Source organism: Pelmatolapia mariae, linkage group LG18 (genome assembly GCF_036321145.2).
Source record: "Pelmatolapia mariae isolate MD_Pm_ZW linkage group LG18, Pm_UMD_F_2, whole genome shotgun sequence".
Lineage (NCBI taxonomy): Eukaryota > Metazoa > Chordata > Actinopteri > Cichliformes > Cichlidae > Pelmatolapia > Pelmatolapia mariae.
Window position 1 is genome coordinate 20,506,417 of NC_086243.1, and position 115,738 is coordinate 20,622,154.

General features: G+C 40.4%; 9 protein-coding genes across 16 annotated transcripts; 2 read left to right on the top strand and 7 right to left on the bottom strand.

The window, feature by feature from the left end:
• The first annotated feature begins 14,378 nt into the window (after window positions 1–14,378).
• Window positions 14,379–31,618, top strand: mmp16b (matrix metallopeptidase 16b (membrane-inserted)). Of its 2 annotated transcripts, XM_063461353.2 has the most exons (11): window positions 14,379–14,835; window positions 16,428–16,576; window positions 16,846–16,860; window positions 17,163–17,279; window positions 18,374–18,678; window positions 20,794–20,955; window positions 21,386–21,603; window positions 21,692–21,830; window positions 24,356–24,506; window positions 27,249–27,364; window positions 27,733–31,618. In XM_063461353.2, exons 1-11 carry the CDS (start codon window positions 14,707–14,709, stop codon window positions 28,092–28,094), a joined length of 1,863 nt encoding a protein of 620 aa, XP_063317423.1. In that variant the 5' UTR covers window positions 14,379–14,706; the 3' UTR covers window positions 28,095–31,618. The 2 variants fall into 2 exon arrangements, with proteins under 2 accessions (XP_063317423.1, XP_063317424.1); XM_063461354.1 differs by lacking the exon at window positions 16,846–16,860 and having other exon boundaries at window positions 14,380–14,835.
• Window positions 31,619–49,518: 17,900 nt separating this feature from the next.
• On the top strand, window positions 49,519–54,359 carry pter (phosphotriesterase related). Of its 2 annotated transcripts, none has more exons than XM_063462573.1 (5): window positions 49,519–49,603; window positions 51,024–51,489; window positions 51,826–52,091; window positions 53,300–53,440; window positions 53,754–54,356. In XM_063462573.1, the coding sequence occupies exons 2-5, from the start codon at window positions 51,058–51,060 to the stop codon at window positions 53,962–53,964; spliced, it is 1,050 nt and encodes a 349-aa protein (XP_063318643.1). In that variant the 5' UTR covers window positions 49,519–49,603; window positions 51,024–51,057; the 3' UTR covers window positions 53,965–54,356. The 2 variants fall into 2 exon arrangements, with proteins under 2 accessions (XP_063318643.1, XP_063318645.1); XM_063462575.1 differs by lacking the exon at window positions 49,519–49,603 and adding an exon at window positions 49,634–49,812 and having other exon boundaries at window positions 53,754–54,359.
• An 895-nt stretch (window positions 54,360–55,254) lies between these two features.
• c1ql3b (complement component 1, q subcomponent-like 3b) lies at window positions 55,255–57,038 on the bottom strand. Its single transcript, XM_063462576.1, has 2 exons — window positions 56,146–57,038; window positions 55,255–55,831 (listed from the first exon to the last, which is right to left on the bottom strand). The coding sequence occupies exons 1-2, from the start codon at window positions 56,764–56,766 to the stop codon at window positions 55,652–55,654; spliced, it is 801 nt and encodes a 266-aa protein (XP_063318646.1). The 5' UTR covers window positions 56,767–57,038; the 3' UTR covers window positions 55,255–55,651.
• Window positions 57,039–74,374: 17,336 nt separating this feature from the next.
• On the bottom strand, window positions 74,375–89,653 carry gpt (glutamic--pyruvic transaminase). 5 transcript variants are annotated; one of them, XM_063461153.1, is made up of 13 exons: window positions 89,474–89,652; window positions 86,101–86,184; window positions 84,776–84,962; window positions 80,756–80,845; window positions 80,469–80,577; window positions 80,188–80,321; window positions 78,846–79,089; window positions 78,279–78,358; window positions 78,054–78,190; window positions 77,683–77,857; window positions 76,626–76,781; window positions 75,369–75,481; window positions 74,375–75,043 (listed from the first exon to the last, which is right to left on the bottom strand). In XM_063461153.1, exons 3-13 carry the CDS (start codon window positions 84,911–84,913, stop codon window positions 74,953–74,955), a joined length of 1,467 nt encoding a protein of 488 aa, XP_063317223.1. In that variant the 5' UTR covers window positions 84,914–84,962; window positions 86,101–86,184; window positions 89,474–89,652; the 3' UTR covers window positions 74,375–74,952. The 5 variants fall into 5 exon arrangements, with proteins under 5 accessions (XP_063317223.1, XP_063317222.1, XP_063317225.1 ...); XM_063461152.1 differs by lacking the exon at window positions 86,101–86,184 and having other exon boundaries at window positions 89,474–89,653; XM_063461155.1 differs by lacking the exons at window positions 86,101–86,184; window positions 89,474–89,652 and adding an exon at window positions 85,522–85,720.
• On the bottom strand, window positions 86,191–89,465 carry fuz (fuzzy planar cell polarity protein). Its single transcript, XM_063461157.1, has one exon. It carries the CDS (start codon window positions 89,160–89,162, stop codon window positions 87,864–87,866), a length of 1,299 nt encoding a protein of 432 aa, XP_063317227.1. The 5' UTR covers window positions 89,163–89,465; the 3' UTR covers window positions 86,191–87,863.
• Window positions 89,654–91,672: 2,019 nt separating the features above from the next.
• Window positions 91,673–93,836, bottom strand: LOC134616597 (guanine nucleotide-binding protein G(I)/G(S)/G(O) subunit gamma-5-like). The gene is made up of 3 exons (XM_063461482.1): window positions 93,623–93,836; window positions 92,295–92,437; window positions 91,673–91,950 (listed from the first exon to the last, which is right to left on the bottom strand). The coding sequence occupies exons 1-2, from the start codon at window positions 93,701–93,703 to the stop codon at window positions 92,312–92,314; spliced, it is 207 nt and encodes a 68-aa protein (XP_063317552.1). The 5' UTR covers window positions 93,704–93,836; the 3' UTR covers window positions 91,673–91,950; window positions 92,295–92,311.
• Window positions 93,837–93,983: 147 nt separating this feature from the next.
• ssx2ipa (synovial sarcoma, X breakpoint 2 interacting protein a) lies at window positions 93,984–101,749 on the bottom strand. The gene is made up of 14 exons (XM_063461481.1): window positions 101,473–101,749; window positions 100,515–100,655; window positions 100,064–100,227; window positions 99,709–99,918; window positions 99,111–99,221; window positions 98,877–99,012; window positions 98,719–98,794; window positions 98,451–98,631; window positions 96,965–97,115; window positions 96,693–96,829; window positions 96,208–96,381; window positions 95,993–96,110; window positions 94,585–94,738; window positions 93,984–94,426 (listed from the first exon to the last, which is right to left on the bottom strand). The coding sequence occupies exons 2-14, from the start codon at window positions 100,546–100,548 to the stop codon at window positions 94,282–94,284; spliced, it is 1,791 nt and encodes a 596-aa protein (XP_063317551.1). The 5' UTR covers window positions 100,549–100,655; window positions 101,473–101,749; the 3' UTR covers window positions 93,984–94,281.
• A 2,334-nt stretch (window positions 101,750–104,083) lies between these two features.
• Window positions 104,084–109,211, bottom strand: LOC134616127 (mucolipin-3). Its single transcript, XM_063460869.2, has 12 exons — window positions 109,005–109,211; window positions 108,744–108,911; window positions 108,491–108,644; window positions 108,179–108,260; window positions 108,007–108,103; window positions 107,800–107,899; window positions 106,196–106,308; window positions 105,104–105,253; window positions 104,879–104,980; window positions 104,658–104,780; window positions 104,338–104,544; window positions 104,084–104,221 (listed from the first exon to the last, which is right to left on the bottom strand). The coding sequence occupies exons 1-12, from the start codon at window positions 109,209–109,211 to the stop codon at window positions 104,084–104,086; spliced, it is 1,641 nt and encodes a 546-aa protein (XP_063316939.2).
• Window positions 109,212–110,012: 801 nt separating this feature from the next.
• On the bottom strand, window positions 110,013–112,534 carry bcl10 (BCL10 immune signaling adaptor). Of its 2 annotated transcripts, none has more exons than XM_063462165.1 (3): window positions 112,067–112,534; window positions 111,376–111,664; window positions 110,013–111,203 (listed from the first exon to the last, which is right to left on the bottom strand). In XM_063462165.1, the coding sequence occupies exons 1-3, from the start codon at window positions 112,115–112,117 to the stop codon at window positions 110,800–110,802; spliced, it is 744 nt and encodes a 247-aa protein (XP_063318235.1). In that variant the 5' UTR covers window positions 112,118–112,534; the 3' UTR covers window positions 110,013–110,799. The 2 variants fall into 2 exon arrangements, with proteins under 2 accessions (XP_063318235.1, XP_063318234.1); XM_063462164.1 differs by having other exon boundaries at window positions 110,013–111,206.
• Window positions 112,535–115,738: the final 3,204 nt, after the last annotated feature.

Consider the following 115,738-nt stretch of genomic DNA (forward strand, 5'->3'; position numbering starts at 1 on the left):
CTGAAAGAGCGTCACCGATTCTCAATGAATGAAATATCAGCTGTTTTCTTTCATCAGCACATTATTATTGCTATTTTTGAATTGGTAAATAAGCAAAAAAAAAAAAAAAAAACGAAAATAAAAGAGCAAGAAAAAGAAAAAAAATCCTTGCTAATTTTGTGCCAAAATTTATCATCGGTATTGTGGTAAATGAGTTCACTTGTGGGCCATATTTAGCCAGAGCATAGAAGCTGCAATCACTTTTTAGCAAAGTGACTTTTGGATATCCTTTATTTATTTAACTACAAAAAAGTGGAATTGACATTAAACATGTCTTTATCAAGAGATGTGGTGAAGAGACCAGTGGAAATTAAAGCAAATAAAACATCAGAGTACAATAATGCAGAGTCATGAAGAAACTCGGAAAACAGGTAAATTTTTTATTTTATATATAACTTCCTCATAAATCGTGTTGACAATTGTCAACATTTGCCATTTTGCCAAAATAGATAGAATTACTGGAAATCACTTTTTGGCACAACACCGCTTTGGACCACTTTTGCCTTCAGAACCACAAGCCACTGGAAACATTCCCCAAAGATTGTTGTCCATATTAAGCATCACACAGTCTCTGCACATCCGAATTTCTTGTTCTGTCTATTCCTAAGGTTCTCTATTGGACTGAAATGTGGTAACTGGAGGCTGTTTAAGTACAGAGAACTTAATGTTATGTTCAAACAATCAGTTTGAGAAAATCTGAGCTGTCTGATGGTTGTAAGAATCCATAATAAGATGGACATGGTCAGCAACAATCCTCAGGTAGGCTGTGGCTTTTGAAGGATGCTCAGTTGTGATGAGCCTGTTTAAATTGTATCCACAGTTTCCTGTTCTTAGCTGACAGGTATGGCACCCGGTGTGGTTTTCTGCTGCTGTGTCGTTCATTCAGAGATGCTCTTCTGCATACCTTGGTTGTAATAGGTGGTTATTTTAGTTACTTTTGCCTTCCAGCCAGCTTGGATCAGTCTGACCATTGTCCTCTGACCTGTGGCACGAACAAGGCATTTTAGTGCAGAAAACTGCTGCTCACTGGATTTTATTTCTCTTTTCCAGACCAGAAAAAGACCCTGGAGATGGCTGTGTGGGAAAATCCCAGCAGATCAGGAGTTTCTGAAATACTCAGACCAGCTCGGCCAATCTCAACACCTAAATCACATTTCTGCCCCAGTCTGACGCTCAGTTTGTACTTCAGCATGTTGTCTTGGTCACGTGTTGCTGAGTTGCTGCCATGTGATTAGCAGATTAGATATTTGGACCAACAATCAGTTGAGCAGATGTACCTGATAAGGTGCCCAGTGAGTGCAATCATACTAAGATCTACAAAAATGTATAGCTGCACTAAAACCAGATTGATATTTTTAGCTTGTATAGTAATTTGTGATATCTAATCAAAATCAAATACATATTCACTTTAAAAAACAAATAAATATTTTCTGAATTGTAAATAAGGATAGTACAAAATGGTTAAACATTGACTGGTTTTCCTGTACTTTCTGCTGGTTAAGCCAATATTTACTGAAAGGTGGCCACATTCCTTCGCCCAGTTTTCTAATGCGGGTTTAACAGAGACTGGTTCTGTCTGTTTTTGGTGTGATTTCAATCCTTTGGTATTTTTTATTTAATAACACTGACCCAAGTGGCTGCAATTGGACTATAGAGAGACAAATATGTACTTACAGCATTGTTTTACAGCCAAACGCCGCCTTACTGGTGGATTTTTGTCACTTTTCAGAAGACCTGGATCTATTTTAAGTAAACACCTAGGCAGAAAAAGCTAGTATGATGATGACTCATCCAGGATGCCAAGGCCTATAACTTTTAGCGGCCTTGCTGAATGTGCCCATAAAAACAAGGCCAACAGTAAGTTTTGACATCCTGTTTTGATGTTATCCGTATTCATTTGTCGATGTATGAAAGACGGTCGTCAGAATCAGTGTCAAGCAGGGGTTGAATGTACAAAATGTCTCGAGAGTGCTGACAGAGTGTTTGTCTTATGAGAGCTGAGCCTAATTGGACGTCAAGCTGCTCAGATGTGTTTGTTGTTGTACACATATCAGACTTTATGGGGACAGGAGTGATAGAAATCATTTTTCACACTGGTGTTTATTTCATTATCGCAGCCTAATGGCACAGCAAAGCGTCTTTGCTCGTACTGTTGGAGGAAGGGGTTATTGTGTCTGGTGAAATTATAACCATTCTCCTCGAGGAGAAATTACCTAATGCGAGGCTAACGTTTCACTTGAGACGGCACAGTGAGCTTTTGTTCCCTGTGCTATGGCCGTGGTGCAACTGTCAATTTGACTGTTCTTCGTACTGTGATTGCTAAAGAAAAATAAAGTCAGTGGCCCTTGTTGTTTATGAGCATTTGATCCACAAGCAAAACATGACTTAGTTCTTTGTTGAGAAACCTTTGTTGGCAAGCACAGCAGGAACACGTTTCTTATAGATGGTCAACAGGTTTGCACACATCTCAGGGGATTTTGACCCGCTCGTCTTTGCAGAAACTCACTAAACCCTTTAGGTTTCTTGGATGCTGCTGGCTGTTTTCTGTATGTGTTTTATCTTTAGCCTCTCCTTTGTTGCCTTGGTGGTTTTGAGTCACTACTACAACATACTAGAAGACCCATTCACCACCTTTTTTCAGTGTTCTGGCTGAAGGAAGGAAGTTCTCATCCAGGATTTAAGAGTACATGGCCACATCCGTTGGCCATGTGTTGAAGAAAAGTCCAAAAGCATAATGTTTCCACTTCCATGTTTGACTCTGAGGATGGTGCTTTTTGGGTCATAGTCAGTATTTCTCTTTCTCCAAACACGTTGGGCCGAGTTCATGCCAAAGAGCTCAGTTTTGGTTTCATCTGCCCACAGTTCTTTCTCCCACGCCTTCTCTGAATCATTTAAATGTTCACTGCAAACTTAAGATGGGAATATACAGGTGGCTTCTTGAGCAGGAGGACCTTGTAGGCGCTGCAGTGGTGTTTTTAGCACCTTTTTCCATTAGTACCTACTGGGATCGACTTGCCACGGATCGCCACGACTCCAGTCGAGTGGACTGGTTTTCGACTACAATCTGGTACTACCAAACGTGCATTGTTGTCATCATAGCAACGCATCCGAGCTTCCAGTGACGAAATTAATAAGCGACATGAACACTACAACAAAGGTGGACGATAAAGGCTGTATCCCAATTCAGGGTCTGCAGCCTTAAAGTACGCAGCCTTAACGGTCCTCAAGGGCCGCGTACTCAAAGACCGCTAAGGTCGGAAGTGCGAGGCTTCTGAAATGGGACGGTCTAGCCTCCGTCGCGCTGCCCAGGTTGCCTAGCAACCATGACACTAACAGCATTATTTGACAGAAATGAAGAAAAAAACTTTTCTTCATTTGTTTGTTTGTTTCTACATGAGCTTTGTGTGATTTGATAAGTATCTGAGGCTGAGACCACGGGACTGTAAAACACGATTGTTGGGCTTCATTTCTGTACTGAACAGTCATTTTAAGATTAGTTAGTAAATAACAATTAGCTAATGTTGTTCATGAGACTAAAGTCATCTCACTTTGGTAATGTAAATATAATATGGCCAATATTAAAGTTATCATTTCAATCATTATTAGTTATTACAGTAGTGAATGAACTCTGTTTCAAATACTGAGCTGCAGTAAAGATTCAAGCTGCATTTATTTATATTTCCTGTCACCTTATATCTTCACTCAAAGACAGGTTCCTTTGACACGGTATATGTAACTGTGTTATATACAAGACACAAATATTGTTCTTTTAATATGTTGGCATTACTAAATTTGTCTCAGTGCTTACTTTAAATATCCATAAAATCATCACATTCTCTGTAAGATTAAGGTCAACTATTGAACGGCGTATATTTTAAACTAAAGGCTTTAAAACCAAGTTAGTACTAACATCGCTAATGTCACATAACTTTGTCGACATGTGGCCAACAGTAATGTTTTAATGTTCTTCGTTATTAAACATTTGCACATAAACAAGTGACATAATATTCAGTACTTACTTTTAAAAGTTTACTCTTCGGGCGCCCCTCTTCCGCCGTTTTTTTTTCCGGCAAAATTATCCACACCCACCGCCGCGCTATGTATTCTGGGATATGTTGGGCCACGAAGTCTACACCGCCACATCCTTAAAATTCAGGGAAATGAAGGACGCATTTGAGGGCCGCATTTCGAGCAGCCTTCGAATTGGGACAGCCTTCGTCGCGTCGCTGTGACGTAATCGGCCTTAAAATGCGGCCTTTAAGGCTGCAGATTGGGATAAGGGCTTTGGAGTTGACGTCACGCCGCAGTGCATTGTGGGATCGCGGCGCCATGACAGAAGGCCACAAATCAAAACAAACACACTGTGTTGGCAGCAGGACTGTCAGAACCATGCTTAAAATCAGCGCAAAAGACAAAGGGCTGTATCGCGACCGACTGCGCCCAGACGCCAAGAGACGGTACTTGGAAAAAATAGCGTGCATCGGTAATGTGGACCCGTATGAAATAAGGCAGTGGAGCGGAAACCCAGACAGCCTACCGCCGTTGTCCTATCCCGATATTTTCGCATTCCTTGTCTGTGGAGTCAGCGCATACACGGCGAATCATTTTCAGAATTATAAATTCCTGGAGGCGCACATCTAATTCACATACGGTTGGGTACTAGATTTAGCCGTTTTTAAGCCTCCACGTTGTGAGTACGTTGACTATATGACCAAGATACAGCCAGAGGTTGCACATAACATTGACTTCTCCTCAGCAGCTGCCCCCAAAATTGCTCTAGATGAACGATTCACGATTGATGCCAGCTGTGCGTTGCCATGTAAATAGTTTGGATTTCATGTGTACCTGCACATGTACTTGCTAAGTACATTCGAACAGATTTTGAATAAAACAAATAAATAAACATACTTTTCATTTCTGTTTTATTGAAACCACTTTACAGAAAGTACAATTATTTACAATGAACTGTACATGCAACACAGCAGTTTTATGAATATTCAACAAGAGCAAGTTTCATTTGGCCCTGGTTTGACAACCACACTGGGGCACATATTCACCAAAACACAGTACACCTTAACATTCTTATCAAGCAGTGTTGCGTTTTCACCCTCACATGATATGAGTAACTCCTGTCCACAGCCTCCATGACATGGTGATTTTGTTGTTGGTCTTCTGTCAGATCTTCATCTATTACTTCTGCACGGGGCACACCTTCATACTCTGCAGCTGCATAATGAAAGCATGTAAGATAAAATTAGTGCATACACATAAGGTAAATGTACACCAGTATTCCAGGTGCGTGATTCATCTGAAAGTTATGTGCAGATTAGCGTACAATGAGCGCAATTTTGTATGTTTTTGGGGCGGGGGTTACCTCCGATGGGTGCTCTTTTTCGCTTTCGTTGCGCTCGCCTGCAATCCAAGCCTGACGTCTTCGTTTAGTAATATCGGATATATGAGATCCCTCCCGTTGCCTCCAGGAGGGGAAACGATGAAAAGAGAGCCCATTTTCCAGCTTCTTGCCTTCCCTATCGTGTGATCTAACGTTGCAACCGACAACACAGTACGTACGAACCATAGCTGACGCTTCCGTGTGCTTTGTTTGGCCCACTGTCATGGCGGGAGGGGGCGTGGCCCCCTCCCGTGACATCACGCTCCAAAGCCCTATTCATGGGCTGCATCCTCCTGAGGACCCGGCCTTCGCGGTCTACGTGGGCCGGATCCTCAGAAGGTCGGGTAGGCCGGAAGTAAACGGCTGGGGAAATTGGACGGTCAAGCCTTCAGATTTACGTCACCGCTGTCTCGGTGGAGTTTAATAAACTCGGCCATCTGCTCCTTGCTATCTAAAATATAACAGGACACTGGCGTAAATTCTCAACCGTCTCATACTTCTTTTTAATCAGTTTTCTGTTTGACGTTTAGTCAGCTGTGTGAAAACCAAGGAGGAACCCACCCGGGGGATTAATAATGTTTTATTTTATCTAATCTAATAACTTCAATTTCAGCCAAACCAATTTACTCACGAACAAACAAAACACTGAAAAAAGCCCAACAATAACATTTTTAGGTTGTCTAAGTGACATATATTACGTTTAACCTGAGTAGCGAAAGTTCGCGGTGATCTGAAAAGGATGTGCCGGGAGTTGTGCCGTTCTCGGCGGCTTCAGTGACCCTCGAGTTCCCAGCTAGCTATCGAGCTGGTGGGTAACAGACGTCTCCGAAAAACGTCGAAGCACTTTTGCAAATATGCAATATCTTGATAAACCGAGCAGATATTTGATGTTTACACAGCTACTTTCTCGCCTGAAAATATGTTAAAAGTTTATTTTGTGACTCAGAAAGATTAGTAAGAGTAATTTTAAAACTTAGTAGCGGCCGCCATTGTCCGCCACGAAGGACACACCCTACCCATCCTTCAAATTCGGGGAAAAGGAGGACGCATTTGTCGGCTGCATTCGGAGGAGTCTACGAATTTGGACAGCCTTTGAGGGCCGCATTTCGAGCAGTCTTCGAATTGGGATAGCCTTCGTCCAGTCGCTGTGACGTAATCGGTCTACAAATGCGGCCTCAGGAGGATGCAGCCCATGAATTTGGACACGACCTATGGCTGTATCCCAATTCAGGGTCTGCAGCCTTAAAGGCCGCATTTTAAGGCCGATTACGTCACAGCGACGCGACGAAGGCTGTCCCAATTCGAAGGCTGCTCGAAATGCGGCCCTCAAATGCGTCCTTCATTTCCCTGAATTTTAAGGATGTGGCGGTGTAGACTTCGTGGCCCAACATATCCCAGAATGCATAGCGCGGCGGTGGGTGTGGATAATTTCGCCGAAAAAAACGGTGGATGAAGGGCGCCCGAAGAGTAAACTTTAAGTAAGTACTGAATATTGGTCGTGTCCAAATTCATGGGCTGCATCCTCCTGAGGACCGGGCCTTCGCAATCTAAGTGGGCCGGGTCCTCAGACGGTCGGGTAGGCCGGAAGTAAACGGCAGTGAAATTGGACGGTCCAGCCTTCTGATTAACGTCACCGCTGTCTCGGTGGAGTTTAATAAACTCGGCCGTCTGCTCCTTGCTATATAAAATATAACAGGACACTGGAGTAAATTCTCGACCGTCTCACACTTCTGTTTAATCAGTTTTCTGTTTGACGTTTAGTCAGCTGTATAAAAACCAAGGAGGAACCCACTCGGGGGATTAATAAAGTTTTATTTTATCTAATTTAATCTAATAACTTTAATCTCAGCCAAACCGATTTACTCACGAACAAACAAAACACTGTAAAAGCCCAACAATAGCATTTTTAGGTTGTCTCAGGTTATATTTCATGATTATACTTATATACTACGTTTAACCCGAGTAGCGAAAGTCCGCGGTGATCTGAAAATGATGTGCCGGGAGTTGTGCCGTTCTCGGCGGCTTCAGTGACCCTCGAGCTCCCGGCTCGCTATCGAGCTGGTGGGTAGCAGGCGTCTCCGAAAACGTCGAAGCACTTTTCCAAATATGCGATATCTTGATAAACCGAGCAGATATTTGATGTTTACACAGCTACGTTCTCGCCTGAAAATATGTTAAAAGTTTATTTTGTGACCCAGAAAAATTAATAAGAGTAATTTTAAAACGTAGTAGCGGCCGCCATTACCGGAAACTAGAGTTTGGCTGGGCCGCGCTATGAATTCTGGGATATGGTGGGCAAAGAAGGATACATCAGACCCATCCTCAAATTCGGAGAAAATGAGGACCCATTTGTCGGCTGCATTCGGAGCAGCCTATGAATTTGGACAGCCTTCGGCGCGTCGCTGTGACGTAATCGGTCTACAAATGCGGCCTCAGGAGGATGCAGCCCATGAATTTGGACACGACAATTATGTCACTAATTTATGTGCAAATGTTTAATAACAAAGAACATTAAAACATTACTGTTGGCCACATGTCGGCAAAGTTATGTGAAATTAGTGACGGTTGTACTAACTTGGTTTTAAAGCCTTTAAAATATACGCCGTTCAATAGCTGACCTTAATCTTACAGAGAATGATCAAAGCTCATGTAGAAACAAACAAATGAACAAAAGATTTTGTCCTTCATTTCTGTCAAACAAAGCTATATGAAACGTTTCCAGCTGTTAGTATCATGGTTGCTAGACAACCTGGGCAGCACGACGGAGGCTAGACCGTCCCATTTCACAAGCCTCGCACTTCCGGCCTTAGCGGTCTTTGAGTACGCGGCCCTTGTGGACCGTTCAGGCTGCGTACTTTAAGGCTGCAGACCCTGAATTGGGATACAGCCTTTAACTGCAGCTCGGACTGTGGCTTTTCGTCAGGCTCGGGGAATATGGCGTTTTTTGTAGCCAATTCCCTTATTGCCGGGTTTAAAAAATGGTGGTTTTAATTTTCGCGAACTAGACGCTCTCATGACTCCTTGAGTGATCCTACGGACCAGCCAATCAGTGGCATGCAGTCTGACAACGTCCCATTTTAGTACCTACACGGCCGCTTCGAACCGGAGCGAGCTGGTACTAAAAAAGTACCTGGTAACAGGTACTGTGACCTAATGGAAAACCGTGGCAAACCGTGCCGAGTTGATCTGAGTACCAATGGAACAGGGGGTTTTGGTGACTGTGGTCCCAACTGCATTCAGATCTTTAGCAAGCTCCTCCTGTGTACTTTTGGGCTGATCCACCACCTTTCTCATGATCATCCTCACCCCATGAGATAAGATCTCGAATGCAGTTCCAGACCGAAGGTAATTGATGGTCATTTTATATTTCTTCCATTTCGGAATAATCACATCAGTAGCATCACCTTCTCACCAACCTTCTTGCTGATGGTCTTGTAGTTTATTCCAGCCTTGTGCAGGTTTACAACCTTTTCCCTGACGTCCTTTGGCAGCTCTTTGATTTGTCCATGGTGATGGAGAGGTTGCAATAGAAGAAGCTGAATTTGTTGGTGTGCTTTATACATGTAACGAGTTGAGCTCAGGAGTATCCATGACTGATTGTAATCTGTGTGCCACATTTTTGGTTGATATGCTGTTTTTCTCCATGAAAATTAAACTATCATAAAAGTTAGAGACTATTCATTACTTTGGAAGTGAGCAAATTTACAAAATCATCAGGAGCTCAAATTATTATTTTCCCCACTCTAAGTAACTGGGGGTGGGGGCGGGGGATTATTCTAAACTAAGGAAACAAGATGAAGATATAAATTGGTACAAAGTTCATAAAGCGAGCCAGGGAGGTAAAATATTCCTGTTGTACTTTTAGTGAAATTACATTTCAGCCTCACTTCAAGGTCATTTATCACATTCAGATACTCTGAAACTAAGGTTTGCCTCGCACTCAGCCACAGTTGAGGCAGAGAGGGAAAAAGGGAGAGAGAAATCACCTTGGCTTCTTTCCAGAGACCGATTTCTACACCAGTGGCCAATATTTCAATTATGAAATGTTTCACAGTCTGAAAGAAAGGCGTTGCAGTCGTCATCCACATTCTGCTCTGAGGCTCTGTGTGTCTTGGAGAGCTGACAAAGCAGAAACACTGAACAAACAAGAATAATGGCCAGAACCAGGAAATCAAAACAGAGTAAGATAAAGAAAGAGAGAGGCGAACGTGTTCAGAGGATGAGAGATGACAGCTACAGCTGGTAAAATAATTGCATGTGCTACCTTGTAATAGTCTCAGATTTTCCATCTCTCATTCTAAATAAGCGCTGCGTGTTGCGGTATTTGTTCCTCAAGTAAGATTATAGATTAGCAGTACGAGTTAATTAATCAAGCTCATATTCGCAGCTTGAGGTCTTTGAAGTGCAGTAAAAGTTGAGCAGTATAAATAATCCTCAACCTCTAAAAACATTTCATTGACTAATGTTTATACAAGGACTCTTATTAAGTGGTTCAACGAGGCAGAACTGGTACAGTATGTGACCATGTTTTTGATGGAGATTACCCCTTTATCCCTAAGGTCTTATATCTGATAAGCATGACAAAGCCCAGGTGGACTGGCAACATCCCAAAATATATATAGTTTTAAAACAAGTGCAAAAAACAAAACAATCCCCACTGCCGCTGCTGCTGTTGTTATGTCTTTGTGCTGGGTTGAGACTGCGCTGAAGAAGCGAAGGAGAGGATTAAAAAATACGGGATCATACAGGATCAGCTGTCACTCGGAGCCGTAGCATCCCTAGTTATGATCCAGAGAACGAGCATGCAGATAACCAACACAAATGAAGCAGTTTAGTAGCATAACAGCAGTTTTTGATCTTCTACAAACTTTAGCTGGTTCCAGCTTCTCAGACGGGAAGTTTAATGCTTTCTTTTGCTCGTGTGATAGATTAACACAAAACAAACTATGTTTTGGCCTATTGTTTGAGTGGGGGAAAAAAGTAATTTACAATGGGCTGTCAGAAATGATAAAGGACCCATTTACTGTGTTTTTACATTGTCCTCACAAAAGGATGCATTTTAATTAAGCTGGAATAAAAACCCTGGGAAAGCTCTACTGTTTAGCATTTAAATGTGAGAGACCTTTTTTTCCTAAAGTAGATATAAGGCACAACAATAAGTAGATCATTTATTTGAGAACTCATGATTACCTTTTTGTAGAAAGCATTATTGTACATTAGGTGCTTCTCCTGGAAAATGATGAGCGGAACCATCAAATTTTGTTTCAGCATCTTCATAATGCAGATTAATCTGCTTCGAGTGTATAGCATTAATTCTTTGACTCCTTCCTGTGAATCTCACTGCTCTAGTTTGGACTGTCATGGCTGCCATATTCATGACATGTGAGATACTGCAAGGCTGAGATTAGATGTGAGTGAATCCCTAAAAGCTTTAATAATAGCATGCTAAAATCCTATCTGCAGTGGTATGGTTGAAAAGCCCCAGGCATTCACAGCAAACTGTCAGCCACCAATTAATTAGGTTTAATTAGAGAAGCCAGTGAGATTACCTTGTATCGCACCATCTGGCCCCCCTCAAGGCAATTCTCCTTAAGCTAAACTTAGTAAATAAAATAGTAAAGGCAAATATTTGATTTTACGAATTGTTTGTTTTGTAATGCCGAGTTCACGTGCACACGCACAAACAAACACGCGCGTGTGCTCGTGTATGCTCGTCTTATTGCATTATGGTTTACCTCTCCTGATGAGGCCCCTGGTCTTTGGCTCTGAGCCACGTTCAACTTGTTGGAGCATGTGGTCTCCATGACATCTCAGTGGGTTACACAGTAAACACCTCAAAGTAAATGAATGAACTGTTTCAAACCAATGACCGTCCCTTTCTCAACTTCTCAACCGGTCACATCCTGTTTCAAAACATGGAACAGCTTGTTCACAGTTATGAGTAATGGCAATAATCTCCTGAAGGTTGTGTGTGCTCAGGCTTCACAGGTAATTTAGCTGTGTAGCTTTAGTATTATGATGTGTGCAGCTAAGATGAAGAAGCCATACTGGTAGTAGCACTTTACAAAATATGTAAGCGTGTGTAGTAAACGCATACACCAACAAAGTAATACACATATGTTAGAACAGAATAGAATAGACGTCTTGATGCATTCTCAATCATCCAGGAAAGTAAATCTCCAAAAGTTGCTGGGAGGTCAGTTCCTTAATCATAAGGGTACATCTTTCGCCATCTTACAATGCTGTGATTGCAGCCATTCCCCAACTCTCTGTGAATGGTACTCATGGCCATTGATCAGTGGTCTTTGATCAGTGGGTTTTGGTCAGTGGTTGTTGATCAATGGTCATGAGAATTTGCATAATTATGATTAAGGAACTGACCTCCCATCCCATTGTTCCTTCAGTGGGCTGGTTTCAGTCATTATGCAAATGTACTGTTTATAAGATTGGGGAAACCTGCAGTCAGCTGAGACTGAAGAAGTCACTTGGATGAGTGACGAAATGTTTCTCCCACAAAACGCTACGTCCAGATGAACAGAATCAACTTTTGGAGAGAATAGAATAGAATAAAACTTTATTGTCATTGCACATGTCACAAGTACAAGGCAATGAAACGCAGTTTGTATCCATCCAGAAAGTGCTTTAGCAATAATATAGATATATTACAAAATATATATTAGCCATAATATAGATATATTACTAAAATGGGTCTATTATAGGTATGTTACAATGTACACGGTATGAAGGTTTGTTATGAATATGCTCATCCCACGGTGTGGGACGGAGAGATTTCGCAGGTCTTTCCTCCCCACTGCTGTCAGACTCCACAACAAAGACTTTAACTGATCATACACACACATCCACAAATGTGCAATAACACAAATGTGCAATAATCTTTCTGGCACCGTTGTATTTTTCACTCTGTTGTATATAACATTTGTATTCTATTTTTATCCTATTGTATATTTTATTCTATTTTATTCTACTGTACATAGTATTCTATTTTTATTCTATTCTGTACAGTTGTGTACTGTATTTATTCTTATTTTGTTTTATTCTAATTGTCCTTCATAACTCTTGCACTGTCCACTTCCTGCTGTGACAAAACAAATTTCCCACGTGTGGGACTAATAAAGGTTATCTTATCTTATCTTATCTTAGGCTAGCACTATAAGTATGTACAGGCTATGAACGGGATATAAATATGAGAACTATACAGAAATATGAAATATTAACTATATAAGTTATAAACAGTTGTAAAAAGTTATAGAACTATAATTATTGTTTGTACAGAATGATTGTCTATACAGCATTTACAGTAGTGCAGTTTAGATCAGTGAGATATGTGGCTAATTTCTACAGTGGTTATATAAAGTGCTAGTGGTTGTGAGTGGTGGTTCAGTCCATGTTTGTTTTTGTCCATTGTGTGTGTGTTCAGTTATAGGTGGTTGTGGGTGTGTGTATGTTCAGTCCATGAGTTAAATGTGGGTCAGATGTCAGGAGGCAGAGTTCAGGAGTCTGACAGTCTGACATGGAGTCTTTTATGATTAAAAGATCAGATTCACTAAGAATATGTTCATTTTTGATGTTCTGGGTATATTTAGTCCTACTCATATAAACATCTAAATATGCATAACAGTCATAATAAATGGTTAGAATCTAAGGTGACATTTCCACTTATGTATGTGCTCCTTAATAGGCTTTCATTTCTCAGCATCACAGCTGGGTAGAGGGTTACTTTCCTAAATCTGGTGACACTGATCGCTTCCGTGCCGTGCCCATGCCATCATATTTCTTCAAATCAGTCATTCAGTGTGCGTGACTACAGGAAACTTTGAGTCATTCGTGAGTGATTGACTGGCTGCAGCAATGCACATTGCAGGTGATATTTAATCCAACCTTGTATTGTGCGAGTGACAGATCAGAATTGCAGCGTAGATTTAATCAGCTCACATTTCTCTGCAGGTAGCCTCATTCTTTCCACTTGAACATCAGATTCAGACACTTTAAAAAACAAGAATTCCTTTTGAAATTGTCCATAGCCCAGACAGAAGAGTGCAGGATAGGACACGCTGGGAGGCTTAAACGTTAACTAGGCCGCTCAGCTTTCCTTGATGTCTCCATACGATCTTTTTATTCAGTCCCTGAATTATTTTTCATGTCTGCTGGCAAATAAATCACACCTACCTACCTCTCTCCTGGGTGCAAAGTGTGTGCAAACATTAATAATAATAGTAATAATAAAATAATAATTTTTAGTGTGATTTGACTTTTGTCATGAGCTCCTACTGCACTCCTTCCCACAGGCCTAGGGCCTTTCTGTGTGCCATATCAAATGAATGTCAGATTAATTTCTCGCATCATTAGTTTATATGGGGTGGATTCCGCTCTCAGTTTGTCCTGTCTTCAGTGTCCTGGTAAAAAAATAAAAATAAAAAAGCAGCTAGTGGGCTCTTTCCTCAACTAAATGCTGCCATCTGGTGGCTCGTTATGCTTCAGGCAGGTTTTTGGTGCCGTTAGCGCTAAAAATGTCGATCAGGTCTTCTATTCTGGGTCCTCAAGATTGAGGGCACATAGTGGGATAAGTGCAGGACCAATATTTAAAGATAAACGATCATGCAATTGATGAGCATCTGTCCTGATACACTGTACTTGACGGTTATTCGTGGCACGGGACTATTTACCAGTTTGTTTAGCGCATAAAGGCAGTTACCTACTTTATCAGAGCGAAAATGCAAGCCACACAGTTTAAAATCTGGCTTTGCGGCCTTTGTTTTTTGGTATTTAAGATCAAAACATGTGGCTACGTGTGCGCTTCAAACTGCACAGAGCCGTCGCCTTTGCAATGTAAACGTCAGATGTGCAGGCAGTGCTGAGAAATTGCGTTTTTATCTCGTATGCACTCTGTAGGGCAGCTCTTATGATGCTGCCAAGCAGCGCTGCGCTGTGTGAGAAATCAAAGCGCAGGCGTCGAGTCGGGAGGGAGCCTATCTTGCGCAGGCTGGATACTGTACATGGCCATTGATGCTGCTGGATAGATGTAGCCCCCGATGTAAATAAGAATGGCGAGGGCAGCGGGTCTGACACGCCGAGTTATCTCTGCTTGACATCGGAACATCACACCATCGGGATTATATTTAAGAAGAAAGAAAGAAAAACGCGGGGTCCGTTTTTTTTCATCTGAATCTGTCTTGACAGCTCGCCCGATGGTTTTCATTTGACACAAAGCAGACGGGCGGCTTCTTCTAATAAACACTTGGGAAAAACGGGTCATTATGACCTTAGTATCCTCCAGTAAAAGAAAACCATCGGATTGTTTTTACGCGGCAGCATTCTGCTTGCATCTTTTGCTTTGGATTTCGTGTGCCGTGTCCGGAGAGGGGGATCATCAGTTCAGCGTTGAGGTAAGATAAATGGCCTCCTACTCCCCTACCACCACCACCTCCCCCCGACTCTGAGAATCATAAATGACCGTGCTCTCTCCTCCACATCGTTTGCCTCAGCGTGGAAAAAACAAAAACAAAAAAACAGAACATGTATGTTGAGTTACCCACGCTATCCGTGGGCACATGCGATAAAGCATAACATGGAGACATTGCAAGCCTGTCAGGACAGCTCACGCACTGGAAAAAAAAATATCCCTCATTTGTTGGGTGCAATGAAACAGAAGGATGCTCATTTCAGGTTATTACATTGCGGTTCATGAAGTGAGGTGATCCAGCCCACTGATCCAAAATGTGCACATATGAATGCACTGAGATCCGTCTATTTAAAGTGCAATCAATCCAAAATGCCTCAGAGCTTCTGTTGTATTGCTAGAGAAGCTACTTTTTTGACAGGTCATCATGAAGTGAGATGTGCTCTGGCAGCATCACAGTGTTGGAGGAGATAAAACATCTACAGACACAAGTTGCATAATAGGATTTGCTTCTTTTTTCTACCTTATTAATTGATGTCATTTCCATCCTCACCACAGGCTCCCCTCCCACCACTCTGAAGAAATTAAATGCTGAAGCTGACAGTAACACACACACACCATTATTCAATTTAATGGCTCAATGAAATCTTGCCTGATATCTCTCTGAAATCTGTGCCTTTGAACAAACACAACTCATACAGGAAACACACCCACGGGAGAAACCGGGAAAAAAAGAGGGATAAAAAAGGCGTTTAGCAAAGCTGAGTAAGGGACAGAGGGAGAAGGGAGAGGGAGGGATGGGCAGAGGAGACAGTTAGTCAGATTAGCTAGCTGGAACATATCTCATTGGCTGTGTGGTGATAGGGAGGCACCTGGTTGGCGTGTGGACAGCTGTGGATAGTGTAGGTGCCAAGTGGCCCCTTACTTTCAGGACTGAACCTGCCGGTGCCCCCTGAATGATTCTCAGCTTCACCTCACTTGTTTGCATCAAGTCATACTCTGGCTTTTTAGGGCAGGAGGAGGCAGGGCCACAGTCCTGCTCATGAACACTGACCGAGAGCCGCAAGACACGAACACTGACTAAGGTCAGCAGCAGGGATTCAGCTGCTTTTGCTTTAGCAGTGCTGTCCACACAAGCAACCCTTTAAACCCTAAAAAATGTGCTTGATAGACAATTTAACTAAATAACTGACTATAGATTATTGTATATGTGTGTGTTTCTCAAAATTTTGATACTCTCAGGCATACTGTGATGTTAAATATAACACTGCTGCAGCTCATTCTGTTGTTTTGTTAATATTCAGTAGTACTGTAGCCAAAGGTTAGTCACTGTCTCTTGTGAGATCCACAATGAATGATGCACCTTCATATTATTATTATACTCCCACTTTTAATGTATTGTATACATTACAAGAGTTTGGTGGATATGTGTGTTGTGTGATAAATCATAAGCCTTTTGTAATATGTGCAACACTTCAGTGTAATCTTGCCTGTTTTCCTCTCTCAGATCTGAGCTTTGGTCTTAAACCAAGACAAAATATGATGGCTCAAATCTTTCTCCTTCTTCACCCCTTGCAGGGATGGCTACAGAGGTATGGCTACCTTCCCCGCACAGAACCAGGCATGTCAGTCCTGCGATCGGCCCAAACCATGCACTCAGCTATTGCTGCCATGCAGCGTGTCTACGGTCTCAATGTCACAGGGACACTGGATGAGAAAACCAAGGAGTGAGTGTACACATGTGTGGTGGATGTACTTGCGCAAACACAAACAGCTGAGCAGCACATGCACTTCCACTAGGCCATTAATGTCATGTTAATGCATTATGCTCCACTCGTTCATTTAAAATGCAGAAGGACGGGCTATCAGTATTGCAATGAATTAGTAAAAGGAAAGAGACAGAGATGTTTGTTTCACCTCGCCTCACCTCGCCTCACACAACCTCAGGTGAAGGTTTTAACACTTCTCCCTCTTCTCATTTTGCATGATGATGCAGTGATATCACCCTGAGGTGAGAATTAAAGTTTTGCCTATGTATTGTGTTTGTTTTGTAGTTGTGACGTGGGTATGAATGAGAAACATGAAGGGCTGTAGTTTGGAGTAGTTTAGCGCTGTTCTGCATTCCTTATTTTGGTTCTGTGATTCTCTGGCACCTGTCAGGAAGAGAACTGCTGAGTTCACTTCAATGCTTCGTGTTGTCTTGTGACGCAAAACTGAGATCCAAAGTTTTTTAGTCAGCAAACTTAAGTCACCCTCTCTTCTCTTCTCTTCTCTTCTCTTCTCTTCTCTTCTCTTCTGTCATCACTTTTTAAGCTGGATGCAAAAACCACGCTGCGGTGTTCCAGACAAATTCAGAAGCACGTCAAGGTCACGGAGGCGGAGATACGCTCTGACGGGACAGAAGTGGCAGCGAACACACATAACCTACAGGTGACAGACGACGGAGGCATGTTGTCATAGGGAGGTTACGGATTCAGATCTGCTAGTGTTAATTTCCTCAGCTCTCCTCTGTCTCTCATCTCCTCCTCTTTAACCACCTGGGATCACATGCTCCGTGTTGTCATAGAGACCGAGCAAGTACATCACGCGTGTGTGGGGGGCTCGCGCACAAAAATACAGTGATAATCACACATCCAGAAACACATAAATTAACACATAAATTTGCCCATGTGTGCTGCGAGTATGTTTGCTCCACAGTTATAAATAACTTGGTGGTGAAACGAAAAAAACAAAAAAACAAAACAAGATCAGGCTTTTTTGTTTTGCTTTTTTTTCTCCTGTTTTTTGTTTTGCTCGATCATTTTCATAAAACAAAACGAGCCGTTTTAGCAGAGCCGCATGAAAATCGGGGGCTTTTCTCTCCCCGATATTAAATTGTTTGAAAATTCACAGTGTAAATTATCCATAATCTCAGCAGAAATATTTAAACACTCATCTTATCAGGCCCGATTAAGCCCACGCTTTTAATAGGTTCTGAGAAGAACCGATAAACGGGTCTCTGGCACAACTGCAAATTGACAGGTTTCTGCAGTAATAGACGATAACACTGTCAATTTATTCAAATCCTCCCTTCTTGCCTGAATTTGAATTGATGAGCCACCTCTCCTAATGGAATGTCAATCAGTGCTGAGCCAGTGCTGCTGCTGCTGACTGCACTTTATTCGTGAAAATGAACGGGGGGAGAGGAGAAGATTTCCCATTCCTCTCTGCCTGCCAGACACTGATAACGACTGCTGTGTTAAAAGTTCAGTAAAAAGCTGCCGGGCTTGAAATAGTTGTCAAGTGCAACTTTTTTTTAAGGATCTGCTTCTCATTCTGAAAAGCGTGTGTGGGGGGGAGGGTGATCAGACAAATTAACAGGACAATGAAGCAGGATGTGTTTTATTTTCCTCCCTGAAGTTTGGAATTATATGCGATTTGTGTCTTTATGTAAACTCGGACTTTGCAGAGTATTTTTAGAGCGAGTGCCTCCACCACCTCTTCAGCAATCTTTTCACTTGGTATGCTTGTTCGGCTTCCCGCAGCATAAAAAATGTTACCCCGAAGGTGGGCGCCCGGGAGACTCACGATGCCATCCGGCGGGCGTTTGACGTGTGGCAGGGTGTGACTCCCCTACGCTTCGAGGCCGTTCCATACAGCGCCCTGGAGACTGGCAGGCGTGACGTGGACATCACTATCATCTTCGCTTCTGGTTTTCACGGTGACAGCTCACCCTTTGATGGGGAGGGAGGATTCCTCGCCCACGCCTATTTTCCGGGCCCAGGCATAGGAGGAGATACACACTTTGACTCCGATGAGCCTTGGACGCTTGGGAACCCCAACCATGATGGTGAGTGAAAGGGAAAGCTGGCATGAGGGATGAGACAAGGTGACTAAGACCGGCAACAATGGAGCAAGCAAAGCACAAGAAAGGAGAAGCTACAGCAAGGATGGGGAGGGAGGTGGGCAGGGGGGATAAGGGTTTTAAATGCTGAATGTTGGCAGGAAGGTAAATAAACAAAAACTGCATGGAAGATGTGAGGAAAGCACAGAGAAATAAAAAAAAGAGATAGATGAGAACTGACTGTAGGAAAACCATCTAAATACAGATGGCTCGGCAGGAGGGCAATATGACAGAGATGGTATCACAGGGCATGAGTGTGAGGGATGCTTAACCAAAAAACTAAGAATGCAGAGATGTCTTTGATCCGCCTGTGCTCTGTAAAGACGCATCACCCCATCTGTCAGGATTTTGATGTTTTTTTGTGGTGTAATAAGCTCTTCACACGAGAGGATAGAAGGCCCTACTATTTTAAGACAGTGGTTGCTGGCGCACGATTATTCAGTTTTATTGAATTTGATGTAGCCCACTGGTATTTGTACCATTACATCATTTAATATTAATGATATTAGGCTACTTTGCTAATATCCATATGCTAAGTGCTTGCATTCTCCCATCCGGTTTATCGGGGTTGAGGAGAGGCGGGGGGGGGGGGGCTAACTGTCTCAGGCTCCCAAGTCGAATTCACGTTCACCCTTGCGCAGCATCCCATGGTTATCCATTTGGAGTGCTGGGGCTGATTTTGAAAAGCACCCGTCTCAGCTTATGTGTCTGGAAAGCTTTGCAGCCTTTAATGGGCTTTCACAGCGGTGTAATTGTAAATGTTGCATGTTGACATGTGCACTAATGGTAGCTCGGGCTTGTCTCCTGGGAGTCCTTATGGGACAATTTGGGTTAGGTGGAAGAGGCTGGTGGTGTTAGATAAATGGTGGTGGGGGTGGGTAACCTTTTAGCTGCTGGCTGAGGGTCAGTCGCTGGTCTGTGCAGCGCTCCTGGCAGAGGGGGATATCATGTTGTAAAGGGCAACAATCTCCTGGGGACAGCTTCAGTCACAAGCTGTACTTAAATGGTGTACTTCTCTCTAAATCAGGTTGACACTATGAGCTGAACGCTGGCCATATGTACCAACTGTGACATTTTTATTTTTTCATTTGTGGGTGTGGGTGTGTGTGCGCGCACTTGCATGCAATGTGACGTAGACTCACAATGTTTGTTTGTGCCAACATTCATATGGGTTCAGGTGCATTAAATGAGCGCTTCTTGCCCGATGCCCTGGGCAGCAATGTGAGTGTGTCCCTCCCCGCTCTCTGATGCTCTCATGTGGCTTATCTTCCTTTAAGTACTAAAAGAGAAAAAGTGCACCTGTTTCATATTTTACCTCCAGTTCGCTTTCCTTGTAACTTCTTGCACCACATTAGCTCACTGGAGGTACAACTGGAGCAGATGGCAGTGAGTAATTATGATTTTCGCTGCTGTTAAATTAACTATTATGCACTGAATGGTTAGTTTGTGTAAAAAAAAAAAAAAAAAAAAAAAAAAAAAAAAGAAGAAGAAGAAAAAAAGAAAAACTGTGAAAGCTGCACCTGGAGAATGCAAAGCCTTGAAAATACTTTGTGATTTTTAATCAACAGTAATCCAAAAGTAGCAGGATTTTAAATAACAAAACAATAAAAAGAAGCAAATTTTCACATTTAAAATCCTGTGAGTAGTACGTGTTTGGCATTTTGGGCTCGATAAATGGTTAAACAATTATTGGATTTGTTGAGTCTGCACAGAGCAGGTTACATATTGATGCTAGGTAATCATAAAAACTTTTTTTCACACAGTATTTTTTTCTTTTTTGTGAATCTAGTTTGCAGGGTGTCTCTGTACTTTTCACTTGTTAAGCCTGTGCACTGCTGATAGCTGTGGATGGAGACCTGTGTTTATACGTTCACCTGGACTCAAGAGCAAACAGATTTTAATTGAAAAGGTCAAGAATCAGGGTCATCATACCATTCACCAAGAGTGTTAATACTGTTAATATTTGCCTGTTTTGTTTTATCACAATGTGTAATCTCTCTGTATTTTGAATGTTATTGAACTTTTGGATTCTAACTCACGTCATCCTCTTCCTCTCTCCAGGTAACGACCTATTCTTGGTTGCGGTTCATGAGCTGGGCCACGCCCTCGGTCTGGAGCATTCCAATGACCCCACTGCTATCATGGCTCCTTTCTATCAGTACATGGACACTGAGGACTTCAAACTACCTCACGATGACCTACAGGGCATCCAGAAAATCTACGGTAACTTTCCCAAGTGAATTTCTCTTCAGAGCACGAGCTGAAAGTCTGAAAGAGCACGTAATCAAGACTCTTACGTCTTGTTTTGTTCCAACACTTCACTGAAGCTGTATAGCAAAACAACATAAATAGACAAGCGCTGAAGCTTAGTCACTTGCTTATTCAAATGCTGCTGCGTCAGTCATATTGGGTTCGATGCCAGTAAGCAGCATTTGTCAGCTGTTAAAGAGGGCAGCCAATCTATGCTTTCAAAACAACGTGAGTCCACTAATGCTCAGCCAAAAAAAGGATACATTTTCCGTGCCAAAATAAAAGGTGCAATGGCCAAAAAACTGTAAACTCACCGGACACCGACTTAAATCTTTCAGAAGTTTTTAAAAAGACGAATATAAAGGAATGCAGATAAAATACGTTCTATTTTTGTTCTTTTTAGGTCCACCGGATAGAGCCCCACAGCCCACCCGGCCTCCACCCACAGTCCCACCTCCTCGCTTTCACCCTCCTTCCGACCCACGTAAACACGATCGCCATGCCAGACCCCATCGGCCTCCACTGAGTGCCAAACCCTCCAGCCCAAACTCCAAACCTAACATCTGTGATGGAGGCTTCAACACTCTGGCCATTCTCCGAAATGAGCTTTTTGTGTTCAAGGTAAAATAGGTCGTCACATCAGAGCATTCTGGGATTTCAACGGTGGCGAAAAAGAGCGGTGATGATTTGACCTTTTCCGTTTTTACAGGACCAGTGGTTCTGGAGGGTACGAGACAATTCGGTAGTTCCTGGCTACCCCATGCAGATAAGCTACTTCTGGAATGGCTTACCTCCCAAAATTGATGCCGTGTATGAAAACAGCGAAGGGAAATTTGTTTTTTTCAAAGGTAATAACAGCAACCACTCTTTGTGTGTGTGTGTGTGTGTGTGTGTGTGTGTGTGTGTGTGTGTGTGTGTGTGCGTGTGTAGTTCAACTACTGGTAGTTAACACCCCCTTTACGTTAACTGGTCCTAAATGATCTGTTGATGGCATTAGGGCACCAAACAGTCTAATGACTGCAGGACCAAAAAAATAATGTAGGTTTCTAAACATGAATGTAAATATGATGGTGTATTTCAGTCAAGGTAGGTAAAGAAAAAAACTAAACCATAAAGAGCAGGGGGGCCAATGTGTGATACTGCAAAAACAACCTCTAATAAATAAATTGTACCATTTTAGAACGAGACATCAAATATTCTCTGAGATGATTAGGTCATTAATTTGAGTAAAAAGAAGAATTAAGAAAATGTAAGAAAATCAGAATCAGCCTCTGCACTCATCGCTACCGATGGCTGTTTATTATAGCTTTAGTGGCTGACCTAATCATATTATACTTTGCAATCAAAAGGGCCAGAATTACCACAGTTTGATGATGCATTAGCGTGAACTAAGCCTATTTAGAGGAAAGCAAATTAGACGAAATGACAGCTTTTGTGCGCGTGTGCCATTTCCTGTTTATTGGAGGCACCAGAGGTGTGATTGATTGGTTGATCCACACATGCCAAAATTGAAGCTATTGCTCCAATATGACAATAAATGTAAAAACAATGCTACGTTTAAAATTAAATTTGCTTTTGGGGCAAGGAAATGCATTCATATTTGCCAGGCTTTACTAAAAAAAACATTTTAGTGTAAAAAACACAAATTTATACAACAAATCTTCTTTATCCTTAACTACAATATATGTAGCGAACAGTTTGCCACTAAAAGTTAAACTAAAGAAATATTCCTACCAATAAAAAATGGACAAAATGTGCTTTTATTAAGTATCCCGGGTAGACACCGGCTACATATGTGTACCTAATAATGTCTGTGATTTTGACTATGGGAATGTAACATGGGATAAACAAACACGCCAGTATTTTTTAGTCATTTATGAGTTCTCAGGCGTCCCAGAGCACTCCTGGGTGAGAGTTCATCCATGGGTGTGCTCCCATGCAGAATGGAAAATTCAGAGACACTAGTAAAGCTGCTCCTGTTTGCCTCTTTCTCACACACACATGCACAAAAGTCCAAATATGCTAATAGTCGCTAACAGCCTACCTTTTTCCACATTTTAAAAATACAACCCAACTATTTTTTTCATGTTTTTAAGCTTTTAAATGTTAATATCTATCTTCCTTCTGTGTTTGTAGCCAAGCTGTTTATTAGCAGCGAGCCACAGACCAAATTAGGCAGGAGAAACAATCCCACCACAATTTCTGCAGGAATTCCATATTCTGGTTAATTAAAACAATATTTTATTGCATACCATCACTTCAAGAACACTGGAAAGGGCATGTCGTGTTGTGTTGGTATGTATATGTGTGTGTAAAGACTTGATATTCAAAGCGCAGAGAAAACATTTATTAGTCCAAAGATTAATCCAAGATGAAGGCCAGTGAGTCCAAACCACAGCTAAACACATAGAGAAACAGACATGCAGGTGACAGGCGACACAACAGAGGACAAATGAAAACACACAACTATTTATACTAGGACCACACTGAGGGGTTAACATGGTAAAACTAATAGCACTACATGAGTGACAACAGACTATCAAAATAAAACAGGAAGTTACTCAAGAAACCGCAACAAGACTTAAGCTTGACACAGAAGGACACAAAGGACAGAACGAGAGATTGTAGAAAATAAACCATAAGCAGAAAACTAATGGGAACAAACAGGAACTGAAACAAAACATTAAGGCACAAAATACTAAGGAATGTGAAAATCAGGGGAGCAGGGCAAGCTTTACAGTACATATCTTTCTTTTTTTTTTACTGTAACAGGCGACAGTGAGGTTGTTTTGCTTTCTGTCTGGTAGGAGAACGAGTGCAGGTCCAGTGGAGCCGTCCATCCACCAGGCAGATTAACATGACATCTGTCACTCTGTGGGATCAGAGTGCCTCATGCTTTATTTATTCACTCATAGGGACTTAACTGTGTGTATGTGTGTGTGTGTGTACGTGTGTTTGTGTGTATTGGTGGGTTTGTGCATGTAAGTGTCGAGCTACTTACTGCACAGCAGCCCTTCTTTTCTCCGCCTGAGGCATTTATGATCAAACTGAATTAAATGCAACAATAGTTTCAATAAAACTCAACACAACAAGTCTCAGTAGAGTTGCCTTCAGAGCATCAGCTTGCTGTTTATTGTATTATACTGTAGATAACACTGCATAGATTTTTCTGCTGAACACATATTCTTAAAACAAGGTGACATCTTCCGACCCTTGAAATTACATGAGCAGGAAAAGAAACCTCAATGAAAAGAAAGACAAACAACAACACAAAAGAGTTGAATGAGCTGAAAGCCTGTGGTGCTTTTTTTTAAACTCATATTTTGTTATTTTCTTTGTCCCATTGCAATCTAACTTTGCCCGTGTATTTTAGGAAACCGTTTCTGGGTCTTCAAGGACACAACTCTCCAGCCTTCGTACCCTCAGGACATCTCGCTGTTCGGGAGTAGCATGCCCACACAGAGTATCGAGACAGCTGTCTGGTGGGAGGATGTCGCCAAAACCTACTTCTTCAAAGGAGACAGGTCTGTGCAGATTATTAGTCGTGCAAAGATTTGGACAGAACTGAAACTGCTCAGAGTAAAAACACCATGCACCATGGGGACATTTGAAGGATAAATGTCTTTTGACATATTCTATTATAGATAGAATATGATTATTAGATTATAGATCTATTATACACTCATATATTGATTACATCACATCCACAGTGTGCCTTTTGTCCTGTCTCCCTTCCCTCACCCCAAGCCGTTCACAGCAGATGGCTGTCCCTCCCTGAGACTGCTTCTGCTGGAGGTTTATTGTTAAAGGGAGTTTTTCCTTCCCGCTGTTGCCAAGTCCCTGCTCATAGGGGGTCGTCTGTTTGTTAGCGTTTTCTTTTTCTATTATTGTAGGGTCTTTACCTTACAATATAAAGACTGTTGTTGTGATTCAGCGCTATACAAATAAAGTTGAATTCAATTTAAATATGTTTTAACCTTTATGTTACGCAGCAGATCCTAAAGACAAAACAAAGCATCTTTTGTGCTTTCCTCTTCCTCCACTGCGATATAAGGGGAAGGTTTTTGGCTATGCTTGGTTTGGACACCTTTTGCAGCATTGATGGCCTGAAGTCTCCTACAAGTGTCCGTCAAGCTTGGCACATCTTTTCTTTTAAAAACATTATCTCTCATCCATCTTGGCAGAACAGTTTAAGCTTGATCGGGATTGTCAGTGAGCTCCTATTTTTCTAGTCTCTCCAGAAATGCTGTTTTGGGTCCAGAAGTCTTGATGAGCCACTTCTGGACTTCTCCGAAACTCTCTTAGCTATTTTCTGGTTTAGGGATGGTGTCTTGTTAAAATGTGAGCTTTTGCCCAGGCTGGACCACTTTGGAAAAGGTGTCCAGTCCCTGTTACTGAAAAGCCTCCTGACAGCATCATGTTGCCACCGCTATGTTTGACTGTGCAGATGGGTTTGTGGAGGTGGTGCTCAGTGGGCGGTTTCCAGGATAAAAACATTTAGAATCATGGTGATATACTTCAGTCTTCAGTCTGTAAAATGTTGCTTCTCTGGAGTTGTTAGGGTACCTTTTGGCAAATGCCTGGTGGCCCTCATGAGGAATTGTTTGATTCATAGTAACCACTTGGTTCTTAGTTAGCAGATTACTGAGTTTGATCTGGTTGGCCAGATCAAGGAACCGCTGGGGATTTGAGATTTCTTTGATTTGGGAACAATGGAGATTACTACCTTCTTTGATCTTAAAAGCTTTGCATCTGGACTGTATGTTATCCTGTGCATGGATCCATGCAGAGTATAATTGGGTACCTGCAGTTTGAATTGAATTGAATCCAAGGATTCATTCCAAGACACCAAATATGAGAATCTGTTGTTTATCTGAGTGTGTTGCAAGTCCTAAAGTTTGAGTTTATGCCAGAGTGACTCACATGTTAAGCTGTCAAGTTAAATCATATCCTAAGAGGTCATAGGACGCTGTGATGGGAGCTGACAAAATGCTTTGTCATGATACTATCATCCCAAACCACAAGTTGCCACATTTTGACAAACAAGACATTTTGTCTCGAGCGTGATTTTATCTCTCTCTCTCTCCCCGCGTGTATGACACCGAGGTGTTTGTTCTAATTCAAAGAAATGACAGTTTGCGGCGAGATTTATGTGCGTGAGCACGAGTGTATGAGAAGCGCATCAATCACAGCTACTAGTGAAACAGATCTATGTGGCAGATACACACAGAGCATGGATGATTGATTTACCACTTTCTGTGGTCATGTGAAATACTTGAAGTCTGTTGCTGATCGTTAAATAGTCACATGGAAAAAAACGACATTTGATTGCGAGTTATAGATATGAGTTTGTGACAGTAAGCAGAAATCCAGTGCAGTGCTCTCGTCATCCCAGGCTATAATGTCTTTGTTTTCCTGAAGGTAAAAGCTGAACTACAATTATTGCTTTCTGGGCTTAGTGCGACTTTTAAGCAGATCAACATGAAATGAAGGCCTGTTCTGTGTTGAACTGGTTGACCTACCGAGCAGTAGACCTATTTTCAGTGTTGCAGACATGTTGGTGAGTCCTGATTATCTCAAGCTAAACATAGACTTTGTCTCCCAAGTGGTTTTGTTCTATATTGCATAATTTATACGTTACACAAATAAACAGAGCTGTAGCATAAATTCAGGCAGGCCATGATGTCAAGCTCAGCATAATCCTGTCTGTCAGCTGCTTTTGCAACCCACTGTTATCCCAACTTCTCCTTTTAATGCTGTGTCTGATTATTATGTCTTATCCACTGATCCACTGATGGCTGCTTGTATATGTGCATGATCCCTGCTCATGTGTGAAGAGTGTTTCAAAACATCTGTCGCCATCAGTATTAATATCTCCAATTAGCTAAAACGTCAGTGTCATTATTGAGGTGCTGGCCAGCAGTTCTTTACAAATCGCTGCCACCCAATGCCTTTGTGAAGTCCCGATTAAGGGAGCTGTCGAGTAAAAGAAAAACTTAGCGACAGTTTTTAAAAAAAATATTTAAGTGTGTTTTGAGCAAAGTAGTCGTAACTCTTTGTATGATATTAATGCCTGTGATGTTCAAGGCTACAGGGTTGTTAAAATGACAAATACATCTATTGTTTCCATTTTAAGTGACTAAGTGGTGGTAACACAAGTGTGCTAACATTTTTTTAATACTTATTATGACTACTGCACTAACTAACAGGTGTCCCTGAACCTCCGTATTGACTCTTTTTTGATATATTTGCCTGTCCTGTTGTAGATACTGGAGGTACAACGAGGATATGAGAACCATGGACCCGGGTTACCCAAAACCCATCACCATCTGGAAGGGCATCCCTGACTCTCCACAAGGGGCTTTTGTGGACAAGGCCAACGGTATGTTTGCATTACTGACTGTAAAATCTGTAAGAAATATTAATGTGATACCAGATGCCTGTAAAAGGTAATAAAAACAAACACAAAAACAGGAAGTTGATAAGTTTATGTGGCAATATCCAGTTTGTTTTTGACTAGTATGTAGTACTTTAAAGTAGTGCAACCAGCTGTGAAATACATTTAGAGTAAGTAATGTGTTTTGAGTGGGCTGCTGGGGCAGCTGAATAAGACATGTTGATTCCAGCTGGAGACCTTTGATGCATCTTGCAATCCATTACTTTGTTTTCCATCTGTCTCTACACTGTTTAACAAATTCAAAATATCCCCAAAAAGTCTTTAAAAGACTGCCTATATCCCTGAATCCCCAGGTTTCACCTACTTTTACAAAGGAAAGGAGTACTGGAAATTCAACAACCAGCTGCTTCGCGTGGAGCCTAACTACCCGAGGTCCATTCTGAGGGACTTCATGGGCTGCGACAGCCTACCCGCCGACCCCGATTGGGACTGGAGCCCCACGGTGGTAGAGGAGCGCCACTATGACAACGGTGATGCAGACGTTGTTATCAAACTGGACAGCACTGGAGGTACGGAGAAAGCGGTGGCCATTGCTATCCCCTGCGTTCTGGCGCTGTGCATGATGGTCCTCCTCTACACTGTTTTCCAGTTCAGGAGGAAGAGCACGCAGCGCCACATACTGTACTGCAAACGCTCCATGCAGGAGTGGGTCTGAGGGATTGTCGCTGCACTGTATAGAAAGGGTTGTAAAGCTCTGATAAAGGTCTAGTTATTGCCCCAAGCCCTAAGTACAGTAATTGGGAGCACTGTAAAGGGTACAGCAGATGAGGTTTGCCATGTAGGCAGATTTCAGAACTGCTCGAACTCGTAACATGCAAACTGCAAAGAAGTGAAACGATCAGCAGAACTCAAACAAGGATGGTGCTGGAGCCACACCTATGTCTAATTAATATGTATGTATCAGCTTTGACTTTTTCTGTATCTTGGAATGAACTCAATTAAGTGAGACAGAGTTAAGCTTGTGTAAGTGGGACCTTTGTCTATCCCCATCTCTGCACGCCACTTAAAAAGCCCCAAGCACTAACTTCAGTGGACAAATTAGATATAGGCTTCTACTTTGCTTTCATTTCTTAATTAAATTGCCCTGAGCTGTGCTTTCCTTAATTTAGGGTCCCCTGTAAAAGATTATTCATTGTGCTGCGGATTCACACACGAACCAAATATGACCTTTTTCTTCCAAAGAGGATTACTGCTTGATGTGTTGTTTTTGATGGGATATTTTTTTTCCCTGCGTGGATCAAACTTCGTGGACCATACTCTGATTTTCTTTTGCCATGTCTATTCATATCCACCCGTCTGCTCGCTAATCTGTTGGGATAAGACGCAGCCGTTAGAGGTAGGAATTCAAGACTGTTGTGGAGTCTATCTCCAAAACAGGGGCCAAAAAAACCTCTCTGCAATATTCATGAGACTGCCTTAATCACACATTGCTTAAAGTTCCCTTTGCTCTCTTTCTCCTTTTCTCTGGTCCAGAGAGTTGAAGATGCTGAGTGAATTCCTTACTGCCCAGACATTAAAGCAGTATTTGAGGAGGTTTATTGTTCTTGAAATGTGCTAAGCTGTGCCTGGTGGGAAGTAGGCTATCAGCTTTCATTTACTCCATCACCTGAGGGTATGAGAGAGGACGGCGTTTGTTGTACACTGTAAAAAACAAACAAACAAACAAAAAAGGCACAAATGTGTGGGTAATTTACATTGTGCATTACCTGTTTTTGTTGTTGTTGTTGTTTTTGTTTTTACAGAGGTTTCCATGAACGGTAAGTGGTAAAATCAGAATGTCATTAAAAAAACAAACCATGAGTAAAATATAAATATGGAAAATTAATTCATTTTAAAACCGTACATTATACTGCATTTCTACTATTTCTTTTTACAGTGTAGGTGTGAGGGAAAAGAAGGGTGGATACCCGCATTATAGATGTACTGTACTATTATTGAACTATTATATTGAACAACCAACAACCTGCATCCTTTTTACCTGCCCAGTTTGGACAACAGTACTCCAAACAGCGTTAATCCATATATTTTAAAAAGCTTTACAAATCCATGTTTTTTTGGTACAAGGTTTGTAAGTTTACATAATATTTCATATCAAACAAAATAACTTGATCCACCTGTTTTTTTTAAGAAAACATATTTCTTAATAGAAGCAAATAATCTCTACTTACCACAAGCACAACACGTATCAGTGGCCAGTGCTGTTGCCCAGATTGCTCCATCGTCTCACTACTTTGCGCAACAAGGTTTTGATGCACAGCACTGCTGTAATCAAGAAACTATGTCTAAACATTCAGAGGAATTAAAGAGCAGAAATAAAGACACTAACTTTTTTTGATATTTGAAAAAACTCTTAACCAGGTTTGTCTGTGTTTTTAAAACTCAGGCTGTTTTATGCAATCTAACTCTTGACTAACCACTATACAAACACTATGTTACATTAACAATTTACTAATCCCAGTTTATAGAACTAATAAAAAATGGAATTAACAGGATTATTGGAAAAACAAAAACAGCTAAATTTAATCTAAAATATTTCTCATATACAGTATAATATGTGCCGTTTAATATATGCATAGTACATATATAAATCTTATGAATTTAGGAAAACAAAACAACATAAAAAGACAGGCTCTCTCCGAGGCCAAACTGAGCAAAAGCTTTTCTGTCACCATATAATGTGTTATAAATGCAATACAGCCTGGATCCTAATTAATATGTCGGTCTGCCATATATGTAACGACGGGGTTGTGCGGCGTAGCATTTCTCAGAGTATGCCAGATGATCCGTCTCCATTCATGATGTGATTTTAGTTCTTTTTGCTACTCTTTTACTTGAAATGGTCCTCGGCACCAACTGTACAGGATATCTTACATAACCCTCCACTGATATTGAGGCAATGCCATTTTATAACATATCAGATAGGGAATTTTAGATTTAAAATGTTCTTATCTTTGAATGATCTACTGAAAGGTACATGTATGGCGCTGTGATTGATGGGTTAAAACCTTTATTATACATAATTTGTAACAGATACAAATTAAATCTTAAATAAGGGCAATGCATGCCGTGTTTAAACTAAGATGTCATTCTTTCATAGCCGTTGCCCGTGGGTCATCCTCGTACCAGTCTTTCCCTCAGTATTGAAATGAAGTGGCTGATCAGACTTGGATTTTTTCTGCTCAAAGCATTGGCAGTCATGCTATATGATCCATGTAAAAATGGCTAGCTTCCTTCTCTGTCCTTGCTGTTCTAGTTTTCATGCAATAGTCAACAGTAATGAAAGAAAATGTAAAGACAGGAGCAGCTTTGCTTTCCCGAAGCAGTGCTAAATCGCTGTGCACATCAGTCCCTGTCGATCCATGATCAGGTTGAAGCAAAAGCCTTTGGCTCAGTGTCGTGTATGATGTCTTATCAGTTTGTGTGTTTGTGGTGAGGATCTGATGGCTCCAGAGCGTGTGAAGTGAGGCAGGTCAGTACTGTATTTATTGCCGTATTTATTCCTGTGTGCTCAGAACCTCAACTCTTGCATTGCATTGTACTGGGGGCAAGAAATTGTCAATAAAATGGGTTTGAAATGCAATATTTTTTCTAGTCTCACAGCTACTAAGTAATCCTTGTCCTTCTGTTACTGCCTCAGCAACAAACCATTTCGTTTGGTGTAAATGGTTTTCCGTCTTTGAGAGGGAGACCAAATGTTTAAAGGTTAAAAACTCTTCAGTGAACTTTGTCATGCATCAAGTGAACGAACCGCTGGACTTTTTTTTAGATAAGTGAAAAGCAGAAGGTCACAGCGCGTCAACATGTCCTTGGTTGTCCCCAGACTCCTGAGTGCTTTTTTTAAGGTCTGCCTTGACACATGCTGCTAAGCATTAGGGCTAATTTAGAGTGTCATTAAAGGAAGTGGATGGGGCTGATTAGACAGCAGTCATTACACCAGAGAGGCAAGACACGAGGAGCATTCTGCAGTCACTGCAGTCTAGATGTGATAGCCAGATGCAGTACATGCCGTATATACTCCAAGGCACAGTGTATAAGAAGTAAACATTTGGCATAATATGTATATATATATATATAAGCCAGACTGTATACTGTTTCCTTCAGGCAGTTCTGTTTTTAATCCATCCATTTCATGGATAAAGAACATGCTGTGTGTTGTAAATAAAACAAGTGCATAATGAACGTGTCCTGTTATCACGCTCTCACACAAACATAACCCGTCTCTCCATTACAGCAACAGCATGCAAAGGCACATTTATATGCAGCATTAAAAGATAATTTATTTAAGAAACTGGGATTCAGTTTTGCACAAGATACATTTAGCATGTCTGAAATGAACAGTGACAAAAGCAATCAAGAAGACTCAATGTTCCAAGCTTTTAGGCCTTGATTTTGAGAAGATTAAAAAAATCACATAGAAAATATTTATTCATATCGTAAGGCAACTATTATTAAATCACTGACGATGGCACATACAGGATAAGGAAGCCTACTCAACATGTGGCCTTTTGTGTGGGACTCTCCACTTTCTTTCAGAGTTACAATAGAAAAGTGCAGAAAATGTTCTGGTTCAAATTTTCCACATGTTAGAATTAAATGTTAAAGAAGGTGCTTATTTTCTCTGAGTTTCAAGTGTGGACATACTTTGTTTGTATCCATTTCCTGATTTTAGGAAATGGACTGACCTGAGCTGCTGTACTGGGTTATGGTCTCACCACTGGTAAAGATGAACAAACTCCAGTGTTAGAATAGGTGGACAACAAAGGTATGATTTTCATAATAAAACATGTCTGTCTCTGATATATGCAGTAGTTTACATTTGTAGCATTTGGGTCGTGTGATGGTTAGCATCATCACTTCCGAGGAAGAATTGATGGTTTGAATAAGAGTTATTATAGTTTTGTGTTTTCTAATTAGTTTGTGTTTTGTTTTGTTTTTTGTTAAATTTTCATTAGTTTCAGTGTTTAGTCATTTTAAGTATTATTGCATAGAGGCAAGATTTAGGAAAATCAGTACAGGTACCACAATCAAAACACAACTACTGAAAGCAGTTGACGCACAGTGTTTTAGATATCAAGAGTCTTACTAAACATGTCGTAATAGCCTAATAAATACTGTGAATACACTACCATGTCTATAGACTGAGAAAAACAGAAGTAAAAGAAAGTTTTATTAATATAAAACCAAATTACAACAACAGTAGCCTCAATGCACTTTAGATTCTAAGGTAAAGACCCTACAATAATAGAGAGAAAACACCAACAACCACATGACCCCCGATGAGAAACACTTGGCAACAGTGGGAAGGAAAAACTCAATTTTATGAGTAAGAAACCTCCAGCAGAACCAGACTCAGGTAAGGGCAGCTGTCTGCCATGACCAACTGTGGGTGAGGGGAATGAAGACAAGAAAAAAACATACTGTGGTACAGAGAAAGAAATTAATCATAACTACTGATTAAATGCAGAGAGGTGTATAAAAACATAGTGAGTGGAAAAAAGGTGAGTAAAGAAGAAACACTCGGTGCATCATGGGAATACCCCCAGCACCCTAAGCCTATAGCACTGTAACTAAGGGAGGATTCAGGGTCACCTAATCCAGCCCTAACTATATGCTTTGTCAAGAAGAAAAGTTTTAAGTCTAATCTTAAAAGTCGAGAGGGTGTCTGTCTCCAGAATCCAAACTGGGACCTTGTTCCACAGAAGAGGGCCCTGAAAGCTGAAGGCTCTACCTCCCATTCTACTTTTAAATACTCTAGGAACCAAAAGTAAACCTGCAGTGCTCTACTGGGATAATAGAGTATGTGAGGTGTTTAAAATAAGATGGGGCCTGATTATTCAAGACCTTGTATGTGAGAATAAGTCTTTTAAACTTGATTCTGGATTTTACAGGGACCCAATGAAGCGAAGACAATATAGCTAATACCTTCTCTCTCCCTGTCACTACTCTCGCTGGATCAACTGAAGAATTTTCAGGGAGCTTTTAAGGCAACCTGACAAGAATAAATTACAAAAGTCCATCCTAGAATGCAGAGTCAGAGTCAATCTGAGTCAGGATGCTTCTCATTTTAGAGATACTGGACAAACAGAAGAAAGCAGCCCTAATTTAATATGCATTATGCTTTGAAGGACATATACTGGTAAAATATTACTCTAAGATTCTTCACTTTGTTATTAGAGGCCAGGGCAATGACGTCCAGTAACACTGTGTAAGACTAAGCATCTGGTTAGATACCATATTTCTAAGATTTTTAGGGTAGACTACAATTACCTCAGTTTTATCCAAATTTAGAAACAGGTCCTTATGTTTATGTTTTCAAAATATTCCAGTTTAAGTAACTGGTGTTTGTCTTCTGGCTTCACTGACAGATAGACCTGGGTATCATCTGCATAGCAATGAAAATGCATGCTATGCCTTCTAATAACAAAACGTAAGGGAAGCATGTAGTGTAAACAGAAGTGGTCCTACCAAGGAACCCTGCAGAACTCCATATCTAATTAACCTCTGTGTGTGGTGAAGACTCCCATCTGTCTATTAGACAAATGTGAGTCAAACCACTGCAGTACCTCTTTACATGGCTCAATTATTGTCTCTTTTAAATCACAACCTTACCAGCTGACATACAGAAATGAAAACACTTCACCATAGTTTGCTTCAATAGATAACTGAAAGGTTTAACCTTTAGCAATAATAACATTCATTTTTTTTAATAAAAAGTTTAAATTCCTGGTTAGAAATCCTCATTCAAGAATCCAGAAGTGATTTTCTTTTTCTAAAGGTTTGGCCACAATAAAAAAAAGAAGAAGTCATATTTATTACTGAAAGACCCAGCTCATATTTGTGTATGCTGACTGTTGGAACACTAATGCCTTTGAAATTAGAAATTGTACTTATTTTACTCGTATTAAACAGAGTTTAGAAGTGAGCATAGAAAGATTTTACCCTTTCAAAGCAGATGAAGAACCTCTGAACTGTAAAACTCAGCGAAGCTTATACGTGAAGGAAAATAATTGCTGACCAAAATACATAAACTTTTCCTGAATGCTTGACATTTACAGAGAACAGTACTTCCTGCCTATAGTTCAGACAACAATTACAACACACAAGCTGCAAGATAGTACATTTTACACTTTTCACAACTATTTTGCTGGGTGAATACTTCAAATTATTATAAATTATTATTAAATAAAATAAAAATAATTATTATTATAAATCCAGTTCTTCTTCTTTAAACCATATAGGAGTGTAATTACTGTTAACAGCTTAAATGTAGCACAGATCACAGGAGCTATGAAACAAGCCACTCCCTTCTATTGTGCAACTTTAGTTCCCTTTCATAACTGTGAAGTCCCCTAATCGCACCTTCTCCTATACCCCTCACTAAATTCTCAAACCACCTAAACAGCCTTAATTGCCATTTCCTTCCCAACAGACAGACTTCCTTCCTGTACCTTGGGTGTGCTTGGAGGTGACTCTCTGGTCTTTGGACTGTTCCAGAGCCAGTTCTCTGGGACAGGGAACTTAGTCTGTCCAAGTCGAAGCCCATGGGTGTGGGCTCTGCCACCAGATGCTCACCTCTGCCAGAAGGTGCCCCACTTTCCAGTGGACACTCTGCACATTTTTAAGCTGATTAATTAGCGCTCCCGAATTGCTCATAGTGTGCTGTAGGGGCACTGCAAGGACACACAAAACCCCTCTAACACAACAAGACAGCTGTGGAGGAAGTAAACATGTCAGCCCCGAATAAAACAAGCAGCCTTCAAGCAAATCAGCAAGACACAGTACCTCTCAAGGTTTTATTACATTTGGGCCTGTTCGCATCTGAGTATCGCTTACATCAGTGCTGCAGGTGTAATTCTTTAAAGAGAACAAACAAATACTGCATGACCTGGTTTCACTTTCTCTAGTGGGAGACTGTTTATGAGTTTGCATGTAAGTGTGAGTGCTGGTATTTGGAGATGTGTGTGGCTATAATAACCATGGCCTGTCATGGCTATGTTGTGTGAAATCACACAATTATTCAATTTCACAGTAGGACAGTAGTTGCTGGCAAATAACACGATTTCCCTTAGCGTTACATCTTGTGATTCAGCAGTCCAGGGAGACATGTTTATACTTGATACTGTATAACAAGTGATAGTTTATCCCATGCTCCAGCCCCACTATGAAGGTGAACAGGAAGAAGGTGGATGTATTATTACATTAATAGACATTAATGGTCATTAAAGGTCAAAATAAGTTAATGGCAGGGCACTTGGCAGGGCAGGTAACTCGGGTTTGATTCCACCCCAGATCATTTCCTGATTTACCTTTTCTTTTAATTGTTTGTAGGTATGATAATTAGTAAAAAAAAAAAAGAAAAAAAGAAAAAAGCTATATAAGACTCAGCAGCATGTATCCTTTAGAAATCCTGTTTACTTGCATTTTAATTGCATTTTAATTTGGCACAGTCTGTTTCTCTTGGACTCGCCAGACTTTCTGAGGCTGGAAACATTTACTCCAAGCACTACAACATACTGAGGGTTGAATTCTGCAGCCAAATTTCTACCACGTTGCTACGTAGCCTTCAGAGATAGTTATGGCTCTAATTTGGTTGATTACACTGAAGCTTTTATTAAAACGTCAGTCTTAATAACAGTAACATGGCTGTGAGAGCTGTGTGTAACTGTTGAGCTTTAAAAAATTACGCCAGTCACCTGCATGTCGTTTTCCCTTATCAAAGATGTTTAAAACGTCTAATTAGAAAAAGCAATATTTGCGTCATTTGCTACACAAGGATGACAGAGCAGGGCCACCTTTCATTACAACACAGACCCAGTGCCTGTAAATCAGTTGGGATGGGATCTTTTTTTTAAACACACAGAGCCTGACAACAAAGTATTTTTAAATGCAACAGTGCAAAGTGAGTTTCACCTGAGCAATAGATCCTTTACACTTCTCATGCCTTACACATCCAGATTATTAAAGAGAAAAGGGAACAAATAAATGTATTTTTATGTGTAGAGCTAATTTTAGTAGCATGTCATTGGCATGATAAATTTGCTCTTTCTGTGACAATACCATGGAAATGGGAAACTGCCCCGCCTCAGTAAAATAAAATGACAAAAATGTGTTCAAAATACTGAGGAAAACTTCAAGATGCAACAGCCGCTCATGCACACATTTTGCTGTTAAGCTTGTTTGTTTTTAGGTCATGCCTAAAAATGCAAAGTGATGGCAGAAAGACATAAATCAGAGGAGGTGCCTGTAACTGCAAAACCACCCCACGAACGAACCAGTCTGTCTAAATGATGACACATGGTTTCTCTGCTGATGTTGTAGTCATTTAAAAAAAAAAAAGAAAGAAACATTTTAAAAACACCCCAGACCTCATTGAGAACAGAAGGCATGTTGGATATCATTACAGACATAGATACTGGATAGCATGTTAGGAAAAACAATGTTAAAAAAAAGGATATCTCTCTGTCTGAATTCCTGCCTGACAATGTTTGGAAATGAAACGACAGATGGTATCCCGGAGGATCTCCTTCCAGATCTGGACCAGGGCTCGCTGGTGCAATGTGGCAGCGTCAGACAGACTGAAACATAATGTCCCAGGGGTCTTCTATTATACTTAAGTCAGGCGAGTGTGGGGCTAATCAATGGGATGAGTTCTTTCATCCTTCAGGAACTGCCTGCATACTCTCGCCACATGAGTACGGGCATAGTTGGGCACCAGCTGGAACCCAAGGCTTTCATCCTGATACCTAATGGCAGTCAGGATCCTTTTGCTTAGTATGCATCCCTCCATGGATATGTCTCCAAGACCATCACATAACATAGTGTCTGTCATGGCTGCTCTCATTTGTAAAAACCATAGGGCACCAGTGGTGGTCCTGAAAATCTGCTACGGCAAATGCTAATTGGGCTTCACAATGCCAGGCAGTGAGCATAGGGCCTAACCAGAGGACATCAGGTCCTCAGGCCAATCTCATGAAGTCTGTATCTGTCTTTGGAAGTGCTCATCCTGTTCCTCCTTGCACAAAGTAGCAGATACCAGACCCTCTACAGCCTTGTGCAGCTCACCTAAAGGAACTCCATGTTTCTGGCGATGGTACATTTTGATGGAGGAGTTAGACGATGTGTGCAACCTCAGCAGGGTCCAGGTATCACCTCATGCTATATACTAGAAGTGACACTGAGCCTAGTCATATGAAAAATTAGTGAAAAAAACAGCCGGAAAAGACAAAACTGTTCCTGTTTAGGGGGTTTTCTCATTGTTGCCCCTCTAGTGCACCTGCTCTTATTCCATTAACACCAAAGCAGCTGAAACAGATTAACAATTTCTTTGAGCTGAGTATCTGTGTGTTTGGTTGGTGTTGGTTATATGTCAGTTTTTTCCTAAACAAATATTGGGAGATTCACTTTATTAATCATAAATCATAATGAAGTTCGTAACGTGTATTCGTCAGTTTCACCAGTGTGTCAGCAGTTGGAGGAGTGAATGAGTGTTAGGCGCAGAGTGTTATGTGTGAGGAAAACCTAAAATAACCAGGCCGCAGCCAACCAAACAAACTTTTAGATGCCCAGGGAGACTGGCCAGGTGCTCCCAGTTGTAATAATGAACTCCACCTACCAGGAAGCTCTAATTTGCCTCTATGATATGCGAATGCGTACGAGTTCTTATCCACTCCACTTTGGGCGTACTACATATGTGTTTCTCTCGCTCTCTATCTCTCTCTCTCTGTATTGATCTGTTTATGTACTTGAATGACTTTCCAAGCCCAGTCTACTTCTTATGGATTCAGCAGCATTCTTAATAACAGCCAAAGTTACAGCAACTTGCCCAACCTGCTGTCAGGTGAGAGTACAAGCCAGGATCTTTTTAAATAAACACATACTATTTGATTATTTGGAAGAAGCTGGAACATCCTAAATAATTCATTTTGATTCTAGTAAGTGAACTCACCTCTGCATTGGACTTCATGGCATTAACCAACGAATGGTTTTGCCTGGGATACAAACTTGCCACCTGAAAAGCCTGATAAAGTACAGAGAAGAAATTACTTGGTCTAATCTTCTTTTGTTTATTTTCAATGAGGCTCTACAGGTTGAGCATTAAGTATTTAAATTGACTTAAATAACCGATAAAAGCCAATTTCTTTACATCTTTACAAAAGCAGACTGTCACTGCCCTCTCCTGATCCTCACAGTGTGGACTAATACAGGGTAGTATAACTGGGTTTTCACATTAGTCACTGTCGACTGTGGTTTGACTTGGGCAAATGAGAATATCCTGATTAAATTTACTCTTAGGCCACGTTTAAGCCGCGGCGATGGCTGATAGTGCTGAGTGAGGACAGGAGAGGACATGATTTCATCATGCAGTTAAAGTGGAGCAGTACCCGTGAGGCTCAGACAGCCACTGCCTTACTTCTCTCAAACTGGACGTCTGAACGTGACACATTTAATTGTGAGCGATTCAGTAGTCACATGACATAGCAACAAACATTTATGATTAGTTGTGATTTACAGTCCTTTTTGTTTGTTTGTTTGTTTGTTTTTTCCAGGTGAATCGATGTACAGTCATGGTAAAAAAGTTCTAAGGTTTTACATAAGATGGCATAAAAATAATCTGACCTTAAAATTTAAATACATCCTCAGAACACAGGAAAAATTACATTACATTAATATTTATTCAACAAACATGAAGCCAGAATTCAGAAGCAGAGTGTCAAAAATTAAACATACCATTACAGCTTCCAATGGAGTTAAGAGGGTAAGTAACAGCCAGGACATCAGCAGCTTATATAAAAGCAGAAGTTTTGGCATTTGGCTGGTCTGAAACATTCAGGAGAGTAACACAATGCCAAGGAGGAAAGACCTTAAGCAACTGTTTTTACCCAGCAATCTGGAAAGGGTCGTAAGGTCATTTCCAACACATTTTGAAGTTCTTTATTATACACTGAGAAGGATTATTCACATGTGGAAAACATTCCAGACTGCTGCCAATCTTCTTATGAGTGGACATCCCAGTAAATTCACCCAAAGGTCAGACAATGCAATGATCAGATAAACTGTAAAAAACAGGTGGTGGCAGTTTTTCTATAAGTCAGTCCTTTAAATCAAGTAAATAGGACATAAAACATTATTATTTTAACTTTCTTCCTATACAGGGTCATCCTGCTTCTCTCGTATTCTCATATCCAGTGGCCCCAACCACTGCTGACAGGTGAGTATCTTTTATAAAACAGGAATGACTTCTGTGAATGTGCATACTGCTGCTCATATTTGCACACTGCTTTCATGCATACACACTTTATCTTTCAGACACACACTCACACACTGATAGAAGCATCAGAGGCAATTTGGAGTTCGGTACATTGCCCAAAGACACTTCAGCATGCTGACTGGGAAGCAGCGATTGAACTGCTGACCTTCTTAATAGACCTCCTGAGCCACAAAATCAACTGGGAACCATCATGAAAGCAAATATTACAGTATGGAAAAATAATTTCCATAAACATTGATTTGATTTTAGTAAGAAGCCTTATTTACTTATGATGAGAGCATGGGCTTGACTTTGGTAATGTTGCAGTTTTGCTACAGTTGATACACTGTAGCGAAACAGTGTAAAAAAAAAAGTGCAATTTTTAAATCTGCGCTGATGTGAGATCTGGATCCGTAGCTATGCTCTGTAAACCTGACTCATTTTGTCAAATGTATGATGTTTAAGGTGTAACTTGTCATACCTCAGTATTTTCCTCCTGTTACCTTTCCTTAATGAAACAGTCTCCTTTCTACTGAGAACATTTCTGTAGTAAATAGTCCAAATCAGTTAAATTCAATTTTATTTATACAGCTCCAAATCACAACAACAATCACCTCGAGGTGCTTTATATTGTAAGGCAAACCCTACAATAATACATACAGAGAAAGCCCCACAATCATATGAGCCCCTATTAGCAAGGTGACAGTGGGAAGGAAAAACTCCCTTTTAACAGGAAGAAACCTCCAGCAGAACCAGGCTCAGGGAGGGGCGGCCATCTGCTGCGACTGGTTGGGGTGAGAGGAGGTAGACAGGACAAAAGACATGCTGCGGGAGAGAGACTGAGCTTAATAACAAGTATGATTCATTAGAGGGAGGTCTATTAACACATAGTCAGTGAGAAAAGTGACTGAAGAAGGAACACTCAATACATCATGGGAATCCCCCGGCAGCCTACACCTACTGTAGCATAACTAAGGGAGGATTCAGGGTCACCTGATCCAGCCCTAACTATATGCTTTAGGAAAATGGAAAATTATAAGCCTAATATTAAAAGTAGAGAGAGTGTCTGTTTCCTGATTGCAAACTAGAACCAGGCCCCTCCACAAAAGAGGGGCCTGAAAACTAAAGGCTCTCCCTCCCATTCTACTTTTAAATACTGTAGGAACAACAAGTAAGCCTGCAGTGCCAGAGTGAAGTGCTCTAATGGACCCTTCACTTGATCCAACTGAAGGGTCCATTAGAGCACTTCACTCAGGGCCTCAGATACATCTCTGAGGTCCTGTGTCAGGTCTTTTCTGAATTTTATTTCCTATTTCTTAAGCACGTGACTTTCAAATAATGCTCAACCACTGCAGTGGGTTTTTTTTGTTGTTGTTGTTGTTGTTGTTTTGGCCTGCCACTTCTTTGTCCTCCACTTGTTCAGTGGACATACAATATACAACCATAACTTTCACTATGGTTGCATATGTGGTTTCTCAGTCATACGTAAATGCAAATGCGTTTTGATGTATATAAAAATACAGTGTTTATACACATATCTATTTAAACAAGCTGCACCACCTGTATTTACTCCCTTTTCTAAGTGATTAAGTATATCAGTTTGCCGACAGCACAAACAGACCGAACTGCATTGTACAGTAGGGATGTACTAGTAATGAAAATATCAGTAAAACATCGGATTTTATGCCCCTTAAACCACAATCTCAAACCAATAAATCACCAGAAAGCCCAGGTGTCCTCTGGGCTGAGAATTTGACTTTTCTGTTCCAGTTCAAGTCGATAGTGCTCATAAACATCGAACCCAAGTGAATTTTATTTCTTGTACATTTCTCGAGATCGTTATTTCAAAATGGGGGGAAAAAGTTTTGTCAAAAGGTCAAAAGAAGTGGAACAAGGAGTATACTTTTACACGTGGTTGGATTATAAACTGGGTAATTCAGCTTTATTCCACATAAAGGACAAGCTGATCCCAACCTATTTTGACAGCACTTTTAACCAACTGAAGAAAAAACTCGCACCGATTTTGTTTTCCAAATTTCTACCTCATTGATCAGCTAATCATTTCAGCTTTAGAGTGCTGGCTGCTTTCTGGTTGCCTGGATAAATGAAGACACTGACACTACAGTGAAGATCTACGAGCCTGTAACAACCTATTACCTCCTCCTTAAAGCCTGATCTCGCCACAATAATACACCAATTAGATTGACTAACTTCCTCCTGATTGTGTTCAGCCAGAAGGCAGAGGAGAATTCTTCTGATAAGGAAAACAAATGAAACCGACCGTGACCAGTTGTTTTCCTATTGCTCAAGAATCTTGTGGCTTGCATGACAAAGTCGAGTGTTGCGCTTACGCTTGTATGTGAATAATCACTTTATAGTTGCTGTCGGGCGACCTCTCGTCGAACCCGTTCACAGTTTGGTGAAGTGAAGAGAAGATAAGTGATGAGAATATTACATGCTTTGACCAAGTAAGATTGCTGTTCTGACTTTTGACCAGGCGGCTTTTTCAGGCCAGCATGCTTGATTTGATGCTTGATTGCTATCAGATTAACAGAAGAAGAAAAAAAAAGCAAAAAATAACACCGCTGAGAAAAACACACATGATGAAGCCAAGATTTGCAAAATCAAGCAAATGATAACAGTGTTTACAGAAATTCAACTAAGAGTTGTCAATAATTCTTAATAATTGTGAACCCTAACTCTGTGAGGCTAATAACTGAGCTGTTCTTGAAGAAAATCCAATAAATCTGCTCAGCATGACCCGAAGCCTGTGAGAGTCAGAGCACAGCATGCTGCAGGTGGGGAACAAAAAAAGTCTGTTAATGGTCTTGTGTTTGTTTTTTATTATTATTTATTTACAACATTTGAGGTTTTTAATATATTCAAAATGACCATCGCTCTGGACTTTATATGCCTTAAATTAAAACTGAATGAAAATATAGAATAAAGGATTATTGTTTAGGGTTTGTCAGTAAGGTGTTTGTTTGCCACTTAAGGCAGTTAGTCTATTATTACCTCTTTTTATGAATGTAATAAAGAGGTCTTGTGTTATCATGCTTCTGATTTGTGCTCCAAGTAAGTTCATGCTCGCACATTTGAATTCTTATTTTTGGAACATTTGTCATCTTTCAGTGAGAAATAATAAAGTATAATATAGATGGATAAGCTGAAACTTTTTAAAATAAAATCACACATATTTGCAGCAGCAAATGCAAAAATGAGCTGAGACAGATTACTCAAAACCAAACCATTCAGAGAAGAAGTTCCCTTGCTAACGCAGAAACAGTGGCTTTCATTTCAGTGAACCTCTTCTTATTGTTTGAAATATTGTCAGAAATTCCAGTTACGGTGACAGATCACTTCAAATCTCCTGATTATTTGCAGGCAGAGACTCCAAATCCGAGGCAGAGCCACTCATTAGTGAACTCAATAAAGCCTGGAGCTTTGGTAAGTCCACTTCCTATCCAGATAGGAGACAAAAAGGTAAGACAGACAGTTACCGAACTCATTTACACATCATAGGTTTGGATTCTAACTGGATTTTTCTTTCTTTTCTTTGCGTATAAGAAACATTAGAGCTTAATATTAGAGTAAGAATGAATCCAGTCAGAGTGTGTGAAAACTTGCCTTGTATTACATTGTGCAGATTGCAGTAATTAGTGCCATTGTTAAACAAGCTGTACCAAAATGCAGACACAGATGAACCCTGATCAGTAATCAAAACAAGCATGTTTAGCACATTTTGCACCAGAGTTAAGTCAAAGATCATCTTGTGTTGATCAGGTGTTGATCAGGTGGAGGAAAACATCTTTTACCTCTACATGGCAGCCCAGGCTCATAGATGTGGAGATCACGGTGAAGTTAAAGCTCTCGACCTGACCGAGTGCAGAAGTGTGGTTGGCCTGGATTAGGAATGGAGTCACAGGGCCCAGCTGGAATGGAAATTCAGTCAAATGTTTTTTTATTTATAAATATTTATTTCACCCTACAAAAGGAACACAATACTTTAGCAGTCTTCTGACCTTGTATGAACCCATGGTTTTAATCTGTGTCATAATGGTGAGGCTAACTTTATCACACAGGACTCCAAATAACCTGGGCACAGAATAAAAAAGAAAAAGTCTATCATATAATCTATCTATCAATCACTGTTGGTTAAAAGAAGGAAATCTGAAGTCTGTCCAGTCATGGATAAATTAACTCTTACCAGATAATCTTGCAGAAGGCGTGTTCTGCAACTGCAGGTCTTCCTGTTGTGATGATGCACATTCCCATAAACAGAGCACAAACCACAACCAAAGCTTTCGGAGCCATGATGAAGTTTTTTTCTTGCTCCAGAAGCTGAACTGGGAGGATGTTTACCCAGTTGGTTTTTATATTGGAGATCACATGATAAGAAGCAACTTGAAGACCATCAACTTGTCATGTGGACCTGTGGTAAAAGTATTAGCATGATGCTTCATGCAAAATTCATGGCCTCTTTCATAGAAATCGATTGGGATTTATAGTAAGAAAGTACATATTCATGGAGTTTAGAAACCTCTAATCAGCGTCCCATCGCACAGTGCAAGAAGAAACAGTCGGTGCATCATGATGCACCGACTGTTTCTTCTTCACTCACCTTTTTTTTCACTAACTGTGTGTGTTTATGTGTTTATACACCACTCTGTATTTAATCATTAGTCATTATTAATCTCAGGCTCTCTTCTACACTGTGTTTTGTCTTGTCTCCCTCCCATCACCCCCAACTGGTCACAGCAGACAGCCACCCATCCCTGAGCCTGGATCTGTCGGAGGATTCTTCCTGTTGTAAGGGAGTCTCTCCTTCACACTGTCACCAAAGTGCTTCTTCATAGAGGGTCACATGATTGTTGGCGTTTACTCTGTTTTCTCTGTATTGTTGTAGGGTCTTTACCTTACAATACAAACTGCCTTGAGGGAACTGTTGTTGTGATTTGGTGCTATGTAAATAGAATTGAACTGAGTTGAAAATGAACTGAGCTCATCTCTTCATGGAACTTTGCAACAACCAAAAGGCTGTTTCCTCTTCCTGTTCTGTTTGCAGCAAATATTAGTTTTAAATATTGTGTATATTCATTACTTTGAAACCACTTCATGTTTTAAATAATGCATTCACACTCTAAGGTGTAGTTTTACTCTGCAGAGCTTTTTATTCCCGTCATTGGTCTCATTTAAAATTATTGCTGGTATTAATATTTTACACAATATTGTGTTTCAAGTTTAAATCTCTTTATCCCTAAAAGAAAACAAAACCCCTAAAATCAGTAAAAGCAGCATTATGTTGAATCTCCAGTCTGGACTCATATTTAATTGGATTCCGACAGAAACTTCTTGTTTTTTGAAACATGGACTCTCTCTGACCATCTGTGTGGGCACACAGCCGTTTTTAAAAAAAAAAAAAAAACAGTCTGTCATGTTTATCAGATTCAGGAAATTTAACATAACTCGGTACTATATTTCACTTCAGTTATCTCTTTTTTTTCTTTTTTTGGGCCCTCTGGCTGAAAAAGATCTCAAACTGAGCTTTAACATCTCCTGTTTCAAGTGTTCCTGCACACAAAAGCGGTTCGTTTCAAAAAAAAGAGTTGACTTTCTTTGGCAAACAAAGAATCAAGAGCATGCACACAACCCTGAGGCATGCACATCTACCACAATACACTTAAATATAAAGTACACTGCGAGCCATGCTTTAACAAGCCAACATCAGACTGACCTCACTGATGCGTCTGATGATGTAATGGATAAAAAGCCCTGCAGCTAGAGAGCAAGATCTTGTGGAAAGCCTTCACAAATGAGTGGTGACTGTTACAGTGACTTATTAATGTGTAAGCTGTAGCTGATGCTCAACTGATATCCAGTGTTTCAGATGCTGTATGGTGAATCTTTATAGATGTACATTCTCTTCTACTTTAGTTGGATTTATGTATTTCCTGCCATTAAATGTCTTTTTCCAAACCAGGGATGAAGAAAGGCATAATGAGGATGTGTCTTTTAAATGATAGCACCATCTTAATGAATAAAACCTGAATGGAAGGTCAGTGTTCAGTCACCTTTCTTGTCTGTGGACCATCAAGAAACATGTGCCTCTGCCTGAATTTTGTAGCTACTTGAGGGTGAGTTTTGCAGTACATCACAGTTCATTGTCCTCATAATGCATTGTCTCACTTTTATTTCTTGACACTAATTTATTGATTCACAAAGCCTGAAGCACTGGTCAGCCTAACCAGTCTGAAAATGTGACACAGACCAGAAACAACAATCAGGCCGCCACAGCTTTTATTGTCATTCACATCAGAGTTATTGACTGAAAGAACCACAGTCCCCCCCCTCAGGCAAAAGTACAGCTATGTGTATATTCACTTACATCAGTAGACAACAGTGGGTATTTAAAATGATTAAAGCATTTTATCTTTTGCCTTTCACATAAAACTACAATTGATGTTCACTTAATTTGCCTCCAGAGGGCGCCAGAGCACAACATTTGTCCGATTTTCTGCTCCGCATACTGCCTAAAGTCCAGTCTCAGAGAGTTTTTTAGCAGTCACAGCAATGCTTTTAGGTTATGCGCAATCATATCTTGAATTTATATCTAAATTACAGTGAAAAAAAGGAGAAATGAAAATAAGATTAAGAATACGTTTCCATACACTATTCATGGGCGCGAACGCGGTGGTAAGTTTGGGCTTTCAGTGATTTTTTAAAAACTTTTTCCAGGGTGGAATTATTGTACAGCATGCATCTTTAATGACTTACAAAAACAAAAAACAAAGAAGAACTGGTGGCACAAATTTGAAATTATTTTGGATTTTCTTTTATCCACACCGGGTAAAACTCACATTAATATTGTGTGATGTTGAAGGTTCTACAGTCTTTCAACTCAACAAGATCTATTAACTTTTCATTAGTGATCATGATCAACTACAGCTGGTTGTTTCTCTTTGCCACCATAAAAAGAATTGGTTATTGGTATTTCCAAACAGCTGCAGATTCCAGGATCATTAGTTCGAACAGTTTTTCATAAGTAGAAGTGATTTGGATGTGTCATCACTTTGCCATGGTCTGGAAGAAGATCCAAACTGTCACCCTCAGATGAGAGGAAATTTGTTAGGATGTTCAGGAATAACCAAAGAACCACCAAGACTCAAGCCTGCCATGAACTGGAAACTGCTGGAACACCATTGTCACTGTCCACAGTAAGGAGAGTTTTCACCATGGACTGAGACGATGCTGACCAAAAAAATAAAGCACTGCATGAAAATTTACACCCGTAAGTTCGACTGATATTTACAGCTGTCCACGTGGTAAAGCCAAATGCCTTCTGTTGAAAAGTTTTCTGGCCAGACAAGAGAAAGATTGAGCTATTTGGTCACAATGACAAGAAGTATTTTTGGAAGAGTAAAGGTGACGCTTTCAAACCCAAGAACACTGTACCAGCTGTCCAGCATGGTGGTGACAACATCATCCCCAAAATGGACGGAATAATGAAATTCTTCAACTTCACATCAAATCAACAGCTAGATGGAGGTAACTTGGACACAACTGGGTGCTCCAAAAGGACAATGATGCCAAATGCATCAAAACTGGTTTTGTAATGAATAAAGCAGCCAAACATTAAGCTGATGGAATTGCTTTTCCAAAACCCAGAGTGCAATCCTATTGAAAATGTGTAGGTTATCCTTAAAATCTGCCTCAAACTGATTTAAATTAACTCCACCAATTCTGCCAAGAAGAGTTGTCAAATATCGAGCCACAGTTATGCCTGAAGTGTCTTTTCAAGTTGTAACTTGCTAAGGGACATTTGACCAAATATTAGTGGAGGTGTATGTATAGTCTGGACCCTGTGTGGATTAGAGAAAATCCAAAACAAATTCAAACCAATTCATGTGATTAAAGATGTATGCTGTACAATCATTCCAAACCGGAAAAAGAACAGTCTGCACTCTACTTTTCAAATCTGATGGTTCTGATCAGGACTGAACAACTGCCCTAGAAGAACATTATCTCCATAAAATCAAACTATATATCTATTTTAAATGCTTGTTAAAGGCTGAGCTGGGCCTCGGGAAGTATAAGTCCACATGAGAGATGGTTTTACTCATGCCAGAGAATCTCCCTCTGGTTATGACCCTCAGAAATATGTCATCCATGCAGATGAACGGGGGGGTGACATCTTCTCTTGTAATGAGGAACCCTGCAGTGGTATGGTATGGGCTCATGAGTAACAGCACTGGAAAAATCCTTATATTTTGACTCACTACCTTTATTCTGTATTCCTGCTACTTTGCCTGATTATTTTATGTGCTTATGTAGTTGCTGTCACGGTGGCTGGCAGCATTGATTTTGTTTTTCAACTTACTATAAGTAATATTGGTTGATTTTCTTTAAATATATATAAGTGCTTTTTTTGTGTAAGGTTCATTTTTGTATATTTCTGCGATTTCTCGTGTATTTTGGTCTCATTTTGAGTGCCTGTTTTGGGGAGTAAAACTGAGTCAAAATGTTTCTCCTTTATTTATTGTTAAGAGTTTTTATTTCAGTTCATTCATTAAATGCTAATGAATAGACAACAGAGTAAACTAAGTAAGATAGAGACATAAAACGTGATAGAAATAGATAAAAATAAGTGGGGTTTCCACAATTTTTAGTCCAAAGGACACAACTTCAACTTCAAGTGGAACAAGGATCTAGAGGTGATGAAATAAAACCTAAACAATCCTGTTTGAACCACAGTTGGGAACAGTTGGGTTAGAGCAAGACAAAAAAATAAACATCCATCCATCCTTTTCCGCTTATCCTTGTCAGGGTCGCGGCGGAGAGCCTATCCCAGCTGTCTTAGGGCCAGAGGCAAGATACACCCTGGACAGGTTGCCAGTCTGCCGTGGGGCTTAAAAAATAAATAAATAAATAAATAAACACAAAAAACCCACCACAGCCATATGGCCATTTATTCACTCTGAACATGAAAACTGAACCCAGTCCCATATGTTATCATTCTGATCTATGGAGTCATCTTGTTGACAAATGGATGCCACGGGCCCCTGCAACATGTGATTTAGCCAAACCATTTGCAGGGACGGCCAGAGCTATGGTGAGTGCTCACAGGGCAGTTCCCTGCACCAGCAGACCAAATGCTGCTGTGGAGACCATCTGCTGAGTGAAGAGCAAACAGAAAGAGTCACAGTCTGTCTCCCGAAGCCTGCATCATCTTCATATGTCCTCCCATTTGATGTGGTTACGTGAATAAATCTGTTAAATTGCTCATGCTTTCAAAATAAACTGGTGTTAACATCTCATTAATCATCATCTATAAGAGGGTTGTAAAATGTTTTGATAACAGTTAGTACACTTTTGATTAGTCTTTTTAAGGTCCAGCCCACAATCAGCTGGGATGAGCTTTAGTTAAAAGTTGGATGGATGTAAAAAAAAATAAAATTAAATAAAAATAGAAGATAGCTGCTTCAATACAAAAAAATTACAATAAATTAATAAATAATTCAGATTCATTTATTTCTTTATTTTGTCCCGTCTCTCCCAGCGCCAAAAACTGGCCACACCCCTCCCTCAGCCTGGTTCTGCCGGAGGTTTCCTGCTGTTAAAAGGGAGTTTACCCTTCCCACCGTCGCCAAGTGCTTGCTCCAGGGTGTTGCTTGATTGTTGGGGGTGTTCTCTGAATTATTGAAGGGTCTACCTTACAAAACAAAGCGCACCGAGGTTACCGCTGTTGAGATTTGGCGCTATATTTCAACAAACTTTATTGCTCTCCCTGTTATATGCTACAAGAAGCGTATTCTCGCGATGTCTCGCGATGATCACCGAAGGCGGTCAGCTAACCTGTCAAAGCAGCTATCTGTACTCTCGGCTGAAGGAGGAGGTGGGCTGAAGTGAGCAGAAACAAGGTCAGCAGACTGTTTGTCTTACAGTTTATATACAGTTCATTCTAAAGCTCGGTGAAAGTTTAAATCCCCTAAATATACTGCTGCAGGTCTGACTCCGCTGCACTTTATTTAAAGAGAAGCAGTTTTACTTTGTTCCAGTAGAGCAACAACTTAACGCGTACAGTGCGGGTCTGAAGGGTTTTTTCATCGAGCATACAGCAAAGATTTGAGTAAGTAAATGCAACTTTTCAAAGTGTGGCTCGGGACTTGTACTTGGCAGTCCAAAGGTCCCGCTCTGGTATGCACTGTAAAGTCAGCAGAGTGAGCGAATGCGTTCTGTTTTTGCCAACACACACGCACTCACACACGTGCCTGATGTGTAACAGTGCTGCACTGCACGGCCGAAGCTTTACACGGGGACTATAAAACAAAGGATGGATGTTGTTATTTGGCTTCACTGATCGGTAACCAGGCTCAGCGGTCACGTGACGGCGACTGTCAAGCCTACAACAGCTCTCAGGGTCAGCTCAGGTCAGGTCAGGTCTTCCGCGCGTGCACATTCAGAGGGTGGAGTTGGTAACAGATGACCAGTGGCAAACATTGACAGGTCTACAGGGGGCCATTTGTTACTCAGTGCTGGTTTAAATCATGTTTTATGTAAAGGGTCGTGGGTAATCCTCTTATATACAGTCTATGAGGAATTGAGTCAATAACAGAAGCTTAAAGAAGCAGACCTGCTGCAGCCAAAGGCGGGAATGAAAGATGCCTACTGTTTGTGTTCACAAGCTGAGCAACGTCAGTGACCCTCAGAAAGGTTTGTTTACTTACAAAGAAATGAACAGTCTCTAATTTTAACGGTAGCTTCATTTTAATAGAGCGAGACAGAATGTCAACCAAAGATCTAGAAAAAATCACATCGCATTAAAAATTATAAATTAATTTGGACGTCAGTGGACGGGGCCATGTACCGTAATATCTTTGATGAAAACCTCCTTTTCCCAGCAAGAGCACTGAAGATGGGTCGTCCAGCATAAAAATGACCCAAAACATACCACCAAGCACATTGAGGTCATTGAGGGGAAACTCCTATTTCTTTGGAAGTGAGCAAACTTTCAAATTCAGCTGGGGATCAGATAATTGTTTCCCCCTGTGTAAATCATGGCTACATCTGCAAGGCATTTCTATCTGGCAGACATGTACAGCATTGTCATATCGAGGTAAAAAATAGTTTGAGATTCTTTTAAATGAGTTGGTATTTTATGTTGAAAATAAGCCTCGTGGTTGCAGACATGAAACTGTAGGTAATGTCATTTTTAAAAAGGAGCAGTTCTGCTTTACAGTCATGGGATGACCAAATTTCTCAATTACCTCAATGATCATTCTCTAAAAACTGAAATATTTGTCTGAGAGATATAAAAAATGATACTGTATGTCTTTTCAGGTTGTGGGAAATCTTGAACACTCCTCATAGCATCATGTCTGAGTTGAGCGGGAGGGTCCAGACTGTGCTGGGTTTAGTAGATCCAGACCAGCTTGGCCGTACTATGACCCACGAGCACCTGACCATGAGCTTCGAGTGCTGCTTCTCGCCCCCTCCCCCAGGTGACGAGGCAGTGGCGGAGAACCCGTTTCATATGCAGCACATGTTCTGGCTCAGGCAAAACCCGTACAGCTCCCACGAGAACCTGCTCCTGAAGCAGGAGACCGCCGCTGTGCGGGACGAGCTGTTGGCCTACAGGAGGGCCGGCGGGGGAACGATAGTGGAGAACACCACCACTGGAATCGAACGGGACCTTCCCACCCTCCGACAGCTGGCCAAGGACACCGGGGTCCACATCATTGCGGGTGCAGGGTACTACGTGGACTGCACCCACTCTGAGGCCACCAAAGGGATGAGTGTGGAGAAGGTGCATCCCAGTTTGTGGTGGGGTTTGGAGCTCACACACCTTTGTTAGAAAGTTTTAAGCATGCTAACTCAAATAGTGTGGCCTGTTTCAGTATGTGAGGATTTTTTTTTCATGCCTTTTGATTGATTTGAATGGATTTCTGACAACGTTGTCTAGTCTAGTTTTGGTAGCTACACCTGAGAATGACCCTGAGAATACCGTACTCAGCGATATTTAGACACACTATAACTATGCTTTGATCATCTCCTTCAATCCGTAGTAAAGGGAAAGAGGGAAATTAGAAAACGTATTCTCAATAAATGAACACACGCCAGCTCCTCATTTCCTGACCTTCAGCTTACAGACATCATCATCAGTGAGGTCCTTCACGGCGCTGACGGCACAGACATCCGTTGCGGTGTAATCGGTGAGATCGGCACCAGCTGGCCCATCACGGAGAGCGAGACAAAGGTGCTGCGAGCCTCGGCGCACGCTCAGGCTCAGCTGGGCTGTCCTGTTATCATCCATCCTGGCAGGAATCACACCGCTCCAGCTGAGATCGTTCGGATACTCCAGGAGGCCGGTGGTGACATCAGCAAAACTGTTATGTCTCACCTAGACAGGTGAGATGTCACTAAAATAAAGTCATTAAGATACAGCGAAAATTAGGGTGCCCTTGTCCTGTTAGACACACAATTTCCTGTCACACGTGCCCTCTCTGACATTTAATTTGATACTTTTTCATTTCAGTATCTTAATACATTTTAGTGATTTAGCAGATGGAAAGGGAAAAAGCCTGGACCTTGGTGTCCTTGGTCAGGCTCTTGAGACTGTGTTACCAGTGACTGCTTCAAATGATGCTGTTTGCTCCATATTTCCTAATTTTTAGCTGCTGAAGGCTTTCTGGTTCTCAGACTTGAGTTACAGCTGGCCAAAAAGTCTTGAGACACCCCTCATTTCTTTAAATGTTGCTTCTCAGCAGCCAGACTTGTATTTTTTTTAAGTATCCTTGAGCTCTTCAGACTTTCTGAAGGTCTTTCAAAGTTTGCTTTGGCTGCTATTTCAGTAATTTTATACCTTTTTATATGTATACCTGACCATATTTAGAGGAATGCTTTTTTAACTACTTAACACGGGCCCATCTAACTCAAGGGATGAATCAGTGTTGTATGTGTATAACATGCAACTTAGCAAAGATCCAGTTTTAAATTGTATCTTTAGGACTTGTTGCGAGCAGCCAAAAACACATAATTTGTTCCAACTTTTTTCCAACTTGAACCTATGAAAATGTCAAAGATAAAACAGTTTGATAGGCACAATGTATTATTTTTATACAAACAAGGTTGCTCTTAGCCTAAAACTGATAGCTTTTGAATATCTCAGCATGATGTGCAGTGAATCTTAAAAAATCTTGAGGAAACTGAAGAAGTGGAAGTGCTATCTACAGCAGATGAACAATATCTGAAAGTCATGAACTTAAGACATAAGAAAAAATTCAACAAAGATCTGACACAGGACCTCAGAGATGCATCTGGCCCTTCTGTTCACTGAAGCCTCATCAGAAATGGTTTCAGTGGAGGGGAGGATGTCAAGAAGCCTTTTCATTAGGGAAGGGAAACAAGGAGAAAGTGATTCAGGTATGCCAAATTACAGAAGAATAGGAATGAATATCAGTGGTAACAGGTTTCATGGATTGATAATTCAAATTTCAAAAAGCGCCATCTTTTTTCTGATCCACCATGCATCACCATCTGGAAAGCATCTTTGCAACAGCTTCGTTTTTCCAAACAAAGCATCATAACTATCAGCTTTATTTTGGCCTTTTTTAAAGGACGATATTGGATGAAGGTGAGCTGCTGGAGTTTGCTAAGTTGGGGAGTTACCTGGAGTATGATCTGTTTGGAACTGAGATGCTGAACTATCCGTACAACCTGGACGTGGACATGCCCAGCGACAGCCAGAGAGTGAAAGCGTGAGTAAGGATTTCTTCTGTGTGTGCGTGTTGTTCACTATTTTGAAACCTCCAGGAATCAGTGTCCAGTCCAGTAATAGCAATCCTCGTGTTTGGAGCTTAACTCCACCTTAAATCTTTTACTTTCACTATAAAGAAGAGCTCATCGTGTAGTTGTTTTTTTTAAAGTAACGCTATATAGAAACACAAATTTCCCATAACGTTAATAGAGCTGAATAAGTTATGCTCATGTATATATGTTGTTCCTATATATGAATGAAGGCTAAAAGACCGAGGCCCCTCATTTTTCACCCCACTGTTTTCTCGTGTTCAGCCTGGCGTTTCTGGTGAAGGAGGGCTATGAGGACAAGATTGTGATCGCTCATGACATCCACACCAAGAACCGCCTGACCAAGTACGGCGGCCACGGCTACTCTCACATCCTGAAGAACATCGTGCCAAAGATGCTGACGAGGGGCATATCGCAGCACCAGGTGGACAAGATCCTTATCGACAATCCTAAATGCTGGTTGACCTTCAAATAATTAAAAAAATAGAGGCGCGAGGAGGGCGAATTCACCCGGCTATTATTCGTCTTCTGATGACGACTCGTAATGAATACTGATCACGATCCAGAGTCATGCATTAATGTGTTCTTGGGCTCATACAGCAACGAGCTTGCCACCGTTGTATGTAAATTTTTCTTTAATCTCACCGTTTTCAGCAAAACAAAACGTCCATTATATTTCAAAGGAAAATAATTACAGGCTTTTGGATTTTTGTAGAGGCTCTTTTAATGCAAAACATGTTCTTTGTTTAAATATTTGTGATTATACATGATTCACTTTGTAAGCAAATTAATAAAGGAGGCCTTGCAGGGTCACGGTGCCTGTTATAGCACGAGAAAATCTTTTGCTCGTCAGTAGAAGTGTGATTGCAATCCAAGATAAATATTTCCAGGTGCTCACAAACACGGTGCTAATTGATTTTTTTCAATTTTTTTTTATTGTTATTTGTAATTTCAATGTCATAGCTGCTCTCTTTGTATTCGTAGGCGACACTTATGCAAACACGTTATATGGAAGGGAAATAATGAGCGCATTACTAATCAGTATGCTGCTCTGCTCTTGACACAATGTGGCTGTGTTAGATGAGTTGTCCTGTTGCCCCTCGGTGGGTGTCTGCGTGTCTATGGGAGGCTGACTGGCTGGCAGGCCCGGATGAAGGACATGTTCTCCTCTCATCTGGGAACAGGTGGCCTCGCAGGGTGACTTCGCCACATGATCAATGGCGCGATCGCCACAGCTGACTGTGCGGCGTGAACAACTATCTAACTTTGATTAATCTTCTGAGGAGGATTACAAAGTGAGCGTGAGGATTTAATACCGCACTACATTTTACATCTGAATTGACAGTCGACTCTGGAGGAGTTTAATAATCAGCAAGCAGATTGATGAGCGTTATATAACATATCTGTCAGCGGTGGCTGTCCAGTTTTGTGACTAACCACCAGACCACCATGTTGTCTCAACCAGATGCCATGTTGACACACGCAAGAAAAACGAGTTACACTGATGAATTTGTGCATCAGTACGAATGGCCCTTTACAGTTTTTTCTTTTAAAGTCTCTTAATGTTGCACAGTGTTAAAACGTCATTTTGATTAAACATGCATAATTACAGTTTTTCAACATTTTCATCCAAATTTCACCCACTGTGACTCTTTTTTTCCTTTAAATAAAGCACATAAATGGTTTAACAGCACTGTAAGCGGTCATGTGAATATATATATATATATATCATATTTGCACCTATAGGTAAGTCATCACATTATAAACTTTCCATCCACAGGGATATGTGTAACCACACGAGCTACCGTCTGCAAACTTAATTCATAAAGCACGACATTTCATTCAGGGAGCACAAGCGACACTAATCAATGTGACAAGGGTACAAGTGGGTGCTGTACAAATTAAAACTGTTATTTTGGATTTGTAATTACACTGTCAGCTCGTCGCTATTGCCCAGCACAGTTTTCTGTTTTTGCATGACCTCCTCCACATCACTGCTGATTCTGTTTGAGTTATAGAAACGGTGAGCTCTGTCTCTAATAATCCAGCTGACATTGAACTGAGCACGAGCGGTGAAGCAAGCTATATGCAGAGAAGCTCTTTTATCCTCCCAGTCTCTCTCTCTGTCTCTTTCTCGTCTCTTCAGCAGATCTGTCCGTGTTTCAATCAGCGTACAACATGAAGCCGGAGAAGGTGCTGTACTTGTTATTGTTGCCCCCGTGCGCCTTTCCGCCGTCAAGCTTGATATAAATCTCGTCCCCGGGCTCCAGGTGAAGAACCACACTGTTGCTGGCGTAGTCGTAGTTCTGGTCGGCGTCTTGGGCGATGGCGCTGGCTCTCACCTGAAAGGCAAATGTGACAGTTTGTGAAACGACTTCGTTTCGAAATCAGAACCGCGGACAGCTCCACGTCTTATCTTGATTTGAAGCTTTAAACATCCCTCACATAACTTTCTGTGTTTCACAATACCCAGGAAGTGTCGCTCTATGTGCAACTTGTGCGTAAAAATCTCAAAAAGTCTACATTTTTTGCAAGCAAACTGTCAAAATAATCGAGCAAAAAAGCGAACATAAGAAACTGTGTACTGTAAACAAGACTAAAAATAAAATAAATATTTTTATTTTTATTTTTATAAAGCAATCGTGAGTTGTCCTACCTGGTTGTTTTTACAGAGGTCAGCCCACATGCTTGTTCCATCCCCGCCTCTCATCAGCACATGGTAAACAAAGAAGTAAATCCCCGGTATCGAACAGGTGAATTTCCCGCTAGAGGGATCATAGTGGTTTCCAAGGTTTGTAACAACATCGTCAAATTTCAGTATTTCATATCCCTCGTGCTGCTTCTTCAGTCCTGCATAAAAGGCTATCTTGGGGACGGTGTTGTAAGTGGCTGCACTGATGGCACCGTTTGGCCCGTTCGCTCCCGGTGCCCCCGGTGGACCCGGAGGGCCAGGTGGCCCCCTCTCCCCGGGCGGACCGGCGGGTCCAGGTGGCCCGGGTTCGCCCATCGGACCCCTGGGACCCATCCTCCCGACGCGTCCCGGCTCTCCTTGAGGACCCTGGATGAACGTGGGAAGCGACTGAACCAGGCGGTTGTCTTTGATCGGGTTGGTTGCCTTGGCTGTAGCCGTAGCTGCGGTCCCGTGGGAGTCGCACACCATTTGACAGGATCCGAGCATCTCATAGCGGGCAGGAGTTCCGGCGGAGTTCACCACCACCGGAATCAGAACCACCAACCCCAGCACCAGCGCGACGCCACAAACACCAGTTGCGATCATCTGCGCTCTTCGGATTCGCTGTGATCTCCCGGGTGGATGGTCTTCCAGCCTGCCTGCGGAGGATATGTTTGCTGAGGGAAGAATTTGACCTGCTCCTGCACAGCCCTGCAACTTATGGAGACAAAATAGTCCTTTAAATATTTGTGCGCGAAAGTAACCATCCACAACTTTTTTTAATGCCTCGCTTTAAGCGTCGAACTGGTTCGTCTCCACTTTCTCAACGCGTGAGAGAGCATCAGTCGCTTGGAATCGCTTGGAGGAAGACGCCAGTCTGCGTTATGCGGTGCAAAGTTTCTGCCTTCCACGGTGCCAAAGGAGAGAGTGGACAAGAAATTAACCGTTACTCGATTCTGGGTTTGAAGAGTGGGAGGAGGGATGGATGGAAGTGATGGATGGGATACAATCGGTGCGTTTCTTCAGTCAAAAGAGAGAAGGTGAACGACAGACAAACACTGATGCAACTCTGAAGCACTGAAACGTGACTATTTTATTTTATGCAGTCAACTTTTCTTAAAAAATACAAACATTTAATGCAGAGGGCTTTGCATTACGTCCATTGATTATTGAAGCGTTACATCCCACAACATTTTATCAGCGCCTATTGGAACAGCTCTAAAGGTCCTCAGCATAATTAGGACCATTTAAGACAAAAAAGCTATACCCCTTTGACACCTGGTCACACCTCAGCGGCTCCCTGTGTCCAATTTATCATTTGGAAAAAATCCATACAGCCACTGATAGAAAGAGGAGAGTCACTGGGAGCTGGCAGTGAAGGATGACTTTGCACAGATATAGTCATGAAATGAATGCTGAGGCAATTCGATGGGAAATAGGCTGAAGTTACTTATTAATTACCAGTGGGAATTTACCATTTGCATCCATTAGTTTAACAAAAATGTTGTAATATTGTCCTATTAACCCGATTCAAATGGCCCCAGCAGTCTCTCAGTGCCCCATGCAGATAAAAGTTAAGCACTTCTAAGGCTTCTGTGAGATTTGAGTGATGAAGGGCTAATTCCTGGTGAGGAGAGCAGATGATGATGTGCTCATGAATGCAGAGGATGTCACTTTGTCGATGGCACCTCGCTGCCAGGTGGGAAAGATGGATCACAGAGGAAGAAAAAACACGGATGGTCCGGCTTGTTTTGGAGGAGGAAAACTTTGATTACAAATTTTATGGAAGTCAAAATGCAAAGTGTGTTTGTGGGATTGTCGAATCAAAAGTTGCCATAAGAAAGCTGCTGGCTGTGCTAAAAGTATATGCTGTTTAAATGGTGTAAAATTTCACAATGAAAATGGTGTTACTTTACAAACTTAGGTCATCAAACCCATCAACTAAACAGTTCAAAATTTATATATTTATGCTATGTGTTTATATAAAACCACCTCAGATCAAGGGTTTCATAGAGTTCATCTGGCTTTTTACATATTCCCAAAGGCTAATCAATAGTTTTCTTTCCACATTTATTTCATTTCAAAGCAACAACCACAATGATAACTGCAGGTGTAAATGTAATACATGTCAGTGATAAACAGCACCTCAGATCTCTATGTGTGAAAAACTACACATGTGTGAGCATTTTTGCAAGGATTTATTTTTGTTTTTAATAACAGATTTAGGGGGAATAATGGAAATGGAAATAAAGCCTGCATACATTCACAAACAAAGAAAGCCGCATGTAGTGGGATTTAGGTCGGTGAATGTCTGGCTCTGAAGGGCATTCACAGTCAGTTTGAAAAGTGAGCGAGTTAATGTCCAGAATACCGGCCGGCATGTAGCTCGGCCATGAAGGTTCTCCACCTCTGTCTGTCTCAGGCCAGTGAACGATAAAGGGAAACCAGGCTTTAGATGTGGTTTAAATGATTCATTTAAAAATGAATCAGTTTCTTAGACTGACAATGCATCAAGGCCTCCTCTCTATGAAAGAGAGAGACTGGAAGTCCTCCAACTGAGAAATAATCAACCAGCTAACAATGACACATTTTTCAGATTCAAGATGAATCTCCTATCAGTATTCTGTTCTATAAATCGATTCTAGTCTATAGTTTTCTTTGCTCATATTGTCCTGAGATCACTCACAGAGCTGAACTACCTGAACACAGTGTTGATGGAAAAAGAAATATATGAAGCTTAGAATTTGCTGGTATTCTTTATTTAAAGGCCATAAAATATGACATCAGTTTTATGATTGTTTTTGTTACTTTGAAAAATTCATTTCAAAGTTGATGTTTTTTTTAATGGAAAACCCCACAGAGTGAATGTATACTCACTTGCCACTTTATTAGGTATAACATGTTAGTTTCAGGTTGGAACCCCACGCTGCCTTCAGAGCTGCTTTAGTTCTTCGTGGAACAGATTCAACAAAAGGCTGAAAATATTCCTCAGAGGTTTTGGCCCATCAGAAGATGGTACACTGTGGTTGTAAATGGATGGACATGGTCAGAGACGATATGAAACGATGCTTAGTTGGTACTACGGTACCCAAAGTGAGCCAAGAAAATATCCCCCACACAGTTACACAACCATTATCAGCCTAAATTGTTGTTCCAAGGCATGATGGAGCCATGCTTTCATGTTGTTTATGCCAAATTCTGACCTTACTAACCAAATGGTGCAGCAAAACATGAGACTCATCAAACCAGGGAATGTTTTTCCAATCTTTTGTTGTCCAATTTTGGTGACCCCGTGGTAATTATAGCTTCAGTGACCTGTTCTTAGCTGACAGAAGTGGCACACAGTGTGATCTTTAGAGATGCTCCTCTGCATACCTTCATTGTAATAAGTAGTTATTTAAGTTACTATTGCCTTCCAATCAGCTCAAACTATTCTGGCTATTCTCCTGACCTCTGACATCAACAAAGCATTTTCGCCCCCTAAAACCCCCCAGTGAGATATTTGTAGTTGAACAGGTGTACCTGTGGCTGGTGACTATATATTATAACTTATTAGTTTACTAGGATTGCAAAAATGTGCTTATTAAACATGGCGTAAGTTAGACTTAGAAATTTAGCATTCATTTAGAGTCATGTTTCTGTCAATCTAACAAGTGTGAACAACTTTAGTCTTTGCTTTGCTTCCATTTGTGTCAACTCTTGGGAAAAATGGCTTTTTAACAGCTAAATTTTCAGCACCAGTTGCTAACTTCATCTGCCATTTGGTGCCAGCCAGGTGGTGTTCAGTGACTTTTAGAAGTACAACAGCTCGGTGTCATTTCCTATGATGAGACAAAAAGGTGTGCTGATTTTATGATGAGCCACACTGATGGAGATGTAAAGAAATAGCATTAATCCCCACCTCTGCAATGCACTCAACAGTTTACATCTTTAAGTTTTAGAAACCTTCATTGGAGACAACTTAAATTCACAGATAACCTACTGTTAGTGGGGCTGAACCAGCTCACCCCTTCCCATGCCTTCAGGTTTCCGACTCAGTGACATCTGGTCTGATCGTCATCAGCAGCACATTCGCCCACAATATGTGTTGGTTGCTTTGCGTGCTGATGTCATAATTTAGTCCGCATAAAAACAATTTATGAGAGGTGCAACTCCCCTAATCATGATTTTAGATGATGTAGCCTAACATCATTTTCATGCAATGTTCATGTTTGGGCATGCGGCCTTGTCTTGGTCTTCTTCCATTAGTAGAACCATTAAAATAGTTTTTTATGGGTTATTGTAAATTTGGACTAGAGGACATCATCTTTCTGGCATCTGCACAGACTGTATGCTAACGCTAAGCTAACTTTATTCGTGTTTGTGGTTCGTGGTTCTAAAGTAGAATCACTGTGGCGATCGCTGTAAAGTCTGTTTGTGCTGGTTTTCTTCTTGTCTTTGTGTTGTTGGCTTTCTTTTCATAACTAAGAACAAAAAGAAAAATATAGAATAGGGATTTGTGCTGGTGTGTGTGGGGGTGTAGCCTAAGGTTTGTATTGTTAACTGAAATTATGTGACAATGTGTTTCAGGTCATTTTACAGCGTGATAAGGAATCAATGTAATGAGTAATGTAACAAAGTACTTTCTCCAAATGAGTAATTAAGTAATATACTGCATTACTTTTAAGAAAAGTAATGAGTAATGTACAAAATATTTCTCTTTTTTTTTTTTTTTTTTTTTTTTGAGTAATGACACCAACACTGAAGTCCAGACGTCAACCTCATTGAAATGCTGTGGTGGGATCTTGAGAGAGCAGTGCATAAACAAAGCTGAATGAAGTGAAGCAGCATTATAAAGAAGAGGGGGCCAAAATTCCCCCACAATGATCAGAGAGACTGAGAAAGCCATACAGAAAACAATCACTTCAAATTACTGCTACTGAGCTGAGTTTTTCAAAGGGCTGCACAGAGTCCTATGAAAACTTTCTTTTTAACATGAATTCATGTGTTATACTTAAATATACAAAGAAGAATGAATCAAAGGACATTTCCAAGCTTTTGAAAAATTGATAAAGCAGGTTGTAAAGGGTAGAGTGATAGGCTGAGAGGTTTGTTAAGAGTGTAACTAAAAAAGTAATCTACTACATCTAGAACTAATCTTTAAGATTTCTTTTCCTTTAACTTTGCAGTAAGAAAAAAGTATGTACAAATGTAAAATTAACTGGGAATTTTTCTTCTCATTTACTGTTCTCAGTATCTATTTGTGACCCAGTAATGTGCTCACAAGTACTCGTTAAAATCATGCCTTAATTCTCCAGCTACTAAAATTGCTACCTTTTTTCCAGTATGTTTTGTTATGTTATTTTTCACAATATCTAATTTAAGCAGCTGTAGGAGCTGTTGGCTATTTTACTCATTCAAAGAAACAAAATTATACCGTAGATCATAGGCTGTGTGAAAAGTTATTGAAAAGACTCTCTTTATGGTTGAATTGGGATCTATTTTTACTCGTATATCTTTTCATTTTATCAATTAGGCATTGTTGCTGATAAACCGTGATTCTTAAGGGCACCGTGTGTGAGCTAAAATACATGAACATTTCTAAAAGAACACATTTTCTGTGGGATGGGTGCAAAGTGATAAATAGAATGGTATATAATTGATTAGTATATAAAACGCACATGCACAGTCACACATGCACCAACACAGTGGGACATACTGTGGCGGCTCTGAGTCAGTGAGCACTTGTTAGTGGTCAGGCTCTTTCCCTCCAGTTGGCACAAACCTCCAGTGACTCAGGGAGACTTGTCGACCAAGAGCCAGAGTGAACAGCAGTGTCAAAATTTACCAAAAGCTGTGGGAAGAAGGCACAACTTGTATTAAAAGCTTTTCACAGTATCATGAATCAGAGTCTAAATATTATGTTTTACTTCAAAAAAAAAAAAAAAAGAGAGCGAGAAAGAGACAACTTGCATGTGTCCAAAGTTGACTCTAATGAATCTTTACTGGAGCAGTAGATCTCAGCAGCCCACCTCTGCAGCTGTGCTGAGAGATTCCTCTGGCGGTGAGGAGATCTGACAGGTTGTTTTGAGTCTCAGCTTCGGAGTTCATTTACAACCAGTCAGGCAGGAGTCCTCTGGGAATCTGATGATTTTTGACACCCGGACAAGCAGATGTTCAGAGGACATGAATAAAACATACAGCCCATCTGACCACAGATCGGCGGCTTTCCGAGTGTCTAATGAAATATGAGGCGTGATTTCAATTCAACAAGGAAAAAGGAAAAAAAACTTTGTCAGATAAATGCGATGCCGCATGAAATATGTATGACCTTTAGGTAGCCTGACCTGATTGGCTAAGCAGGGTTCAATTGCGGTTATGACAATCAAAGCCGAGACAGGTTTGTCAAGGAATTTATGTGGTGAATGGGAAGGAAAGTGAATGGACCTCTCATAAGCAGCCAGGAATATAAAGAGAAATATTATGTGACCGCTGACGGCAGAGTGTTTATCAACTGATAAAACACCATGTGTGCTGGGTATCTGTGAGGAGATGCATGTACTTTTCACATGCTGCTCTTTCAGAATTTGGTTGTTTATTTTTCTTTCCACTGAAAGCCAGTTAAAAAAAAAAAAAGAAGAAAAAAAGGAAAAAAAAAGGCTGGTCTCAACAGTTCAGCACCACGGGGGGGAAAGCAGCGTGCATTACCACACAACCCACTCAAAGCTGGTCTTTTACTGTATTTAAGAAGGAGAAGTAATCACAAATGTCCTGGGTGGGACTGGAGAGCAGGGCTTTTCATTCAAGTGAAAATCAGGGTGTGATTGGCTGCGATTGTTTTCTTTGATTTCTTTACTTCATTCCAGTTACCCAGAAAACAGCTGCACTTAAAGCCTTTTTGATATGTGTTCATGTCCTTGCACCGCTGTCCTTGCAGTATATTTCTTCATTAAAAGCTTAAAAAAAGCTCCTTGTTGAGCTCAGATAGTAACCTTGTGAGAGGTTTTTAAAAGAAGAAACTGAATTTAGATTTGTTAACATGCAAAAGCATTAAGCAAGCTTATAATTCCTAAAAGTGAAAGATGAATAAAAAATTATTTTAAAAAGAGCAACCTATTCAGAGCTTCAAGCACATTTTGGCTCATGTGCAGAGAAAAACAAGTCCTGGATCAGAGTTCATAAATATGGAATAGTATACACACATGTTGGAACTTCTTTCAGCTATAGATATTTTAGCACCTTCTACAGGCCAGTTTCTAAACTGTATAAACATTTACATGTAAATTACCAAGTTCCCTCATGTTTCTATAGAAGCGCATCGGAATTTAAGAGAATTATCTCAAAATTTTGAGTTACAGACTTAAACTTCAGAGAACGTGACTCAAGTTTGAGAATATAATATTGGCATAATCATAACATAATATTGAATTTCATTTTTTTTTTAATTGGCTGAAGCAAGTTTCCATACGTCTCCCTGTAATCCGAGAAGATCAAAATGTCAAAAATCTCACTGAAATCCAAACTGCCCAGAAGAGAACAAACAGAAACGGGCTGAGTAAATATCTTTACGAGAGAAAACAAATGCATAAACAGAAATCCTCCTTTCCCCCCTTTCAGTGTTTTCCTAAATTTTAGAGAAAAAAAAACAATATCTCAGTAATTTGAGAGTCGTTGAAAATCACCTTGTTTCAAACATTAAATCAGACATAAAGTATGTTAGTGGCTTTTGGCGCTGTCAACGGGTCATTGTTGTATTTTTATTTGTGTCAAACCAAGTGATCAAAGAGAGCCTGACGTAAGCCAATAATGAGGCTTTTTGTACAATAATTTAATCAAGGCACTGTACACTTTCCTTTGATACAAAGTTTTTTTTAAATATTAAAAGTGCCCGCAAAAAATCTAAGAACACCTTTAATAACAGTGTTGCAAATTGCTTCTTATTTAATAGCATTAATGACTGGGGTACCATTTCTTGTAACTAATTTGCTAATCATGTTTCCTTCTCTGCGGCATCCTCCTGTCCTCCAGCAGCAGCACAAAGCTGTAATCTCACAAACAGTCTCTGAATAAGATGTTAAATCATGAGCTGCAGCCTGTTAGAGACTCAGTAAGAAGATACTTAGAAAAGTTATATGAATGCTTTGCTTTTTAACATTTTTTTTAGAAGTGCAACATAACTACTTAGTCCAGATGACTCACTTGAGATTTAATGGCTTGATAATCAGGTGGAATTGTTATTTCATTCCACTTCACTGTTGGGGGAGGCAATCAGAGATCCAGGGATGAAGTCTGGAAGCTGAGAAGAGCTTTAGTTGAAAACAGCAGTTCTTGCAGGTATTAAAAATATATTTAAATTTCTCTACAACATATAAGAACAAGCACAGAACATGAGATATTTTTTCATATCAGCCACACAGACCACCCATGTGTACAGTGGGGGAACAAGAAAAAAATATTTGAAAATGAAAAAAATGAACTTTAATGCAGTTTGTCAAAAGTGCATTCAGGTTTTTTATTGTTATGTTCATTTGCAAATTATTTCCAGTGATTTATTATTCAGAATAAAAAGGTGTATTCTTTACTCCACTAACGGTGGTTTTTACTTAAGAGTCTGAATGGTTTTAAGTAACAGATACTTGAGTTCTTCCTTCCCACTGTCGTCAAGTTCTTGCTCTTAGGGTATCATCCTGGAGTTGGAGTTTCCCTCTGATATTTTGTAAGGTTTACCTTACAATATAAAGCACCTTAAGGGAACTCTTGTTGTGAACTGGCGCTATGTAAATAAATGTGATTAAATTTAAATGAAGGTATGTGGTGCCACTTTTAATAAATACCTGTGCCTATAGCACCTCTAATATCTGTATTATGCACATGAATCTGAAAATCATATTCAGTGTTTTCTATTACATTTGATTACACTGTATTTGATAAAAGTAGTTAAAATATTGTTTATTATATATATTTTATGAACAACAGCTAACTTCCATGAGAAGTTACACACAAGTTACACACACTTGTGTGCTCACGATAAACTTAATGCATTGCAACCTGAAAAACAGATTTACAACAAAGGATTATGACAAAACTTAATCCCCCATGCAAAAAAAAAAAAAAGGGTAGATTGATTTTCATCGAGATGTCAATCGATGCTCTGTTTTGCTGAAGGCATCAGAGGGCGGAGTGTCACATTTTCTGCCGATGAGATTGAGCGGCAGCGAGGGGCTTAGTGGCAAATACAATCGAGGAGTGTAAACATACCGAGGGCTACAAGAGGCCGATCAATGGCTCCAGTCTGGGATTGATTAATTACCCCAAGAAAGAGACTGAGGTGTGAGGGCACCAGAGAAACCTGATCAGAACAAGATTTATCACCCAATCTCGGTATCATCACTCCACCCCTCTTACTGTTTTCTCTTTTCATACTTTTCCCAATCTGGCTTTCTTAATTTACAGAGCTGAGTGTGTTTCGTAAAAGTCTGAATGGCTCTTTAATATTTTTGACCCCATTTAGAATATGTAAAAAAAAATCAGTTAGGTTAGAGTAAAGTTATAAAATGATAAACATAAGGATATAAAACTGTTCAGAGATATTTTACAATGAACTTGCAATGGATGATCATGAATGGAGAGACCTGATAACATCCAGAATAGTCAATGTTGCTATTAAAAATTCTACTTAAATCCTAATATGCTACTTACACTTTCATTTGGGTGCAAGATTAAAAGAAAAAGAAAACATCAAAATACACTTCTGGGAAATCTGTTAGGTACACCCCTGTCTATCTTAATGATATGGTGACCTACTGAAGTTCACACTGAACATCAGAATCATGAAGAAAGTTTATTTAAGTGTCTTTTGATAATGGCGTGTTTGTTCGTACCAGACAGGCTGGTCTGAGCATTTCATAACCTGCTGATCTGCTGGGATTTTCACACATGACTATCTCTAGGGTTTACAGCGAATGGTCTGAAAAAGAGGAAACATCCCATGAGCGGCAGTTCGTGGAGTGAAAAATGCCTCGTTGATGCCAGAGTTCAGAGGAGAATGGCCAGACTGCTTCGAGCAGCAACACTAACTCAAATAACCCATCAGCTCTGCTTCAGCCAAAGTATGCAGAAGAGCATCCCGAGTGCACAAACAGCCAAACATTGAAGCAGCAGAAGACCACACTTTTGTCAGCGTGGGCTCGCCAAAATGACAAAAAAAAAAAACCCAGCCCTACCTCAGTATTATTGCTGGCCATGTCCATGCCCTCATGAGCACCCTGTATCCATCTCAAACTGGTTTCTTGAACATGACAATGAGTTGCCTCTACAGTCTCCAGATCTCAACCCAGTAGAGCACCTTTAGGATGTGGTGGAACAGGAGATGTTGTCATCACAGGAGGCTGTGTTGTCAGCAAATCTTAAGCAACTGTGTGATGCTGGCAAGTCAATATCAACCAGAATCACAGAGGAATGTTTCCATCACCTTGCTGAATCTGTGCCATGAATAAATGAGGCAGTTCACTAGTACTGTTACAGTTTTTGAGTTCATGGTGACTCTGGCAGGGGGAAAGTGGCTTTTATATGAAAATGAAAGAACGTCTCTTTTTTCAGCCGGACTAAAATTATGCTCACAGTCAGAAAACTGAGAAAGAAAACGACAACGGCACCTGAATGTGGAAGCAGAAAATCTCCTTCTTTCCTGATTACACCACACCTACTTGTAAATCATTATGTTCAAAACAGTGATTGTAACAGCTAAGTTTAAGTTTAACCGTAAGTAGCAGCCACATACGTCTTCAAGGAAACAATGCAGTGGTTGATTGGAGATGAGGAGTGTTTGTTTCACTCATTTCCACCTCCTACAATGCATCAGTTTAATTTTCAGAACATTTTACTTTGAGTATGATGACAGCATAGGACGATAAAAGAACTGGACCAGAATAACTTTGTATTTTGGAGTATTTTACTTTCTTTGTTGACTTGTCTTTTTATACAGTCCAACCCTGTAAGGCTCCACAAAACAAGTGTGACTGCATAGCTTACTTATCGTACCTGTCACAGTCAAGTGTCCATTTTTTTATCATTGGAAATGAACAATAATAAATTTTAACCAAGTTATTTAATGTTTTTCTAATAAGAAGGCAAAAAATTATATGCAGCTACTTTACATTCGTACCAAACAGCTAAAGTCAGCAGCTACACTATAGCCTGGAGCAGCTAAAGTGTGATTAGTACCCATATACTGCATGTAAAAACTGGACTTTAATAGAGTTAATATTAACTACTGATTTTTTTTAAGCTTTGTTTTGAAGCATATATTTTGGCCTCGTGGATTACTATCTTGTTTTTGTTGATTGTTGAGTTTTTCCTTCCCACTGTTGCCAAGTGCTTGCTTAAGCCGGTTGCTGGATTGTTTTTTCTCTCTATTATCGTAGGGTCTTCACCATGCAGTTAATACCTCCTCGAGGCAACAGTTGTTGTGATTTGGCACTATACAAATAAAATTGAATTGTAAATTAAAAGTATCTTGTGTAAACGTACAAGATAACAAAGAAATAACCAGCATTATGTTTTCATCCAGTTGAGGACATCAGCAATTACTTGGGCAAAAATAGATTCTGTCTTTGCTCAACACTGATGGCTTCAAAATTCCAGACCCCTTTCTGTCTGCATCATCATATCTTTTCAGATCATGATGTGGCCCTCAGAAGCTCTGTAGGGTAATGCAATCTAAACATGTTTATTTGTGCTCTAAGTTTTGGCATTTTCCCCTGGCAGTTTGTGGAGATTTCCTGGAGTCAGCTTTAAGTGGACATTTAAAGAACTGCAGTTTTGTCACATCCATAATAGATTTTTTTTTTTTTTTTTTTAGCTTGGACAGTTTCACTAAGCTATTATAATATAAATAATAATAAGTTTAATCCAATAAAAATAAAATAAGACAATAGCTGGCTGCAACCCTTTCTCAGTTAAAACTCACAGTTAAACACACCCTCTAGCAGATCATTACATTAAGGAACCTTTTAAATACAAGCGCGCTCATGCTCACAGGTGTACACACAGGTGATCACACACACAAACTACACCCTTTTTGGCTCCTACCTCAAAGCACACTGTGCGCTGTCGATCTTACGTGCTGCACAATAATGTTTAATATTAAGTATTTAGTGTTATATTCCCATATATCATTGTGATGTTGTTTATTCTATTACTCTCGTTTTCTTCTGCTTGTTTTCTTTTTTCTTTCTCAACAGGTGATCCAGGTGATCGATATATGTATTTTTTGTCTGCTTATTTTGTTGGTTTTTGTTTTTTGCCCTTTATCCCCGTCCCTCTTCTCCGCTGTTTTTTTTTTCCCCCCCCTCTTTCTTTCTCCCTTTTCTTTTCCCCTGTCCCGTATCTAGCAAGTAAAAAAAAAAAAATAAAATAAAATAAAATAAACAATAAAAGGTAAATCAAATGGACCATTACGGCAAGGCTGGGATGGTCCATTTGGTAAAGTAAATCCGTTGGGCATCTTTCTTCGCCTTTAGACAATAATTCTGATGGCAAAAGAACCAAACGGGACAGGTTTAAAAAAAAAACAAACAAAAAAAAAAAAACAACTCACAGTTAAATCTTGTTTTGTTGATTTTTCCCCAATAATTAAATGAACTAATTACAAATTAAAGTACCCTTCATATAAGGTTCACATGAGATTTTATGTTAAGTCACTTCACAATGTTACAATTTTGACCAGACTGGTTATCATCAGTGTCCACACATACAGTATAATAATAAAATATCATTGTCTGTCCACAAACACAGCTGAAGCTCAGTAAGATCTTCCAGTCAGTCAAATAAATCTCGTATAAGACTGTACACAGTGAATAAAGACTGGTCATTGTCAAAACCAGGACAGCCACATGACGGCCCTGATGTCTGATGCATGACTGTCCCTCTGTCGCCCTACATCCTCACCCGAACTAATGATGACCTTTGATTCCCAAAAGATGTCAGGAGACGGGAGAAAAACTGCAAACGCACCCAATTAATTTTGGGTGAAGAGGACTGGAACGTGTGAGTGCGTCAAGCAGCTGGAGTGAATAGTGAAGGGCTCCAGGAAAAGACAAAGCTCAGTGTAATTAGGATTCAGGAGGCCCTTTGTCAAAGATAATTAAAGCTGACAGCCACTGTGGAGCAGAAGGGAAGAGAGCAGAAAACCCCTTCAAACTACAAGCTTCACTTTTAACACACACTCTACATGGTCTTTCACTCTTTCTGCCTCTCATACACACTTTGACACACACAAACCTGTATCACCATCCATCACCCCAACTTGCTCCGAAACTGCATGCTAGGCAATAAAATAGATGAAAGATTAAATAAGACAGTAAAAGTAGTTGCGGTATCTGCATGTACATCCTCTTGAGCCAGAAACATCTGAACAACGTGATTAGAGGAGACAGCTTCAGGAGTGAGCAGACAGCTCACACTTCACCATCTTGACTTCAGTCTTTATTGCTGCAATGGAATATTTCTACATTGCTTGTCTATTTAACTGTTCCGTTTTGTTATTACAAGGACATCTTCCTATATTGAACTGGTTTGATTAAAGATGCCACTGTGGCTATTGTGGCAAACTGAATACTTCTGTATTTTAAAGCTGCTCTGCTCGATATTTTTATATGAGCAATGGATCAAAGTGACAGAAAGAGGTAGTTTGCACTGCTCTGTTTACTCCCTTACACTACCTTGCTATATGGAGCCTGTTCAGAATCCTATCTGATACCACGGGGGAAATTCAGTAGCTACGGATTAGAGGGACAAACTCCCTCTGATCATACTGAAATGAAACGTTTTCTCACTTCCAACCTGTTGAGCATGGCATTTAGGCATCCTGCAATATCACTTTAATCATAGTTTCTCTGCACTGGTTTCCTGTTTATGTTAGAGATTATTTTAATATTTTAGCGATGCTGTTCATCTTCAAGTTGAGCCTTTAAAAGTGTTACAAAGCCAAGACTTAATTCATAAAGTGACGCTACTTTTGCTTTAGGGTCAAAATGTTCAAGGACTTTCAGTGTGTATCAACTGGCTTCACGGATAAATAAAGATGGGTATCAAGGGAAGCATGTTTAATGTAAACAGAATTGGTCCTAGCATAGAGCCCTGTGGAACTCCGTAATTAACCATAGTGTGTGGGCTCTCTCTGGGTATTCTGGATTCCCAAAGACATTTACATTAGACTAATTCTTAATTGAGTATAAGTGTGATTTTGAGTGTGAATGGTCGTCGTTTCTCTGGAATAGACTGATGACCTGTCCAGTGTGTGACTTGTGATAAGTAATAGACGAAGTGGTTGGAAGGACGTATTACAATTTATTTTTCCTTCCCAAAAATCTCTCACCATTTAAGTACATGAGAGGACTAGAGTGGAAGAAGCTGACAATTTAAAAAAAAATTGATCATGTGGTACCAAATTTATCTCTACAGAAATCATTTTACTACCAAAACGTAGAAAAATCTGGCTTCTTTCAAACAATGTCTTAATCAAAGCCAACAGACATACACTTTTTAATCTGTAGGCATCTGAATGTGCCATCTAACTTCCCTACAGAAAGTAATTATATTTTTTTCAAGGATTTCTGAAGTAAAGCAGAAACTACCGGTGGTTTAAAACCAGGAACAGAAAACAACAACAAAAAAGAGATCTGTAGAGCAGCTCATCAGGAAGTTCACGGTTTTTAAACCACGTCAGTACGACTTCTGACTCTATCAGCCGCTTCTCGTGGGTAGTGCTGAGCAAAACTTCACATAGATTTCACTGTCAGTCACGCGGAATGGCATCGCCATGGTAACTTTCACTGCTTCACTGACACAGTGTCACTAACTGACAGTTGATTCATTTGAATATTGCCGTCTGATTGGTTTGTTTGACTCTAATCTCTCTCCGTGTGGTTTGACCTGTCATGCGCGTTCATATTACAATGCTTTTTTCTCTCAGAGAAAATTATTATTCTGCCCTGCTTGAAATGAACATTACACACTTTAGGTTTACGCTGTTTAAACCTATTGATCCATCTGTCTCTGAGTATTGCAGGTAGAGCAACTTCTTGAAATAAAGATGGAAAAAAATGCTGCAGCTTGTGTTTCACATATCAAACAGAGAGGGAAGAGGACAAAAGGAATCCATTGAAATGACGGAGGGTTACAGCTGAAGATAACTCCACCGTCACAGATGTGTTAAGAAAAATCTTGAGCAGCAGGACAAAAATTGACCTGTGACCTGCTGCTGCTAGGTCATTCTTCTTCTTCTTCTTCTTCTTCTTCTTCTTCTTCTTCTCCATTCTCTTATATGTTTCAGTCCTTACCTTTTGAAGATTCAGCCTCCTTGTTTTGTGTTTATTGGGGCTTAATATAACATACAGTTGCGATTGCAAGTTTAAGACCACTTGAAAAATCGCAAAAAATCATATTTTGCATGGTTGGACCTTAAGAAATTAAGGCTGTCACTGGTGCAAACTGCAGCCCCATAAATATCAGGCCCTTCATCCGAGACTGAAGGGCTTCAAAAACAAAAAATGTCTTCAAAGTTCTCATCAGGGGAACAGGGGAAAAATAGAGCTTCAGGAGGTGCAGGGGTGTCAAACGGCCACTGGCTATGTCCAGATGTTGCAGAGAGCATCCCTCATGACTGAGGCCCTCCTCTGTGTGGTAACGACTGGGTTTTCAACAGAACAATGCTACAGTACACAATGCCCGCAGGACAAGGGACTTCTTCCGGGAGAATAACATCACTTTTTTGGACCATCCTGCATGTTCCCCTGATCTAAATCCAACTGAGAACCTTTGGGGATGGATGGCAAGGGAAGTTTACAAAAATGGACAACAGTTCCAGACAGTAGATGGTAAATGGCCTGTATTTGTATAGCGCTTTACTAGTCCCTAAGGACCCCAAAGCGCTTTACACATCCAGTCATCCACCCATTCGCACACACATTCACACACTGGTGATGGCAAGCTACGTTGTAGCCACAGCCACCCTGGGGCGCACTGACAGAGGCGAGGCTGCCGGACACTGGCGCCACTGGGCCCTCTGACCACCACTAGTAGGCAACGGGTGAAGTGTCTTGCCCAAGGACACAACGACCGAGACTGTCCAAGCCGGGGCTCAAACCGGCAGCCTTCCGATTACAAGATGAACTGCCAACTCTTGAGCCACGATCACCCCCAGTAGATGCCTTCCATCCGGCCGTCTTCACAACTTGGAGAAATGTTCCCACTCACCTCATGGAAACGCTTGCATTAAGCATGCCGCAATGAATTTTTGAAGTGATCAACAATAATGGTAGAGCTACTCATTAGTTCATGTTTGGAACTTCTGTATTGGGAGGATTTACGTTTTGGTTTTTTTTCAGAGGTGTGGTCTTAAACTTTTGATCAGCTGTAAAACAGCCTGCTTCAGTTTAAGCGTTGTTTTCAATAAATTGCCTGCTCAAAAAAAAAAAAATGTTTTGTCTCACTCCCATTTCTTCTTGCTGCATGCTGAAGCTCACCTTGGAACCTTGTTAAGATCCAACCATGCAAAATATGATTATTTTTTTTTTGCCATTTTTCAAGTGGTCTTAAACTTTTGATACTTTTGGACTGTATTATGAAGTTGAAGTATTTGGGACAAAATTCCTTTTAGATTGTCTTCTTTTGTCCTATGGCTTGATCAAGTGACAGTGACATCACATGACCTTCTGACATCATACTTTTGAAAATGGTGTGTGAGATCAGCTGTTCTGCTTTCAGTACACCTATCTGTGTTTGTCAGATTGGTCAGATGCTGCCAACACCTTTCTTGTGAATGCACGAGTAAATGTGGAGTTAACTCAGCGAGCTAATATTCAGCTTTGCATGATCCCTTATCCTGCTTGGTAATGATAGGGTAACTGAAACCAAATAATAGACATATACTGGGGTAAACTTTGTTCATAGTAGAGTATAGTATGTGTTGTATTTTCAAAATAAAACCCTTCACTTTCTTCTTGGGAGACAAGTATGTTTTAAAATTTGTGCAATAAGATTATTGAGAAGAGCTATCAGTTATACACAGTGTTATTTATTTATGGCAACAATATGCAACTTTCAAAATAAAAGACCCAAAACAGTCATAGGATCTGAACATGATTCTTTAAACTTATAAATAAATAAAATAAATAAAATCCTCCATCTACTTATTGGAAATCATCAATGGTCTGCCGTTTAGTGTATTTTACTGTATATAATAACCATTTGCACGTAACACAAATTACTCTTGTATAATATTTTAGCTTTTTTGTCTTTTTTAAAAAATTTCTTACATCCTGTTTTTATTTTCATTATATCCAATTCGCTGTCTTCCTAAAACTTACAATTTCAAAATAAAAGCTACTTAAAAAAAAAAATAACATGATGCTGATATTTCTAATTTTCAAAATATAAGCCCTACAGTTAGTTATGGAAATTTACCATATTTTAGGTGCCAGATTTAAAAGTGTGTACAATTGTGAAATGTTTTCTTTCTTCAGCTTTCACCCAGCCTTCTGAACTACCATTACGGAGGAGGAAGCAAGAGATGAAGTCCAGCTGAGAACAGTATGTCTTCTCTTTCTAATAGTTTATATTCTGTGCTCCTCCCCAAACTGGTTAGACTGACTGTTCCTCCCTTAGTCTAGTTCTGTTAAAAGGGAGTTCTTGCTCCTCACTGTTGCCATGTGCTTGCTCTTAGGGGAATGTCTGACTGCTGGGGTTTTCTCGTTAACGTCGAATGTTATGAGAAAAGAAGCTATAAAGCTTGAGGTGACTGTTGTTGTGAATGGTGCTCTATACATAAAGCTGAACTGAAAGGCTAAGGCTGCTAAAATTACACACAATGTGCTGATTTTATAAGAACATATTCCAGCAAAACTACAAAGCAGCAATGCGTAAGACTGCCCTTTGGCCTTACACGGTATAATGAACACAGAAATGGCCAATGACTAAATCGGTGTAGGTTTGCATTTGTCTCGAGGATGAAGACTGAGGTTAAAGAGGGTCAACAGAGTCAGACGAACAGATTTCAAGTAAAGACAATTCTACTTTTTCAGTTTGTGGTATGTGACATAAAACACCTTCAGTGAACAACAGAAGCATGTTGAACCAAGGAAATAAGATCGCTGCCATAGAATTCAAGGTAAAAGGAAAAGAGAAAGGAGGCTCTTGTTTTTAAACACACTCTCCAAAATAATGAGGCAAAACATCAGAGCATTACATTTATTTTGACACTACCAAATTACTTACTACCGAACCATCATGCAAAAGGAGCTTTTTCAGCATATTCTTCCAGTTGAGCAAAGCCTACAGAAGTGGAATATTTTAACCACTGTGTTTTACACATTCTCAGTTTCTAAGCAGCATCACTCTTTTCTTCATTCTTCGTTGCACCTTCTTTATAACTCAAGACACAGAGTCAAGCCATTTAGCAAAACGAAAGTTACAGACCTGGAGTATATACATCTTTCAAAAACGACACAGATAATAGATTAAGCCATGTTGCACCAAAAAAAAGAAAAGGACACAGATCTCTGATTTAATTTAATTTCGCACCTCTTTTTTTTTCCTTCTTTTTTTTTTGGCACAAACAGCGCCTTAAGACAAAATTCTGCAAATGTCTAAATGTGACAGCTATAGAGGTTGGAGTGCGTCATCACAGAGACTACCAGAGCCACCGCAGAGAAGGCACTTAATAGTAACAGATGAAATTCTGGTCGGCTGATACTTTTTGTTGTGTTTGGCAAGCTCCTCCTTTTGTGAATGGAGCGGGAAAAATGCGGGAACTTAAAAATACTGCTGGGTGAATCTCTGGTGGAACTCTTTGACTTTGTTGAGGAGGATCTTCAGCTTGTCGGTCGGTGGCAAGATGGTCATTCTGGGCAAGAGGAGCAAAGAAAAGAAAGACACAAATTAACCCTAGTGATGTAGAAAACAGCAGATGGCCCAGCTGTGAGTTCTTTGGACTTCCAGAATCCCAGAAGAATTAATTTAGAGGTTCTGACAGAGATAATATTTAAGATGATATTTTTAAAAAATTACATAAAAAAATGTTTTGAGCCACTTGTTCAAAGCCACTCTAAAGCAACAGGACTGCACTAAAACCAACATTTATGAAGGTGATTGTTGTTTTATAAAAGTGTATCTACTGAATAACTGAATATCTTGATTTTCTGACTGTAGGTTGCACATTTGCTGTGTACCTGAAATGGTAGGTCCCATCTTTTTGGCCAAAACCACTGCCAGGTACGAGGCAGATTCCTGTTTCCTCCAACATCTTCATGCAATAAAACATGTCTGGCTGCTGTCCCTTTTCCTGAGAGAGAGAAAAGCAAATATTATATGTACAAATCTTGATATTTTGGTGGCATGGGGCTCTTTAACTAAAAGCAATACTTATAACAGAAAACTGTGAGGATATATGCTTAATTTAACTTAAATAACAGTAAATAGTATTTTCAGTTCAAATAAACAAAATTAATCAATTAAAAGCTCAACTGGAACAAATTACAACAGAAAAAGCTCAATAAAACAAATACCACAATAAAATAAAATAAAGTACCACATTAAGCTGTACAACATGACTTGAGGGTGGATGAGAAGTTTAAGATATTTTAAATGTCTTCACTATGGTGACCCTCAGGTACAAAATACAACTAAAAAGAAAACATGATGTTTGAATTTTGAAAGGAAAAAAATCCATATGATTTTAATTTATTTAGTGAATTTTAATTTATCTGATAATGAACAGCTGATAGAAGATATATGACTTAAAAAAACAAAAAAGAAACGCTGTCTGTGACTTTTGGACAAAGTTAAAGTTGTGTTTTCTAAAAAGATATTTTTTGGGTTGTTTTTTTTTAAATCTCAGGCCACAAGGCAAGTTAAAGAGGATTAACAGCAGATCTGTGATAATGCAGGTATGTGTGTGTTTTTGGGATAATGCTACTACTTTGTGGTCAGTCACAGGAGCTGACCACATGTCAGTGGGTCAATGTGACGTTACCCTCTCTGAGGCTGATCAGATTCTCGGTGCTTTGATTCATCCGCTCTCTGTGAAATTCCTACAGAACAATTGCCCGTGGGACAGAACTGAAACCCTGAGCCATTGGAAATCATTTGTTCTTCTAAGAAAGCAAGGCGGCGCGTGGGCAACGAGCTGAGCTTCTTTGGCACGTTTCACATCCACCACCGGTCTGCATGTTGTATTTAATGGCCATTCCTAATGTGGCTTGTATGTAGTGTGACATGAGTGCAGTTAAGGCCGTGAAGGTCGCAGAGAAATATTTTTAAAACGATAATAGCAGGACTGCAAACATGAGCAATTGGAGATTAGAGAGAATGTTCTGTAGAAATTCTTGCATAACTGCAATGTCTCTCTTCTTTTGTTGCTTCTGATCAATGTCATCACCCTGAAACAGAAATGGTGAATTATTTATAAAAGAAGGTTCAGGACTGACCGTGGCCTCTTTGACAGCCTTTTCAGGGATGGTTATGCGAGGAAAGGAGTACATAGCACCCTGCACAGGGTTGCAGCTGATGCCTTGGACCGTGTTGAGAACTTGCTCTGTAAGTTTGGCCTTTTCTGCTAAGGCACTTAATGTGGCTGTGCGTTCCTGGATGTGGGAGAGAGATATTGGGGGGGGGGGGCACAAAATTAGATCCAACATATATACATTTATGATGCTGGGATTCACTTGATTGGATTACTTTATCTGCATGTTGCAATCTTCTGTGCTGTAAGCTCCAATAAAAAGTTTCAAATTCAGCAGCGTTTATAAATGACCAGTTTCTGCAAAGGGTTTTATCTTATCCCTGCCTAAATGACTCTGAGGTGCACTTGGACAGTTTACTGCTTAAATTTACATCACACATGACCAGAAGTAAACAACATGGGCAGGATCATGCTGAGCTTAAAAGAGCTTTTGATTTTAAGCTTTGTTATAAGCAAACCATGAAATATCTTTTGTGTTCTTCTGGATGAACTACAGTGATACGTGAAGGTAGGGCTGCAAAACAATGAAATGATTATGACTGAGCGCTATCTAAAATGCAAAGCAAACAAAAATCAAGTGGTCCATAAATCAGCTCCTGATGACGTGCTTGCATGAGCCAATCACAGCTGTTCCCTCCACCGCACGGCATGAATTTACCTGGATTAATCTGGACGAGTGACACTGCGTTAAAAAACAGATATAGAACAAAATGTCTGGCACAGCAGAAGGTGAAGGGCTTGTCCCTCAAAGCCGATCATTAGCCGTTATTTGAAAATACTTCCAAAAAGAAATCATTTGCAAAGAGTGCTGTGTCTGTAATGAACACCAATACAAAAGGACTTCAAACTAGTGACTGGGGCTGTAAGCCATCATTAGAAGAGAGTTTACTGATCATTGACAGCTTTTATGCAACCACAGGGGTCACTGCTTGCTAGCTGTGATAAAGAATGTAGGTTTATGATATTTAAGCTTCAGTGTCATCATTTTATTTATATACAGCCCATGATGGTAGACTGAGTACCTTGATAAAGCTGCCATAAGAAGGTTCCCCAGGCTGTGGAGGGTTAACCACCAGGTCCATTAGAGCCTGACCAGGAACAGGAGGGCATAGACGAACTGACAGCAGCTTGGTGAGCTGGTCCTTCACTTCATCGTCCATGTTGATGATTTCCATGTAGCCCCCACGAAAGCCGCACCTACAAGGCAGATTATAATGTGAGAATTACAGCAAACACAAAACAAAACACAAAGAAAGAGAGAAACGCAAGCTATATATTGCAGCCTTACTGTACTATAGGAGCTAATTGTTGTAAAACGTCCTCTTCAAATAACTATTTTTTAATAGCTATTTTATCCCCAGCACAAATAAGAGGGGGAAAAAAAACAACTTACTCTCCCATGTAACACTTGGAGGTTGAGTGGAAAGACGCCAGTTCCACTGTTTCTGCGTACTCGGGCCCCATCTCAAACAGGACCTTTTTAAAGGAGTGGAAGTGGCATCCCTCAGCATACACATTATCCTGGTACACCTGGGAGATGAGGACAATAGGATAGATATTAACAAGGTGAAGAAGATTATACATCAGACAGATGTCTTAAGACATTCAGAGAGATTACCTCATCAGCCATGAGAAAGAGACGTTCCTTTGCAGCGAATCGAATTACATCCTCAATGCACTGTCTGCTCTGAACCTGACCTGTAAAAATTAAGAGGCTCATGATAGGGCGGCGACTTTAGATTTGCTGCCACCTAGTGGCTCTTCCAAAATACATGGAAGGCCCAACACACATTTCAATTTTTCTTGCAGAAAAGATTTAATCCAGCTCCAGTCTCCCCCACAACTCTGAATTGGATAAGCTGAAGAAATTGGGTGGGTGGATAATTTAATATCAGTGTGTTTTGGTGTTTAGCTTGTCTATTAGGATATACATATATATATATATGAATACAACAAAAAAGATGCAAATGTAATGCTAAAACAACAAGGATGCACCAATTAATCACATAAATAGATTAAATGATGCAATGAGTTTCAGAGACAGCCGTTTTTTTTATAAAAATTAAAATTTTTTTCTTCTTTTTTTTAATTCTCTGTAATAACTACTTGATTAATTGACTTTGACATATGCAATAATATGTAATGATACTGATGGTTCCTAAATAAAGTGTCATAAAGAATTTACCTGTGGGGTTTCCAGGGTTGATGATGCATAAGGCTCGGGGGTTGCAGTACTGCCTGGCCTCATTTACAGCACGCTGCAGCTCAGTGATGTCCAGGCTCCAGCACTTTTCCTCATTAAGGAAATAGTCGATCTGCACAGCGCCCAGTTCGGCCAGTGCAGCTGAATACAGGGGATACTGAGGTATGGGTATCATAACACCGGTACGGGTTGTACCTTCGCCACACACCAGCAGCTTCAGCATTGTCTGAAGAACAGGTCAGAAAAGATTTGTGATGCTTCAGTTATAATGCTGACTGCACTATGAAAATTAAATTTTTTTTTAAATACTGGTGGCTGCCAGTGCTAACTCTCATCCTCCTAGTAGATGCACCTTTGGTATCAATTTCAAAATCCTACGTTGCTTTGTTCTTTATTGCATTTACAAGTTTTTCAAAAAAACTTGACCTCTGACCTTTACGATGAAGTCACTGAGATTCAAATTAGTCTGAAACTTTTACAGATACCTCTATGGTATCAATTTCAAACTCCTATGTTACCTTGTTCTCGAATTCTTGCAAACCTACATCTGCACGTTGCCCACTGGCCCCGCGGGGTGATGATGTTGTTTTCTAAAATAATTAGGTTATTGTGTGCAAATAGAAATAATTTAAGCTTTCTAAGGGAAACTAGGATGTTTAAAAATGTTGTGTTAAAACCTCATGCTCTGTTAAAAAAGCACTTGGAAAATTTTTGACAAAAACTTTTAATTTCATAAGGGTGGGGCTAATAATTGTGCCCTCATCTGCATGTACACATAATCAGATTTTTGAATTACGTAGTAGTTTGGCTGCATCTTGCTTAACCTGAATGCAATATATAACAAATATATACACGTACAACAAAAATGCACAAGAAATTGTTTCGTTGTGAGCATTTTATGAAAAATAAATATTATGTTTGAGTAAAAACTCAGCTAACATTACTGCCAGATAGAGATGCTATCGTTTTAGGTCATTTCTCTTGGAGAACAAAACCGTTAAACAGCCCAGACAACCCATGAAAGGGGTCATGAGCAGGTAATACCCATCTAGCTAGCCAAAATGTTCATGCATCAGTGATCCAGTTTCAGCCTTTCTTTGATTGGCTGACATTCAATAGATTTGTTCTCACACGTATTTATTTCCCTGCTAATTGTTGCATGTACAATGCATCCTTTAAAAGCAGGCTCACTGCTGAGGCTTTAATTTCACAAGCCTGTTTTTGTAGTTCAGTGTTCAAAATCAAAATCGAGCTACTTTCTTCACTGTTGCTACAAGACAGATGTGCATAATTAAAATTAAAATGGAGACATAAATCACAGTACCACAATGCCGTCGCTGGCTCCTGTGGTGAGATAAATGTTATCTGGGTCACAGGCCACACCGCCATCCCGTCGTTCAATGTAACGGGCCACGTCCTGACGCACAGAGTCTATGCCTTGACTGGCACTGTAGGCACCTGAAGGAGATTCATATGGAGACGATGCAAGCTGCTATAGTAACACAAGCTCTAGAATCACCGCAGTGGCTATATATCACTCAGTAGGTGTATAAAAGGACTAAGGGTGATAATTACTGACAAAAAAACCCTAGACCTCATACACACCCATACTGTTCCCGCCACAAGACTGCAGAATGCGGCATGCTCTACTTTTAGCATCCTCTGGGAATGTGCTGTCACTCAGCAGTTCAGGGTAGGAGCAGAGCGCCAGGACCTTTGAACAAAGAGATTGAGTAAGCATAAGGGTGTATTATCTGCATGCATTACTACATAAAACAGGCACACTGACAATGACTTATTTGAAGAGTCAGCGTTAGTGTGAAGTACATTAACAAACATGAAAAGAGTTGTTATATTTAGATAGAAGTAAAGGGAAGGGTTTAGGAGCAGACCTGTCGGAAGAAAGTGATTGGCTGCTGGCCCATAGCATGCGCGTCACCAATGTTGGCCTTAATGACCTCTGCAAAGGGCTTCTTCATTCCCTGTCAAACATAAACACAATTAGCAGCAGTTTAACTATACATTTTGTACACAACAACAACAACTTTGATACATCAAAAAGCTTTTAAAAACAGACAAAGACCATCAGCTGCACCTAAATAACCTTAACACTATGCCTGCACTCTTTTAAACACGTACATAACTGTTCCAAACACACGCACCCCACACTGGTTTACTGGACATGAGACTTTATGCAGCTGCAAGTTATGCAGAAAAATTAAAAAGTTGATCATGTTGGCCGACACTGATATGATATGATTGATAATCACCTATCAACAAATAGTATGATATTTACACATGGCAGTGACTCTAATTTGTATCGGTTGAGTCATATCAGTTTACTGCTAGCTAAATGTGGAAAGACAGTCAGAGAAAGAACTGAAAATAGAAAAGAAGAAAACAGAAAACAATAAAGGTACAAGAGTCAGACTGATATACGATTTTTAAGGACCGATATGATATGTGGAGAGTTAGAAATCTGATATTTCAGTATATCAGCTGATTCCTCCCTCCACCACAACAGGGAAGCTAGAGTGTCAAACATGCAACATCAACACTTATGGTTGAAAATTGTGTTTTTTGAGTCTCCTCTTCGCTTTTTACATTTATAGGCTGTTCTAAATGTCAAATCAGCACTGGTTATCTGCAAAATAGTAATCGGCCCAGAAATTCACAATTTGTGCATCCCTAGTTTGCTTTACTGAATGTCATGTCCCAGATATTATCCCGAACAAAAACACTGGGGAAAGTTTTAGCAGCTTTATAGCAAAATGCAAATTCTTTCTAATTTTTTTTCAGTCAGCAAGTTTTTGGGGGGAAGTTGGGGGGGGGTGTTTGTTTGTTCAGTAATGCATTAACAAAGCCAAAGAAAGGCATGGCTGATAAGCAGCAAATGCTGATGTAAACAAATAACGACCCCCACCCCCTCAAAAAAGGAGCAAAAAAACAAAACTCTTTTACATGAAACGCATTCAAAAGATTCATCAAGCTCTCAAAAAGATATGTATTGTGCATCAGAGACAGTTAATAAAACAAAATATCTTTAGTCTCAAGGCTTATGATTAAATTCCACGAACCCGGTCATTTAAGTAAAATATAAACTGCAGATAAGACAGATAAGTATGCACAGCATTTGTGTAAGCTGTGTTTATTCAGGAGGAGACGCAGACCACTTGGAAAAGTAGTTTAATGAGTCTAGAACAGCTTTGATGGAGGTCAAATGTGCAGACACAATTTCTGCCTGAGCAAACCAGCTTATCACATCACTTCTATTAACCTTGTGAAACAAACAGACTAACATTACACAAAAAGCTTTCAATCTCTTTTGTGCAACCTTTAAAAATAAAAACAGCATGGATTACATGAAGCAACAGTAAGCTAAATGTTTGAAATAATTAGCCATGAATATTATCTATATAAGAGCTATTTGTTTATGGTCTCCCAGGCAAATAATATAATACTCCAAGGTCTGAAAGATAATCTCCTGACCAACTGAGACCTCTGACGGAGGATAAACAGCAATGCAGGGAAACACACAGAGACACATGCACGCAAACACATGCTGCTAACACCAGATGTTAAGACACAGTGTGACAGTGCAGAAAATCCACCAGTGAAACTACACGCTGACACCCTGCAGAAATCCAAACAACACATTTGATTTGTCCAGTCCAGTTCAGATTTTAGGAAACATGAGTCCCTCGCTCTCCCATTGGTCACACACAAGAGGCGTCTCTCAGGCTGAGCCAATAACATTAGACAGTGTGCATAACACCCCTGGGTCAAAGAAGCATCCATTCATGATGGTGATCTTTTAGAAACAAAAGGCTGACCTCTGCTCCTGGCCTGTGCTTTTTGTTCATCACTTATAAAACAGGAGAAAAAAACAATGCTGAAGGTCCAGCAGGAGAGGCAGTGTTTCTTTCTACTGAGGGGCTTTCAACAGTTTCGATTTTGCAGCAAAAAGTCTGTTAGAATAAAAATTTCTTTGGTTTGTTCAGCTAACAGTGCTCCAGCATGTTCCCAATAGGCTCAACAGTCTCTTCCATGTGTCTCAAATACAAACCCATCACATATTATACAAAGGAAAACATTTGGGGTGTTTGCATATTCCTGTTCATTCTGGTAGAATTAAAATATCTGGCAGCTCATTCAAACAGCCCCATTCACTATCAGCTAGCCGCTCATTAAAACTAAACAACAATGACAGTGTGATATTTATCACTGCATATGCATACTGGTACAGTAGGTTGGTGCAGTTTGTCTTGTTTCTGTGCTCTTTGAACAACACATACTTTGTATGTGCTAAAAGGAACAAGGCGATACTGGTCCTCATCCAAAAAGCAAACAAAATTTACAGAACAGGGGACACAGCGTGCCTTCTTGTGTGTGCTCACATGCTTAACGCCCGGACAAAAGAGAGAATATTATTCTGACTCATTTCCCAAAGTGATCTAAGACTAACCAAACCTGTTTGAAAACGCAGCTGTCCACAAAAGAGGAAGGCGTGCTGCGATAACTACGAACAATTCCAAGAATAATTGGCATAATTTGGTGAGTGCTTCAGAAAAAATGGAGAAGCTGAGAGTAAGCTTAACTGAGATACATTTCTCCCTTCTGTGCATACTGTGCAACAGTATGCAATTAGAGAACTAGTTTTAGTTAGTAGTAAAGTTTATTACAGTTTACCAACAGCTGTAAAAAGTTGTTTCACTTGTGAAAATTCTCCTGTACCTTTAAACCATAACTGTGCTTCTACCAACTGAATCCAGCTGCAATTTTGTCTGCTTTTTGAGCACCTAAACATCAATTAGCACCTGATATAACTGTTGTAGCTGAGAAGAAAATCCCATATGTAGAGAGAGTGCTCATCTGTGGATGAGCATCAGTCAAAGTAAACAGAACATAATACGTTTGGAGTAATTGAACCATCTGGGTAAAGGGCTACCACTGTCATTAGAGACCCTGTTGCCCGATGTTACCGTGCATTTGACCTGAGTGAAAACCCGCTCGCATACTCATCCTTTAACTAAGCAAACCACTCAAGAGAAGACAGTTTTCACACCAGACTGCACTCAGTACACTAACAGCTGGTTGCCACATCACCATAGACAGCGTGTGAGGAAGGGATTGAGCAGAGCAGATAGAGAGAGAAATTAGCAACAGGTTCTTATTTGGTGCCAATAAAGTGCAAAGAAACTTTTCTATTATTTACTTAATTTCAATGTGGTTATATAAGAGCTGAGAGTTCATTTTTAGGAGAAGACCGCAAATCTCTCTTAGTAATTCAATTCACCATAATGACAACAGTTTTTCCTGGAATGCAGAAAAACGTCTGTGGATTAGACTATGGACTTTCGCTGTGAGGTCAGTTTGTATTTTTACATAAGCAGTCATCTTTTAGAAACATGGAGTCAATAAGACCAGCTGAAAAACAAGTTAGAAATTAACCAGGTGCATCACAGAGAGACAAAAGGTAGCCATCTGACAGACTTTGATAACAGGGCGTGTAGAGGAGTTTACCAAATGTAAACAAAGACTTTTATTTGGCAACAGTAGTTTGTACCTAAACGTTAGAACACTAGTTAAGGGAAACCTGCTGATCTGCAATTCAAGCCCAGTAAAAGTACATACACTAACTTGTTCACACACTGAAACTCTTTCACTGAATCATATCTATCATTTTGTAGGACTTGAGAACAAAGTAACATTTAAAGTCCCATGAGATTAAAATGGGCATGGGAGGTGAGTGGCATTTGATTGGTTCACAGCTTTACAATAACTTTCAAAGTAACACACACACACACACACACACACACTCATCTTACATGGCCACATCAGAAGTTAGTCTTTATTGTCAGGTGAGACACAAAGTAGTGTTCAAGTAGGACTCTAGGCGCCCTTGTACAAACCTCTGAGAGCTCCCTCTCTAGCTCCACGGCGCGCTGTACGATGGGTCCCCGCACGGCGTACTCCACCTTCTTCACCGTGGGGTTCATGGTGTCGATGGTCAGCACCTTGGCCCGGGACATGATCCCGTTCTCGGACATTTTCTCTTTGGGAAGTCCACGCCGCGTCGCACTCAAACTCGATAGGGCTCTGCCGGGAGAAGAGGAGGATGACAGAGGGGGACAAGTCAGTGAGCGGGTCCTGGGGTCGCCGCCGGGCCGCTGCGCTCCGCTTCTACCTGCTAACACCTCGTTCCGCCCGCGGCTTAAAAGCCGGACGTTTCTGGAGGAGAGCACCTGCATCCGAGCGGCTGACATGTTACCAGACTCTTTCAAAACAGCCGAGCGACTTTAGAAAACGCTTCTGCGGGCACAGCGAGCTGTACCGCGCCGGTTGCTTCACCGGAGAGAGAAGGAGTGAAAATAAAGTTGAGCAAGAGGAGTGACTGCCGAGATCCTAAAAACGACTCCGCGCGCACACAGTCGAACCTTTAGCACGCGCTGAAGTTAATGGGAGGTTTCGACAAAAAAAAATATTGCGTCAGAATCTGAGGGTGGTGACAAAATACGACTGTATTATAATACACTACACAAAGTTTTCACTGGGACTTTTTTCTTAGGCGGTGCATATTTAACAACACGGCCGCCAGCGAGCGTACCCCTCCCCTTTTTGTGTAATCATCTATATCCCACCCGCTCTCCTCCGTTACCCGCCGCTCCGTGAGGCTGTCAATCAGCGACGGTTCTCCGGTTACTCAGGCTAAACCGCTCCACGCCGGAAAATAAGCTAACCGGCTGCTGACTGTTAACTTCACCGCGCTTTTCTCTTTGTCCCGAGATGCCCACGCGGCCTGGGTGGAGACAGAAGCGCTCCTTTATGTAAACTAAATAGTTATCAAAGCCCCTCCTGCGTGGACTGCAGCTTTGTTAAACTTCCCCCACGTCCCCATCCCCGTGGATTAATGCAAAAGAATGTGAGAAATCTCCATTTCCTTGTACCACAGGAATAAGCTGAACCACGCTGCAGTTTATGTAAAAATCTGCACAACACGTACACTGTTCCTGGATTAGGAGGCATTACCGTTTCCCATGCTCAGCAGTGTTTCCAGGCCATTGGGAGTAAGGGTCAAACATAAGGAATAAGGTCTGGCCTGGTAACACTGGTACTTCAGAATGGGGTGGTCTTTGTCTATGACTGTGTCTCCTGGCTCACAGCAACTTCTACTAAATGCAGAATGAGTATGGAGTGCAGTGCATCTGATGAGAAGCGAGGACTAGAAAGCACTTACATGCTACTGATCCTCAGTGATTTTCAGTAAAGCTGAGTCTTCACACTGAAACGTGAGAGTGCAATAGGGTTCCTCAATTTATCGCTGCAGTTGTAGAGAAATGCAAAAACACTGTCATTTATTCATCACCACCAGAAGTGCTCATTCAGCAATGGTGTGTTTCATCAGTAATCACAGCTGTTATTACACCATCAAGTCCTGTAAAATAAATTTTTTGTAACGCAAAGATGTTCTCTTTTTTCCCCCCTTGCATGTAAGTTGTCTCACAGCTTTCTAGAAATGTGAAAAATGTTCTACACCTGCTACTAGCTGGGTCATAATACATAAATACTTAAGCATATTTAATGAAACCCTGCAAAGTTTTACCCTCATACTATGAACATTTTTATGGTTATGGGCTTTCGAAATGCTTAATTTTCTCAGCATTTTTTACTCTAATTATTTCTTAATGCTGTAAGACAGAAATGATCTTAAACACACATTTGAGCTCAAATAAAAAGTGCAGTGAGTCCTTGTTTCTGTGACTTTATATCATGGACAATAAAACTGGTGCAGTCTTGCTAGCGAAACTATACATTCTGCACACAAACAAGACTTGAGTGGATATAAAATTGGTCTGGTTGCAGTTTTTAAAACACAGATTACATGTATTTTTCAGACTTCAACATTTCTGTCTCATCTGCAACATTTGGGCCTCAGACATATACTTCGAGGGCCTGTAATTTAATTTAAACTTTATGACTTAGCTTTGACAGACTTGAATACCACTGAAAACATTCTGTTTCATTTAGGAAGTGGTTTTGAGGTTGTACTTTCTGTTGTACAGCTGAATATAAAATTGATCTGGTTGCAGTTTTTAAAACACAGCTTAAATGTACTTTTCAGACTTCAAAATTTCATGTAGCTAGTTCCTGTACTTGTGTCTCCTCAGCCACATTTGGGCCCCAGACATATACTTCGAGGGCTTGTAACTCAAAACGTTCATACTCTCAGTGCAAGGCTTTTTAAATACACTAAAGTTACTGCACAAAAATATCAGCTGATTCAAAGAGTGCTGAGGTGGAAACGTTCAGTTTTGACCACTTTGATTACTCAGCTTTGACTGACTTAAATAATACTGAAAACATTTAGTTTCATTTAGGAAGTGGTTTAGAGGTTGTACTTTTTGTTCTACAGCTATTGAGTTTTGCAATGAATCTCTCAGCCAGTAGTGGGCAGACCCATCAACATGAGAAAACACATGAATGACTGACTCAGTGACATCAAGACCCAGAGAAATTAACCAACTATATTTAGAAACAGATAATTTCACCTCCTCTGTGGTCAGACTATTCAAAATGTCAAAACAACAAAAACAGCAGGCAATTTTAAATCCAGTGTAAAATCTTCACATTATTCTCCAGTACATTTTAATAGACATTGTTACAGTGCTGCCCTCTAATGTAATAACCAGCTTATAGAGAGGCAGGGCAGTTGTGCGACAGTGATGCAAAACAAAACTCAAAGCACTTTGGTGTAACATTTCAATGTGTTTTTATATTTTGCCAGCATTAGAGGCAGCGTAGTAGAAAATGTAAGAGCTTGCTTACCAGTGCACAGTTAATCACTGTCTTTACAAAAATAGTAGCTGATCTTTATGATGTGAGATTTGTGTGTGAGCATATAATATGCTTGCGTAAATCAGTAAAGAAAATGTAAATTCACATTAATGTTATAGCTATTCACCTGTGATTTAAAAAAAAGGTGTTAAACAGCAAATTCAATTAAAACCCTGTGGCTGCTACTATATCAGACAGAGTCTGTGTAGCCAGTGTACGCAGTGCAAACGTGGGCACAGATGGTAAGATGAGCAGAAACAGCTGGTGCTGTGGTGTTTGAAGTCCATAGCTTTTGCATTCCTCTGTAACTAGATAACATTGTTGGGGCTGGTGGGAGAATCCAAGAGGAAAGTCTTCAGTGTTGCCTCTTTGAGCCTTTTCTTCTGTGGAGACATATAAAGGCTCTTCCTGGGTGAAGTACCGTGATGTGCTGAAGATATAAAAGAGTTTCAGCAGCTCCCAGCAGCGGGCCTTGGAGAGTAATGGACCATCGTAATGGTAATCGGAAGTCCGTACACAGGAGACTGCACGGCGTGTTTCGCGGTTGATGAGAAGAAGTGCCAGCACATCGGGCCGCAGGGATACAGACCCTGGTAGGCAGCGTTCTCCAACAGCCAGGCACTCTCTCAGGGTCTCGACCAAAGGAGACCAGAAACGACCCACCAGCCCAGTCTCAGCTCCATGCAGGGATGGGGTTGGACCGCACAGCACACATACGTCTGCTCCGGGCAGCAGCTGGAAGCAGAGAAGACGGTGGGCTACGGTGGGGCTGCCATGAGGAAGGAAAATTGGGTAATCACAAGAAGCCGATCCAGAGGCTGAGTGTGAGCGTATCAAAGCAGAAAGCAGGACAACTTCCTGCGGAGCGAGGCGCCACCACTTTTCAGTTGCCGTAGCGATTCGCCCATGAACAACGAGGCAACCAAACTCGCTGTCTGCAGCCTGAGCAAAACCATCCACTGCCACCTGAAAAAGAGCGGGGTTTGGGGGCACCAGTGAATCAGCACAATGTGTAAGGTTTCCCAGAATACCCTCCTGCTTGTCCTCCAGCAGCTCATCAATGAGACTGAAGCAGGACCTGAGTTCCCTTTTAAGCCTCTCAACATTCCGGACATTAACCAGCTCATCCAGCCCTAACACCAGCACCATGCAGCCCCACACATTCTCCAGGAGGCGTTGTAGACGGGCCTCCTCCTCTTTGCTGCTGCCCACTCCGCCATCTCCACCTCCACTGACAGCGATGAGCATCACACTGTCCTGGAAAACTCTCCACACCACCTTCCCTCCACCTTGGGTCTCAGAGCAGGTCAACACTACCCCCTGACCACCTCCGAACATGTGAACACCATTTAGAGAGCCTATGACAGAGAAGGGCAGCTGTTTGGAGGCTCCTCTTGTGAAAAGAGGGACCCCGCTGCTGGCTGTGAGGCAAAGAAGCTGTGTAGAGCCATCCTGGAGCATCATCGTGGCAGAAGTGATTTAAGGTTATGCATGCGCCCAACAATCTAGCTATTCAGCTGCATGAGATTACTGAGCCAGCTAACTAACGGGTTTAAATGAGCTGATTGTATAATGACAATGACCGAGTAAAGTTGCATCAGCTAGGGTGAGCCGTTAGCATCACGTAATCCATTTTCTTCCAGCTCACTGAACCGGCCACGAACAATGAGACAAGCTATCAAGCAGCAAATCTAGCTACTATACCCGAATATATTCTGCCGGCTAGCTTTGTCAGCTAACTGTAGTTAATATGTCAGGTTAACAAAAGCAGTTACCGTCGTTTCCACAGTAACGCTGTCCCATGATTCATTCTTCACACCGGTGAGAGCGGTTTCATTCGGCTGGTCGAGCTGCAGTTACGACTTAACCGCTCTGATGTAACCGCTCAAGGAGATGGACATGGAGACCGACCTGGGTTCAGTGCCCGCGTACATGGAACGGCTCTCAACACGGATGTGATTTCCGTACGTTCACATCTCGCGAGAGCTCAACCAACTGCTCACCCACAGTCGCGAGCTCACGAGCAGATAAGATGCCCAGTTCATCATTTTCCCAGAACATTGTTATACAAAATGCTATACCGTTTGTACAAATGCAAGCTGCAAATCAACATTAAAAACAGCCTGAGCAATTCAGACTAGAGTGTCCTTCTGTATACAAATATAATAAAAATGTTTTATGTATAAAGAGAATGTCAATTTTTTTGTATTGCTTTTGTTTGGGGTGGTCCTGGGATAGTAACCAGGTTTTAAATCAAAGATGTAATGTTATCATCAGTATATGCTGTAATTCAATAAAGAGGACTCCTGTTACTAACCCAATACAATGGAATTTTCAATATATATATATATATATATATATATATATATATATATATATATATACATACACACACACACACACACACACACATACATATTTGCTTTTGCAAAGAATGCATCTGGGACTTCAGTTTTTATGGAAGAGGATTAGGGCAACTGGAGAAAAAAAAAAAAAAGAGTGGGCACGTCTTTTTTTCTTTTCTTTTCTGGAATTCAGAGAAAAAAAGCCAGAATTTAATCTCAGAATTGGGGGGGGGGAGAAGACATGCCCTTTTTTCCCAGTGGCCCTAATCCTCTTCCATAGTTTTTCCACCTACTGTTCACAGAAGAAATGGTCTCAATAGAAGCGCAGCCATCATTGCCACTGTTAGATTTTGTTCCACCATGTTAGTACTATATGGAAACCATCCAGTTGGTAACAACTTAATTTTTTTTATCATGACAGGGATCTGCCAATACAGTAAAAGCATAGTTGGATAGAAAAATACAGTGGGTCACCTTCCTCTCAAGTTCTTCCACATCCTGTATCATAAATGTAGTTGACTACATTACTCTAAGTTGACTCAGGTAACTGTGTTATTAATGTGCTTTTAGATTTAACTGCTGCCTTTGATACAGTGGATCATAAAATTTCTATTTCTCATTTAGGTTGGTGGGTGTTAGCGGTACTGCACTGCAGTGGTTCAGATCTTATTTGGCAGAGGAAACTTTCTCTGTGAAACTTGGTAAGTTTGTATCCTCTGTTGCTTCTCTTCAATGCGGAGTCCTACAGGGTTCAGGTTGAGGCCTTCCTTTCTCCCCATATCTGCTACCCCTTGGGTCTAATTTCAGCGTCCCTGAACTACTACAGCCTGCCTGCTCCCTTAGGTCCTCCAATCAGCAGCTCCTTAAGGTGCCAAAACTAGGCGTAAATTTAGAGGTGACCGTGCTTTTGCTATAGCAGCTCCAAAGTTGTGGAATGATCTGCCCTTGCAGGTTAAGCAGACCTCTTCTCTTTCTGAGTTTAAAACTCAGAAAAGATTTATTTGCTGAAGCCTTTAGCACTTTTTAAGAAGTTGACTGTTTTTCCCTAATTCTCTATTCTTAACATTTTCTGCTTATGCTATTTGTATATGTACACCACTTTGTGGACCCTGGTTTATTTTAAAGTGCTTTATTTATAAAGATGGCATGGTACAGTAAGTTGAATACAGGAAACAAATCCTGTCAAATTTAATGCACTATAAACTCTGTGTATGCACATTTAAATATCACAGTTTGGAGTCCCGATCATGACCTAGGACACTTGGCCTACTTACCTGTTCAAATACTTTGATTTAAGAACAAAAAACAAAACAAAACAAAAAACAAAACAGCGTGAAAATATTGAATTGCTATAAATTTTACACTGTGCCCATTTTAATTCTGGCTCAAGAAACAGATCAAAGTACTTCTCTCATCACCAATTTCATGTATAATGCAGCATCTTTTGACCCAAACTCTTCCTTTGGTCCATTTAATGATTCATACACAAGCTGTTTCCATAACTGTTGCCTCTAAGGCTACATGAAACTAATTTCCCTCATATTAGCTGAATTTGACAATAATATGGAACTATATCAATTTGCTGAATTCTGATTTTGTTTTAAACAAGAAAAGGATAACGGCAATAACTTGAGTAGTAAAGAATATTTTATTCATTAAATACAAAAAAGTTGAGAACAGTGATGACTAAAATAGAATAGAAAAGGCACAATAATTGAGTCAAAAATCACCCTGTGCCGTGGAAAATAATACCGTCTCCTGTCTTCTACCTTATCTAAAAATAGCCAGTCTTCTTCCTGTTTTAAATCCATTGAGTTCTACTTTTGAGAATTCCCATGGCAGTATAATGGCTTGGCATAAGGAGCAGTGCTGAGGTCAATTTTTCCCTGTAGCATCAAAATGAAGGCCTACAGAACAAGAGAAAGGGAAAAAAGAAAAGAGAATCATTTTAAATGGTTAAACAGCTCAGGATGAGAAGATTTTATTCAGACTATTTTTATTGATTTACAATGCAACAGTATTTGTATAAACTGAAACAAGGTTTCATAGTATTAAAAAAAGCAACTCTTTTAGTATCCACCTGCAGGTCACACAAGCGTTAGATCAATTTATTAGAAAATACTGTCAATGTTACTGTCAAGTCTCAGATGTTTTACAATTCAAGAAAGAAATCTGAATACACAGTAAAGACGACATGTGTAGCTCAGCAACAGAACATGTATGTGCATATTTAAAAGTGTGGCTGACTTACCAATGGACACAGTGGTTTCACAAGAAGGAGCAGACCTTCTGCGGCCTGAAAGGGTTGGTGCTGGATGACACACCGGTGAGCAGAGGGTCTTGGAGAGCATTCTGTATGCAAAACTGTTGTAGATCTGCAGCTGCCTGGGAAACCTGGTGAAGACAAGAAAAAGTACATGAGTCATTTAGAGCAAGTGCCTCACAATATTTTTGAATGACTGCTCAGTCACCTGTATGATGCTTTTTGGAGCTGGGAAGAATGGAAAATGGACTGGATCTTATATAGTGCTTTTCTACTCTACCTGAGCAGTAAAAGTGCTTTATACAACATGGCTCATTCAGCCATTATTGGAAGGTTTAAGTGCTTTCTATCAAACATTGGGGTTAGCATCTTGCCCAAGAATGTTTGCCATACAGACTGGAGGATCTAGGGGCTGAACCACCAATCTTCCGATTGGCAGATGACCTGCTCTACCAGCCACCCCTGAAACTGCAGACCTGAACAGGGCTAATAATACTCCACTGCACAACTGTAAAGGAAACTGTAGAATGCACTTTTTAAGCCCACCAATATCAGAGATGAAGCCTTGGTGTCCAATTTTGCTTGGGGTACAACTGGAAATGCAGGAATTCTTTTAAAATAGATGCTCTTCATTTACATGGAACTGTAAACAAGGCACATCTTCTCCAACCATGACTGAATCCAGTCTTTTAGGTTGTTTGAATGTCGTTATAGACAGTATTTGGAAAAACGTTCAGTGTTTGAATTTGCAGAAGTAGCTAATAAAAACGATCATTCTCATTCTTCATTAATTATGTGCTTATGTCAAGTTACCTATTCAAATCTTATAACATAATTAGTAACATAAAATGTGAATTCAAAAAGGAATGCCCACTACACTTAGTTTACAAAAATTAAAACAAAATAATACATCTGTCTCGTATATGGTGTTTCCCTGGTCTGTAAGTTTAAGAAATGTGCTATCTAGAACCTTACTTTGAATAATTATTTTGTCAAGTAAAAACATTAGCTACACTGGGGGAGGGGGGGGAGAGAAGATATTGCTAAGCTACAGTTTTAACATTTGATCTTAAATCGCTTCGTTAAATTCGTAACCAACTACAGCTATCGTGTCGTCATCATCTTATGTTACTCGGGCGTTGTTTTATGATTACAAGCAGCGCGAAACTTCAACACTTCCCCCTCGGTACAAACAACGCCCTGCTTCACAGATACTCTCGGCCAAATTAGCATCACGGTGCTAGCATCCAGCAACAGCTAGCGCTGTTCGCAGATTTTTCCGTTAATTGTCAGGAAAAAAAGTCACTTTTACTTACCTTAACTCTGTTTATGCTTGCCTCGAAACGAAGCTGCTGTACCACCTTTTTCATGGTCACCAGGTTGGATGAACCCGACATTTTTATGCCTTTTCTGTGATTGAAATAAAACGCTGGGCGGAGGGAAACACGTCTCTACTGGTTGCTGCTGAGACAAAAGCAAAGATGACGATATCCGGATTCCGGTTGTTCACACTTTTAATTGCAACTCCCGATTCAATCCACCAGGGGGCGACAAATGAAAGGGAAACTTATTTCATTATATTAAAAAAAAAATCTTTATTGTTATTACTTCTTGAGAGCAGATCTAATCGATCTAATGTTAATGCAATACATACTTCAAGTCATAATTTATACTTATAGATTATGTAAACATAAAAGGTAATTTCAGTACAATCAACAGGTAGAAAAGAATTTCTGGCTACAACACACTCTTATCATTGCTTGGTACCCTTCCTTGAAATACAGCTTAAAATCTGAATTGTCAGTAAAGAAATGAGCTATGGCAGACTTAAAGTGCTTTCTTGTGTGATAAAGCTTTGGTGAATTGTCTGTGCACATCCATTGAAAAATGATTGTTCAGAGCTGATGGATTTCAGCCACAGATTTAAACTAAAGCTTGTTGCAGAGATAAAAACAAAAAAGGCACTTAAAGTTCTTTAACTGAGGCTGTTCTCATCTTCACCCATAGAGAAAATACTCAAGTCACTGCATCGACCTCTGTTTTTTGCCTTGACCCGATTATCTCCATCTTCAATGGTGCTACACTCTTGCCAGAGTCCTCGATTTGAATGTCTGGAGGAACTAAAAAGAGAAAAATATATACACTAAGTAAGAGTCTCTTATCCTCACTGATTCATGTATCTGTTGTTAAGACATTCACATTTAATATCGTGCAGAGCATTTCACTGCATGAATGAAATGCCATCCCTGAAAACAGTTATCTAGTAACTCACTAATACCTGCTTTCTGGTATTAAGGTGAGTGTCCGGTAAAGTTCAGGAGTTGATGGCACAGCAGCACTTTGTGAAGATCTGGGAGTGGAGAACGTCGTGTAGGTAGATGATTTGGCCAGCTGAGCTTTCACTGAAGACATCCTGATCTCTGGCTCACTTCCTGCAATACAGACCGTGTTTTAAGGACAACAGTTTTCTGGTAATGCATTAGGTGTTCATATGCAGTATTAGAAAATTATTATTTGTTAGTCTTTCTCTTACACTAAGTTTTTGTAGTTTTCACTGATGTCCCCAAGCAGATGGTACTGAATAAACAAGACTGACTTGGCGATGTGATATTGTGGAGCTGTGCAATGATTTGGATAGCTCATAAATTGTATTCACAATAGAACATAGGAAACAGATCCAGTGTTTAAACTGAAGGGGGGGGGGAAATATTGGTTCATTTTAAATTTGATGGGAGTGACACATTTCATAGCTCAGACAGAGGCCACAACAAATTGGAACAGTAGGTGGTACTAAAGAACAGCAGGAAGGAACATTTCGCAAGTAAATCAGTTAGTAACAGAAATATGATGGAGTGCATTAAAAAAAAGAAAAAAGTGCATCTTAGAGAGGCTGAGTTTCTAGAAAGATGGAAATGGGCTCACAAAATTCAGAATAGTGTTCCTTAAAATAACATTGCAAAGACTATGAATATGTCCATCATCTACAGTAAATGAGATTGAAAAGATTGTAGGAATCTGGGGAAATCTCTGTGTGCTAGGGACAAGGCTGAAAACAATGGATGTCTGATCTTTGGGTTCTCAGGCAGCACTGCATGAAAATCAGATACGATTCTGTCATGGAAGTCACTGCACGGGCTCAGGAAAACATCCAGAAATCTTTCACAGTTTGCTGTGCCGTCCACAAATATAGGTTGAAGCTCCATCATGTAAAGAAGAGACCATATCTGCACACGATCCAAAAATGCTGACATCTTCTATGGATGAAAACGCTTTTAAATGGACTGTGGCAAAGCAGAAAACTGTTCTCTCGTAAGATTTTATGGACGATTGATAAAAAGAAGAGGGGGATGCTGCTCAGTGGTAAACATGGTCCTGTCCGAACTTTTGAGATGAGTTAATGGCATCGAATTTCAAAATGAGTGAATATTTTTCTTACAATTGTCCATTTTAAAACGTTTTATGCTTTCTATGTTGTTGTTTCTACCCTGAGTAAAAATCTGGAATTAAAAAAATAAAAATAAAATAAATTCATTGCATTTACACAGCATCCCAACTTTTTCAGAATTGGGGTTGCAATTGTGCCCAAATTTAGCCATGTTAGTAAGTAAAACATTTAACCACTAAGAGGCTACGTCATTCAACCGCCCACTCCAGAAAGCACCTTAATTTAAATTGCACCAACTTACTAACTGACAAGGCACTGTGACCATCTGATGAGGAGCATCTCCTTCGGTCTGTAAAGGGAGTCATATTCAAAAACTGATTCTTGAGCCATGAAGCGCGATCCTCTTCGAAGGCCTTTTTCTGTCAAAAAAAAAAGATCCCAAAGAAGTAAATGCACCACCACCATCACAATGTGTGCTCAATTTAACTACGGGACCAAATCAGAAGCCTTCAGTACCTCTCGGCCCAGACGAATAGCAGCCTCGGTGAAGTTCTTTCTCTCCCTCTCGAAGTTTCTCTTTTGTTCTTCAAAGAGCCGCCATTCCTCTTTGAGACGCTCCTTCTCCTCCAGTGTGTAGCAGTCATTAAGAAGAGCGGCAGTCTCATCGTCAAACGAGGTGTTGAGTTGTTGCTGCAAAAGCAGAAGTGGTTATTCCTTTGATACCATATTATTTTTTAATGTTCCTAAATCATTTTTGATACTGATTAACAGGCCAGAAACACCCTCGTGGGGACATCCCATTGACATAATGCTTTCCCTAGCCGCTTACCCTAATCATAACCCAATTGTAACCCTGACACTAAAACCATATTTTGAGTGTGAAAAATGCCTTCAACCCTGTGGGGACCTGGATTTTGGTCCCCACCAAGATAGTAAGAACCCGTGCACACACACGTCCTCCCCTTTGTAAACACACTGACTGCCTCTCATCAGATGCTGACCTGAAGTAGCTGCTGTTGTGCATGAATGAACTCTTTGCACTGCTGGACTTCACACCTCATCCTCTCCATCTCATCCTCGTGGGTTTCCAGAGGTATCATCTCTTTATTAGACTCCAGCTGATTCTGCACTTGAGAGACTTGACAAACAAAAACCAAATGGATAAGCTGATAATTTTGGTTTCTTTCCAGGCATGACACATTCAGCTACAAAGGAAAAGTTTTGCAGATGAAAAATGTTTAAAGTTGTGCCATTGTGTCTACGCCGAATCTACCTTGGCTGTCTAATTTCTCCACATGGTTCCTCAGCTTCCTCCACTGCTGACGGATGCTGTTTGTTAGCTGCTCCCTGGCATGCTCACAGGACTGATCCAGAGTTTCTCTGCTGGTGTCTCCTGTTTTCTCCTCCCCATCCGAATCATGATGCTGCAAAACAGCCAAAACAATATAGTGGGCTTAAAAGGAGGAAATCAGGAGATTTGAACTTCAGACATGTCATTTCTAATACTCTGGTAAACATTTATGGACCAGTTTTAGTGCTCTTTGTATTTTGTATCTATGTAAAAAACAAACAAAAGCAACAATTTAATATGGTAACAAGACTAAAGCACTGTACCACTTTCGCTTACAGGTATGATCTATTGGTGTATTGGCTGAGTCCATTTGGCAAGGTTACATAAGACAACGTATTGGTCTGCTTTGTTAAATATTTCAACTTCAACACCAAATAACACTACAAGGTGGCGTCTCATTCCTAATTTATAAATGCAGACTAACTGCTACCTTGTTTCCATCAATTTGAACGAGGCTTTGTCAGTGAGCACAACTCGAGGGAATTCGACTCAACCAGCTGCCAATGGAAATGTAATAGTAAAATGTGAATTTCTGTTAAATGTGACTTTCTATAGACAGCAATAGAGGTGATATTTTTGACAATCACAGTTAGTTTCTGTCTCCTCAGGAACATATTGCATGTGATTACCAACTTGACCCTATCCAATTGCAGACTGATAGCAACATACAGCATAATGTTTATTTTAAAAAAAAAAAAAAATTCACAATAATATTTGTGATAATATCGTATTGTGGGGTGTGGCGATTCCCACCTCTAATAATCTAAAGTAATTTACAACAAAGCCCTGAACAGCTTTCTGGACTAACAAGCTATGCCAGAGGCAGTGACAAGAAAGTACCCGCCTTTTGCAATTCTGAATTAAACCTACTGCTGAGGAAACAAGACCCAGCTCTTATACCCCCCTTGTTGGAGGCATAAGTACACCTGAGTTTTGTAACAGCAATAAAAGTCCTCTTCTTCTTTTATGTTTTGGTTTATTGTCCAAAAAGCAAAGTCCAAAATGATTTAAACATAACAACCTGGTAATTTCAGTGCATGAGCTATTTATGGGTAAAAAAAAAAAAAAAACAAAACAAACAAAACAACCCAACACAAAACAATTTACTGGGTCACGGATTACTATAAAACTAAAAATTGTGTAAAACTTTTATTCATAAGGTAGGCCTGTAAAAGTTGTGAATAGATACCATCACATTATTGTGACACCTTGCAAGGATAAATATTATAGCCAGTACCAAACTTTCAATCTAAAATATCTTCTGATATTTTTTCCCCTGACACGTTAATGTACATATGAAGTTCATGATTCACCATCTGGATGGTTTCCTGCCCATAAGAGAACCATCAATCCTAGCTTTTCAAACCCATCTACCAGAGGTGTGTGTTTGTGTGTCTGTCTCAAATACCTGCTCCTGGCTGTCATCAGCAGTGGCTCCTCTGCCAGAAGAACTGCGTGGACTCAGGATATGAATCATCTCCTTCTTCATCTGCTGGAGGACTTTCTTAAGCTCAGCGTTCTCCAGCATCAAAGACTTCTGACTCGCCTCGTAGTCACTGAGCAAAGACTTGTACATCTCACCCTCGTGGCTGCAGAAATCAATGACAGATCAGTTTATGTAAATAATATTACACTTTTTTCAATTTCCATGGTTAAATGAATTTCTTTCAAAATACCTGGCTGTCGCTTTTGCAGTCTTCCAGTGACCCCTTTTCCCATCTGACCGTCCCAAGCAATTCAGTACATCAATAGCTATTTGAGGAAAAAGAGAAAATCCAAAAGAACTGACACAAAATTATGCAAATCATTGTTTGTTTAAGTTAAGCACATTTACCTAGTTTCTTATCCTTTCTGTCAACCAGCAGCTGGCTGAGGCGCTCTTTGAGCTTTGCAGCTTCTCTCTCTTTTCTTTTGGCATCATGACTGTACTGAGAGGCACGGCTAGCAATGATACTTTGGAGCTTCTGGACCTGTCCAGAAATAATTGATTATTTACAAGCTGTCAGGTTTTTGCATCCTGAAATAACTAGTATTAGTAACAAAACCACAGTGTGAGAAGAAGCTGTACCTCATCCTTTTCTGTTTTTAAGCAGCTCTGCAAAGTCTTAATTTTCAGTTGCAGCTGCCTCTCCATTTCATGCAGACCAGATTTCTCCCTTATTGACAGTTCCAACTGATCCTGGAAGGAAACACGATACATGACTTAAAACTGTTATGTGCTGTCTGAAGATTTTCTATAAATCAAATTAAATAATCTAATAAACTAAAAAATACACTATAAATAAATAATAATCAAATGAAATTCTATGTGAATCAAATGACCTTTATTTTTTTCCTAGCAGCATGTTTAGAAAAACAAAACAAAATAGAGGGACTATGCATCACAACCAGATACCATCAAAGTGACAGAAAGCACGTCACAGCACACAGCTCTAAAAGGTCTGTCTTTGCTTGGCTGACAATGTTCAGTGGGGATATTCACAGTGTGTACACACTACCGTGTTTTCATATCTCTAAGAGGTGACAATATGTGACACTGCATTACTCCAAGACATCTGTACGCAGATTACAGCCCAATGAAATAAAATGTTGGCTCCACAGAGAAATGAAAGAGACACGTTCTCTCTTGGAAGTACATTAAAAGAAAGATCAGCGGTTATACATGCCTTGAGTCTGGTATTGCTCGTCTGCATAAGGTCCATGGTGCTGGATTTCTTTAGCTGCTCTTTCTCAAGCGCTTCTACAGTGCTCATAGTTCGCCTGTGAATCTGTAGCAGCTCATACATGGCATTCAGAGCCGGCACTGCATTCAGGCCAGTCCCCTCTGGTGAGGTGGCCTCAATATACATAGAGGAGAGGCCCAGTGAGGCGAGCTCCTGTGGGGGGATGGAAATTAAAAGTATGTCCTTGTCTAGAGGTTATCTTTTTGGAGACAATAAAAAGTTTGCATATAAACCAAACACTTCAAGTAGTAATAATAACAATCAATAATAATAATAATAAACCTAGGGCCTTCCATACCTGATTGATGTATGGAATGCACTGAAGAATGTTATCCTCTGTGCAAAAGGCACTTATTACACTGTAGGAGCTTTTTGCCAAGGGAAACGAGTACGATGACACAAAGTTGTTCTGTCTCGAGGGTGACATCGTAACATGTGATATGCTGGATATCTCATAGTTTTCTGTAAACACAGAACAAAGAAAGGGAAAAATATTGAAACTGTGGATACATTACATCTACTGCTCTCTTCCTCTAAAGAGAGGCTTGAATTAGGTCGCAGATGAGAAATGAGAACAAAAATGTGGGTCACCTCTAAAGAGCGCCCCCCCCCCCCCAAAAAAAGCTAATGGGACTTGCTATTCTTGAAGCGCTCTATCAAATGCATCGTTTTAGCACACACACACACACACACACACACACACACACACACACACACACACACACACACACACACACACACAAAGTTACCCATCGATGCCTCAGTTGTCCACCACTCTCCCATATCACCAACACATCAGGACACGAGGACACGAGGTCATAAGTTGTCACCAGGGAGATGGATTAAGCAGCCGGGGGTTGTGGATCAGAGGACAGCACTGGAACAGAGCGCTGCAACAGAGCATCAAGTCATGAGACAGACCAGCAACAGATAATCTGAGCCGAAGCTTCATCCTCACAGGATTAACTGTCAGATGTGTGCCGGTTTGGAGGGGGATTCAAATGGGTTTTAGGAGGGTGCTCCTATTGGTTACTGGCATCCATGCTGGGCTGTAAGATGATCTGAGCCTCAAACCAAAGGATTACAGAGATAAAAATAAGAGAATCCATTACAGAGAGTAAATCTGACACACTCATTTGTTCTACTTGTTTGTTTTTTAACTTTAATCACTGACATGCTCGGTGAAACAGGCTGAACCACACACTAAACTAAAGGGGCCACTCCCACAGCCTTACCGCCGTGACTTGCATTCAGGTACAGGTTCATTGTGTTAATGAATAAAAGGAAAAAACGGCGCACTGAAAAGCTGGGGGGTGTTAAAACGGTTGGACGCAACCACCAATCATGGGAAATGCCTGCTGCCTCACAAGCCAACTCTTTCCAGTTTATCTAATGAAGCAGAGAGCTTACGCAGCTTTTATCTAGAAATACACACACTGAAGAGGCGATAAAGTCAGACGTGCTACGACGTGACACACTCAATGCTTAACGTCAGGAGCTGCTTAAACGTACGTAATCCAGCAAACATGCTTGCTTACTTTGCTGTGTCGTTTGCTAGACCTCTACATGGCTATAGAGAAATACCTTAGAAGCTTAACGCTGCTAAGCATAAATAACGTTCACACATGCCGTGTTTCTCCCCCGTGATGTTAGTTAGCCAACAGGATAATAGCCATGCTAACATGACAACACTACAAAGATACTCACTCAAGGGCGTGAAACGGGTCAACTAAATCCCACAGTTTAGCTCCGTGCTGGTGCTGGCACGGTTAATACACTCCTTCCCCGAAAACACCTCCAACTCCAGTGTAGACTCCAGTCAACATCCTGTCAACAGCGGCAATAAGTATCAAAATTCCCGACACAGCCCAGCAAATACCTCCACAGGTTAATGGGCAGAATCTGGCTGCTGCGGCGTTTGTATTTTTTTTTTTTGAAGTCTATTCCTCCGCTGTCGTCCAATCAAACTGCATTGTTATTGGTGGCACCGTTGTTAGGCAACCAGTATGAGGGCCGTGCATTGGGTGTACATTATGCAAATGAGAAATGCCGTCAGGTGCCACAGTCAGGTGTCATAAATGTCACTGCCGCGCCCCCTGTGGCTGCAGGAGGTATTACTACACATAAAGCCTGTTTTGATGTCCTGCAGGTCTGTTTGGGTTAAACAAGTCTGAGATGTCCCGGAGGCCAAACCATTGAGAGCTTTATGAACTAACAGAAGGATTAGTTCATAAAGGGGATTTTAAAGGAAATTCTGTGTTGAACCGAGAGCCAGTGTAGTGACTTCAATAGTGAAGTTATGTTCAAATTTCTGTGTATGCATAAGGACTCTAACTGTTGCATTCTGGGCGAGCTGAAACTGTACAACTGATAAATTGGATAATCCTGCAAATAGTGTGTTTCACTAGTCTAAACTTCTTGATTTGACTATAAGGACCAATTTCCCTGAGCCAGTTTGAGAATTTTCTAACTTTTGATATGTGACAGAAAGCACTTCTGATAACCTTATTAATATGATTATCAAAACTAAGATCATTGTCCAAACTAATGCAAAGATTCTCAACTTACTCACAAAAGAGATGATTAGTGTAAAAAAAAAATTTCTGTCTCTGACTTTCTGGACCAACAACAAATATTTCTGTCTTGTCTCTGTTCAGCTCTGTTCAAAAGGTTTGTAGACATCTAGTAGTTAATGTCATCAGAGAAGCTTATTAGGTTATGTACAGGGGTTATATATCATCAGAGGAACAAGGTAGGCACACCAGTGTATCATTTGCATAAGAATGATAGGATATATTATTATTCTTTATGGTAATACCAAGCAGGAGCATGTAAAGGTTAAAGAGTAATGGGCCAAGGACAGACCCTTGTAGAACTCCTGACTGAATGTTCATTTATGCAGATCTAAATCAAATAATTGAAACAAAAAAACCCCTCTAGACTTTAGGTACAATACAATGAGACCCAATCAAGAATCGGACCTGTTAAATCAACTGGATCATAAAATCTTTGAGTTGAAATGTCCTGATCACCAGTGTTGAAAGCAGCAGTGAGATCAAACAGAACTAAGATCTGCTGATCTTAAGGTCACTGATGACTTTATAAGAGCTGCTTCTGTGCTATGGTTGGTTCAGAGACATCATTGGTACATGTCATAAGTGCTGTGAGGTAAAATTAATTCAGCTGAAACAAATATTTTATTTTCAGATATTTTGCCGACCATGTTTGTGAGGAAAAAGTCAGATTAAATTTACAATAGGTGCCACTGTTATGGCTAAAGGTGCGCTGAAATATATCCATAAGGGACATGACTGATCCTAAGTAGCTCTCAGTACTGAAATTCAAACTTTATTATCCAAATAAGGTGCTCAATTTGACATGTTGTGCAAAAGAAAAAATACAAATATGTATAGCAAAAATACACAAAGTAATTTATTAGGATATGCTTAGGATATGCTTCTGTATTGCTGACAAAAAACCTGTGCTCAGCACAAAATAAAGAGATGAAAAGCAATTACGTTTCAGGAAATTCACTTTCACTTTACTTTGCATTTAAGTTGTGAAGTTTATTTGTGAGTTGCATCTTTTAGCATGGTTTCCTCACAGTGAGAAGGTTCTGGGTTTGTACCCCCTGGTGGACTTTGCATGTTCTCCCTGTGTGGATTTCCTCCAAGTGCTCCAGTTTACTCCCACAGTCCAAAGATGTGCTTGTTCAGCTAATGGTGATTCTAAATTCCATATGTGTTAATGTGAGTGTGAATGATTGTTTTTCTCTCTGTGTTGACCCTGTGATGGACTAGTGACCTGTCCAGGGTGAACCCCACTGTTCAACCAATGTCAGCTAGGGTAGGAAGACTCCAAGTTGGATAAATTATTATGAAAATAGAAAGATGTTTAAATTTTATCCTTAAGTGCTTGTATATAAAAGATCGCCAAGTTATATCGTTGTTGTGTAGGCAGGAGGAAGTTCTTCTTAGTGTTTTTCTCCACTAATGTCTGAGACATCTGCCCTCCATGTTTGAATGCAACACTGGCAAGAAGAGAATATTATTTGACATATTTATATGGCAATGATTGATATTGATTTTACCTTGGTTCATAATGTGACCTTGTGTCCTTAACATAGGAAGTTTGCTAATTTACTAAGTCAAAACTCAAGTAAAAATACATCTGTTTAAGTTGGAAGATATTCCATCACTATCACCCAATAGTGTTAACAAAGGCTCTATACAGACTCTCAGGACCCTGTGGCGCATTTTGCAGTCACATGAGGGCAACTCATTGCTCACACTTGGCAAAATGATGACACTACACCCTGTTATCCAAAGCAACCACGTGTAAACATGCAGCAGGTCGACTCGTCAGTAATCTGGTATCGTCCAGACTCGGGCTGATCTATGCACTCTGCAATGAAGGCCTGAAGCTGAGACACTGGCTCCTTGTCTTTCTGATGATGCTGGAAAAAGAACCATTATAAGAATAAATAAATAAATAAATAAATAAAATATGTTCAAATTCAACAATAAATTACATCCCTGCAAGATATCAAACATCAGGGTGACTCGGACTGACCTTGATGGTTTCGTACGTGTCAGTGATAAGAGCAATGAACAGACTGAGAACCATGTAGATGAAGATGGAGATGAAGGAATAGAGGTAGAGTCTGCTGAACAGCCACACCATGTAGGTCTTGTCTCTCATCCTCAGAAAGGTGGAAAACATATCATCACCATTGAGGAGTGAGAAGAGGCACTCTGTCACTTTAGCCAGTGTTCTGAACTGTAAAACAATGTTTTAATAACGATAAACATTCTGACATCATGTTTCTGGAAATTATGTCGGAACAGATCACCCTAATGTTTGTACTGTAATATGAATTAAAGTGTTTATACTTTGTCGTGGTAAGGTCCAAGAACGATCCAGCCACAGAAACAGTACCCGAGGTAGATTATGGCTGCACAGACGCAGAATCGAAACACATTGGGCAATGCCGCCCTCAAGGTTAAGATTAAGATCTAAAACAAAAAAGGGGAGTTTCAGTTCCTCTAGAAATTCATTTCCTAGTTATTTGTTTAAAGTAATTTTCTATTAGGCACTTTTAGGAAAGTCTTACATTGTACTTCTTGAAGAAACTCAGGTAACGAATCACACCAACCCAGACAAGCATCGTGGCTGTTCCCAGGAGGATACTACAGACGTCATAGTTTGTTAAGAACTGCAAAAGAAAAAAAAACTATTAGAGGCTGATAAATGGGATAATCCTGCAACCCTTTAAATACTGATTTCAGACCATTTAGAAAAGTTTCACTGATTTCTAAAGTGAGAAAAAAAAGAAAACCTTTGTTTGTATTCCAATTTTCAGCACTGATCCAGCGATGGTCATTATGTCACTGACAATAATGAGGATGTACCAGCCATTCACAAACTCCATGCGGTCTGACCAGGACACAGTTTTATTGTAGTAGGCACTGAAAAATATGCTGAACTCCTACATATGAGAAATTTATCAAACAAACAGACTGTCAAACAAGTCAGCTAATGAGATGTTACTTAGGAGTACAGGTACATTTTAACACACTTAGTCTATTAGCTAATACTATAATGCAATACTGTGCAAAAATCTTGAGTCACCCGACTATTTATAATGTTTTTGTTGCTTGTTGAAGCACTTAACACTGACCTATAAATCATGCAAGCATAAAAAAGTATCAACTCAAGGAACTAACCGGTGTTGGGTCTAATAATAAATTAGTAAATTTTAAATTGTATCTTCACACTGTTATTGGCAGTTTGTTAAAACATGTCACACATCAACTGTTCCCATTTCATAAGTTGAATTTACAAAAAATGACAAAGATAACACAGTTTGACAGGCATAAAATATATATTTGCAATAACAAGATTATTTCTAAAGAGCTATTATGTCATAATTTGGGATATCTCTTTATGGTGTGCAGTGTATCCTTAAAAAATCTGAGGAAACGGGAAAAGAAAAGAAGAAGTGTCAGGCCTAAAAACTATCTAGAGCTGAAGAACAATATCTGAAAGTGCATCTGGCCTCATCAGAAACAGTCTTAGGTGGAAGCATGGCTATCAAAATAAGTGGTAGTGTCAAATCACCTTGATAGACAGAAGAATAAAGGTGGTCATGCCAACATGTTTGTATGTTTCAATAAATCTCTGCACCTATGTCCCATTTTCCCAGCAAAATATAAAGAAATGAAATGAAAGGTGGCTCAAGAGTTTTTCACAAAATTATATGTGCTCTTCTTAAAAACTACATCATGTTAACAGTATGTAAAGCCCCTCACCAAAAGTATAGAGAACATTACTTGATTGACCTCATCAACTATAATTATGTCCTGCCTCGGGTGCTGTTTAGTGTCTCAACTGAGCCAGATGCTAAAAGTATTTCTGTGGTGATACTTACAAACTGGAGCTGGATGCCATGGATGACAGATCGTATGCAGAGGATGAGAGAGGCGAAACAGGCGAGGATGACCACAGAATCAAATGACAAGAGGAGATAATCGTTCTTCCCAGCTAGAATATTTGAGGTCAGGTGTTAATATTTTGGGGGCTCTGTCTCTATAAAACTGAGACATAACCTTTGTCATTTCTTGGATCATGCAGGTACAGTTGCAGTCAAAAAATTACGTACACTCAATATGGGCATGAATTTCATAGTAATTTGGGGTTTTTAGTGATTTGATTGAACTGTTTGTTTTCCATGGTGGAATGATTGTACAGCATACAACATTGGATTTACTTTGGATTTTCTCAAATCCACATAGGGTCAAAGTTAGACATAGCAGCTCAAACATGTACATACACCCCCACTAATATTTGTTTAAATGTCCTTCAGTGAGTTGCACCTCAACCAAATGCTTTTGTTAGCCATCAACAAGCTTCTCGTGTAATTCTGGCTGGATATGTGACCATATTTGCAGAATTGGTAGAGTTCATTTGAATTGGTTGGTTTCATGACATGGGGCCAGCTTTCAAGCACAGTCCAAAAATTTCTAATGAGAAATGAAATTATCATCTATGTTATCCATTCCAAAACCAGTTTGATGTGTTTGTCCTTTTGAAACACCTAACTGCGTCCAAGTTTCAACCTGTCGATTTGAGGTGACGTTGAAGAATTTGGATGTGCTTCTCCTTCATTATAATTATTCCACCCATTTTGTACAATGTACCAGTACCAGTGGCAGGAAACTTACCCCTCACCACTGTGGTCAAATAGGTCAGTCTATCTGGTCTGAACATCTGAAACTTTTCTCCAGAATGCATTTGGGTTTTCTTAAATGTGTTGATTTGGGAACAGTAGCTTCTTTCTGGGTCAACACCCTCTCAGTACATGCTGATGTAAAACTCATTTCACTCTGGACAGTGACTCTGGTGTCCCATCAGTTTCCAGTTCATGGTAGGCTTGAGTGGTTCATGAACAAATTTCCTGTTATCTGAGGGTGACAGTTTTGGGTCTCCTTCCAGACCAAGGCAAAGTGGTGACATGTTAAATAACTTTACTAACATACTGCTGTTTGAACTAATGATCCTGGAATCTGCACTCGTTTAGAAATGGCTCCAAGACAGCTTCATAACCTGTGTAAATCTACAATTCCTTGGATTTTTCCATTGTTCTGAGTATTGGTCAGTCCAATGAGTGCTGTCAAACCAATCCTTTTTATGCTCCAGCTTTAGTCAGCCATAGTCACAAACATGAAGTTAACAGACTTTCACTTGTTGAGTTGACAGACATTGTAGAACTTTCTGAACCACCTTTTATACTTTTGACCTAATCCAAAAAAACCCTTTTGTATCCAATTCCCTTTTTTAATCATTCGACCCTGGAAAAAGAACAGTTCAAAGAAATCATTAAAAGCACAAAATGACCATGACGTTCATGCCTATGAGTCTGAACACAGCTGTATTATGAAAAGTAGAAAAGTGTTACTGTGCCCCCTGCTGGCGTTTGACTAACACTAACAAATATTTTGCTTCCTGGTGTCTCTCAGTACAATTTCTACTCACATGTGCCTTCCACGTTCCAGTCACTGCATTCATAAATTCTAACATCATTTTCAATATCAACCTTTATCTTTCCGCTGTGTGCACGATTGTCAAAAATGATCTGTGTAAAAACAAAGGATGGTTTGTCACTGAGCTTGTAAAATCTCCTAAAATATTATAGAAAATATATCTTTGAGATTGTGGCACTTTTCAGATAGTGTCACCAACCACTATGTGGAAGTCATAACAGTCTGGTAGCTCGTGGTGCCGCACAGTCTGCAGATTGATGGTTTTCAGAGTTAGGTAGATGTTCACAGATAGCAGCCTGGACACACAAACATATATTAGCAGCCAACACTCTTATCATCGGACATGAAACCAATATTTTTAGTTTAGCCACCTTCTGAAATCCAAAGAGAAGTTGGGTTGCGTTGCCAGAGTGTTGTTGCTCAATGATTGCATAGGGTGTATGGAAATACAATCTGTGGTGGAGAAAATGTGTTCAGAAGTTATTTCAGTTTGTATTATTTAGCAGAGGAACGATGAAGCACGAATCCCTGTGAAGAGTAGAACAAGCTTCCTCTTTTCATGTCACAAGTGCACAGTGTGATTATTTTCCATTCTTGCCATGAATCAGCTTCAATAAATATATCTTGCACAGAATATTAAGCATTGACCTAAACAGTGTTGCAGCTACTTTATGTTTTTGTACCTTTATCAATATGCGGATCAATATCAAAGGTGTCGTTTTCAGGATCGATGGTGCTGTTTCTATAAAACACTTGACACAAAGTCAGAGGAGTGTAGTCGCCATTAATGAGCTCATATGCGAGATTACCTACAGTCAGGTTTTGGAGATTGGTATACTGAAAAAACAGACAAAGAGAAAACAGAAAACATGTTTTAATGGTGTAAAATTAGAATTAAATAGAAGATGCCACGTGATTAAACAAAGGTTTCAGTACCCTGTTGATAATGTAGTGAATGTGCTCATTCACATCTCTTTTGGTATAAAGGGAAAGGCTTCCGTGCCGGTGATCCTTGTAACCTTTGAGAAACAGATTCCTGAATGTCATCAAATTTTCATCCTTGAAAGTCACCATCATTTCATTACTCAGTCCAAAAGACACCAACTGTTTGGAAACAGGGGGAGAAAGAAAGTCTCACAGGTAAAAAACAAGTAGCTCCTAACCTCTGTACACATTCACACTGAACTAAAGGATTACCTGGATAGTAGTGATTGCAATTTTTAATATTTGTATCATCAGTTTCCATGGTTTCCGACCCCTAGCTCTGTACTTCTCGCAGGGATTCATGAAGAAGTATTTGAGCCTCCGTCTGAAATCCTCCACCGTCTTTGTATCAAAGCCGCAGCAGCCATTTCGCTGACTCTCCTCTGACCTGACAGCCAAAAGCTGCTCGGAGTCCTCCATTAGGCTGAAGGCAGCTTTGTGACACCTGCATCAGAAATGTTTAATAGATAAAGAAAGCATCTGGCCATTCCAGTCATCCTGATGTTTATCTAACTGGTTCTCCAGCCTGTGTACACTGCTACTATTCTCTTCATTTTAGTTTAATTGTTATACTTCAATACATACTAATTATGCAACACTAAGCCATAACACACTACAAAACCACAGCTGTGTGGTTATCACACACTGGCCCATTTTAGCTCACCAGTGCTTCCTGCAACAGGGAGCATCAGTACCAGAGAAATGTACAGATTTGAGAGGTGTGTGAAAACAATTACTACACATATTTTATATTGGATGTTATTATATAATTATATATTTTTTAAATCAGATGCTAACTACATGTATTAAACTTCATTCTACATATAATTATGATAATAAATTAAATACCTGTTAGCGTTCGCCGAGCACCAGCGACCCAAAGTTCACCCAGTCTAACACTCAGGGCTTCTCAGCGGTGTATGAAAAACCAGGTGGTACAGTCACCACAGCAGCCGTCACCACAATGACTGTCATTCCTCGGCGCCACTTGTAGCTTTTCCAGTTTTTTCCAGAAGTAGAAAAAAAAGTATGTCTGCACACCCAGAAGCTGACGACACATTTACACGTTGTAGGCCTGTCAATAACTTCATTTTGACCTCAACAGTTGATGCCCTATTTCAACAATTATTGGCAGTCTAACATTTTGATTTTTCATAATCGCTACAGGAAATCAACCACACAGTGAAAAAAGGAAAAAAGAAACACAAGCCCAGTCCATATATGAACAACTTTTAGTTTTATTATTACATGACCAGTGAATAGAGAAAGAAATAGGATGTCACTGAAACTATGTTTACTAATTCAAGACTATTGTAGTGACAAAAACATGAAGCAAATTCTTGATGACTTAATGCACACACACGAAAAAAAACAACAACAGAAAAACATGAGCTGGAGTTCTGCTCCAAGACTGGCTCTTTATACGCACACACATGGATATATATATATGCTCAAGTAGTCATTCAAGTGTATACAACATAGAAACTGCATTCAGCCTTTACAGCTCATCAGAAAAATCACACCTCCTGTCACAGAAGGGGAGTAGGAGAGGTTAGAGAGGGTGAGTCACATTTTCTTCACTCCTGATACATCACGCTGGAAATCTAACCGCGTTAGAAATGCATCTGATGCACGCACAGATTTCCTCTTTCTTCTTTGATGGCACCGTTGTCTCATTTTAGTCACATTTTCCATTTTAAACTAGGCAATCTCCATACCCTAGGGTTTGGTTTGGTTTTTGCTTTATATGAAAACTAAGGCAACAAATTGGCACCATTTGAAAAACAAAAAACAATCTTTAAAAGTTATCCCAGCCTCGCTGATGACAAAATGCCCCCATTTTCACTCTAAAAGGTAGCTAATATAGTGGTAGTATACAGTATATGCCCATGTGCAGCAATTTCTCACCAACCGCCTCATCGAAGGCACGAATATCACTGAAAAAGAGAGAGTGAGTGTTGTGGTTGTCTTTTTAACCGGTTGAGAACTGTCTTATTGAGATATGCTCCTAAAAGATGCTCCTAGTTGAAGTTGGCGTGAGGGAGCGCGACCGGAGGGGCTGGAAGTTTGGATCGCCTCCACTGCTGGTGCACCCCGGCGCTCCAGCATCTATGCTGGAGGGGGACTCGACCATTACCTCGTCCGGCAGAGGAGGCGCCCCGGGGTCTCCGGGCTTTGGGAGGCTGGATGAAGTCGTGGAAGGCGTGGCGATGCTGGCGCAAACCACAGAGGAGTCTCCAGCTTTTTGCGAAGACAGCAGATCGAGTGAGGTGCCCACATCTGAGTTGGAAGGGCTTTTCTCGCTGTCCGGGTGAAAGAGCAAGGTGGAGTTGTTTGAAAATGTTGACGGGAGGTCGCTGGTTGAGGTTGGAGTGCTGAAAGTGGAGTCAGATGAGGAACTGGAAGCTCCTGCTGCTGAGTAATAGAAGAGGGGGAAGAAAAGGGGAACAGTTGTAAGTCATAAAGAACAAAGCACTTTTTTGCATTACACACACACACACACACACACACACACACACACACACACACACACACACACACACACACACACACACACAACTATTTTAGAAATTGACGTATTAACCTCTGAGGGACTCGATCTTCTCATTTTTGGCCTTCTGCACCTCGTCTGTGATTTTAGTGATGATGAAATTTTGCGAGCGCATCTCCCGGATCGACTCGATCAAGGCATCCAGGCCGCGGGGATTCTCAGCCAGTATGTCCAGCAGCACGGCCGTCCTCTTGGTCTGCGTAGTCCTGCAGCTGATCTCTTCTGCGTCATCTCGTGTCAGGATCCTGCGAGAGCGCAAGTAGTCCAGGTGGCGATCTGCTCTGATTTTATCGCAGAGGTAGTGCCGCAATCTGGTCAGCACCTGGAGAGCCACAGGAAGTCATGGAGGGCAGATGAAAAGAGGGCAAAGTGAGGTGTCAATGTACAGGAAACACACAGTCCAGGGTTCACCCCCCTTCCCCCAAATCAAAGACTACAGCAGGCCTGGATCTGCTCTCTCTGTGGCACATACAAAGTAAGCTGGGTGTCCAGATGTGCCCTAAACGTCCATCTTATTGTCCTGCTGTTAAATCCTACAGAAAGTGGAAATGGTGAGGGCACAAAGAGGGTGTGGTGGGGGCATTTCCTCCTTTTAATAGGCCTATAGCGCTAAGCAATGCTTAAATATATATTTAGCAGTAAATCTGTTTCCACATGGCTCCCCTTATCAGATTGATCTGGCATCTATTAGGAAGCCAGAGCGTGCCTGAAGTATAATACTCACGTCTTTCTTTATCTCTGCCATTTCATCTTCAGTGAGGTGAGGAGCATCCATCCCTCTCCCCCGCAAAGTGAAAATCCAGGTGGTAACGACTGAAGATTATTTTAATAATCTCGTAGTGGTGGATTAAAACACAACAGCGAATAAATTATAGAAGTTAAATAAGCTGACACCTTATTATTAATCGATAAAAGGTGGTCTATCGACTATCCATTCAACTTTTTTTGTTTCAACAACGGAAAAAAAAAATCCCCGGACTTCCTGATTGTGTCGAGGCTTAACTACGTCAACACACGGCAGAGACGTCGGTTTCACACTCAGCGCTAGTTTAAACCGGTAACTGTGAATAAAAAAGTCCACGTTCACCTCAAGACTTCTCCTGTTTTACCAGAACAACTCCAAACTGAGCAACTTTCTTCGCTTGGAGTTCTGATGTGCGACTTCTTGCGCTTCTGCACTTCCGACCATGGCCACGCGCGCTTCTCGATAACTCCATTAGGTGGCGCTGTTGGACCTTCTCGCATACAAACAACACGTTTGGCAGGTTTTGCTATACCCCACAGTTTAGTCTGACAGCATTCATGCAAAGAAAAGTAAGTGTTACACTTGCCTAAATAAACCCAGTAAACTATAGGCCAGTGGTGTCAAACATGTGGTCCAGGGCACAGAAGTGGCCCTCTTAAAGGCTCCCATGGACAGCTGCAGTGAAGTTAGTGGGGATGAAAACATCTATAGTTTAAAGTATTATTAGATCTAAACTAGTTGTTTGAATCAGAAAGATTTAAAATAAATCACTATGGCCAGGTGTCCTCCCACTGTGATCTGTAAACTTTAATATAAGGATAATATTAATGAATGTGGAAAAACTGAGACATAGTTTTGCAGTTATTTTTCTTTAGTGATCTCAAGGTTGCTTATTAAATAAGAAAAGAAAAATAATGGGAAATGTTACCACTTGTAATCTGGCAGGGTTTCAAAGAAGCAGGAGGGATAAGAGCTTTTTACTTTACTAGTTTGCTCTAGTTTACTCTTTGTGGGCAATTAACTAAGCTGAGTTTGGCACCCCTGCTGTACTGTGTGGCTACTGCACAAGATATTTCTCTAACCTACAAAGTAACTTAAGTACAGAGCGATTCTCAGTTAATTTCAATTTAAAATTATAATTTTTTCTGAATTTTTGTTGCTGATTTATTGTAATGATGCAAATCTGAGGTGAAACGTAGGCTTTTTTAATGTGATGCAGGGCTTTTCAGTTGCTTCACAAAAACGTCTATGCTTTACGATCTGTTTGCATGTTTTGTATGTGGAGTCACTGCAAAGTAGCTGTCACCATCAGATAAATGTTCCTTGTGAAAAACAGCGTAGAAGTTAAATAGTGTTAGAAAATTCAAGCGCCTTAAACTTGAGTAAATTAAACGTTTGAGGTTTGCCTGCCAGTTTCTTATGTGCACCTAAGACGTAAGACATCTGAACATTAGATTGTTCTCTTCTAGTCTGTAGTTTAAACTGTTAATATTTAGTCTAAGTTCCTCCGTAGAAACTGGATGAACAGAGCCTTGGAAAAAAGCTCAGAATGCAACAAAGACAAGCTCAACAGCACCACAAACTAAACTATCTGAAACAGCGTCTGCAAAAATAATGATAATAATAAGGTTATTACTACTACACAAACAGCTAAGCTAAGGGTTTAATAAGTTAGTTGGCTGTGGTGGAGCTGATTTTATGTAAACTGTTGGTTTGCTGGTCTTGTTTGGAAAATCTGCACAGTAACTCGGAGAATTAGAGTTGTACATCAAGTAAATATATTTCTGTTACTGTCAGTCATGCAGCTGGACACATTTTAAAGTGTAGTACTGAGCTTTGAAATGCGATGATCACAATGTAAATTTTCAGCAGGCAGAGCCTGTATCATAGATTTGGTCACCGAACAGTTTATATACAAATAAAGCTGAAGGGTCATAGCATTAAAATCATCAGCAGTTCAGAGAGAACACCGGGTCAAAGTTCACATATACAAAGTGAATTGCTGCGCAGTAGAAGTGATCTGACACTGGTAAACATGAAGTCTATTACAGAATGGCTGAACGCATACAGATTTTCACTTCCCCCTAATCGCAGTATAGCACAAAGAGAGGACGGGCGCTCCCTGAGGAGATTGTTATCAGGCTTGTTTTGTCATGCTCTGCAGTGTAGTACTGTATGTGCTGTGTGAAAACACCATTAGCAAGCAGAAATGTATATGAACTGTAAATCAGATCGCAGGACTCATGCAGCGATAATGATTTAAAGCCCCTCACAGCTGTCTGGCTGCTGTTTCATCGCAGCAGGAAAATGTCAGATGTTAAACAAAAATGTGGAATGAGCGTTAACAGAAACAGACAATGCGTGCCCACTTGTCCTCACCACAGTTCCCTTCATTCATGCTGGACAGCAGAGCTCAGCAGCCTGGAAATAACCAGCTGTGCGTTTCAAATGAACCCAGTGTGCTGACTCCAGAGTGCCCTTCGTGCAAAGCCAGACACAAAAGAAAAGAAGGCATTTATAGAAATGATGTCACCAACGGGACTTTCATTCATATCAGCACAAAACCCACTCTCACGTAACAGCCAAGACACCACCGTGACCTCGCATCCACTGTGGTTTTACAATATGCGTAAGTGAGGAGGTATTTGTGCTTTTCAGTTGAAGTACCATGCAAAATGACTTCTTTTATAGCTTTTTTTTCATACAGCCTATTATAACCTGCCCACCCACCTTACTCATTCGAGTGTATCCCATTAAGTATCAGGGATATGTAATTTTAACAGGGCGCTGCAGAGTACTGTGCAATGCACGTCCACCCATGGCTTGTATCAAGTATCTGTGGGAGGATAAAAGGTCTCTCTAACACAATAACTTTCAAGTAATTACATGTCGCTCTCATTAAGTAAATTGCAAGATATGAGAAAATGCACGCTTTATATACGCCTCTTTGCAAGAGGCGTATATAAAGCTCTCTTTAGTTTCACATCTGTCTGCTCTTGTCACCAGGTTAGAGACCCACTGGGTTCATATTCATTAAGCATCTCAGATATATATTTAGGGCTGTTAATGGCATATAAACAATAAGCAATAGTTTGAAATCTGTACCTTACTGGAAGTCAAGGCAGGGAGCTGAGAATCAGAGCACTCTGAACCAACTGTCTTTTTAGTAAGGACAATAAAAAGAGCATCACATTAGGCAGTCCTGTGAGACATAAAGACATGAATAAGCTTCTCTGGATCTTGTAAAATGCAGTAAGAAGCCCAGGATGTTCCTTGAATTTGATCTTTCATTGAACTTTCTAATACGATTTTCTTCACATTTTCTTATTTATAATTTGTCTACTTTTAGTCTACTTATTTCATAAGGTCAGTGTTTTATTTTATCAATTGTTTTTGCACATGATGTGAAAATGTGAGGTAGAGCAGAGGTTTCACTTACAGGGATCAGTTCAGCTTGTAATACACTTTTTTTTTTAATTTTTATTTCTTTTTGAAAATATAAACTTTCAGTGGCTTCCAGAAACAGTCATATCTAAAGTAATATCATTCTGCTTTCTATATGCACTGAATTGCTGCCATATTAGATATTCAGCATCACTGATATCAGCTCCAGAAAGTGATGACTACTGCTTTAAGCCAGGGATGTCAAAC

What these genes read in the sequence shown, in the direction of transcription:
- mmp16b (XM_063461353.2), top strand. Translation starts at nt 14,707, where the DNA reads ATGACCTTAGTATCCTCCAGTAAAAGAAAACCATCGGATTGTTTTTAC. An exon ending in CGAACACACATAACCTACAG is followed by an intron (nt 17,280 to 18,373) that starts GTGACAGACGAC and finishes GGCTTCCCGCAG; the next exon opens with CATAAAAAATGTTACCCCGA. An exon ending in GAAATTTGTTTTTTTCAAAG is followed by an intron (nt 21,831 to 24,355) that starts GTAATAACAGCA and finishes CGTGTATTTTAG; the next exon opens with GAAACCGTTTCTGGGTCTTC.
- pter (XM_063462573.1), top strand. Translation starts at nt 51,058, where the DNA reads ATGTCTGAGTTGAGCGGGAGGGTCCAGACTGTGCTGGGTTTAGTAGAT. An exon ending in AAGGGATGAGTGTGGAGAAG is followed by an intron (nt 51,490 to 51,825) that starts GTGCATCCCAGT and finishes CCTGACCTTCAG; the next exon opens with CTTACAGACATCATCATCAG. An exon ending in GACAGCCAGAGAGTGAAAGC is followed by an intron (nt 53,441 to 53,753) that starts GTGAGTAAGGAT and finishes TCTCGTGTTCAG; the next exon opens with CCTGGCGTTTCTGGTGAAGG.
- c1ql3b (XM_063462576.1), bottom strand. Translation starts at nt 56,766, where the DNA reads ATGATCGCAACTGGTGTTTGTGGCGTCGCGCTGGTGCTGGGGTTGGTG. An exon ending in ACCTCTGTAAAAACAACCAG is followed by an intron (nt 55,832 to 56,145) that starts GTAGGACAACTC and finishes TTTGCCTTTCAG; the next exon opens with GTGAGAGCCAGCGCCATCGC.
- gpt (XM_063461150.1), bottom strand. Translation starts at nt 85,129, where the DNA reads ATGTCAGCCGCTCGGATGCAGGTGCTCTCCTCCAGAAACGTCCGGCTT. An exon ending in GAGCCAGCGACGGCATTGTG is followed by an intron (nt 79,090 to 80,187) that starts GTACTGTGATTT and finishes CCTGTTCTTCAG; the next exon opens with ACAATGCTGAAGCTGCTGGT. An exon ending in CAACCCTGGAAACCCCACAG is followed by an intron (nt 78,359 to 78,845) that starts GTAAATTCTTTA and finishes TAATTTTTACAG; the next exon opens with GTCAGGTTCAGAGCAGACAG.
- fuz (XM_063461157.1), bottom strand. Translation starts at nt 89,162, where the DNA reads ATGATGCTCCAGGATGGCTCTACACAGCTTCTTTGCCTCACAGCCAGC.
- LOC134616597 (XM_063461482.1), bottom strand. Translation starts at nt 93,703, where the DNA reads ATGTCGGGTTCATCCAACCTGGTGACCATGAAAAAGGTGGTACAGCAG. An exon ending in CAAGCATAAACAGAGTTAAG is followed by an intron (nt 92,438 to 93,622) that starts GTAAGTAAAAGT and finishes TGTCTTCACCAG; the next exon opens with GTTTCCCAGGCAGCTGCAGA.
- ssx2ipa (XM_063461481.1), bottom strand. Translation starts at nt 100,548, where the DNA reads ATGGGAGAGTGGTGGACAACTGAGGCATCGATGG. An exon ending in GACAACTGAGGCATCGATGG is followed by an intron (nt 100,228 to 100,514) that starts GTAACTTTGTGT and finishes CTGTGTTTACAG; the next exon opens with AAAACTATGAGATATCCAGC. An exon ending in GGAGAAATTAGACAGCCAAG is followed by an intron (nt 96,830 to 96,964) that starts GTAGATTCGGCG and finishes TTGTTTGTCAAG; the next exon opens with TCTCTCAAGTGCAGAATCAG.
- LOC134616127 (XM_063460869.2), bottom strand. Translation starts at nt 109,211, where the DNA reads ATGGAGGACTCCGAGCAGCTTTTGGCTGTCAGGTCAGAGGAGAGTCAG. An exon ending in TGATCCGCATATTGATAAAG is followed by an intron (nt 108,261 to 108,490) that starts GTACAAAAACAT and finishes TCTCCACCACAG; the next exon opens with ATTGTATTTCCATACACCCT. An exon ending in TTCTCTTTGGATTTCAGAAG is followed by an intron (nt 108,104 to 108,178) that starts GTGGCTAAACTA and finishes TTGTGTGTCCAG; the next exon opens with GCTGCTATCTGTGAACATCT.
- bcl10 (XM_063462164.1), bottom strand. Translation starts at nt 112,117, where the DNA reads ATGGATGCTCCTCACCTCACTGAAGATGAAATGGCAGAGATAAAGAAA. An exon ending in TGGCAGAGATAAAGAAAGAC is followed by an intron (nt 111,665 to 112,066) that starts GTGAGTATTATA and finishes GTGGCTCTCCAG; the next exon opens with GTGCTGACCAGATTGCGGCA. An exon ending in GAAGATCGAGTCCCTCAGAG is followed by an intron (nt 111,207 to 111,375) that starts GTTAATACGTCA and finishes TCTATTACTCAG; the next exon opens with CAGCAGGAGCTTCCAGTTCC.